Raw genomic sequence first — 144,179 nt, forward strand, 5'->3', positions numbered from 1 at the left:
TCCGATTTCTCCAGTTTCCTCATTTCCCCTCCCCCCACCTTGTCTCAGTCAAATCCCTCAAATTCAGCACTGCCTTCCTAACCTGCAATCTTCTTCCTGACCTCTCCACCCCACCCCCACTCCGGCCTATCACCCTCACCTTGACCTCCTTCTACCTATCACATTTCTAACGCCCCTCCCCCAAGTCCCTCCTCCCTACCTTTTATCTTAGCCTGCTGGACACACTTTCCTGAAGAAGGGCTTATGCCCGAAACGTCGATTCTCCTGTTCCTTGGATGCTGCCTGACCTGCTGCGCTTTTCCAGCAACACATTTTCAGCTCTGATCTACAGCATCTGCAGTCCTCACTTTCTCTTCGAAGATAAACTAACTTTATCCCTAGTTGGTTCCACAGTGTATTACTGTCGGAGGTGGTTTCAAAAACATTGTACAAATTCATTTTTAAACCACCTTTGCCAGTTTAGTTGATCCAGTCTACATGAACCACCATTTTCAAACTCCTGCTATTTAGTTGATCCAGTCTACAAGAACCTTCAAGTCTTCACAGTTCTTCCATTGTCTTTATTGCACATTCTAATAATTTCTTCTTTAATGCTCAGTTAAGTATTACTTAACACCATAATGTTAATAGTATAACTACTGTTGGGACACCTATAAACTACACTCACCACCAATTTCAAACTCTTGCTATTCCCAATCTCCATTCTTATTAATTCAATTTCATGGTCTTCTGAGCCAAGATTGTTTCTAATATCCCAGTATAATTGTTTATTATCTGGGCTATCTGTCCTTTTTTGCCATGTCTCTGGCTTTTCAAATTATTGTGAACACTGGAATATTTACTTCCTCACATCAGTTGTCATGCGACCATTTCTGTGTGGTGGAAATTAGATTTAATCCACTTATTTTCATTTTGGCCATTAATTTATCTAGCCTTTCCTTTATACATATATAAGATGTATGATATTTTTCTTTGCTATTGCCTGTATGAAATTAAAAATCATACAACACAGGAGAGAGAGAGAGAGAGAGAGAGAGAGAGAGAAAGAAACCCACATTACTAACTGACACAGCAGTGAACCTGTGCAGTTACTGCCTTTGCTGTTGAATTCATGTATCACTGGACATTGGAGTTTGTCTGGGAAAATTAACAAACAGTGAAAATCACAACTAATCTTGGAGGAAACTGTTTGGGAGATGTCACAGCACAGAAACAGATAAGTGGATATTTTAAGTGTGGCATTACAATAAGTGTGCAGTAGTGAGTAGAGTAGGTTCTTTCTTGATTATATGTTTTATTGAGATATGTCTCTTGATTAAACTTAAAATATAAGCCATAAGTATGGAGCAGTGTTTTGTAGAGGAATAAGGAATTTTCTGGGTCTGTAGATTGAAAGAAGCAAAAATGGCCTTCAGCAGAGTGATATGCTCTTCTTGTTGAACGTGGGAGTTTAGAGAGAGTTTATGTGTTACTGAGGATTATATCTGCAATAAATGCAGTTGGTTGTGAATCCTATTAAATTGAATGGATCGGTTGGAGAGATAGTTAGAGGCAATGAGGAATTTACAAGAGCAACAGCATGTGATGGATGGCAATTATAGGAAGGGGGGGGGGGGGAAGTGTCAGATACAGTCTCATAGATGGATTAACCCCAGGAAAGGTAAGAGAGGTAGGCAGGTTGTGTAGGAGTCTTCTGTGGCAATTCCTATTTCAAAAAAGTATGCTGTTTTGGAAAATGTAGGGGGTGATGGATTCTCATGGGAACGTAGCACGAACAGCCAAGTTTCTGGTATTGAGACTGGCTGTAATGTAACGAGGGGTACATCAGGTTCCAAGTGATCGATTGTATTAGGGGACTCTCTAGTCTGAGGTACAGACAGACGTTTCTGTGGCCAGCAATGAAAAATCAGAATGGTGTGTTGCTTCCCTGGTGCCAGGATCAAGAATGTCTCAGAATGCAGAATGTTCTCAAGGGGAAGCGGGGCCAGCAGGAGGTCATTGCACACATTGGAACCAACGACATAGGAAGGGGAATGGTTGAGATTCTGAAGGGAGATTACAGTGAGTTAGGCAAGAATTTAAAAAGGAGGTCATCGAGAGTAGTAATATCTGGATTACTCCCGATTCTATGAGCTAGTGAGGGCAGGAATAGGAAGATAGAGCAGATGAACGCATGGCTGAGGAGCTGGTGTATGGGAGAAGGATTCGCATTTTTGGATCATTGGAAGCTCTTTTGGGGTAGAAGTGACCTGTACAAGAAGGACGGATTGCACCTAAATCGGAAGGGGACCAATATACCAGCAGGGAGATTTGCTAGAGCTGCTCAGGAGGATTTAAGATAGTAAGGTTGGGGAGTGGGGGGGGTGGGACCGAGGGAGATAGTGAGGAAAGAGATCAATCTGAGACTGGTACAGTTGAGAACAGAAGCGAGTCAAACAGTCAGGGCAGGCAGGGACAAAACAGAGAACAGGGTAGGACTGATAAATTAAACTGCATTTATTTCAATGCAAGGGAAGGCAGATGAGCTCAGGGCATGGTTAGGAATATGGGACTGGGATATCATAGCAGTTGCAGAAACATGGCGCAGGGATGGACAGAACTGACAGCTTAATATTCCAGACACAATAATTTATAGTAGAAGATCAAAATGTCAAACAACTGATGCAATGTATTGAACAAACCTAGACTGCTGTTAAGTCTTTAATCACTTAGAATGGGGTTGCAAGTTTTGATTCATTAATATGTAAATCCTGGAACATCATTCAAGTCACATTCCCGAGATAACTCAAGATAGCATGGAATATTGGCGAGATCGAGCAGACACTACGACAACGGATGAATGGACACCATGCAACATGTGCCAGACAGGAGTGGTCCCAGTGGGGGAACACTTCAATGATCAAGGACATTCGGCCTTGAATTTTCAGGTGACTGTCTTCCAAGGCGGGCTTCAGGACACACAACAACGCAGAGTCGCTGAGCAGTAGCTGATAGCCAAGTTTAGTACCCATGAGGACGGCTTCAACTGGGTCACTAATTCATGTCACACTACAGGTGACCCCACTACACTATACATTCTCACACACACTTACGCATAATCACACACACACACACACACATACACTCACACCATATGTCTCTCATTTCTGTTTGTCAGCAGCAGCAGCTTGAAGGGCTGGAGCTTGGACCAGGGGCTTGTCAGGAGCAGTGAGTCACTGATTTGAGTCTTTACGTCTGACATTGGAGAGCAGAGGTTTCTGGGAAAGGAGGGACTTTTATATTTCCCTCCAGCTATAGAAGTGAGTGTTTTCTAAACCTGAGACCTTACCTTTGTAGGGCCTTCCACCCAACCACCTCCTCTAACCTTAACCACCAACTTCTCTTTTTTTAACATTCTGATAAGGGGACTAGCAGGGATGGCAGTGCAGGGAGAGGAATGTTCCTCCTGCATAATGTTTGAGGAGAGGGACGCCATTAGTGTCCCATCCAAGTACACCTGCAGGAAGTGCATCCAACTCTCGCTCCTCCAAGACTGTGTTAGGGAACTGGAGCGGGAGCTGGATGAACTTCGGATCATTTGGGAGGCAGAGGCTGGGATAGATAAGAGTTACAGGGAAGCAGTTACTCCTAGACACAAAGAAAGCTGGGTAACTGTTAGAAGGGGGGAAAAACACAGTCAGTGCAGGGATCCCCTGTGGTCGTTGCCCTGAAAAACAAGTATACCGTTTTGGATACTGTTGGGGAGGATGACTTACCAGGGGTATGCAATGGGGTGCAGGTATCTGGCACAGAGTCTGTCCCTGTTGCACAGAAGAGAAGGAGGGAAAGGAGGAGAGTGTTAGTAATTGGAGATTCAATAGTTAGAGGGTCAGATAGAAAGTTTGTTGGGAACAAACAAGACTCACGGTTGGTGTGTTGCCTCCCAGATGCCAGGGTCCACGATGTCTCAGAATGTGTCTTTGGAGTCCTGAAGGGAGAGGGTGACCAGCCCCAAGTCGTGGCCCATGTAGGTACCAACGACACAGATAGAAAGAGGGATAGGGATGTAAGGCAGGATTTCAGGGAGCTAGGGTGGAAGCTGAGAGCTAAAACAAACAGAGTTGTTATCTCTGGTTTGTTAACTGTACCACGTGATAGCGAGGCAAGGAGTAGGGAGAAATATCAGCTAGTAGCTCCAGGGATGGTGCAGGAGGGAGGGTTTCAGGTATTTGGATAATAGGGGGCTCATTCTGGGGAAGGTGGGACTTCTACAAATGAAGGTCTTCACTTGAACCAGAGGGGTACTAATATCCTGGGTGGGAAATTTGCTGGTGCTATTCAGGTGGGTTTAAACTAGCTCAACAGGGGGATAGGAACCTATGGTGTAGTTCCAATGCACAGGAGGATGAGAGTAGAGAAGACGTGGACAGGATTTCACAGTCACAGGATATGCTGGCAGACAGCAAGCTGGTTTGAAGTGTGTCAAATTCAATGCCAGGAGTATCCGGAATAAGGTAGGTGAGCTTACAGCATGGATAGGTACCTGGGACTTCGATGTTGTGGCCATTTCGGAGAAATGGATAGAGCAGGGTGAGGAATGGATGTTGCAGGTTCCAGGGTTTAGATCTTTCATTAAGAATAGGGAAGGCAGTAAAAGAGGGGGAGTTGTGGCCTTGTTAGTCAAAGATAGTATAACGGTGGCTGAAAGAACTTTTGACGAGGACTCGTCTACTGAGGTAGTGTGGGCTAAGGTTAGAAACAGGAGAGGAGAGATCACAGAGCTGGGGGTTTTTTAATAGGCCTTCGCAGAGTTCCAGGGATGTGGAGGAGAGGGTCAGCAAAACAAATCTGGGTAGGAGTGAAAGGAATAGGGTGGTCATAATGAAGGACTTTAACTTCCCCAACATTGACTGGAAATACTATAACTCTAGTACAGCAGATGGATCAGTTTTTGTCCAATGTGTACAGGAGGGTTTCCTGACACAATATGTCGAAGGGCCGACAAGAGGGGAGGGCACACTGGATCTGGTGCTTGGTAATGAATCAGGTGAGCAATTTGGAGAGAGTGACCATAATTCAGTTATGTTTAGTTTAGTGATGGAAAGGGATATGTACATGCCGCAGGGCAAGAGTATCGATGGGGCAAGGGCAATTATAATGCGATTAGGCAAGAATTAGGATGCATAGAATGGGATAGCAAAGTGCAGGGATGGGAACAATCAAAATGTGGAGCTGGTTTAAGGAACAGATATAGGTATGACCCTGTCAGGCAGGAAGGAAATGGTAAGGTAAGGGAACAGTGGTTTACTACATAAATTGTATCTCTTGTTAAGTGGAAGAAGGAGGCTTATGTGACCATGAGACAAGATAGTTCAGATGAGGCGATGGAGAGTTACAGATCAGCTCGGAAGGATTTAAAGAGAGAGTTAAGAAGAGCAAAGAGAGGACATGAGCAGTCTTCAGCAAATAGAATAAACAAGAACCCTAAAGTTTTCTATAGGTGTGTGAGGAATAAAAGGATGATTAGGAAAGGAATAGGGCCAGTCAAAGATAGAAGTGGACCCTGTGGAGATTGGAGAGGTGCTAAATGAACATTTCTCATCAGTTTTTACTCAGGAAAAGGAGAACATTGTAGAGGAGAAGAATGAGATATGAGATATTAGAATAGAAAGGATCGAGGTTAATAAAGAAGAGGTGTTATCATTTCTAGAAGAGTGAAAATAGACAAGTCCCCTCGGCTGGATGGGATTTATCCAAGGTTCTCTGGGAAGGTAGGGAGGAGGTGTTTGAGACATTGGCTTTGGTCTTTGAGTTGTCATTGTCTACAGGTTTAGTACCAGAGGACTGGAGGATTGCAAATGTGAGCCCTTGTTCAAGAAGGGCAGTAGAGATAACAAGGTAATTATAGACCAGTGAGCCTTACATCTGTTTAGGAAAAGTTTTGGAAAGGATTATAAGAGATAAGATTTATAATCACCCAGCAAGCAACAATCTGATTTTAGAGAGTCAACATGGTTTCATCGAAGAGAGGTCATATCTCACAAACCTCACTGAGTTTTTTGAGAAGGTAACCTAGCATGTGGATGAAGTTGACGTGATGCATATGGACTTCAATAAAGTCTTTGATAATGTTCCACATGGTAGGCTGTTGGAGAAAATGCAGAGGCATGGGATTGAGGTTGATATAGCAGTTTGGATTAGAAACTGGCTTTCGGTAAAAAAGCAGTGAGTGGTGGTTGTTGGAAAATTTTCAGCCTGGAGTCCGGTTACTAGTGATGTGTCACAAGGATCTGTTTTGGGACCACTGCTGTTTGTCATTTTTATAAATAAGTTGGATGCAGGTATAGGTGGATGGATTAGTAAGTTTGCAAATGACACTAAAGTCGGTGGAGTAATGGACAGTGTGGAAGAATGTTGCAGGTTGCAGGGGGACTTGGATAAACTGCAGAATTGGGCTGAGAGGTGGCAAATGGAGTTCAATGCAGATAAATGTGAGCTGATTCACTTTGGGAAGAATAACAGGAAGGCAGAATACTGGGTCAATGGAAAGATTCTTGGTAGTGTGGATGTGCAGAGGGATCTTGGAGTCCATGTACATAGATCTCTGAAAGTTGCCACCCAGGTAGATAGTGCTGTTAAGGCAGCATACGGTGTGTTAGGTTTTATTGGTAGAGAGGTTGAGTTCCAGAGCCATATGTCATGCTGCAACTGTATAAAATGCTAGTGCGGCCTCACTTGGAATATTGTGTACAGTTCTGGTCACCCCATTACAGGAAGGATGTGGAAGCATTGGAAAAGTTGCAGAGGAGATTTACCAGGATGTTGCCTGGTCTGGATGGAAGCTGTTATGAGGAAAGGCTGAGAGACTTGGGTTTGTTCTCATTTGAAAGAAAAAGGCTAAGAGGGGATTTGATAGAGACAGACAAGATGATCAGAGAATTAGATAGTGAAACAGTGAAAGTCTTTTTCCTAGGATGATGATGTCAGCTACAAACTGAGGGGTGATATATTTTAAGACAGATACCAGAGGCAGGTTGTTTACTCAGAGAGTGGTAAGGGCATGGAATGCCCTGCCTGCCAATGTAGTTAACTCAGTCACATTAGGGAGATTTAAACAATCCTTGGATAAGCACATGGATGTTTTTGGGATAGTGTAGGGAGATGGGCTTAGATTAGTTCACAGGTCGGCAGAACATTAAGGGCCAAAGGGCCTGTTCTGCGCTGTATTGTTTTGTGTTCTTTGTTCTATGTGCTAAACACATGTTTTCTCTCAGACACACACACCCACACTCACCCGCACACCCTCTCACAGGTATATACTCCATCACATTGCACATACACTTTATCAAGCACACACCCACGCATGCACACACTCTCTGACTCCCTCACATGCACACACACACATATAAGTCTATGGGGTGAATTGTGTTTGCACATTTGTATTTTCAGATACATTCTATTCTGTTCAAAAAGCACACAATCTGTAGGCAGTCAGTCCTTGTGACATTTTATCAATTCATACTTTGGAAGTGGAACCAGTCTGACTCAAAATTGGGATACAGACAGACTCTAACCTCACACCTTTAATGCATTGTTTGAGATGAGATGTCACCTTTCTTTTTATAAAACCTTCAGTGTTGTGACTTGAAAGAACTTCTGGGATTTACATATTAATGAATTGAAACCTGCAAATGCATTCTAAGTGATTAATCTAGCTTTGTTCAATACATTGCATCTGTTATATGACACTTTGATCTTTTACTATAAATTCTGTTCCCACGATCCTGCCCCACTGGCTAATTGACGAAGGAGCAACGCTCTGAGAGCTTGTATTTCCAAATAAACCGTTGGACTATAATCTCGTGTTGTGTGATTCTTAACTTAGTCCACCCCAGTCCAAAACTGGCACCTCCATATCATTCCCTGTATGGACCTTAGTCACTGATTCACTGCAAAATTATCTGTCCCCTTCTGGTTCCATTCTACTTGTTTTTACTCACATCGTCTGTTCTGTTGCCTTGACATTTAGTTTCAGATTTTTAAATATATTTTCACCCAAACATTGCTTCGCCTCTGTTAGTTTAATTCTCGAAGCACAGCACTAGTTATACAACTATCTTGTTTAATTGGAGCACATTCTAACTTAAGAATTTTTTTTCCCTGAGTACTAGTGCTAGTCCCACATGAGTCAAAACCCTCTTTCTATCTGTTTAATAGAATAGATCTGTCTACTAGATTAGATTGGGATTGAGGTTCACAAAAAAGAGGTGTGAGTGATTCTGGAAAGTGTGAAAATAGATAAATCCGCTGGGCCGGATTGGATTTATCCTATGATTCTCTGGGAAGCCAGGGAGGAGATTGCAGAGCCTTTGGCTTTGATCTTTATGCCATCATTGTCTACAGGAATGGTGCCAGAAGACTGAAAGATAGCAAATGTTGTTCTCTTGTTCAAGAAGGGGAGTAGAGACAACCCTGGTAATGAGAGACCATGAGCCTTACTTCAGTTGTGGGTAAAGTCTTGGGAAAGGTTATAAGAAATAGGATTTATAATCATCGAGAAAGGAATAAGTTGATTATGGGTAGTCAACATGGTTTTGTGAAGGGTAGGTCATGCCTCGCAAACCTAATTGAGTTTTTTGAGATGGTGACCAAACAAGCAGTTGATGTGGTGTATATGGATTTCAGCAAGACATTTGATAAGGTTCCCCACAGTAGGCAATTGCACAGGAGGCATGGGATTGAGGGTGATTTTGCAGTTTGGATCAGAAATTAGCTAGCTGAAAGAAGACAGAGGGTGATGCTTAATGGGAAATGTTCATCCTGGAGTTCAGTTACTAGTGGTGTACTACAATGATCTGTTTAAGGGCCACTGCCGTTCGTGATTTTTATAAATGACCTAGATGAGGGCATAGAAAGATGGGTTAGTAAATTTGCGGATGACACAAAGGTCAGTGGGTTGTGGATAATGCTGAAGAATGTTACAGAGGGACATAGATAAGGTACAGAACTGGGCTGAGAGGTTCTAAATGGAATTTAATGCAGGAAAATGTGAGGTGATTCACTTTGGAAGGAGCAACAGGAATGAAGAGTACTGGGCTAATGGTAAGATTCTTGGTAATGTAGATGAGCAGAGAGATCTCGGCGTCCATGTGCAGAGATCCCTGTAAGTTGCCACTCAGGTTGATAGGGGTTTTTTTTAGATGATTCCTTACAGTGTGGAAACAGGCCTTTCGGCCCAACAATCCACACTGGCCCTCCGAAGAGTAACCTACCCAGACCTATTCCCCTCTGACTAACATGGCCAATTCACCTGGCCTGCACATCTTTGGACTGTGGGAGGAAACCGGAGCACCCGGAGGAAACCCACACAGACACGGGGAGAATGTGCAAACTCCACACAGACAGTCGCTCAAGGCTGGAATCGAACCTGGGACCCCGACGCTGTGAGGCAGCAGTGGTAACCACTGAGCCACCGTGCCACCCTATTACTTACAGTAGTGGAAACAGGCTCTTCGGCCCAACAAGTCCACACCGTCCCTCCGAAGAGCAACCTACCCAAACCCATTCCCCTACATTTACCCCTTCACCTATCACTATGGGCAATTTTGCATGGCCAATTCACCTAACCTGCACATTTTTGGACTGTGGGAGGAAACTGGAGCTCCCGGAGGAAACCCACGCAGACACTGGGAGAATGTGCAAACTCCACACAGACAGTTGCCTGAGGCTGGAATTGAACCTGGGTCTCTGGCACTGCGTGGCGGCAGTGCTAACCACTGGGCCACCGCTTGTTAAGAAGGCATACGGTAAGTTAGCTTTTATTGGTAGAAGGATTGAGTTTTGGAGCCAAGAGGTCATGCTGCAGCTGTACAAAACTCTGGTGCGGCACTTGGAGTATTGCATACAGTTCTGGTCACCACATAATCAGAAGGATACAGAAGCTTTGGAAAGGGTTCAGAGGAGATTTATGAGGATGTTGCCTGGTATGGGGGGAAGGTCTTATGAGGAAAGACTGAGGGACTTGAGACTGTGTTAGAGAGAAGAAGGTTGAGAGGTGACTTAATTGAGACATATGAGATAATCAGAGGGTTAGTTAGGATGGACAGTGAGTGCCTTTTTCCTCAGATGATGATGGTTAGCACGAGTGGTCATAGCTTTTAATTGAGGGTTGATTGATATAGGACAGATGTCAGAGGAAGTTTCTTTACTCAGAGAGTAGTAGGGGCATGGAATGGCCTGCCTGCAATGGTAGTAGACCTGCCAACTTTAAGGGCATTTAAATGGTCATTGGATAAAATATGGATGAAAATGGAATAGTGTAGGATAGATTGGCTTCAGATTGGTTCCACAGGTCAGTGCAACATTGTGGGCTGAAGGGCCTGCGCTGCACTGTGATATTCTATGTTAATTCTCTAACCTAGTTGACCCACATGCTAACTGGCAATGCCTCAAGCAACAATCCAGCAAAGTTCTGTGATTCAGTTTGGACTCTAACTTGTCAAACTATCTCAGGAGAACAGAACTGTCATTGGTTGCATTTGTCCCCACTGGTCTGGGTGACAGATCTCACTTTCATTGAATTTTAGAAGCAAAATAGCAACAAATATGTTGCAGAGAACAGGCATTGGCTTGCAGCTGAATGGCTGCCAATGGTGCCTCTGAATTCATGATCCCCTCCCACAAAATAAGAACTCAGTTTGGGAAACCATGCTCTACACAGAGCAAGCCCGTCCTATAGGCAGGATGTTGGGAAGCTTCAGAAAAGATCTAATCTAAATTCATTTCTCCATGCTGTTTGAAGTTTGCAGCAGAAATACAATCAACCAATATTGGGATTTTCAAAATGCCTTAAATCCAGATCTCCAGCAAGCAGCAGAGGTGAGTGGCCACAGCAATCCAAACCATCGAAGTGAAATCAGCTCGCAGTTCCATGATTCAACACTAACCAGGAATTCAGGACAATGAGTGAATGTAAGTTGTCAAAACCAGCGTCTGTCAAAGCTGATATCAATCAATGCCTTCAGGGTGGAAGGAAGATAATTACTCAAAAATACAATACATAAATGCATTTTCTTTTTTAGAAAGAATTCCCTCCCTAAGGACATTGTGTGTCAACATACAGCGTGTGGATTGCAGCAATTCAAGAAGGTGCTCACCATCACCTTCTCAAGAGCAACTAGAGACAGGCAATAACCTCCACGTCCCACGAGTGAATAAAAGAAAATTGCATTTATATTGGATCCTTAATATAATCAACTACCCAGGGTTGCTAAATATTCAGGGGATAACCCAAGAATATAAACACAAATTAAGAGAAGAGATTTGGAAAAAATATTAAGCACTTAATAGTAAAGATGTAAGGCTGAGAGCTTTAGGGAGGGAGATCTAGACGAGTGCCATATGGATCGGTGCTGGGTCCCCTACTTTTTGTCACTTACATAAATGATTTGGATGTGAGCATAAGAGGTAGAGTTAGTAACTTTGCAGATGACACCAAAATTGGAGGTGTAATGAACAGCGAAGAAGGTTATCTCAGATTACAACAGGATCTTGATCAGATGGGCCAACGGGCTGGGAAGTGGCAGATGGAGTTTAATTCAGATAAATGCGAGGTGCTGCATTTTGGGAAAGCAAATCTTAGCAGGACTTATACACTTAATGGTAAGGTCCTAGAGAGTGTTGCTGAACAAAGAGACCTTGGAGTGCAGGTTCATAGTTTCTTGAAAGTGGAGTTGCAGGTAGATAGGATACTGAAGAAGGCATTTGGTATGCTCTCCTTTATTGGTCAGAGTATTGAGTACAGGAGTTGGGAGGTCATGTTGCGGCTGTACAGGACATTGGTTAGGCCACTGTTGGAATATTGTGTGCAATTCTGTTCTCCTTCCTATCGGAAAGACATTGTGAAACTTGAAAGGGTTCAGAAAAGATTTACAAGGATGTTGCCAGGGTTAGAGGATTTGAAATATAGGGAGAGGCTGAACAGGCTGGGGCTGTTTTCCCTGGAGTGTCGGAGGCTGAGGGGTGACCTTATAGAGGTTTCTAAAATTATGAGGGGCATGGATAGGATAAATAGACAAAGTCTTTTTCCTGGGTTTGGGGATTCCAGAACTAGAGGGCATAGGTTTAGTGTGAGAGGGGAAAGATATAAAAGGGACCTAAGGGGCAACTTTTTCACGCAGAGGGTGGCACGTGTATGGAATGAGCTGCCAGAGGATGTGGTGGAGGCTGGTACAATTGTAACACTTAAGAGACATTTGGATGGGTATATGAATAGGAAGGGTTTGGAGGGATATGGGTCGGGTGCTGGCAGGTGGGACTAGAATGGGTTGGGATATCTGGTCGGCATGGACATGTTGGACCGAAGGGTCTGCTTCCATGCTGTACATCTCTATGACTCTATAAGGATAACCAAATAAAGGTTAATTGATGCAAGACTGTCAATGAGACTTACACAGAAGACCAGAGCTGGAAGATCAAAGGACATGAACTGGAATATATGATTCAAACAAGTTATAAAGAAGGATTGTGTGAATGTATTGGGAATTTGGCACAGGCAAGAATATTGTCTTCAATGTTTTTGGAGATGAGGTGGTGAGAACATGGGATTTAATAAAAACCAGATAGTTCACATTACTGAATGTAGAGGTATGGTAGCACAGTGATATGGATTAGTAACCCAGAGCTCCTTGACCAATAAACAGAGACATGCAGGGAATCCAAAAACTTTGCTCCTGGCACAACAGCAAGACCATTTTTGGGTTTGATATCTGACTCTCAACTCTGGTGGTTTCCAAACTTCTTTCCACTGTGATCCAAATCTTGAGCCTTGAAAATTATGGAAAATTTTCAGTGATAACTGCATGAGTGATGTAGAGGGACTAAGAGCAGACAACTGTTCCTTGCAGCTGAATGGCTGCCAATAGTGCCTCTGAATTCATGATCCCCTCCCACCAAATAAGAACTCACTTTGGGAAACCATGCTCTTCACAGAGCAAGCCCCTCCTATAGGAAGGATATTGGGAAGCTTCAGAAAAGATTTACAAAGACATTGCCAGGGTGGGATGGCTTGAGCTGCAGTGAGAGGCAGAATAGGCTGGGGCTGTTTTCCCTGGAACTGTTGGAGGCTGAGGGGTGACCTTGTCGAGGTTTATAAAATCATGAGGGGCATTGATATGGTAAACAGACAAGGTCTTTCTCCTGGATTGGTGAGTCCAGAACTAGAGGGCTTAGGCTTAGGTGAGAGGGAAAAGATTTAAAAGGGACCAAGGGACAACTTTTTCACACAGAGGGTGTGTGTGTGTGGAATGCCAGAGGAAGTAGTGGAGGCTGGTACAAATTACAACATTTAAAAGACATCTGAATGGGTTTATGAAAGGAAGGTTTAGATGGATATGGGCCAAGTGCTGGCAAATGGGACTAGATTAATTTAGGAAAATTGGTGGGCATGGACAAGTTAGACTGAAGGGTCTGTTTCCATGCTGTACATTCCTATGACTCTGTGATTGACATCCAATCCCTTGTAAAAACCAGGAGATTTTCCTGCTCCTCTGATGCTGCCTGACCTGCTGTGCTTTTCCAGCACCACTCTAATCCAATCCCTGGGCTCAGTTAGGTAGGGAGGATAATTGTGCCTTTTCCATTAAAGGTAGGATTTCTAATTAAAGAAACCACGCATTTTTTCCCATGTCTGTTCGAAATGGCCAGAATCCCTTATTTGCATTTAGGGTAGCGGTGACTAACCACCTTTTCAAGGAAAGTTAGGGGTGGGTGATGATCTGTCCAACATCCTGTAAACATATTTTCTAAAATGACCTTGTGCTGGGTAAGAGTTTGGAAGGCCAGTGAAGACTGTATGCGGTCTTGAAGATTCATGCTGGGCAGCTGTTTGAGTGGTTGGTGGGTGGGGGTGGGCAATGATTTCAGAGCGGAACCAGAGTAATGCTGGCGGTGGACGGATGAACGCGGTGGAACACGTACCCAGTTCGGTACGTAAAAACAATGACTGCAGATGCTGGAAATCAGATTCTGGACTAGTGGTGCTGGAAGAGCACAGCAGTTCAGGCAGCATCCGAGGAGCAGTAAAATCGACGTTTCGGGCAAAAGCCCTTCATCAGGAATAAAGGCAGAGAGCCTGAAGGGTGGAGAGAAAAGCTAGAGGACGGTGGGGGTAGGGAGAAAGTAGCATAGAGTACAATGGGTGAGTGGGGGAGGGGATGAAGGTCAGGGAGGAGGGTGGAGTGGTAGGTGGAAAAGAAGATAGGCAGGTAGGACAAGTCATGGGGACAGTGCTGAGCTGGAAGTTTGGAACTAGAGTGAGGTGGGGGAAGGGGAAATGAGGAAACTGTTGAAGTCCACATTGATGCCCTGGGGTTGAAGTGTTCCGAGGCAGAAGATGAGGCGTCTGGTGGTGAGGGAGCGGCGGTGAAGGAGGCCCAGGACCTCCATGTCCTCGGCAGAGTGGGAGGGGCAGTTGAATGTTGGGCCACAGGGCAGTGTGGTTGATTGGTGCGGGTGTCCCGGAGATGTTCCCTAAAGTGCTCTGCTAGGAGGCGTCCAGTCTCCCCAATGTAGAGGAGACAGCATCGGGAGCAACAGATACAATAAATGATATTGGTGGATGTGCAGGTAAAACTTTGATGGATGTGGAAGGCTCCTTTAGGGCCTTGGATGCAGGTGAGGGAGGAGGTGTGGGCACAGGTTTTACAATTCCTCCGGTGGCAGGGGAAGGTGCCAGGACTAGCAGTTGCACTTGAGTCCAGGCACCAACCGGGACACGCTGGAGGAGGGGTGAACCTGCCGCTGGGGATCATTAGTTAACCCGGCTAATGGTGGGAGAGAGAGAGGGAGAGTGGTGTGTTTGTGTATGGAGTGGGGTGAGAAGCAGCTATGGATGGGTCTATGTGGGGTATAGGTCTGGATATGTGTGCGGGGTGGGGTAGTGAAAGCAAGTCTGGATGTGTCTGTGTAGGGAGAGGTCTGTGTGTTTTGGGTGGGGGGTGAGGGAAGCAGGTCCAAGTGTGTTTGTATGGGGTGGGGTAATTTTGGATGCGTGTCTGGGTCTGGGTCTGTGTGTGTAGGGCTGGGGTGGGCAGTAGTTCTGAATGTGTGTGTGGGGACTGGTCTGGGTCTGTGTATGTCTGTGATGGAGGGGAGTAATTCTGGATGTGTGTGTGGGGAAAGCTCTGGGTCTGCGTGTGTCTGTGATGGAGGGGAGTAGTTCTGGATGTGTGTGAGGGGACAGGTCTGGGTCTGTGTGTGATGGAAGGGAATAGTTCTGGATGTGTGTGAGGGGACAGGTTTGGGCATGTGTGTGTGTGAGGTTGGGGTGGGCAGTAGTTCTGAATGTGTGTGTGGGACCACGTCTGGAAGTAGAGGTGGCCAGATCTGGATGTGTGTGGGGTTTGAGGAAAGAACTCTTGCTTCACGACCTGTTGTCTCTGGCCTAAGAACAGAAATTGCTGAAGAAACTCGGCAGGTCTGGCAGTATCTGTGGAGAGAAAGCACAGTCCATGTTTCTAGTGCAGTGGCCCTTCTTCAGAAGTGCCAGATCCCCCTCCAGGGACTCAGAACTTTCTAGTTTTGTTTTTGATTTCCAGCTTGTTTTTGATTTCCAGCTTGTTTCTCTTTTCTCTCGGGCTTTCAATTGGATGGATTCAAGTCTTGGGGGCGTGACCAGAACCGCCCATCAGTGCTGTGATTGGCTGAAGCAGGCTGCCCTGCTTTCTTCCTCATTTGATTGGAGGTCGCTTTTCCCGGCGAGTGCCCGGTGCTTCAGGACAACAGGGGGATGGGGCTGGGGGTTGTAGTGAACAGCAGTGGCTGGTGTTAGTAGCGGGCAGCGGGCAGGGGTAAGAATAGAGGGCTGCATGGGGTTTGGGTTGCGAAGCTGGAGGAATGTGATGGGGAGCGGGCTGGCGTGGTCGGTACTGTATACGGAATATTGAGGGTGAGTAACCCGGAAGACCGAAAGCAGTCCTTGGGGGAGAGAGCGTAATGGGAGTAGAGTGAGTGGGTGCACACCCTGATGCCGGAGCCCCACAGCGGCAGGAGCTTACCCGCTGCTTCCATTCCGGGAGAAAGCTCGGGGAACGGACAGGTCGGGGAGCTCGTTGGATCCAACAAATTGCAACCACCAGCAAACAGAGGTATGATACAATCGGTCAGTCCTTGTCATTGTGCACTTAATGTATTTAGAATACGGAGTAAAGGAGTTGGGTGTTGCTTGTTCCTATACGCGGCATAGATGCCAAATATCGTCAAGTGAATCTTCAACTGCTCATCTTAACGAGAATATGAGTCAGGTAAGATATACAAGTTTATTCGGTCAAATTCCCGCACCTGACTCATTAGAATCATTGTTTCTTACGAATAGCACGTTAGATTGTGCAAATAGATATTGCTCCATGCTTTATGAATTACTTATAATCCATAAAGCCACTAGCTACAATCTTATCACTTGCACCCCACCCCCCCCCCCAACCCCGAACCATTCGGAACAATGTTTGGGACGCAAGGGTAGAAGGACAGGCTGTTCCAGACATGAATTAGTTATTTTGGGTCAGTTTCCTGTGAACTGATGAGTAAACGCTCATTAATAAAATTGCCGTTAGTGTCCTTGATATCTTTTAATAGCGTGACAAAGTTCAGCGGCTCGGTTTTCAAGTCATGCTAACTTGTCGTCCAAAAACATTCAATGGTAGCCCAGACCCATCCTTCGATTTTATCGAGTTGCTAACTGAAATGTACATTTGAAATGTTTATGACCATAAGTTAAAATACAAACAATTCCAAAATCATGTTGGAGTCGAAACATTAACTCTGTCTCTCTGCTTATCTCTGCTGCCTTCTGTTTGAACTTCTCCGGCACAGTTTGTTTATATTTTAGACCTGCAGATTTTGCTTTGTTTGCTTTTGATTAAAATATAGATATTCAGACTGCATTAACAAAAGGTCAAACATCTATGGAGAGTTAGTGGTAAACAACACCTTTATTACAGTCAATTGAATATCCCTTTTTCATGCCTTTTTATAAATAGCAAGCTTTGAAGAATTTAACTATCTGAAGACTGGGATATTTTACAATGTTTGTGTTATTACATTTTATCAATCAAAGTGCAAATTGGTTGTCATAGTTTCACATTGTTTGCAGATCATGTTGTCAACATGAATAGAAGCAGTCTGTTGGTTGCAATAGAAGTAGTCTGTTGATGGCAATCCCAACTTTGAGTCAGAAGGTTGTGGGTTTAAGTCCCATTCAAGAGACTTCAGCGCAAAAATCGAGGCTGACACTCAGTATGGTATTGAGGGAGTGTATCACTGTAGGAAATGACCCTGTGTATGCACTCCCAGGCTGATGCAAAAGATCTCTGGAGTCCAATGAAAAGCAAGGAGGTTATCTCTGCTACGTGAACCAATTTCATTTTAGCCACAATTAACATAATTAAAGCAAAAAGGATCCGATCATTATCATGTTTTTGTGAACATGCTGGGTACAAGATAGCTGGATCATTTCCTGTATTACAAAAATGATTTTAACAAAAGCCTAAAATTTAGCTCAGTGCTTTAGATAATGTTCTTTTATTGATTATATCACATGTTTGCACGAAACAACTTGAAAATTGATATTTGTGATCCTTCAATGTGCTTATTATATGGTGCATGGTACCTGAACAATTCAGATATTTGACCTGAACTGGAAGATTTTTTTGCAAGATGTAAAACCTTGATCCATCACAGACAAATAATCCAATGTTTTGCACAACCCACTTAGATGGGTGAAGACTATTTGTCTTCAATTTTTTTAATACCAATTTTTATTCTTCTCCTTCCTTGCCTTTTTGCTGAAGTTAAGATTCATGATCACCAGTCTCATTGTGGTTTCTCATTCAAGTGGATATTTATAAGTCTTGATGGTAATTTTTAAATTTTCCATTTATTATAAGCAATGAATAAAAAATGTAGTCCAGTTTAAGGAAACTATTTGACCATTGGGCGTATTATATCTCAAGATGACACAATCCATCTTTTGTCCTTCTCCAGAGCAATTAGGAATGATGCAATAAATGTTGCCCAAGCCAGTGGCACCCATGTTGTATGAATACATTTTTTAAAATATACTTTAACGGGGGATACTAGGATAGTTTCTCTGGCCTTTCTCTAATTTGAGTGTTCTTCATCATTAGTTAAAGGAACAGCAAAGGTGTCTGGGGGATCGATTTGTACTGCTGAGCTGTTCATTGCAGTTGGCCTATTGGATAATGTGGAGATCATCATTACTCCGATCTGTTAACTGGTTGCTATTCAGGTTGATTCATTCGGTGTCAAAGGCATGAGATTGGTTCAGAATTAGAGCAACATTTTTAGCAGGTTTTCACCCACTCTCAATGCCTTTCAGATACACTATTAACCCCTAGCCTCCTTTGTCCCCTCAGATGTGAAAGATTCAATGACATGATTTTGATAAAAGCAGAGGAGTTAGCTCCCTGATCGACATTTACCCTTCAGTCAATGTCACAAAAAAGATTATTCTGTCATAATTACATTGCTGTTTTTGGGAGCTTGCAGTGCACAAATCCACTGCTGCAATTCCACATTACAACAGTGACTATACTTCATGAGTATTTCAAAGGCTGTAAAAGTACTTTTGGGACATTTATTCTATGTATTTAATTGGTTTAGCAGTGAGGAGTCACCTTTCCTAAGAGTAAATGGCCCTTGAATTTTGCCTTTGATTCACAAAATATATAAAGTCTGTGAAAACCGTGGTGATAGTTTCCTTTAATTTCTATCACCCACTTATTAACTTGTATTAGTCCAAGTGCTTCAAGATGTGGATTTAGATTATTCAAACATTTGCTCTAGTTAATTTTCTTTTAAGAAGGTCACTAGCATGATGTATAGAGAAATGCCTACATTGACTTTGAAAAGGCATTTTGATAAGGTTCCTCCAAGATTAGAAGCAAAATATATTGCACAGAATTGAAGATAACCTTGGGGCAATGGCTGGTAATTGGTTGGTAGGTTGGAGACAGAATGATAAAAGGACTGTACTCTGGTGAGATGTAACAACTACCCTCTCTAGAGCTGAAAATGTGTTGCTGGAAAAGCGCAACAGGTCAGGCAGCATCCAAGGAGCAGGAGAATCGACGTTTCGGGCATGAGCCCTTCTTCAGGAATTGAGCCCTCTCTAGAGGTCAACCTTCACTTTCCTTCTTGGATAAAGGAATAGAAAGTTGTATGTGAAAGTTGGCAGATGAGTCTAAAGTTAGAAAGCAAATCAAATGACAAAAATAGGAGTTGACAGTCACAAAGGTATGAGAGTGGGCAGAACTGTGGCAATGGGATTTAGATTAGATTCTTTCCAGTATGGAAACAGGCCCTTCAGGCCAGCAAGTCCACATCGACCCTCCGAAGAGGAACCCACTCAGACCCATTTCCCTCTGACTAATATACCTACCACTATGGGCAATTTAGCATAGTCAATTCACCTGACCTACACATCTTTGGACTGTGGGAGGAAACTGGAGCACCCGGAGGAAACCCACGCAGACACTGGGAGAATGTGCAAACTCTGCACGGACTGCCGCCTGAGGCTGGAATTGAACCTGGGACCCTGGTGCTGTGAGGTAGTAGTGCTAACCACTGAGCCACCGTGTTGCCCAAGTGAGATCATCCATTTTGTAGTGAGAAAGATTAACAAATATAATTAATAATGAGAAACTAGGAACTGTGAAGGACTAAAAAGATAATACATTTTCCTGGACACAAATCATTTAAAATCTAGTGTACAGTGTAATGATCCCATCTGATGTTATTCCTAAGTCAGATCCCTGACAAGAACTTGCCTTGGAGAAAATGAGGACTGCAGATGCTGGAAATCAGAGCTTTAAAATGTGTTGCTGGAAAAGTGCAGCAGGTCAGGCAGCATCCAAGGAGAAGGAGAATCGACGTTTCGGGCATAAGCCCTTCTTCAGGAATCATTCCTGAAGAAGGGCTTATGCCCGAAACGTCGATTCTCCTTCTGCTTGGATGCTGCCTGTCCCGCTGCACTTTTCCAGCAACACATTTTTAAGAACTTGCCTTGACAGATCATGTTTTGATTTCTTTTGATTTTTTTTAAAAAATTGCTTGTTCAGCACACAATGCTACAGATCTTTGCTTTTAATAATGTATCTGAAGGTTATCAACAAAAGATGATAAAGTAGAATATACCAAACCATCTACTTCTGTTACAAATTCAAAGACTTTGAATGCTTCTGTAGAAGTAGCCATGATTTGGAGATGCCGGTATTGGACTGGGGTGTACAAAGTTAGAAATCACACAACACCAGGTTATAATCCAACAGGTTTATTTGGAAGCACTAGCTTTCGGAGCGCTGCTCCTTCATCAGGTGGTTGTGGAGTATAAGTTCGTAAGACACAGAATTTATAGCAAAAGTTGACAGTGTGATGTAACTGAAATTATATATTGAAAAGACCTAGATTGTTTGTTAGCTGTCTCATCTTTTAGAATGAACGTGGTGGTTTCAGTTCTTTCATATATAAATTGCCGAACTTTTTAAAAGTTACATTCTCAATTGACAGAATCAGTCTGACCATTGTGGCACAGACAGGCTCACACAGGGCACCTCACACCTTCAATGCTGACATGACACCAATTATTAAAGTTCACTTGAGAATGTAACTTTAAAAAAGTTCTGTGATTTACATATGAAAGAACTGAAATCAACATGTTCGTTCTAAAAGATGAGAGACTTAATAAACAATCCAGGTCTTTTTCAATATATAATTTCAGTTACATCACACTGTAAATATTTGCTATAAATTCTGTGTCTTATGAACTTATACTGCACAACCACCTGAAAGCTAGTGCTTCCAAGTAACACCAGGTTATAGTCCAACAGGTTTGTGTGATTTCTTTTTAACTCTGTAAATGTACTATTTCACTAATCCTAAAACTCTTGTATAAATTTTTTAAAAAAAGACCGTTTTTGTACAAAGTTCAACACCCCTTGATACAGTATCCAAAATAACACTCATGCAATACTCTCATCAAAGTATGGTCTCTAACAAATCATTGGGTTATGCCATAGGGACTTCAAATTTTAGACTGGAACTGTAGATAGCACCTTCCTGGAACTATTTCACACTAGCTTAAATGAACTGAATTGTAAGAAACCTCTTCAAGGTTTTATGCCAACAGTTCTGATCTGGGACTAATGCTTCACGCTAAGGTAATCTAGTTTACTATAATTCCATTCCTTCCAATTGCACTTGTACAGTGCTATACTATTCCAAGGTCTTCATAGAATGACTCAAAACTCGAGTCAAAACTCAACAGAAAACTGGAACAAAATGTCTAAGCTATGGGTATTTCTCTTAACTTAAAAAGAATTATGTTTCAGAAGTCTCAAACACCTTAAAGCCCCACTTCATATCTAAAATAAACAAAAGTTTATTAGTGGTGCACACTCTAAAGTAGAATTTCAAAAACTGTTTTTAATGAACTCACCATGGCTACAGAAATACTTTACAAGTTAATTCAGACAGAAAATACACTAGTTACGAACTCAAAACCAGAGACCCAAACTAACATTTTCAAAATTATCATTTTATTGTATAAATCTCACAGTTTACATCACAGCAAATACAAAGGCAGTCAAAAGGGTACTTGCAAGCTATCCTTATGTTATACTTTTGATTCATGAGAATTTAATCGAATATTGAACATTACAGCGCAGTACACGCCCTTTGGTCCTTGATGCTGCGCTGACCTGTGGAACCAATCTGAAGCCTATCTATCCTACAATATTCCATTTTCATCCATATGTTTATCCCATGCCGATTTAAAATGCCCTTAAAGTTGGTGAGTCTACTACTATTGCAGGTAGGGTGTTCCATACCCCTTCTACTCTGAGTAAAGAAACTACCTTTGACATCTGTCCTATATCTATCACCCCTCAATTTAAAGCTATGTCCCTTTGTGTTAGCCACTACCATCCGAGGAAAAAGGCTCTTACTGTCCACCATATTTAACTCTCTCATTTTATGTTCAATTAAATCACCTCAAACTTTTTCTCTCTAATGAAAATAGCCTCAAGTCCCTCAGTCTTTCCTCCCAAGACCTTCACTCCGTACCAAGCAACATCCTAGAAAATTACCCCTGAACCCTTTCCAATGCTTCCACATTCTTCCTGTAATGTGATGACCAGAACTGTATGCAATACTCCAAGTGCAGCCATGCCAGAGTTTTGTACAGCTGCAACATGACCTTGTGGCTCTGAAACTCAATCCCTCTACCCTTTACTAGAGTTACACAAGGTTAAATTACGAGGCCTAGTTGCATAAACTTTGACTGATTAGTAAGTGTTCAGATGGTGGGCTGATCTAATTTATGATCTTTTGAAATGAAGTGTTGCCTACAGTGAACTCGAATAATCCAGCCAAAGGGGGTGCAATCTTAAAATTACAATAAGGCTGTTCAGGAGTGAAGCAATTTTTCATGAAGTTGTAGAAATCTATTACGCTTCCCTAAAATGCTATGGACAATTGCTTAGTTAAAATATTATGCCTACAAGTAAAATATTTTCGATAGAAGTATTTAAGGATTGGATAAAAGGCAGGGAGTTGAAGTACAAATTAGCCACAATCTGACTCAATAGCTTGAGGGACTGAAGGCTCACTCTTGTTCAATTGTTCTTGTAAAATACCAATTAGCCAATGTCAGGTTTATGCTTTAACTTTTCTACTTTTGCTTTAGTGATTATCTTACAATGTCATTGTTTCGTTGCCTTTTCAAAGTGCTCGGATTGGGATTAAATCTAAACAAAGAATTAATTATAACTTTAACTGCAGGTTGTTTCTGAATCTGAAAATTGTGGGTTTGTTGATTTTAGGGGTTCATGATCACTGTTAACTAATGCAGGCAGTGGATGATTTATTGCCATGTTCTAATAGTTTATTGAGTTTCTTAAGTGGCAATTTAATTAGGATACATTACTTAATTATATAAAGTACACAACTATGACAATTGGAGATGGACAGGCAGGCTATCAGACAGAATATTTTCATCTCGTTAAAGGTTTGGGGGACAACATTGTGCTGTCTAGTTGTGGTTTTCGGGAACTCTTCCCAGGTCTCCCTCCTCCTTCTGAACAGGTTTCTGCCTGCCTGCTGAAGACTGTTCCATGAAATTATTCTCTGGAAATATTCCCTAAAGAACTCCCCTTTGCATTTATTGCTATGTCATATTTCTAGGGGCAGGATATTGTCTCTGTGTCAATCAATTGTCTGAACCATTTTGACCAATGGCCAAAGGGCAACAACTTAATATGTTGAATGATCACTGTCCTCTTCATCGGAGAATTAGTTTACTATTCTAAGAACAAATACTTCTTTCTTTTGACAATAGTACACCAATAATAGGGTCTATTTAGCACCAGATTAATTAAGTGGGCATCATGACCTTAGTTTCTCATAATTCCTTTGTTTTCATATATTACAATTTTGGAAAGTTGATTAGTGCTGGAGAAATCTCATGCTACACAAAGTACTAGGAAAATTTTTAAGGGACCCTAATATTCAACAGGTTCAAACCCCTTTCTAAGACTGAAGTACTGTACATAATGTAGGCTGATACTTTGTGCAGTGCTGCACTCGCACAAGCTGTCTTTTAGCTTGGCCGCTCAGTAGGATGGATGGTAGCCTGGTCCACTATGAGTTCATGCCTCGCCAAAACCCCACAAATGACCATGGATCTATTTACAGATTGTTAGAACTCAACTGATTCACAATTGTCCCTTACTTGGTTTGCGGCTACATATGATTGGGATTGGTTTGCCATCCAGAGTGATGCTAACAACACTGGTTCAATTCCTGCATCAATTGAGATTTCTATGAACTCCCCTTCTCTTTCTCTCTCTTTTTTTTTCCACCCCCACCCCCACACCCCCACTTGCCTGAGGCATGGTGACCCTCAGGTTAAACCACCACCAGTTGTCTCTCCTAACCTCTCTGAGAGCAGCCATATGCTCTGGTAAGACTATGGTGACATTATCTTTTGTCACATAGCATAGTTGACTCTTAAATGGCTTTATAAATTTAATTGACATGTACTGCTGGTCAGAGTGTTCTCAATGTTGCCAACAATAAATTTTTAAATAAAATAAAAAAGATTCTGCATATTCACTAAGAGCAGGGGCTTCTATTGGACATCCTGACCAAATAACTTGCCGCAACTGTCAAGGATTTTAAAGCCAGCTTGTCAAATATATAAAAGTTTCTTTTTCACTATGCACTCACCTGTATGCAAATTATGTACCATCAGTTACTTGTGGTCTGTTCATACTGCACATTTACCATTGGTGCAAATTGGGTCTGAGGTCTCAAACATCAAAGCGAGATGAAAATTCCTTTGTCCAGGTACTCTGGCTGTCTTACACAGCAACTGTAGAGCACTTGTCAACTTCTAAGCATTTCAGTCACATGGTAAGTGATGGGGTGACTCCTGGGATGAAGGCGTTGACAGATGAGTCAATTATTCATTCAAGAATGTGTGATGACCTTATTGATACATACAAGATTGTGAGTGAATGCAAGTGTGGCTTGACAAGGTAGTTTTCACCAGTGGAGGCATCTCAAACTTGGGATCATACACACAGAATAATAGGACACACTAATATAAAACTGGGATGGGAAGGAATTTCTTCTCCCAGAATACTCTATCCCAGAGAGTTTGTGGAGGCTAGATCACAAGAAGTATTTCTAGAGGAAGTAGATAATTTTTTTAAATATTGGGAAGTTGAAGGCTGTAATAAGTTGGCACAAAAGAGGAATTGAAGTCTGGATCAGATCAGCCATGATCTTATTGAGTGGAGGTGCAGGCTTGAGGGGCTGAATGGTCTTCTGTCCTTATTTCTTTTGTTCTCAGGTACAACATTCTGTCTGGCAACCTCTTTGGCCTTCATCACTAGGAGTACATTACAGGTGTTATTCCTTCAGATTTTAATTGTTGATTAAACTGTGAATTTAGCAGGGTATTTTAAAAAATATTTTTCCTTTCAGTGAAGTCTTTATTTCACATTTTTTTTACACTCTTTATTTTACACTCCGGGCTGATTTGACAATAGATGTCGTACTTGACTTTAGATTCCCTTCTCAGTTTCTCTCATTAAAATAAAATCAACCTGATTTGATGAGAGAAAGGGACAATTAGGTGTCCAGTTCCAAGCCTCGGATTGCACCTTTTGGCAGCTAGTCCACTTAACAATTCGCCAGAATACAAACAATTGAACCCAAAGGTACACAGGCGAATCTAACTCATGGCATTGTTACCCATAATCGCCAAATATAACTCCTAATATCTCACTTGAGAGATGCAACCACAGTATGTACAAAACATAAGGTTCCCAAATCAGTCTCTGTTGGGTTAGTGTAACATTTGACAGGTTTTCAAGACTGACAAGGGAAAGTCTTTTTGGTTTCTTGATAATTGGAGAATCCCTTCCCGGAAAAGAGACTGGTTGTTGTTTGCAATTTATATCACCACTTCATGAGATGGATGTATTTTCGACCCTATATGGAAAAGGATGAACCTGTCCATTTTGTTTTTGAAAGGTGACTGACGTGTATTTTAGACACCACATTGATGTTGTATCTAAATACAGCTGGATTGCAGTCGGCGAGTGGAGCCCCTAAAACACACTAAAATGAGGGGTTGGCCAAGACCTACTGCGACTTCCAAAGGTGAGACTAACCTCCGCAGTGCGTTCAAATCTGCCCTGCAAAGACCAAACCGTGTACATTCCTAGTGATCTCGTAATTGCAGTCACCCCGCTTGTTTATGAGGAACTCGCTGTAATCATTCCGTGTGAGGCGGCACGTAGGCACCGTTTGAGTGATTTGCAAAGTGGTTGTTCCTTGTTGCTGCTGTGCGGAGAGCGGTACGTGATTGCAAGCACTTGCCTGATGGGGGGTGTGCCCTTTTTGGCTGCAGTGTGATTCATGTGGAAATCCTTTTTACCGGAAACTAACATGAACACCACCACCTCCACTGACTATATATTCACTGGAAATGGAAACGCTCGTTTCCTTTTTGCATCCCTCAACCCATCAGACAACGTTGGGCTTGGCAAGGCATTTTTAAAAAAGCTGGATTGTAAGTATAGCTGTGAGAAAGTAAGTTTTTTTTTATTTTAAAAATCGCACTTACTTAAATGTTCGGTATGTCACCAATATGCAGAGTTTCAGTCGGTGGAAATTTAAACTTATTCTATATGAGCGAACCTGGAATAGCGCAGCAGCCAATATTCTCTTGTGTTAAGATGCTCCTTTTTAAAAGCACTTTAACAGAACTGTTCATGTGCACGGTATCCTTTCCTAAGTCGGTGTTATTTTCTACAGCTGCGTGTGGTGCTTTATAATGTAAATCCGCTGAAAGAGCAAGTTTATCATTCTCAAATGTGTCGCCATAGTCTTATGAGACCATAGCGTCTGCTCTCTCATTAGGGAGAGAAACAACTGGTGATGATCTAACCTCAGGGCCACCAGACCTCATGTGAGGGAAGAGTGTGAGAAGGAGAGTCTTTCATGGTAATCTCAAACCGGTGATGGGAATTGAACCCACGCTGTTGCCATCGCACCGCGGTGTAAACCAACAAGATAGCCAACTGAGCTAGAGCGATTTCTCAAAAGTAACTAAGTACGTATTTTGTTTAGTACATTGGCAATTGTAGTTGGATGTAAATGTACCTTTTTATGTTTCATGTTTTTTAAAAAAAATGGGAGCATCAAAACCTTACTGAAGTTTGAAAGAAAACCATGTTACCCATTAAATTCTTTGATGTTGGAAATGTTCACAAGTTCTTCCCACACTGGACTGTGGTACCCAGTCCTGGACCGAATTCTGCTCCAGTGCCAGAACTAGGAATCACATCATTTTGGGTATTGTGGACTGCTCACTCCTGTTAACCACATCTCTGGGGGAGGGGGGGGGGGATTAATTGTTGGGTTCTGTGGCATTATCCTGTTCCTTTGGTATAGTGACAGTCAATATCAAGACTGAATATAAGGGAGAAAAACCAAAATAACTGCGGATGCTGTAAATCAGAAGCAAAAACAGAAGTTGTTGGAAAAGCTCAGCAGGTCTGGCAGCACCTCAGAAAAGAAATCGGAGATATCGTTTCAGGTCCAGTGATGCTCGGAACTTCTCAAAGGAAGGGTCACCGGACCCGAAATATTAACTGATTTCTCTTTGCAGATGTTGTCAGACTTGCTGAAATTTTACAAAATATAAGGGATCTTTTTCTGGTGTAATAGTAATGTCCTTACCTTTGGGCTGGAAGCTCGATGGTTAAGATCCACCTCAGGACATGATGGTAATAGAAGGTGTGTTACAATGCATCGAATTGATTTGTTTGACTGTCAATTTGTAAAGCTTTCTAAAACACCTTTGGCAGGTAATAAGATGGGAGAGCTTCCTGGCCAGCCAGTGGTACCTGCAATGCAACAGCCTCCCCACGTTAAAAGATTCCATGTGCAGGTTCTTGGCACAAAATAATCTCTCCCTCAACCTGAGGGATGCCCCCACACTGACACACCATGGAACATAGAACAATATAGCACAGAACAGGCCCTTCGGCCCACGATGTTGTGCTGAACATTTGTCCTAGCTTAAGCACCTATCCATTTACCTATCCAATTGCCGCTTAAAGGTCACCAATGATTCTGACTCTGCCACTCCCACAGGCAGTGCATTCCATGCCCCCACCACTCTCTGGGTATTACCCCTGACATCCCCCCCCACCCCCATACCTTCCACTCTTCACCTTAAATTTATGTCCCCTTGTAACACTCTGTACCCGGGGAAAAAGTCTCTGACTGTCTACTCTATCTATTCCCCGGATCATCTTATAAACCTCTATCAAGTCACCCCTCATCCTTCACCGTTCCAATGAGAAAAGGCCTAGCACTCTCAACCTATCCTCGTACGACCTATTCTCCATTCCAGGCAACATCCTGGTAAATCTCCTCTGCACCCTCTCCAAAGCTTCCACATCTTTCCTAAAATGAGGTGACCAGAACTGCACACAGTACTCCAAATGTGGCCTTACCAAGGTCCTGTACAGCTGCAACATCACCTCACGACTCTTGAATTCAATCCCTCTGCTAATGAACGCTAATACACCATAGGCCTTCTTACAAGCTCTATCCACCTGAGTGGCAACTTTCAAAGAGCTATGAACATAGACCCCAAGATCCCTGTGCTTCTCCACCTTACTAAGAACCCTACCGTTAACCCTGTATTCCGCATTCTTATTTGTCCTTCCAAAATGGACAACCTCACACTTGACAGGGTTGAACTCCATCTGCCACTCCTCAGCCCAGCTCTGCATCATATCTAAGTCCCTTTGCAGCCGACAACAGCCTCCTCACTATCCACAACTCAACCAATCTTCGTATCATCTGCAAATTTACTGATCCACCCTTTGACTCCCTCTTCCAAATCATTAATAAACATTACAAACAGCAGAGGACCCAGAACTGATCCCTGCGGAACTCCACTTGTAACTGGGCTCCAGGCTGAATATTTACCATCTACCACCACTCTCTGACTTCGACCGGTTAGCTAGTTCTCTATCCAACTAGCCAAATTTCCCACTATCCCATACCTCCTGACTTTCCGCATAAGCCTACCATGGGGAACCTTATCAAATGCCTTACTAAAATCCATCTACACTACATCCACTGCTCTACCCTCATCCATATGCTTGGTCACCTCCTCAAAGAATTCAATAAGACTTGTAAGGCAAGACCTAGCCCTCACAAATCTGTGCTGGCTGTCTCTAATCAAGCAGTGTCTTTCCAGATACTCATAAATCCTATCCCTTAGTACCCTTTCCACTACTTTGCCTACCACCGAAGTAAGACTAACTGGCTTGTAATTCCCAGGGTTATCCCTAGGGGCACAATATTCGCCACTCTCCAGTCCCCTGGTACCACCCCCATTGACAGTGAAGATGAAAAGATCATTGTCATTGGCTCTTCAATTTCCTCTCTTGCTTCCCACGTAATCCTAGGATGTATCCCATCAGGCCCGGGGGACTTGTCTATCCTCTTTTTCAAAATGCCCAACACATCTTCCTTCCTAACAAGCATCTCCTCTAGCTTACCAGGCTGTTTCATACTCTCCTCTTCAACAATACGGTCCCTCTCATTTGTAAATACTGAAGAAAAGTACTCATTCAAGACCTCTCCTATCTCTTCCGACTCAATACACAGTCTCCCACCACTGTCCTTGATCGGACCTTCCCAAGTTCTCATCATTCTCATGTTTCTCACATACGCATAAAAGGCTTTGGTGCATCCTTGATCCTACCTGCCAAAGATTTTTTCATGCCCTCTCTTAGCTCTCCTAATCCCTTTCTTCAGCTCCCTTCTGGCTATCCTGTATCCCTTCAATGCTCTGTCTGAACCTTGTTTCTTCAACCTTATGTAAGCCTCCTTCTTCCTCCTTACAAGACATTCAACCTCCTCGGCGACCAAGGTTCCCTCACACGACCATCTCTTTCCTGCCTGACAGGTACATACATATCAAGGACACGTCGTATCTGTTCCTTGAAAAAGTTCCACATTTCCACGACATCCTTCCCTGACGGCCTATGCTCCCAACTTATGCTCCTCAGAACCTGTCTTGCAGCATCGTATTTACCCTTCCCCCAATTGTAAAACCTACCCTGTTGCATGCACCTATCTCTCTCCATAACCAAGGTGAAAGTCACAGAATTGTGGTCACCAACCCCCAAAATGCTCACCCATTAACAAGCCCATCACTTGTCCCGGTTTGTTACCAAGTACCAAATCCAATATGGCCTCCCCTCTGGTTGGACAATCTACATACTGAGTTAGAAAAGTTTCCTGGACACACTGCACAAACACCACCCCATCCAATCTACTTGATCTAAAGAGCTTCCAATCAATATTTGGGAAGTTGAAGTTGCCCATGACTAGTACCCTGTGGCTTCTGCACCTTTCCAAAATCTGTTTCTCCACATCTCTGCTGCTATTGGGGGGCCTATAGTAAACACCCAACAAGGTGACTGCTCCTTTCCTATTTCCAGGATCAAATATTAAGAAGTATTCAAAGACGTGTGTTTTCTGGGTGCAGGCAGTGAGTATTTTTGTAATAGCCGTCACCCAGGGCAGCAAATATGTGTTTTTTTTTTGAACAGAAACAAAACTAGAAATTGCTGGAAAAGCTCAACAGGTTTATGGAGCAAAATCTGAGTTAAAGTTTCAGGTTAACGTGTGAGGAATAACAGAATGCTCAGGGAGAAGGTAGGGCCAATCAGGGATAGTGGAGGGAACGTGTGCGTGGAGTCTGAGCAGATAGGGGAAGCCCTAAATGAGTTTTTTGCTTTGGCTTTCACCAAGGAAAGGGAACTTGTTTTAAATGAAAACTTTGAGGAGCTGGGATACATGCTTGACCAGATCAAGATTGATCAAGTTGATGTACTGGAAATGCTGGAAAACATTAAGATTGATAAGATTAGATTAGATTACTTAGTGTGGAAACAGGCTCTTCGGCCCAACAAGTCCACACTGACCCGCCGAAGCACAACCCACCCATTCCCCTACATTTACCCCTTTACCTAACACTACGGGCAATTTAGCATGGCCAATTCACCTGACCTGCACATCTTTGGACTGTGGGAGGAAACCGGAGCACCCGGAGGAAACCCACGCAGACACGGGGAGAATGTGCAAACTCCACACAGTCAGTCACCTGAGTCGGGAATTGAACCCGGGTCTCTGGTGCTGTGAGGCAGCAGTGCTAACCACTGTGCCACCGTGCTGCCCACACCATTGTGCCACAGTGCCGCCCACAAAGTCTCCAGGGCCAGACCAAATTCATCCTAGGCTGCTCCGGGAAGTGAGACAGGAGGTTGCTAAGCTGCTGGCGAGGATATTTGCTGTCTCACTCTCCACGGGAGTTATATTGGAGGATTGGAAAGAGGCAAATGTTGTTCCTCTTTTCAAGAAGAGTAATAGGGAAATTCCTGGAAATTAGAGACCGGTCTTCGGTCTGTGGTCAGCAAAGTTTTGGAAAGAATTGAGGGATAGGATTTATGACTATTTGGCAAAGCATAGCATGATTAAAGGCAGTCAACGTGGCTTTGTGAGGGGCAGGTCATGCCTCACAAATCTTATTGAGTTCTTTGAGGAGGTGTTAAGACAGGTTGAAGGTTGAGCAGTGGATGTGGTGTATATGACTTCAGCAAGGCATTTGATAAGGTTTCCCATGGTAGGCTCATTCATAAAGTCAGGAAGTATGGGACACAGGGAGATTTGGCTATTGGGGAATTCGGATTCGGAATTTGCTGGCTGACAGAAGGCAGAGTGTAGTTGTACTTTGAACATATTCTGCCTGGAGGTCAGTGTTGAGTGGGGTCTTGCAGGGCTCTGTTCTTGGGCCTCTACTGTTTGTAGTTTTTATACATGACTTGGATGAGGAGGTTGAGGCGTGGGTTAGTAATTTGCAGATGACACAAAGGTTGGAGGTGTTGTCAATAGTATAGAGGGCTGCTGCAGCACAACATAGACAGGATGCAGAGCTGGGCTGAGAAATGGCAAATGGAGTTCAAGCTGGATAAATGCGAAGTGATACATTTTGGAAGGTTGAACTTGAATGCTGAATATAGGATTAAAGACAGGATTCTTGGCAGTGTGGAGGAACAGAGGGATCTGGGTGTGCAAGTACATCCCTCAAAGTTGCCACCCAAGTGGATAGGGTTGTTAAGAAAGCATGTGGTGTTTTGGCTTTCATTAACAGGGGGATCAAGTTTAAGAGCCATGAGGTTTTGCTATAGCTCTACAAGTCCCTAGTAAGACCACACTTGGAATATTGTGTCCAATTCTGGTCGCCCTACTACAGGAAAGATACACAGGCTTTGGAGTGGATGCAAAGAAAATTTACCAGGATGCTGCCTGGACTCGAGGACTTTCCTTATGAAGAAAGGTTGAATAAGCTTGGACTTTTCTCTCTTGAGAGAGAGAGAGAGAGAGAGAGAGAGAGAGAGAAGGAGGTTGAGTGGAGATCTGATCAAGGTATACAAAATAATGAGTGGCATAGATAGAATCAATAGCCAGAGAATTTTTCCCCAGGGCTGGTTTGACTGGCACGAGGAGTCATAGTTTGAAGATATTAGGAGGAAGGTATAAAGGAGACGTCAGAGGTAGGTTCTTTACGCAGAGAGTTGTGAATGTGTGGAATGCGTTGCGAGCTGTGGTGGTGGAAGCAGAGTCATTGGGGACATTTAAGGAATTGCTGGACATGCACATGGATAGCGGTGAGTTGAGGGATGCGTAGGTTAAGTTACTATGTTTTACATTTGGATTAAACCTCGGCAAAACATCGTGGGCCAAAGGGCCTGTTCTGTGCTGTACTTTTTCTATGTTCAAGTGACCCTTCCTCAAAACTATTTCTGTTTCTTTTTGCTTCTGACTTACAGCATTTGTAGTTCTTTCAGTTTTTATTTTTTAACAGGTGGTTCTTAAGATTTTCTTTTGAGCTATTTGATTTTATGGGGCTTCTTTTTCTTCTTCACTAACTAACTCGTTTATTAGGCGATAGTCGCATAGTAACAAGACCTTGTCTATTTTTGTTGATGTAGGATATATTAATTCTCGATCCTTCATTAAATGTGGCTCGATAATTAATATATCCCACATCAACAAAATAATCTCTCCCTGAACCTGAGGGATGACCTCTCTCAGACAAACAAGGAAAGTGTTCACTTGTTAGACAGCACAATAAACTTTAGGTAGCAAGTTTTTTTCCCACAAAATAACTGAAACCACACAAAAGGCCTAAACTCACTTTACACAGATTAAGGTCACCTAATTTATTTCTGTCACTGGAAGGTTTAGCTGGAAGCTGGTAGTTAGTCTATATACTGGTCTCAATCTTAGATTCAAATCTCTGATTACAGTAGCATCCACTACACTCTGCTCCTGAAAAGATTTAAGCTAGAGATTCTACTTTATTTGCAAGCAATTCATTGTCTTTGTGATTTCATGTTTTCCTGGCTCTTACTGAGTCTTGCTTTGTTAACATAGTAAAACTGTTCACTCTTTTGCAGCCTTCCCCTTTCCCCTTGTGACTTTCTGTCCCACATTTTCCTTGCAGCTTCTTTCTTTTCCTAGCCCTTTGTGTAGCCTTTACATTTCCCAACAGACAGCTCCCTGCTCTGGCCAAGACTTCTCCTTGCCTGCAGCTCACTTATTTACTTACTTTCTTTCCTCACTGAGCCTACTTGCAGGCAGAAAGCCTGTCCTCACCAATTATGTGTAGACCCTCACGGAGGTGACTTTTCTCCGATTGGCAGTTCCAGTGATATAATTTTCCTGGATGTTATGCAGTCTTCTGGGGCAAATTCACCCCACCACCTAAACGTCAATTCATTTTGCAGAATCATTTATTCATGTTGCTGGTATTGTCAGACCACAGGGTAACACCTGCTGGTATAATGCCACTATTTGCATATTCTAAACTTAAAGCATTTTGTTTCTCAAAGAGAAAACTACATATAATTTAAACGTAACTTGCCTTAGGTGCATAATTAATCATTTCATTTTTGACGTGGATTTGTTTTTATTTTTCTCATTACAAACAGCCTAAAACTGTATAACCATTAGCTGAAATGCATTAAGAAAATGAGGGAACTACCATGTAGACTGTATTACAAGCTGACGAGAAGCATTGTCATTTGTCTTCCTTGTGCCTCATGGCCACAGGTTAGCAGTTGCTTCATTCCCAGTTTCACTGTTCACATTTATATATATTCACAACAGCTCAGTTCTGATCTGCTACTTTAACTTTGAACAGATCAAAGAACATTGGAAAATGTTGTCACATTACTTAAATTAGAAAGCACGTGCAGGTTCAAGATTTATGTAGGGCATCATTGGTTTTAAAGCTTGCATTGAAAACAATTTGGAGGTTTTACTTATGATGTCCTTCAAGGAGTGATTCTGGGGACAGAGGCTAGTCAAAGAGGCTAGTTGCTAGCTTGTTGCAACTTACATTTCAGGGAGAGAAGAAATACAAGATCTTGTGAACAGCACCGCAGTTAGTAGTTGCACTCCACCATTTATCCACAGAGGATATGTATACTGTTGGGGTGTGTGGGGGCACACACCACAAACAATTCTTGCTCTCACTTTCTATAGAACACCGAACACAGAACAAAGAACATTACAGTACAATATGTGCCCTTCTGCCCTCGATGGTTCCACAGGTCGGCAAAACAATCTGAAGCCCGTCTAGCCTACACTGTTTCATTTACAGCCATATGTTTATCCAATGACTGTTTAAATGCGCTTAAAGTTGATGGGTCTATTACATTTACAGGCAGGGCGTTCCATGCTCCTACTCCTCTCTAAGTAAAGAAACTACCTCTGACATCTGTCCTATATCTATCGCCCCTCAATTTAAACCTATGTCCCCTCATGCTAGCCATCACCATCTGAGGAAAAAGGCTATCACTGTCCACCCTATTTAACCCGCTGATTATCTTGTGTCTCAATTAAGTCACCTCTCAACCCCCTTCTCTCTAATGAAAACAGCCTCAAGTCTGTCAACCTTTCCTCAATAGACCTTCTTTCCTTACCAGGTAACATCCTAGTAAATTGCCTTGGAAAACGTTTCCAAAGCTTCCACTCCTTTCATATAGTGCGGTGACCAGAACTGTACGCAAAACTCCCAAGTGTGCCTGCAGCAGAGTTTTGTACAGCTGCAGCATGACCTCATGGCTTTGAAACTCAATTCCTGTACCCAAAAAAGCTCACACACCGTATGCCGCCTTAACAACCCTATCAACCTGGGTGACAACTTTGAGGGATTTATGTAAATCGACACAAAGATCTCCCTGTCCATCTATATTACCAAACATCTTACCATTAGCTCAGTATGCTTTGGAAGGAGCAACAGGAATAAAGTGAATTACCTCATACTTTTCCACATTTAAACTCCATTTGCTACCCCTCAGCCCAGCTTTGCAGCTTATCTATGTCCCTCTGTAATCTGCAATATCCTTCGGCACTATCCACAACTCCATCGTCCTTAGTGTTATCTGCAAATTTACTAACCCATCCTTCTATGCCTTCATCTAGGTCGTTTATAAAAATCACGAACAGCAGTGGCCCTTAAACAGATCATTGTAGTACACCACTAGTAACTGAACTCCAGTATGAACATTTCCCATCAACCATCAACCATCACCCTCTGTCTTCTTTCAGCTAACCAATTTTGGATCCAAACCACTAAACCACCTTCAATCCCATGCCTCTGCATTTTACGCAATAGCCTATCGTGGGGAACCTTATCAAATGTCTTGCTGAAATCCATAAACAACACAACTGCTTTACTCTCATCCATGTGTTTGGTCACCTTCTCAAAGAATTCAATAAAGGCTGTGAGGCACAACCCACCCTTCTCAAAACAGTGTTGATTATCTCGAATCAACTTATTACTTTCTAGATGATTATGAATCCTATCTCTTTATAACCTTTTTCAACACTTTACCCACAACTGAAGGAAGGCTCACTGGTCTATAATTGCCAGGGTTGCCTCTACCCCTCTCCTTGAACAAGGGGGAATAACATCTGCTTACCTCCAGACATCTGGCACTATTTCTGTCGACAATGACGACATAAAGATCAAAGCAAAAGGCTCTGCAATGTCCTCCCTGACTTCCCAGAGAATCATAGGATAAATCCCATCCTGTTGAGGGGAGTTATCTATTTTCAAACTTTTCAGAATTGCTAATACTTCTTTCTTTGTGAGCCTCAATCCCATCTAGTCTAGTAGTATATATCTCAATATTCTCTTTGACAACATTGTCTTTTTCCAGTGTGAATACCGATAAAAAATATTTATTTGGTGCTTCTCCTATCTCCTTGGACTCCATGCACAACTTTCCACTACTGTCTTTGATTGGGCCTAAACCTGCTCTAGTCATTCCTTTATTCCTAATCTATTTTAATATTCCTTAAATTATTGATAGAGATATTGCTGGACAACATTGGCAGTTGTGTTCTAAATTGTGCAATATTACTAGATGTCAACAAGTTTTTAATACTATCTTATTGTAGTTTTAAGGTTTTTAGTTTGAGATTGATTGATTGATTGAAAAGTTATTTTGGATGATAGACAAAAAACTCAATTTAGTACAAAACTAGACAGACCAATGTTTGTTACTAGAAGAAAGTGAGGACTGCAGATAATGGAGATCGGAGTCAAAAAGTTATGCCTGAAATGTCGACTCTCTTGCTCCTCGGATGCTGCCTGACCTGATGTGCTTTTCCAGTACTACTCTTTGATAATGTTTGGTATCTGGTCTGTACTGAATTTTCTGCATGAGTACTACAGTTGAATTTAGCACTCCTAAACTTATCGAGAGGGCAAGGAAGGGTAATTGTTTGAGATTTCTATCTATGTGTGTAAATAAATATAGAATACTAATGTCTGAGGAAAGGGTTGGATAAGTTATAACTTTTACCTTCATCTGATCAAACTGCCTATTGACATCTGTTGTTCATTTTTATGCATAGCGATCAACCTGTAAGGAGCTGACGTGGCTAATGGGATTCAAAGGACATGCTGAATTTTTGAAACATATAAATACTCTTGCATGTAACTTTTTCACAAGAGGATAGGCTAAGCACTGTTTTTCCCTCCAGAAACTTGCTAAGTTAGATGTCTGCTTGATCTCAAAAATAATCTACGTAGAATTCTGTGAAGAATTATCCTTGCATGGAAGTCTCATTATCATGCACGCCTCTTCAGATTGCCAGACAACCTCAATTTGTACAGCCATACGTTTTGATGGGAGAAAAACAGTGGCTTGCCAGTTACCATCCAGCAGTGGTAACTTATTTGTTCTTTTACTATCAGAATGAAACTTGGCTGCAGGAAATATAGTGGGCCACCTAGTGGCTGAATTAGCTTTTGCAGTATAACTATCAAATTGCTGAAAGTTCCCATTGTGCCAGCCAATAACATGAATTTTATTAAAAGGACAGGGAAGAACAAAACTTTAATGAGAAGGTCAAAGTGGCCTTAATTTCTCTATTGGCTGCACACCTGAGTTCTCTGTTCTTCACTGGATTTTTTTTTTCCTTTTCTTTAAGAATGTAAGATTCAAGAGTGGGCCATGCATCCCCTCTGAGTCTGCTGCTCCATTACGATTAACGACATGATGAGTCTATTACTTGTGATTTGATTGGCAGTAGTAGTAGGAGGGAACAAGGATGGGAAGGAGTAAGGAGAAAATAATATTCTGGATAGAGTTAGGTACAGAGGGACAGGAAGAATGTCTGACTTTGGAAAGGTGGTAAGTGCATAAATTACTTTTTTGAGCAATTAAGTATCAAAAGCTGGTATCATAATAAAGCTAATAAACAGATTAAATTTGCAAAACTAAGCCAGTGCCTAATGCACAGTTACCTTTAAATAAGGAGCTGCATAGATTAAAAAGAACATGGGTAATTAAAGAGTAGCACGTGGTCTGTATCCACTGAGGCAGTTAGTTGTGTTTGATTATAATAAGCTGTCATGGTTTCAAATGTAACATTCCTCTGTCATCAAATCACTGGTGAAGGTATCCCCCAACACCAAAGGGCTGAAGGAATTTTGCATTACTGATCATATATAGGGCTAAGTTCCATACTTCCTTGGACAGTAGAAAGTTCATTTTGACATTCCACCAAGCTCTTATGATGAGAAGCATGGAAATTACCATCCAGCTGGCCACCAAACAAATACTTTTGCAACACCATTTGATGCTGGATGATATGGTGTATTAAAATGTGTTTGACTCCATTTTTACTCCCAATATTTCAAATTCCTCCAATCTAGACTGTTGACTGTTACCATGACACCATCTCTGGTAACCCAAAATCAGTTTTGATTCAGAGAAAAGAGTACCTAGTGGCGATATAGGTTCAGAGAGGAGTGTTAATTTTTCACTCTACTCATTGGACTTTAGAAGATCGAGAGGTGATCTCAGTGAAACAAACATTAGCTGGTTCTTATGTGGCTGGATAGGATAAATGCTAAGAGAATGTTTCCCCTCATAGGAAAACATAGGACCAAAGGCCATAAGTAATGGGGTGCTGACTTAAGGGAGAATTTCTTGAGGGTTGAGTGCCTTTGGAACTCCTTGCCACAGAGGACTGTAGGGATCACAGTCCTTGTGTATATTTAAGGCTGAGATGAACACATTCTTTCTCACTATTGAAGGGTTACAGGGAAAAGGCAGAAAAGTGGACATGAGGTGAGGAATGTTAAATTAGCCATGATCGTATAAAATGGGAGGGGGCTGCTGAAAGGCCTACTCCTGTCTTTATTTATGGTCTCAAATGGGTCTTCAATTTACAAAATAAATATCATCATGCAAATACAGACATTCTTGAGAATCCCCATTTGAAAACCAATTTTTTTAGCCACCAAGTTACATGTTAATTCTTTACACACATGATATTTGTCTGCCATATAATTTTTAAAATAATAAACTCAAGAATCTGGTGTTTAATCACAAAGTAAATGGGTGATCTAAGGAATGTAATGAGAAATCACCAATGTATTTCACATGTAGGAATGAGCTCCATCTAGATTGGGGCTACCTCCAGTGGGATTTTAACAGCTGTTATTCTACCAAGGGTTATTGTTAACTTCAACTAGTTACTTTGAGTGTACAGATATATTCTGCAGGAAAGCAAGAGCAAGAAGATGGAGCAAGCTATTGAAGAAAAGTTGTGGTGTCTCAGAATGGGATCTAAAAGTTTCCTTTCATTCCATGGTCAAACTCAAAATTACAGGAACAATATATAGATTCCTTGAAGTAGAAGGGCAAGAGTCCTTTGTATTGTTTGATAGCTATAACAAGGGAGAAACACCAAGTTTATGCTGAGTATGACAAATGTCCAAAAACTATTGAGGTTTTGGGAAGTGGATTCATAATTTCTAGATTGTCAGATTATGGTGAATAGCTTACATTAGAGGAATTTTAAATGAGTAAAATTGGAGACAAACCTTATTTTTAATACCAGCAAAGTTTCAGCATCAAATAGTGTTGTAGAAGTGTATAAATTGTGAAGAGATTTGCAGAAGTATGTACTTAGTGACAAGCTAAGGAAGTAATTTCTATCCGATTTGGGACATGAGCTGACTAACTTTCAGCTCTCTTTTCTCGTCCGCACCAACTACAACAGGTTGTCCACCTTACAATTTGGTGTTTAAACATGAAATTGAGCTTGCTTAAGTCTGATGTCAATTGAAAGGAACAATGTAAGGAATCGGGCATGAAAACCAGAAATAGTATATCTTTGGAGTTGTGAAGAGACTAGATGCATTCACCTATCTAGTGAAGATTAGAGAGACTGTAGATCATGGTGATAATTTAAGAGGAAATCTGGCTTTAGGCGAGCAGGAGAAACCTACAACCCAAATCCTTCCAAAAACCCAAAATGAATTTCATTAAAGTGGAAATGAAAAAGAAACTGGAACTTTGCAGATATTAGAATAAAATGAGTTAGGGTCTTTGATTAAGACACTCATCAATGCTGGTGTACCTCAGTGGTAAGTTGTGGTAGCTGATAAAAATGTATATTGTTGGTCATATTAGAGACCAAGCCTACTGAATTAAAGTTCACACAACACCAGGTTATAGTGCAACAGGTTTATTTGGAAGCACTAGCTTTCGGACCACTGCTCCTTCGTCAGGTGGATGTGCAGTATAAGAGCATAAGACACAGAATTTATAGCAAAACTTTACAGTGTGCTGTAACTGAAGTTATATATTGAAAAATACCTGGATTGTTTAAGTCTCTTGTCTTTTAGTATGGACATGTTGGTTTCAGTTCTTGTATAATCAGCACCTGTAGTGCATATACTTTGATGCAAGGAGTATAGTGAGTAAGGCAGATAAACTCAGGGCTTGGATTGGTGCCTGGGAGTATGCTGTTATTGCGATCACAGACTTGGTTAAAGGAAGGGCATGATTGGCAGCTAAATCTTCAAGGATATAGATGCTTCAGACAGGACAGAGAGGGAAGTAAAAGTAAGGGAGGAGTTGCATTGCTGGTCAGGGATGATATCACGGCTGTGCTAAAGAAGGAAAACTATGGAGAGCTTGAGTAGTGAGGCATTAGGAGTAGAGCTGAGAAATAAGAAAGGTGCAGTTACATTGTTGGGGCTGTATTATAGGCTTCCCAACAGTGAGTGTGAGGTAGAAGAATAAATAGGTAAAGATGTAGAGGCAACAGGGTGGTGATGATGGGACATTTTCCCAACGTTGACTGGGATACACTTACTGTTAAGAGGTCTGGAAGGGGCAGAATTTGTAAGAAGCATCTAGGAGAGTTTTCTAGAGGAGTATGGCGATAGTCCAATGAGGGAAGGGGCCATATTGGACCTAGTGTTGGGGAATAAGCCAGGCCAGGTGATAGAAGTGCAGTGGGGGATTTCTTTGGGAATAGTGACCAAAATTCTGTAAGTTTTAGAATACTTGTAGACAAAGACAAGAGTGGTCCTAAGGGAAGAGTACTAAACTGGGCCAAGGCCAATTTTTAAAATTCTGCAGAAGCTGGGAAATCTGGATTGGGGGCAGCTATTTGAAGGGAAGTCCAGATTTGATATGTGGGAGGCTTTCAAAGATAGGTTAAAGATGCAGGATAGGCATGTGCCTTTGAAAACAAGGGATAAGAATAGCAAGATTTGTGAACTGTGGTTGACAGGAGAAATCGTGTGATTCGCCAAGAGGAAAAGGGAAGCATAGACTAAGGTCCAGGCAGCTCAGAACAGAACAGACCTTCGAGAAATATAGGGAGAGTAGGACCAATCTTAAGCAAGGAATCAAGCAGGCTAAAGGGGGCCATGAAATAATTTTAGCGAGCAGAATCCCAAGGCCTTTTATTCATATATAAAAAGAAGCAAGAGGATAACTAGAGAAAGGATTGGTCTAATAAAGGATATGGAAGGTTGTGTCGAACCTGAGAAAAATTGAGAGATTCTCAATGATTACTTTGCATCACTGTTCACTGAGGAACGGGACATGATGAATGTTGAGATTAGAAATAGAAGTTTGTTTACTCTGGATCACCTTGACATAAGGAGGAAAGATGTGTTGGGTAGGCTAAGGTGGTCAAATCCCCAGGTACGGATAGGATCTATCCCAGGTTGCTGAGGGAGGCGAGAGACTAAATAGCTGGGGCCCTGACAGATACCTTTTGTAGCATTCTTAAACATAGGTGAAGTGCTGGAGGACTGGAGAGTTGCTAATGTTGTCCCCCTATACAAGAAGGGTAGTAGGGATATCCCAGGTAACTACAGACCAGTGAGCCTGACGTCAGTGGTGGGAAAGTTGCTGGGGAAGGTACTGAGGTATAAAATTTATTTATATTTGGAAAAAAATGGGCTTATCAGTGATAGGCAATATGGTTTTATGCAGGGGGAGATTGTGCCTAACCAACTTGAGTTCTTTGAGGAAGTGACCCCACGACATTACACCCACACATGCACTTCCACACACCCTCTCACTCTGACTTCTGCCCCTTTACACACTTTCAGACACTCAACCCTCTGCCACTCCCCCTCCCTCAGTTTGTGGGGTGAATTTGTACTTGCAGAATTGCATTTTATTTTGTTCAAAAACTGCATGAATCTATGTAAGATTCTGTAAATCTGTTTTTTAGATTAGAATCAGTCTGAAAGTTGTGGCACAGTCTCTTAAGGGTACCTCTCACCTTCAATGCATTATCTAGACCGACATGTCACAATTGTTAAAGTTCACTTGAGAACATAGTTTTAAAAAAGTTCTGCGATTTACACATGAAAGAACTGAAACCAACACGTTCTTTCTAAAAGATGGGACACTTAAACAATCCAGGTCTTTTTCGGTACATAATTTGTTACATCACCCTAAACTTTTGCTATTAATTGTGAATTATGATCTTATACTCCACAACCACCCGATGAAGGGCCAACGCTTGGAAAGCTAGTGCTTCCAATTCAACCTGGTGTTGTGCTAATTTTAACTCTATATACCCCAGTACAACACCGGCATCTCCACATCAAGCTGACTGAAGGTATGGTAATTCTTAATAGGTCACTATTGCCTCCCTACTCTTATATTTTAAGCATGATTTTAATGAGGATTTATTAGGGTGGTATCAGGTTCAGGGGCTTCGATTGATTAAAGTTGCTGAGCTAGTTCTCCATAAAGTAGAAGATTATAGGGAGAGTTGATAAATGTTCAAAATAAGGAGTTTTAGAGTGATAAGGAAAAGCTTCTGCTAGCAAAAGGGTGAGTAATGGAAGATAGATTTATGAACTTACAAAAACAGGGAGAAGGGTGAGAAATTTCACACAGCAAGTTATGATCTGAAATACACTAAAGCTTCTACTGATATTTCCTAGAATCCCTACAGTGTGGAAACAGGCCATTTGGCCCAGCAAGTCCACACCGACCCTCTGAAGAGTATCTCATCCAGACCCATTCCCCTACCCTAATACTCGACATTTCCCCTGACGAATGCACCTAGCATATACATCCCTGCACACGGGCAATTTAGCCTGACCCAATTCCCCTAACTTTTACACATCTTTGGACTCTGGGAGGAAACCCACACAGTCGACTGAGGCTGGAATTGAACCTGGGTCCCGGTGCTAACCACTGAGCCTCCTGTCACCCATGAATGCTGCCTCTGAAGAGAAAACGACTGGTGAAGACAAATGTAAGTCTCTTGCAGTTAGAATCCAGTGAATTCATAATTGATGAAAAAAAAGGCAAACTAGTTGAACAAATATTTTGGATCTGTCTTCACTAAGGAGGACACAGATAGATAGTTTTCAGGAAATGCTAGGGGACAGAGTCAAGCATGAAGGAGGAACTGAAAGAAACTAGTCAGGAAATGGTACTGGGAAAATTGGGAATAAAACCTAATAAGTCCCGAGGGCCTGATGCTCTGCATCCTAGAGTATTTAAGGAAGTAGCACTGGAATTGGAAGATTCATTGGTAATCACTTTCCAGTAGACTCTGGAAGAGTTCCAATGGACCGGAGGGCAGCTAATGTAACTGTTTTAAAAAGAAAATAAAAGAGGGAGAGGAGAAATAGTGAATTATATGCCGGTTAGCCTGATATCAGTGGTGGGGAAAATGCTGGAGTCAATCATTCAAGGATGTAATAACTGAGCATTTAGAAAGTCATGCTTGACAAATCTTCTGGAATTTTTTGAGAATGTGACCAGTAGAATAGACTATGGTAAATCAGTAGATGTTGTGTAAGTGGACTTTCAAAAGGCTTTTGACAAGGTCCCAAACAAGACGTGAGTAGACAAAATTCAAGTTGATGATATCAGAGGTAATATATTGACGTGGATTTAAAAAAAACTGGTTGGCAGACAGGAAGCAGAGAGTTACAATAAATGAGTCCTTTTCAGAGGGGCAGGCAGTGGTGAGTGTGATGCTGCAGGATTCAGTGCTGGGACCCCAGCTATTCACAACATACATTAATGATTTGGACGAAGGAATTGAATGCCATATCTCCAAATTTGCAGATGACACGAAGCTGGTTGGCAGTGTATGCTGTGAGGCTGAGTGGGCAAGTACTTGGCAAATGCAATGTTTTCCAGTTCAGTCACAACAGGAAGGCAGATTATCTGAATGGTGGCAGTTTAGGAAAAGGTAAGGTGCAACAAGACCAGAGTGCCATGGTACTCGCTGAAGGTTGGCATTAAAGTGCAGCAGGCAAGTGAGGAAAGCTAATGGCTTCATAGCAAGAGGATTTGAGTATCAGACGAAGGATGTCTTGCTGCAGTTATACAGGCCACATCTTGAATGCTGTGTGCAGTTTTGGTCTCCTAGTCTGAGGAAGGACATTCTTGCTATTATTAAGGGAGTCCAGCAAAGGTTCAATAGACTGATTCCCAGGATGACAGGTCTGACGTGAGGAAAGACTAGATTGACAAGACCTGTATTTGCTGGAATTTAGAAGAACAAGGGGGAAATCTCAAACATAAAATCCTGATGGGAAAGACAGGCGAGATGTAACAATTTTCCTAACATTGGGAAATTCCAGAATAAGGGATAAGACATTTAGGATCACTGAATTGTGAACCTGTGGAATTCTCTACCACAGGAAGCTTTTGGGGCCACTTCAATAGATATATTCAAGAGAAGCTGAATGGGGAGAGGGTGGGAATGGGACACAGATTCAGTGTGATCATGCAAAGGTGGTGCCAGCTCCAAGAGCCAAATGGCCTACTCCTGAACCTGTTTTCTATGTCTCTAAAGAACAGTGACATTGCTGTGGGGATAAATTTGTAGGTGAGTACAATTTTTGGGTATGAGATTTCTCTCAAAACAGATTGCTTCTCAAAGCTGCTGAGAATGTTCGTCAGAAGCTGAACACCAGATATATTTGAGTCACTCAGCACACTTAGGGCACATGTTTCAGTTGAGGTGCCCATAATTATGCAATCATGGAGAGGTAAGGTAAATCACTTAGCTAAGTGCTAGTGGAATTATAGAATCGCAGCAGTGCAGGTAGAGGCCATTCAGCCCATAGACCCTCCAAACCTCCTCCCCCAATTCTGAATTGGCTACTAGAAAAAATAAAATAAGGATTACACAATCTAAGGAGTGAGCCTGGTCCACATATAATGTTTATTGATGTAATAAAACAATACAGTTAGTGTTAGATCCAACCACAAACAGTAAAAGATGACTGAGCATACGGTACATTTGCACGAGCAAAAGTGAGACTATGAAACCCTTTCAGTCAAGAACTGATTTGGGGCTGGGAATGGTAAGTTGGAAGAAGTCAAGAAAGGAAAATAACATACAGTATAATCTACCTGATACTTTAATTGGGATTTGTAAGTGACAGGGTGCTTCAGATTCAAGACAGAACGGGTAACCAAACAAACTAGTCTTTTTCTAACACAATGCTATTTCAGTTACATTTACACTGGATATTACTACCTACACATTGCAGAATAAGCAGCAACATTTATACTTAATGTATTGCTATGGTATTGTATGAACTTGTACAACTATAGTCAGATTTACCTGTGCTGACAATCAAGAGACTAATTATCAATAAAATGTTAAACAGCACAATAAAGATATTGTCCACATTCAATATTTCCAACCATCAGCTACATGACAGGAAGTCAGTCCTCATAGCTGACTAACACAAGCTGTTCTAGATTTTAAAAATGAAAGTTAAAGTGAATATTTGTGTATGCATTCCACACTTAACATGATTTTTACTAAATAACTAAAAAAATCATTGTAGCTTTATCCTCTTAAAAACTAGATTTATAACTGCAAAACATACTGCATAAAGGACTGCTGGTACTTCTTAAGAAAATATATTTTGTGCAATTGTGGCTACAATTAACAGCTGGCAAAGCAACAATGCTTGTCAGGCAAGTATCCTAAAGTAAGTGAAATATCTAAGCATCATAGACAATCTTGCCCATTCAAGTTTAAAGAATGGCCACAATTCGGACTAGAAAAAAGGTGCTACGTTCCCTTTTAAGATTTGCTCAACATCTTTGATTGAAAACCATTATAAATTAGACACTTACGTAAAATGTTATCAATGCTCTTTAAAATAGACCACAAACTCATTTACATATGATGTGTCACTCATATAATCGATCTTCCAAATGCCATCCTAGGCTTGTCCATGTGCCTAAAATATCATCATTATACTTGATGCTTTTATAGAATTACAGACCTAGACCAATACTGCAAATAAACAGCCGGTCATGGATGGGGTCAGTGGTGGAGTACTGCTAACAGAAAAACTTCAGTACTGTAGCCAGGCTTCTATAACAATCAGATTTAGAAAATATAAATAACTGCTTTGGGTGATGGGGGCTTCACCATTGTCTGTTATTTTGTTCAGCCCTGTGAACTTAGTTGATTTGATCCAATGCTCTGAGAACTTCTTCACCCTGAAGCAAGGTTCTGTTGCCTTGGATAGGTGCATTCACTTCACAGTCGTAATTGGTGAGTGTTGGCAAGCTACTGCTCTCTGCTGAGTGAGTGAGAAGCCTTGACACTATATCTGAAAGTAAAAGACGACCAGAAATAAATACTCAATCAAAAATACTGAAGGCAAATTAGATACTTAGATAGTTACTAATTGAAAAACAATATTCTTAACTGCCTTATTTGCTTTATTCAATTTAACATAGCAGAACGCAGTGATTAGATTCAGCAACTTGGTTAGAGTAACAAGATTTCTGAATTCCTAGAACTAGCACTTAAATATAGTGACAAAAATAATTTCTTAATGTCTTAAATTCAATTAATTTTCCTTGCAGGACATTTTCCACATTAGAGAAAGGTGGCTGTGCAACCTATTTTCAAATTGCAATGATCAACAGATGATTTGATTAAATGTCCAGTCAACCTTTCAAACAAGAGATTACAGTCACACAGCATGGAATCAGACCCTTCGGTCCAAGGTGTCTGCTGTAACCAGATACCATAGATTCCCTACAGTGTGGAAACAGGCCATTTGGCCCAACAAGTCCACACCAACCCTCAGTATCCCACCCATACTCATTCCCCTAACCTATGCACCTAACCCACATATCCATGAATACTATGGGCAATTTAGCATAGCCAATTCACTTAACCTGCACATCTTTGGACTGTGGGAGGAAACCCACACTGACACAGGGAGAACATACAAACTCCACACAGTCAGCAGAGGTTGGAATTGAACTCGGGTCCCTGGCGCTGTGAGACAGCAGTGCATATGGAGCCACTGTGCATATATCCTAAACTGATCTAGTCCCATCCCCCAGCATTTGGCTCAAATCCCTCTAAAACGTCCTCTTCACATAGTTACGTAGATGACTTTTAAATGCCCTCTTTTGTTCTGGAGTGTAAAACTGGTATCATAAGTTGAATTTTACATTTTATTTGGGAGGGACAAATGAGTTAAAATCATTTTTAATTCCGTTAATACAAGCTTCAAAGAGCAGGAGACATTTACTTTGACTTTAGTAAAACCTTTATTAAATTAGTTTGCTGTACAGACCCTTATCAAAAAGTTAGATCACATGGGAATTAGGGTGAGCTTGCCAATCGGATGCAAAATTGGTTTGATGGTAGGAGACAGAAGGTGGTGGTGGAGGTTTGGACTGGAGGCCTGTGACCAGTAGTTGGTATTGGATCCACTTTTGTCATGTTATAAAATGATTTGGAAGAGAATATCGGAAGCAGTTAGTAAGTTTGCATTTGACACCAAAATTGTTGGCATAATGGTCAGTGAAGGTTAAGTATGATTACAAAGAGATTACAAACTGAGCAAATGAGTGGCAGGTGGAGTTTAATTTGGGTAAATGCAAGGTATTGCATTTTGGTAAAATGAACAATTTGTACAATTAATGGAAGGACCCTGGGGAGTGTCATAGAACAGATGTAGTGGTTCAGGGACTTTTTTTTTTAAGCTGGGGCATAGGAGTTGAGGGGTGACCTTCGTAGGTGGTTTATAAAATCATGAGGGGTATAGATAAGGTGAATAGCAAAGATCTGTTCCCTAATGGGGGGGGGGGAAATATATGTAAGGTGCGAGCAGAAAGATTTAAGGATGAGAGGTTTTTTTTAGTGGTTAGTGTGTGGAATGAACTGTCAGAAGAAGAATGGATACAGGATGAGTTTTCCAAATGGCTTTTAAATTGTGTAAGTACATGAAAAGGAAAGGTTTGGAGGGAGTCAGTTAAAATGCAGGTAGGTAGGAGTGGTTTAGTTTGGGATCACAGTTGGTATGGCCTAGTTGGACTGAATGGTTTGTTTCATGCTGACTACAAACAAGACTGTTGGAAAGTCTCTCTTTTTTCACCCTACCCCAGTATTGCAGAACAAAATACAGAGGGGGTAAAAGAAAAAAAAAATCAAACTTGCCAGTTGGTACCAACACTAGTGTCTTCTGTTCACTGTTACTATCTTCCAATCCCTTTGCACGTTTCCATGTTTGTGATGTACTCACTGGAGGGTCAGTGTCACTTTGGAATAATAATCCCTGTTCAAAAGAAAAATTAAACAGTTCAACTGGAATCCAGTAATCAGCAAAATAAAAACTGTTGGTATAATAATAGATTAAATATTTACATTGTTAGGTGGCTCATATCTTTCAAGTATTGAAAACACCTCTTGACAATTATATAACCTTATGGATCTACAGACCATCATTAAATAGAATCCCTACAGAGTCCCATTTGTAGTGTAGAAACAGGCCATTCAGCCCAAGTCCACAACTCAGAGCATCCCACCCAGTCACCTCCCCCTCCCCTCCCCCAAAATAAACACACACAACCAGTAACCCTGTGTTCCCCATGACTAATCCACCTTACTTATCACATCCCTGGACACTGAAAAAGGCTTATGATGATCCTTAATTCTTCACTGAAGTTCAAATTCTATATTAACATTTGGTGAGGTTATTTTCCAGTTTGCACATTTAATTCACACCATTTGCAATTTACAACAAGACCAATTTGGAAGCTTTATAAAAATGGACACCATTTTGGAAATTAATCTCAAACTGAAAATTGAGACATAGTCAATCATTACAAGGCTTTTCCTATAGGACTGGTGATTTACAAATATTAATGATCAAATATTGGCATTTCAGTAATCCTGGTCATCTGTGCAGATTGATGTACACACAAAACCAGATGCAAAATGCAGTGCAACTTCATTCGTATCCTTATGGCAACCTCACTTGAATTTATAGCAAATATTAAAAAATGAATTAGTTATTTTGTACCTTAGTTAGGGCTCTTACAGAAATGCTTAGCAATTGCAATTGTGTGGTCATGCAGATATGAATTTAATTTTTGAAAAATCTGTTTGGGTATGTGGTATCACTAGCTAGGTCACCATTTATTGGTTTCCTAATTGTCCAGAAGGTAGTTTAGAGTCAACTGTATTGCAGTAGTTCTGGAGTCACAATGGAAGATTCCTTTCCCTAAAGGACATCAGTGAACCAGATGTGTTTTATGACAAACAGCAGTGATTACATGGCTACCATTAGGCTAGTGTTTTATTCCTAGATTGTTACTGATTCAAATTTTGTTTTTTTAAAAAACTAATGACAGGAACAATGATTGATTGAGAGTAAGTAATAAACATAAATGTTAAAGACAATTTGAAGTAGCTATTACAATTCTTTGAAATGCAAACTCCTTGTTACTGAATTATTACAAATTATTGCAAGCACACATCTTAAAACTTCACAACACGCGTTCTATATTTAACTCAAAATAAAGCCTCACCATTGCATATTTTGTTAGAAACCTTGATCAGAGCATCACATAGCTGATTAGTTGTTTTCCAACGTTGCAAAAGACTGGAAATAAATTTTTTTAGAATGCTGAGATTCAACCATATAAATGTGTAAAAACCTGAACTGTACTGGAAGTGTTCTTTTAAAAAAGTATTAGGACAGAGTCTCATCAGGATTTCACTTGAGGTCAACGCAAAAACAACAGAACGACTTGGTAGTTAAATCATAGCTCATTTGCCCCTGCACATTCACTAGTGCCAAAAACAGTAATTTAATGTTTTGTTTCCAATTATCACAGAATACACAACAGTAAAAGTTCACTGTTGTTCAAGAGAGAAAAGTGGTTGAGAGTCTGAGGGAGCTTGTAGGATGGAGAGTATTTTTGGTGGGGTAACACAATGGTAAGTGCTTAGGCTCTAATTGTTCATGGAGATCAGAGTCCAGATTAGAGTAGTGCTGGAAAATCACAGCAGGTCAGGCAGCATCCAAGGAGTAGTAAAATAGACATTTCGGGCAAAGGCCCTTCACCCAAAATGTCTATTTTCCTGCTCCTCAGATGCTGCCTGACCTTCTGTGCTTTTTCAGCACCACTAACATTGACCCTAGCTATTCATGGTGTGTATATAAATGTGACCTGAATGAGGGCACAAAATGCAATATTTGCAAATTAGCTGACAGCACATAATATAGGCAGGATTGGGAGGTGAGGATGACGCAAGGAAGGTTCAAGATGATTTTGACAAGTTGTGTGGGCAAACATTTAGCAGATATATGACAGTATTAGCTAAATGTAAAGCTACACACTTCAGTGTGAAAATCATAAATCTTATTTAAATAGTGATATGTTGAAGTACAAAGGGATGTCTGTTTACTTATACATCAGAGAAAGCCGACAGGCAGGTGCAGCAAGCACCTTGGAAAGAAGTGGCCTCATGGTATTCTCACCAGCCTAATCTTGGGACCCGGGTTTGAAACCTGCCGTGGGAGATGATAGAATTTGAATTTGTTAAAACTCTGGAGTTAAGAGCCTAACGATGACCACAAAACCTTTGTAGATTGTTGGAAAAACCCATCTGGTTCACTAAATGCCTTTTAGGGAAGGACGGTGCCATCCTTACCTCATCTGGTATGGGACTCCAGACCCACAGCAATATGGCTGGCTCTTAACTGCCCTTAGTTAGGGCTAGACAATAAATGTTGACCGAAGTTAGAAACACACTCATTTCATGAGTGAATAGAAAAATCAAGAAATAGACACATTCAATTTTAAAGCATTAATGAGTATGGGAGAAATATGGTATTGAGATAGAGCAGCTGTACTGACCTGAAGAACTGAATGGAAAAACACAAAACCTGAACTGCACGAGTTTTCCAGTTTCATGATGTCTATCTTCCAGCTAATAGACAAATATAATTGCCTAATTCCAGCAGATATTTAGGTACAGTTTTATAACTGATGCTAATACAAACAAAATAATTGTGATCTTTCTGCAGTTGCTGCTTATGTAGAAAGATTATTTATTAACTTCTATTGCTTGTGTTTCAGTTTTAGCCCATTTTAATGACATGAGGATTGTGCAATTTCCATAAGGTTTTATACACTAAGGAATTTTTGATCAGTATTTTAGTTGGGCTCTACTGTACAAGGAGTTCTTCACAATTTCCTTTACACAAAATGTCAATTGTTATGTTTGTCTGAGAGCATGTCCTACAGTTTTTAGAAAGTACTCAAACAACCTGCATTACGGGAACAGCAAAATTTGCCCACAAGCTGCCACTGCAAAAGTACATCTTCAATGATGCTTCAAACAAATCCCAAAAAGATATTATGGGGGCACTGCTTGATATTCTGGCAGCAGAGTTAGCCACTGTTAAGATCCCACAAGACTGGAGTGTACCAAGTATTGTGCCCTTATTCACGGAGGACTGCAAAAAAACACCTGGAAACTGTAGACCAGTAAGCCTAACATCTGTGTAGGTAAGTTACTTGAGAAGGTTCTGAAAAAGATATACATGCATTTGGAAAGACAGGGTTTGATTAGGAGTAGTCAGCATGGCTTTTGTTTGAGACATCATGCCTCACAAGTTTATTAGAGTTCTTTGATGAAGCGACCAGAAATGTCGATGAGGGCAGGGTGGTAGATGTAGTCTACATGAATTTCAGTAAGACATTTGGTAAGATTCCACCATGGTAGGCTGTTCTGGAAGGTTAGAGCACATGGAATCCAAAGGAAGCTAGGAAATTGGATACAAAATTGGCTTGTGGTAGGAAGCAGAGGGTAATAGTGGAAGGATGCTTGTTGGACTGGAAGCCTGTGACTAGTTTGGTGCCTCAGGAGTCGCTGCTGGGTCCATTGCAGTTTGCTATCTGTATGAATAATTTGGACAAGAATGTACAAGGCATGATCAGTAAGTTTGCAGATGATACTAAAATGGGCAGTGAGGAAGGTCATTCGAAATTGCAGCAGGGTCTTGATCAACTGGGGAAGTGGGCTGCGAAATGGCTTATGGAGTTTGAGGTTGTGCATTTTGTAAAATCAAATCAATGTAGGAGTTTCATGGTGAACGGTAGGGTCTTAAGAAGTCTAGTAAAACAGAGGGGCCTTGGAGTTCAAATTCACAATTCTCTGAAAATGGAGTCACAGGTAGTCAGGGCAGTGAAGGAGGCTTTTGGCCACTGGCCTTCAATCAAAGCACTGAGTATATAAGTTTTAAAGTTATGCTGCAGTTCTACAGGACATTAGTGAGGTTGCACTTAGAGTAGCGTGTTCACTTTTGGTCACCTTTCGGAAGGATATTATTAAACTGGAAAGAGTGCAGAAGAAATGTACAAGGATGTTGCCAGGACTCAAGGGACTTAGTTACAGGAATTAGAGCATAGGAGAGATCTTCTAGAAGTGTATAAGATCATGAGAGGCATGGATAGGGTGAATGTATTCAGTCTCCCAAGATTGGGGAAATGGAGGACTAAAGGGCATTAGTTTTGGCAGATGGAGTACAACGTGGAAAAGAGAGACTATTTTCTGAATGGGGAGAAAATTTAAAGTCAAGTACAATGAGACTTGGAGTTCTGTCCAGGATTCTCAAGGTCAACTTGCAGGTTGAGTCAGTAGTTAAGAAGGCAAATGCAATGATGCCATTTATTTTGCGAGGACTTGAATATAAAAACAGTGATGTACCTCTGAGGCTCTGGTCAGACCCCATTTGGAGTAGTGTGCGCAGTTTTGGGCCAGGTCATAGAGTATATTAAAGCCTGCGATAGATAGGTTCTTGAGTATTCAGGGGATCAAGGGTTACAGGAAGAAACTGGGAAAATGGGGTTGAGAAACCACGATTGGTGGAGCAGACTCAATTGGCTGACTGGCCTTAATTTGTGCTTCTATGTCTTATGGTTTAAGGTTGGAGGGGAAAGAATAGATGGGAACCTGAGGGGCAACCAGAGAACCACAGGGTGGTAGACATATGGAATGAGCTGATAGCGGAAGTGATTAAGGTAGGTACATTAACATTTAAAAGGAATTTGAATAAATACATGAATAGGAAAGGTTTAGAAGGATACAGGCCAAGTGCAGGAAAATGGGGTTATAGTGTGGATGGACATTTTAGGCAGCATGCACCAATTTGGATTGATGTGCCTGTCTCTATGCTGTAGGACTCTGACTGGTGACGTGAGGAAGAAACCTATAGAAATTAAAGCTCACCATCTCCTGTTTTTGCCTTCAACAGAATCACAGATCTCCAGCAGAGAAAAAGGCCCTTTGGCCCATCTAGTCTGTGTCTGCCAAAAACAACCACTGACTATTCTGATTTCATTTTCCAGCACTTGGCCTGTATCCTTGTATGCCGTGGCATCACAACTGTAACATTTCTTACATGCAATGAAGGTTTCTGCCTCACAGGCAGATTCCCAATGTTTGAGAATGGAATAGTATAGATTAAATGGGCTTCAGATTGATTTCACAGGTTAGTACAACATTGATTCCGAAGGCCCTGTACCACACTCTAATGTTCTGTGTAAACATCCTGCTCCTTATATTGAAATTTGTGAGTTCTGGTAACTGATCCCTCACCAAGATGAAAAGTTATTTCCTTCGATACCATTGATAATTCTATACATCTCAATCATGACCCCCTCCTGCCCCTAGTTCCTTCACAATTAGAACATGCTGTAGCCTAGGCAACATCCTGCTAAAACAAAAACTCTGCACCCTCTCCAGTGCAATCTCATCCTTATACTGTGGATGTACATAATATTCTAGCTGTGGCCTAACCAAATCAATGTGCACATTTTAAGATTGCCCTGTTTTAAGTCATTCTTGTCTAATACATTTTAAATAGAACTGGCATTCACTTGTAGCTTTGTGGATTGTTGTAGAGAAGTCAGCCAGAGCATTTCAGGCCCTTCAGCCCACCAGGTTTATGCCGACCAATAAACTACACTAATCCCATTTACCTACGTTTGGTCCATAGCCTACTTTGCCCAGCATTTTAAGTACTATCCAGCAAGAGCCTATGCAGCCTCTCCTCCTGAGATTTTTGATCCCAGGCAAAGCCTTTCCTGACGAAGGAGCAGTGCTATGAAAGCTTGTGATTTCAAACCTGTTGGACTATAACCTGGTGCCCTATGACTTCTGACTTTATCAGGATTAAACTCCATCTGCCATTGGTCTATCCAATTTACCAGCTAACCAATAATCAGACAGCAGCCCAAGACCATCCTCACCACTATCAACAACACCCCTCCCTTTCATTTCATCTGCAAACTTACAAATTAAAGTTTCTAAATTCACTTCAAGTCCAAACACTGACTCCTGTCATTGACCAGTGGTCAAAGGTCTTCAATTTCCAAAACAACCCTCCTCTATCACCCCGTGCCTCCTATTTGTCAGCCAACTTTAGATGCAGTTTGCCAACTTGCCTTGGATTCCATGGGCTCTTAACCTTTAAGACCAGACTTCAATGTGGGGTGTTGTTAGAGGCCCTCCGGAAGTCCATGTGAGCCACATCAACTGTACTAAGTTCATCAATATATTTAGTCACCTTTTCAAATGACTCAACTAAATTAATAAGACCGGATCGCCTGCTAACAAATGTGCATTGCTTTTCCAAGTATTTATTGATTGTGTCCTTCAGAATTCTTTTCAATAAATTTTCCTACCACAAACATCAGAATAACTAGCCTGTAATTGCCTGGCCTATCCCTGCTGTCCCTCTTGAACAAAGAAACCACATTGTCTATCCTCCAGTCATCTGGCTCTTCACTTATGGCCAGTGAAGTAGAAAATCTGCCAGGGTCTCAGCAATCCCTGCCCTTGCCTCCCATTATCAGTCTGGGATACATTTCATAAAACCCTGGGGCTTTATGCAGCTATATGCCCAGTAAAATATCTAATGCCTCCTCATCAGTCTTAACCATCCCAACTGACAAGTCAGCTAAAAGTCTTTCTCCTCTGTGAATATAGAGAAGTATTAACTTAAGGTACCAACCATGTCCACTGGCTCCGTGCACAGGTTGCTCTTTGGTGTCGAATAGGTCCCACTCTTTTCCCAGTAATCCTCCTATTCTTAATATAAGAAATTACAAAAAGCCCTTGGTCCCATCTGCAAAGAAATGGCCCCTTTTTGCCCTCCTAATTTCTTTAAGCAACCCTTTACACACTAAACATTTGACAGCCTCCCCTAGTTTACTTTAATGCTCCAGACATATGGTTCCTTCTTTGTTCACAAAACTCTATCTCTTGACATCCAGGATTCCCGGACTGTCTGCCATTGCCCTTCACTGAATTCTCACTACACTACTTTTTTTCAAAAAAAAACGTGTAGCTTAGTCTAAATTTGTAAAGTGTAAGTAGCTGCTCCCAGCCTATTGATATTGAAATTGGCCTTCCCTCAGTTTTGATACTTTTGCACTACCTTTGCAGATTGGTGTCTCACACTCCCGCCTATTCCCCTCTAATTTTCTTAGCGACTGCAAAGGTCTGTGTGCAACAGTGACCTCTGGAATCAGAAGTCAATGTTTTAATTGGCATGCTGACACAAATCATGTGCGCAGCCCAGATGGATGTTGCTCCCAACCTCTGATCGCTGTTGAAACTCATTAACTCTCTAGCTTGAGGCTTACTTCTTTGATCTTGCATCTCAAATCTACTCTTCTTCATTGTTCGCTTTCTGCGTATCTGCTTGAAAGGTGGTAGGAGGGTCAGGGAGAATACAGTGGCAAGGGGTGAAATGAGGTGAGCAGAAGAGTTAACATACTTCTTAAAATGTACTCATTTAATACAAAATACTTAGGCTTACAGGGTATAACATTTAGTTTTTGATGGCAAATCATAATAAAATTAAACTAAAGCTCCAAATTAGCTGCAGGGGGAAAATCTGAATCAAAGTTGTTCCATTTAAATTATACACTACACAGGTATGCAATTACCCAATTAAGCAAGGAATTATTGTCCTGCATTCAATTCAACAGTATTTTCTACATTCGGTTGGGGCTACACAGTGGCATCAACTCAGTCACTGAAAAACTTAGTTGAAGGTAGGCTACTCAGCTCAGACTGCTCCACCATTCAGTTATGACTGATTTGACTGTGGTCTGAACTCCTTTCCTGCCTATGCCCTTGTAACCGTTGACTTTTTCATTGAATTGAAACAGAATTGTGATTTTTGACCAATGATCCAGCCTTCACTCCTCTTTGGATAGAGAATTCCACAAAGTAACAATGAAGAGAAAAAAATCCTTTTCTCAGTATTAAACGGATATCTGTCACTTTAAATTGTTTCCAACTCTAGACTCTCTCACAAGGAAAGCATTTTCTTAACATCCACTTTGTCAAATTCCTCAGAACTTCTACATCTTTCAATAAACTTCCCTGCCCATATTTACACAAGCATGGTTATTGAGTAACACTGCATTTTCACAAATGGTTTTACCTCCCAAAAACTACTTGCTCCATATGCTGCAGTGAGATACATAATTTTTTAAATTGCCCATGACAAAGTTGCTAATACTTACAATTCCAACTGCTTGGAAAAGGGAGGCTGCGTTTTCCAGCTTGCGTTTCCTTGGTGAGTTGTGCAAAATCAGTAATTGCGGGCTCGGCTCTTCACTTGGAGCTTCTCCTATTGCAGATCTTCAAGAAATCAAAATAGTGTAATCATATTAACACAAATCCCTCCAACATTCATACTTTAACAAAAAAAGCTGCATATTGGAGCACACTACATTTACTTTGATTACACGGTGCTAGAATCCAGGCAAGGCAAAGCACACAGCTTATTACCAAATCAGTCAGCTTCACTTTTACCCAGGGAAATAGTTATATTTTAAAGGGCTCATTCCCACTGAGGACTGAAATGAGATTTAACTTCATTCATAAGACCCTCAAAATTTATTCCACAGTGGTAAAGACTACAGTGGAGCACCAGGGTGACTGATCTTTAGAGGAATCTTGATTATCCGAATGAGATGGACGGGCATTATTTCGTTCGGATAATCGATTCACAGAGTTTTCTATGAAGGAGATGAGGCAGCTGCACACCGCGCGCGAGTCCCTGTCCCCCACCCACTCCCATCCCATCTCCGGGGCAGCCAGATTAGACACCAACAAGACTACTGCTACTGCAGTTGGGACATTAGTCTCCAAATAGTACATGTACACACACACACACTTTTTACTGCAACTCTTTGACAGGTTCTGCCATTGCCCTGTACGGGACAATGTTGGAGCGATTATCAGGCAAGGTGGGGGGGGGGGTTAGAGTACACCCCTGTGTAGAACTCCATGGAGTGTTGGGTGTGGGGGTGGTCACTCATTTGGAGACAGTGCCTGGACTGTTCTCAGCAGCACTTCAGTAAGCAGATTTTGTTTTTAATCACTGTAAACAAAAGATGCAATCAGTATTGCAAACACGTCTCAAAATGTTTTTATCAGGACGTCGAGATCTCCTTCGGATGATCCGATATTCGGATAATTGATACTTGATTAATGGAGGTTCCTCTGTATTTGGGTATAATTAACAAAACAAAAGGGAGCACCCATGATGAACTAAAGCTGGGGAAAGCATCAAATACAAGGAAATGCCATAACTCTGCAAAGGTGAATGGCAGGTCAGATGATTGATCAGAGACAAAGAATTGCAGCCAACTGGGAAGTTAGCTAGGAATGAAAAAAATGGATAGCATGATTTTGTACAGGTACATGAAAAAGGAAAAAAGTTTACAATGTTGGTTCTCCAGAAAATGAGGTGCCAACAGTAGATACAATGATGGATGAAATGAACAAATATTTTGGCTCAGCCTTCACACCAGAAAAGACAAAATTCCAGTAATAGCCATAAAATCAGGAATGTAAGGGAGAGAAGAACTGAATAGATTTTACCCCTCTGGTTTTAAAAGATGTTTCCACAAGGGTATTAGGTGCATTGATCATTTTTCAAAATTCCCTTGATGCAGAAAAAGTTTTTTTTGTACTGGAAAACCACAAACATAACCCCTCTAATCAAGAGGGAGCAAAGCCCAGAAATGACAGGTCAATTAGCTTGACTTCTGTCATGGGGAAAATGTTAAATTAATTATTACACAGACTATAGATGTGCCAACTGGAAAAATTCAAGGTAATAGTGAAATCCTTATGGTTTGCTCAAAGAGAATTTGTTTAATAAATGTATTTGAGTTCTTGGAGTAACTTGCCGTGGATAAAAGGGAGCATGGGGATGTACAGAAAGATTTCCTGAAGGCATCTGATAAGGTGCCATGCCATGGTTTAGATAACTGAAAGATGACTTGATTCAAGTGTGAAAGATCCCGAATGGTCTTGGCAAGGTGGATATAGAAAGGATGTTACCTCCTGTGGGTCAACCCAGAGCTAAAGAGCATTGTTTTAAAATTAGGGTAACCCTTTCAGGATCGCAGCAAATCAGGGCAGGACCTATATACTTAATGGTAGGGTTCTTTGCCAAATAAAGAGACCTCAAGGTGCAGGTTCATAGTTTTTTGAAGGTGGAGGCACGTGGGGTAGTAAAGGCAGCATTTAGGATAGTTGTCTTTATTTTTCAGTGCATTGGCTATAGGAGTTGGGATGTCATGTTGTGGCTGTATAGGACAAAGATGTTATTAAACTTGAGGCTGCAGAAAACATTTACAAGGATGTGCCAGGGTTGGAGGGTTTAAGCTTATAGGAAGGGGCTAAATAGGCTGGGGCTGTTTTCCCCTTCAGAGGCTGAGGTGGACAGGTGACCTTCTATGGTTTTTAAAATCATAAGCATGAATACGGTGAACAGCCAAAGTCTTTTCCCTAGGGTAGAGAAATCCAAAACTAGAGGGCACAGGTTTAAGGTGAGAGGGAAAAAGATTTAAAGAGACATAAAGAGCAAACTTTTTTACACTAAACTAGTGAGTGTTTGGAATCAGCTGCCAGAAGAAGTGAAGGTGGTTGGTACAATTACAACATTTTGAAAAGGCACTTGGGTGGATAGATGAATAGCTGAAAATATGTTGCTGGAAAAGCGCAGCAGGTCAGGCAGCATCCAAGGAACAGGAGAATCGACGTTTCGGGCATCAGCCCTTCTTCAGGAAGATTCCTGAAGAATCTGCTGCGCTTTTCCAGCAACACATTTTCAGCTCTAATCTCCAGCATCTGCAGTCCTCACTTTCTCCTGGATATATGAATAGGAAGGGTTTTAGAGGGGCATGGGCTAAAATGTTAGTGAATGGAATTAGATTAATTTAGGATATCTGGTTGGCATGGACAAGTTGGACTGAAGGGTCGTTCTGTGCTATACAACTGGGATGAGCATTAAGGGGCTTTGGAACTCTGATTGCCTCAAAAGGTGGTGGTGACAGTGAATATTTTAAAAACTAAAGTGGAGAGATTGTTAACTGGGGGAGTGAAAGATTGTCAGGGGTTAAATGGAACATGGAATTTGAAGCACAGATGGATAAGCCACAATAGTCTTGAATGATAGAGCAGGCACAAGTGGCTAAATTGTCTACTTCTGCTTAAACTTTGTATATTGCTGATGCTACAGACCAGATGGTATTTCTGCACTCATTCGTGAGCAACAGTCACAGCAAAAATAGACCAGGTCGAATTAAATGTTATAGACTGTCTGCAACAAAAGGCTCAAAATAAATTGAGGCAGAGGAAACTACTTAAACTAAAGCATGGAAAATAGGGCATTTTAGAAGTAATGATGAAAAATTTAATGATAATATATGGGAAAAATACAATAAGCTTACACAGAATTGCATACAATATTAATTAACAGATAAAGGAAATTTTAAAAAATTTAGATGGCAGTCACATTTTGAATGAGACAGCTATGGAGATGCCTTGTCCCAGAATAGGAAACAGAATGCAGGACAGGAATTATTTATAGTTAATGTCCAAATAAGTCAAAGCACAAAAGGGATGAACTGCAGTTTTAGCTCTCCCACAACCACATTGGGCTCCATTATTTAAGAAAGAAAAGAGATTGAATACAGTGCAATTTACGTGGAGAAGCACTTTACATTTACTTGCAGTCAAAATCAATAAGAGTCATATTTGCGGCTTTGGAAAGATAGGGGAGTAAATCATAACAGGATACAATCTTTACAGTACTTATGGTTATACTATTGTTAAATGGGCATTCCCTAAATAGAAAATGCTTGCAAGAGTGACCAGCACCATTGTAATCAAAGAAATATCTATGGAAATCTTAAAATTTTGTAGCAACATTACCTTTTGCTGTAAGCAAGCAATGCCTTCACAGGAGACAAGGAACTTTGTGGACGTGAAACATCCGTCTGCTGAGTGAGCAGTCCTTTTTGGATTCCAGTTCGGAGAGGTGAAGTTGTTCTGTTGCTTTTCTTATTTTGTGACGAACTTGAGCCATTATCCCTTTCAATCATGTGCGGGTTTGACAAAGGTTTTGTTGCAGCTGAAGACTTATCATTTTTCCCTGTGTTTTTTAAAACTGACATGTATTTGTTGGGAGTGCCATTAACAGATGTCCCAGCCTCCGAGAAGATGTCAACCATTGCATTCACGTTTGGTGTACTGGTAGGGGTGGTTTGACAATCAGAAAGTGGTGAAAGTTGGTCCAGTGATCGAAGCTGAAAGTCATCATCCATCGGGATGTAAGGAGCCAACATCTCCAGATCCAAGTTATCAATGTCCTAGTTAAATGAATCATTACATTAACAAGTAGCCAGACATAATTAAAGACTGCATGAAAGAGGTATTCTTTTCAGATGTAATTTATACAAGTAAATTTTGAATGTTTTAATCAAATGAATTACACTAGCAAACCAAATTCAGTTATTTTTACAATCTGTATATTTATAGTAGAGGTTTACATAACAAATACTTAAATTATCTTAATTTTGTGCAATAAATTGCCAAACTCTAGTGAAAGGTTTGACTGAATGTAACAGGGATATTAGTTGCAATATCATTGAAAGATTTATTTAAACTGAAATGCTGTTATCTAGTGTCAGGGGTCAGCATAGAATAATCTTTAACTAAACTCACCAATTTTTGCAGTTTAAGCTGAAACAGAACTGAAACCAAATTTGATAATGGATCTGTCATTAAGTTTGTTGACATGATTAGGTGAAATGATGCAAGCTTGCCAAACCTTTTATGGAGGCTGCATGTCTTCATTTTAAATAATTTTTTTCTTTATTTTATTCCATGGTTTGACAATGGATAAAGGGAGGCAAATAAGCTAGATCCATAAAGTAAATGTTTATACAGCATAACTGTGTGCTGGGGGAAACCAAAATGTTTCTTTCTGATCCAATAAACTACTAAAAGTACATTCCTGTACACCTTTACCAAATACTGTAATGTTTCTGTGCCTCCCTATTTGTTCTGAATTTAACAGGTCCTTGAGCCAAAATTTGCAGAACCAAATTCCTCCTTCATGCTGGAAAAAAGCTCTAGTGTAGGGAAACGTATACTATTGGGTTTCCTTATCTATATCCCAATCTGAGTTTATTTTATTAATGCACCATGGTATAGTACAGCTGAAATCAAAAGTTCCCCTTTATATTTAATAGACAAATCTCCTATGAAGAACTGTCATATCATACCTGAACAGAGAATGGGTGTTTGGCCTCTGGGTCAATTGCAAAAAGCTTTTCCACTATATCCAGTTTGAATTCATTGGAAATGTCTGTGTCCACATTAAAACAGTAATCTGAAGGGCTGCTTGGCTGTGAAAATAAATAATACAATGCATTCCAATGGTTTATTTATAAATCTAATCAGGAACTATACAGCACAGAACCGTAACTCTAAGGCTCTTGTGATGAAGTGGTAGTTTGTTTCCCTCTGAGCCACAAACCCTGGGTTTCACATCCCATCTGGTCCAAAGATATTTAATAACAGATCTCAACAGGTTAGAAAATATCTACGGCCTAAACTTTAAAATTCAAATATGGACATCTTCTGTTGCAGGGAGAGCAACAAATTGTTGGGCTTTGTGCTACTTTCCTAATGCTGCCATCCAGCTCTTCATAATTGCCAAGTTAATACTAGCAGTAAGGGGGAGGTTTAAAAGAATGAAATCAACCCTGCCCTCAATATATTCATTTCATTGCGAGCATGAAGTACAGCTCAGACCAAAGGTTACAGACTTTTATAATTTAAGGATAGACAATTACATGGTGGTAATGTTATTTACAGGGCTAGACTGATGTTCTGGTGATACAGGTTCAAATGACAATGAATCACAATAATGGTGACCAAGAAATCATCATTGATTATTATAAAATCAGGTTCACTAATATTCTGTGGGGGGAAAACATCTACCACTTTTATCTGGTCCAGTCTGTGATTCCAGATCCACAGAAACAGCAAAGCAAGGCTCCCAAATTCAAGGGCAATTAGGGATGGAAAAAAATTTGAGTGATGTACACATCCCATGACAACGTTTAAAAATTGATGTTAAAAAACTGAGTTATTTTACTGCTTAGGTTTAATAATTTGTTTTACAAACATTTAATAAGAGACTTACTTGCGGTGAATTCTGACTGGTGCAAGGACAGGAAGAGCTGCTTGACTGCTCATTCATTTGTGGAATGGCAAACGAAAATTCCATTGACTCTTGATTTGTTTCAAGCTTGATGATGGATTCCAAATTCAAGGCCGGGTCTGTGCTACTACATAGTGGCTTTTTTGCATCAGAGGGAGGCAGAGGCGACAGTGCCATGTCTACAGTCTTCTGGTTTGTGGAGGAGGGCAACATAACATCATTGTACAGTGGGACCTCATTAAACTGCTGCATTTCTGAATTCAAAAAAAGTTAATTTTACAATCTTATTGAATCTATAAATTCTTATTCATCCTGTCAACAACCAAGTTCTCAGAATTTGGTTTGTTCAGATTTGACTGTAGTTTCGTGAATTTGAAGCTAATTAAAATGACACAATTATGAGAAAGTAATTTAGAATACACATCCCTTTAAGTTGAATACTGTGAATCTGAACGTAAACCTCTTTCACTATTCCTTCATTAAGTATTGATCCTTCAACCAAAATAATTAAAATCAATCATCTGGCCATTATTGCTCTGAGATCTTGCTTGACTACCAATTTTTCTTGAAGTTAAACTGCTATTGTAAACTAAGAACAGTGCATATGACTAGTGCCTTTATATCTCTGGAGGTCATGGAAGTTTCAATAAATGCAAATTTTCTTTCATTCAATATCTTTACAATATAGTTGAAGGGCACTAACTGGTTTTCAGTTAGAATAAGATTTTCATTCATCAAGTTGAATCCTGTAGAGATAGTTTGGGAACACTTGAACTTTCCCATGGCTCCACTGTAGAAATTATAAGTGTACACTTTTTCTATAACCTATATTCAACTTTACAGAAGCTAGCAGATTTGTGGACAATGAAGCAAAAAGGTTTGAATGCAAAGGAAAGTAGGACATACGCCGAATGAGATAAATAGAACTGAACATGAGAACCAAAAGTACAAATTATAAAATATTAAAAAGCAGTGAAGAAAAATGGGATGAAAATCTTCTTTCAATCCCTCTCAGCTCTGCATGCAAGCTGGGACAGCAGTTATTAACTGGATGTTTTTCCATGATAATCAAACCCAATCTCATTCTCAAGTTTAAAACTAAACATTTCTATCAAGGCTTACTAAATAGTATCTATATGGATGAAGTTTTTCTTCACACCATGAAGCTAATTCAGCAAAAACTAGATATTTGACCTTTCAAACACACAGGCCTCGTCATTTATTTGCTACCAGAAATATCATTTTTTGATTTGTCAGTATGGTTTGTACCTCAATTGCTGGACCCTCAAGTTCAATCTTGCTCCCTGTTCCATCATGAATAAACATCAGGTCATGTTGCATACACATACCAAAGATGTCCAGCTTTTCCCCTCTATTTACCATGCTAAAGACTACAACTGTTAACTCTTCAGGCTGATCTCTCAGACAGAAGGTTTGAATGACCTGAATAGCCCTTTGTTTAATAATGCTAATCTTGTCCCAGTTTTAATCATTTAACTGTTCTTGCAGGTCAATTTTAACGGTGAGCAGAATTGTGGCTTTCCATCACGGCACGTTTCATGCTGCGCAGATTCTCAAAGTACTTGTCATTTCACGCTGAACATCTTCAATGCTGTCACCAATGTTAAGATTTACGCTGACAAACCTTCAGTCCAATTCATTCACCACAATGTTATATTTAATTTGCCTTAATACTCTATCCCTACTCACCCTCATCTGTTTCTCAACACACCTAACTGAATTTCCTTTTGAAGGTTTTTTTCTACCAAATCCCAGGAACCTGCTTTATCCCTCCCGATATGTATTCAACTCTAATTTCAGTTAGTTTCTTAATTTATCACAACAACAGATTTCAGCCATTACAATCCAGCACTCTGGAACGTTATCCCAATGCTCCTGCAATGTATCTTTCACCACTTTCAGAGACCAATGCAAAACCTACTTCAAATTATCCTTCCCAAGGCTGATAATTATTAGTGGTCAATTTCTAATCCCTCTCACAACATAACACTGGGATATTTCACTCTATTCAAAGGTGCTATACAAATGCAAGTTGTTAATAATTGCTTGTTTTGTTTCTTCAGACACCGATAAGAGTGTGTTATAATACCTTGGAATTTGAACTAGATTCCAAGGTAAGGTTTTTTACAAACAGTGACTCCTGCAGACATTTAGACATGAAAAACGCATTAATATGACACATAGCAACAATTTCCAACCTGAGGGGCTGAAATCCAGTGAGACAACTGTATCACCAGCAGCTGGTGCAAGTTGAGTTAAAGCCTCTGGTTCCTCTTTCAGTTTGTCAAAAAGGTTATTGGTCTCTTCATTTGTGGATGAAACAGGATGCTTACTAGGTTCCTCAGGTTTCTCGACAGGTACACATTCAATCTGATCCAGTGAAAGAATCACTTCTTTTTCAACTAAACCACTGAGGGTGGAATAAAAAGAGGACAAGTTACCCCCAACAGAAGATTTCACTAGGTTGGTGCTTGTGCAATCACATGTACAATATATATTGATAATTATGCAAATGTTATACAAGTTATTTAATTCTAATGTGTTGATACTTTCTCAAAATAATCTTGACCACACAAGATCCCCATTAGACACTTACCTCAAAACATAGTTTACACAGACTATGCACTGAGGCTGGGAGTTTTTGCTGTTGTAGATCACAGTGGCCTGTGTCTCCACCCAAACATAGCCACCTTCTTTGCCCAGCATCCTATACTGACCAGTTGTAGCCTGACCTTTAGTAAATACTAAAACAAGCAAAGTATAAAAAAAAGTAGTATTAATTATTATTTATAAGCACACAGAGCATTTTCAGCTAAGACCAGCACTTCACAGTAGGGAGCACAGACAACTTACATGTTTATACAGTGCAGTACTCATGACAGGGAGAGCAAGTACTCAAATGCCATGCATGGAATGCTACTAGAAGCCTAAGTGTGCAGCATCAAACTCAACTAGGTTAAGTACATTTCACCACAATGACATTTCTCAGGAAGACACTGGCAAAGGTGTTTGATATGCTTTAAACAGTCTAAATAAGGATTCTGAGAGGAGAATAATATTGAGAAAATTATTTGAAAAAATAACTTACAGTCATGATGGGTTTTGGTCAGATGGTCTGAATCCAATGCATGATAAAATTCATAGACAGAGCGGCCCAACAATTCTTCTGGCTGGTATCCCATTAATTCAGTTATTCTGCATATTAAAAGTTATATATATACACACACACACACAGTAAAAAAAAAATCAATTGATGTTCACTATGAAACTGTTATGATGTAAAATAAATGCATTTCTTTCATCCATTGTCAGGTTAGACATACTGATCAGAACTTTCTAAGATTACATTGAGGGAGCATAATTTTTTTCCCCCAATCAGCTTGTGAATCTATAATTTCAGAATTTACATTCAAAACAAAGAAGACATTGAAGATTACTTGATTGAGAGAAGGGAAGACTGTTATAAAAACTTTAAGTATTTTCTCCTTCAGCTAGCTCAAGTACTTTAGGAGATCAGTGAAGAATTTCCGATGTTTTACTTAAATTACCTTAAATTTGTTTCTACAAAAGGCTTTATAAAGCTATACAATATGGTACTTTTCTATTCTTCTCCAAATGTTAAGTTTTTAAAAAACAAAACAGCTGAAAGTATCATTAAATTCCACAACTTTGACTGCTCATGGCACCTACAGATCAATAATAAGACAAGGAAGGAAAAACTGTTCAGATATGCAATATTTTCACCTAAATTCAATCTCTAGTGAAAAATGCAGTTTCAAATCTTATAATTTAGTAGCACGTGCTTAGTGTAATAATATGCAAACATAAATGTGCAGGGTTTTACTCCAACATCAGTTTTTTGGGTATAAGTGCTGGCCAAGTTGGCAGCATTATCTAGTCAGAAGGCTAAGGGTTCCAAGTTCCAGTAACTTAGACAAACATCTACATGTCACTCCAGTGCAGTACTACATGGTGCCTTCTTTCAGAAGTGACGTTAAACTAATGCTCCAGGTTCAACTAAAAGATCCAACAGCATAGGCTCAAATGAAACGACTGAAGTTATACCAACTGTCCTTTTTCAATAAGTACCTCAAAAAAATGCGAAAAGATTCACTTAGTTGCTACATTTCCTATAACAGTGACTACATTTATAATACATTATTACTAATAAAGCATGGGATGTGGTGCTACATAAACTCAAGTCTCCTTTAGAATATGCTTAAGATTTATGGAGAGGACTTAAAACAGTGTTAATTTATGAAACAAACTCATTATGTAAAGTGTATATATTTCAATCCAATTATAATTCAGTATACAAGTTTGAAGAGAAATGAACGCAAGTTAAGATTTTAAATTCTTCAATGGTTATTTAACCATACATCAGTTATTTTGTTGAATACAATTAAGTGATTCAGTTGAAAGCACTCTCCACCTCTATTAACACATGTGAGAAACAAGCGAATCACCCAATAACTTACAGCAACAAACTAAAATAGAAGTGAGGTTTTGATTTTTTGGATAGTTATTTTTGGAATAATTAGAGACATTGGATAATCGCTGCCTTACTCATTTTAAGCATAGAAATTGTGCGCTACAAGCTCAAAGAAAATATTATAAGCAAGAGATTGTATTTTCTTCAAAATGCCAGTTAGGCTTACAGCAAACTATTGGCAAGCCAAGAAACTAGATTTAACAAAACAATAGAATAAGTCTTGCCTTTTCAGGGAAATTAAATTTAAACAGTTTTAACTAATTGCTTTTTGATATTCATCCTTTTGAGTTCCAAATAGTATTTTCATTGAGAAATTATTTTTCTTGTTACTTTTTTTTTTCTCTAACTGAAAAAAAATCTTTATCATCAGGAGAGAATTTGGGCATATCTGAATTGTTCACATGAAGACCTTGATAAATTTTAATTGAACAATAGGTTTTTACCCCCATCAGACAGAAAAACTTAAAATGTAGAATTGAAAATGATTCCAAAGTCTCACAACTCACCTCTCATCACAATAAGAAAACTTCATATCCAGGCTATGACGACTCAGAAATGTCTTGCTATCTAGTGGTACCTCTATGTTGGAGGGGTGTGGGATAGGTTCACAGATCAAAATCAGACAGGTCATGGGTGGCTCTTTGTAACCACAATGGGTCTGCTCATTACTGGATTTGTATACTCTAATATGTCCTGTGCAATGTAGGACCTAAAGATAATGAAAGTTAGTTAATGAGGTACTTAAAACCCTGGGAACTACAAAAACTAAGTAATTTAGTAACATTTGTGAAGCAGACTATAATATGTCTTGATCAGAATTTTTGCTCGTCAGTAAGAACCTTCTTTTTAAAAAAAACAAAAGAAATTTGTTGCTTCCTACACAAGAACTACCAAGATTCTCTCTTTAACTCTAATGTCTTAGAACTTACGTCAGTCTGTATCAGTTCATGAAGTTCTTAGGCAGTTTTAGGGAAGCAGTAACTCTTCACATACGAGGAAATATCAACTTAACCCGAGCATTTGCTATAGAATCTCTTCCACCAGCTCATCAAGTAATAATTGTTCTTGACATTTCAAGGTGAAGGACAATTTAGAAGGAATACCTTCAACTCATTCCTAACTTAGACAAATCAATGAACTGGATTTTACTTTGTCAAATGACAGTTGTTTATTCAGAAAATGAATTCCTATCCTCACTTGTTACTTTTCAGCAAGGGATATTAAATAATAACCAAAAGAGGCAATCTTGGGTAATTTTCATTCCTTGATGTCGTAAACAATCAAAATAATGGTAGAGTCTTACAATTTGCTCATCTGAAACCAGAGACTAAAATCCAACTTAGGAATTAATCAGTATGCTAGCTACAAAGAATGAAATGCTGGAGGAGTTGAGATGAGTGAGGGAATTTATGGAAGGGAGGCATTGCTATGTCTTGTTTGCCTTACTGCTTCCACAGGAGGCATTGACGCATAAATAGACCAGGCGTTACAGTTCAGAAAGTGACGTGGAACCAATGGGAGCAGCTAATTGGTGAGTAAATGCTGGTGGGTTTTTACAAATTATTATCTTGTAAGTCTTTAAGCAAAGGTAGGGCCTGACTTGGCTTTGTTTTTAGAAAAGTCTATGAAGGTTCAGACATGGCAGGAGAACTTAAAGCCATGGTCTGCTCCTCTTGCTCCATTTCTAGTGCGCGGGACCAGCATGTGCGCTGAAAGCGTGTCCAGTTCCAGCTGCTGGAAACTTGGGTTTCAGAGCTGGAATGTGGCTGGGGACACAGTAGAGCATCTGCAAGTCTGACGCATTGTGAATAGCATGTTCAGGGAGGCAGTCACACCACAGAAAAAGTGGCCAGAAGGAAGGAAGGAAAGACATGGGTGACTGTGTGGAGGGCTGGATCAGTTTGCGGATGACACAAGGTTTGGTCAGGTGGTTAAACAAAGCAGCTATCTGTCAGCACCTTCTATCAAATTAGTCTGCATCCCAAGTGTATTAAACTTATCATGAAGGCAAAGTAGGACCTTGTTTAAGCCTTGGCTGAAATCCATATAAACTACATCAACTGCACCCTCGTTGAGTATCATGGGTTCCAAGATGAAATGAAGCAGTTGGTCAAATAGGCAGTTAAGTGACAGATGGAATTCAACCCTGAAAAGTGTGATTTGATACACTTTGGAAGGAATAATTTGACAAGAACAGCACGACATTAGGAAATTCTGTAGAACAAAGGGACCTTGGTGTGTTTGTCCACAGATCACTGAAGGTGGAAGGGAATGTGGAACAGTTGCCTTTATTAATCAGGACATAAAATTACAACAGTAGAGAAGTCATGATAGAATATTGGTAAACTACAGAGTACTGTATGCAGGTCACCACATTACAGAAAAGATATGATTGCACTGCAGGAGATGCAGACTGATGGAAAATTCCAGTTGACAAATGTTGTGATAGGCTTCAGCTGTATTTGTTGGAGCAGAGAAGTTTATGTGGCATTCTGATTCTGGTGTACAAGAGCAGAATAAGGTGCAACTGCTCCCTTAGTTGAAGGGTTAGTTACAAGGGGACACGGATTCAATGGTTTTTTTTGAGGGAGTGGGGTATAACAGGAATAAAAAAACTTCTTTTATCCTGAGGGCAGCGGCAGTCTGGACTGCGCTGCCTTGGAGGGTAGAGGTGAATTGTATCACATACTTTAAAACGTACCCCAATGAGCACCTCGCACATTATAAATTTCAATTGTTGGTAAATGGGATTAGGTTGAAGGTCAGGTGGTTCTCATGTGAATTGTTCTGAAGAAGTGTCACTGAACTGGAAACATTAATTGTGCTTTCCCTCCACAGATGCTTCCAGACCTCACTTTCCCACCACAATTTCTGTCTAAATGTAATTACTGGCAACAAAAACATCGCTGAAGTACCTCAGATTCTGAAGTTTGAACTCTTGGTTCTACTTAATAAAACTTCCAATCCAATTAGCAACCATGCTAGGCAACTAGAACTGGTCAAGAAGCAGTTGTTACTGCCTATCCTCCATTGTAGATCTAGTGTTCAATAGCCAAACAGCTCGGTTGATTATTTCTTTACATTGAATTCTAGCAGACTTGATGCGGAGCATGCCTTTCAGAGATCTCCACTTTTCTCAAGGTCAACTAGGGATGGGCAAAAAAAAATGCTGGCCAGCCAGCAATGCCCATATCTTACTAATGAATAATAAAAAAGTCCCTTCCAAAGATACAGCAACACCATGCCTGTTTGTCAGAATTTTCCCACAATGTGCAAACTTTACATTTAGCTTCATTATATTTCATGAGATCATTTTGCCCAAATACTTTCTGCAATTTGTTACATTTTACAATATCACATCTTACCCCCATCAACTAATTTTCTTCTTTATCCATAGAATTTAGTTTCAGAACTTTGAATTTAAATTATAGCTTCTCGTCCAATAGTCTGTCAATCATTTTTTGCATCACAAGGTCTACCATGTAATGGGCTTACCGCTTTCTCAAAGAAAGCAAGGTCTGAACTACACAACATTTCAAGTCAGAGAAAGTCAAAGATCAAATGAAAGACAGGGACAACAAATGCACAGGAACACACTGATAATTTGGCAATATGTTGCAATCTCCCTCTACTGCTAGTTCTAAATCCTGAAGCTCCTTTCCTTGTAGCACTGTGGTTCTACCAAACATCACATGGAAAGGTGATGTTGAGCAGTCTTCCTGACCTGCGTTTGTGCAAGGGCAATGAGGGACAGACAATAAATACAGGTCATGCCTGTGATGCTTAGATTCCATAAAAGAATAAATATTAAAAACTGTTAATTTAATGATCTTACAAACAAGCTTCTCACCTTCCATGTTGCAGACTTGATATTAACAGTACGTCCTCGGCTTGTTAAAGTACACTTCATCCTTAAGAAGAAATTGCGCTCAGTGTTTTGATCCTTCCCCTTCTTCAGAAGTCCTAAATTGCAGGAATGACAATAAGTTACTAATATGTACTTGGCAAATTCAAGTAATCAAAATAACACCACCAGGTTTAAAACAAAATAAATTATTGGATCAAAAAAGTAAACAGAATTTTCTTGTTCTACATTTCTTTTGCCAAACAATTAAAAACAAACATTCCTAACCTTGCTTTATTAAATTATCACTAAAAGCACAGGTTAACAAAATCATTTTTTTAAAAAATCAAGCAATAGGCTTTATTTCTAAACCTATATTCAACCTGGTTAAGCCCACACAGAGAGAAAGTGAGGACTGCACACACCGGAGAGTTAGAGTCTGGCGCTGGAAAAGCACAGCAGGTCAGGCACTATCCAAAAAACAGGAGAGTTGACATTTTGGGCATAGATAGAAAAGCACAGAGGCAGAAAATTATGGCAGCAGATTTAGTTAAGGAAAGGTGGAAGGAGTACAAATAAAGCAGAAACACCAGCATGAACTACTTAGGCCAAATGGCCTGTTTCAGTATTTCTATGCTACTAATCCCATGTAACCAATGAGCATTCATTTAAATTTCTATAACAGTAAAAAAAAAGGCCAAATACCAAAATAAACATCAGCTCAGATAGTCATTCACTGCAAAATTTATCCCATGGCATCAGACTACTTTTGGAAAAAAAATTCATTCACAGGATATGGACATCACTGGCTAGGCCAGCATGCATTCATTGATCATTTCTAATTGTACAGAGGATAGTTGAGAGTCAACCACATTGCTATGGGTCTGCAGTTATATGTAGGCCAGACCAGATGAGGATGGCAGATTTCCACTACAAACCCAATGACACCCACAGTTACCTTGTCTATACATTCTCACACCCTACTTCCTGTAAAGAATCTATTACGTTCTCCCAGTTTTCGGTCTCTATTGCATCTGTTCTGACAAGGACGCCTCAGGAATGTCCACCTTCTTTTTCAACCAAGGATTCCCCAGAGCAATTGACAGGCCCACAGTCACATGAAACAACCATCACCGTTCCCATTGTTCATCTCACCAGCAGCCACATCCATAGGATCATTTAGGTGCTACTTCCCACCACCCCCAGTGTGATGCCACCACCATATTTCCCTTCCCTCCCCTCCCTAGTTAGCCTTATGCAAGCACCATTCACTCCAGGACATCTTGTTCCAATCTTCCTTCACTCCCAAAATGTTCACACCCCTACGGCACCTTCCCTGCAATCACAGAAGATAGAACATCTGCCAGAGTACTTTCTCCCTCCTCACCATCCAAGGCCCCAAACACAACTTCCCAGGTGAGGCAGCACTTTACCTGCAGTTCACACAGTCTAGTCTAGCGTATTTGCTGCTTACAAAGTGGTCTCCTCTAACTGGGGAAAACGAAATGCAAACGGGGTGACAGAATGCAAGTGTTCTACAAGAATTCTGCAACTGTGATTCGGAGATTCCAGCTGCCTGTGATTTCAACATACCATCATGTTCGTTGACCAACAACTGTCTCAGGCTTGCTGCAGTGAAGCTCAGTGCTCATTTTTTGCTTGGGAACTCAGCAGCCTACTGGACTCAATATTAAGTTCAACAATTTTAGGGACTGAGCGCCTCCCCTGAACTCCACACATCAAGCCTTGTTATTATCACATGGGCTGCTTCAACATAACTCTTTGAATAGCTGTGAGTGGGGACTATGACATTCTCCCGGGCTAACCTTTACCCACACCTTTGGGTCTGTCCAATGTTTTTCTCTCTCTACCTTTCACTCCATTTTTAACTCCGCTCCCCTCCCCAACCTTGTCCTAGGTACCATCAGTTCTGAAGGTTCAATGAACCCAAGATGTTAACTCTGCTTTCTCTCCACAAATGCTGCCAGACCGGCTGAATTTTTTTAAAGCAATTTGTGTTTTGCTTTCTGATTTCCAGCATCTGCAATTCTTTCCGATTTTGGCCGATCTCCTTGCCTGAAGAAGATTAGCAAGCCAGGTGGATCTTTATGACAAACAACAATGATTTTGTGGTCATCAGTACATTCTTAATTTTGCACTTTTTAAATTGGGTTCAAAACTAACTATCTGCCATGGCAGGATTTCAACCCAGGTCCCAAGAACATCAGCTGGTTTCTGCACTAAATCTTGCAATAATATCACTCAGCCATTGTCTCCCTTTCATGATCAAGGCATTAGGCAGATGCAGATTGAGCAGCTAATTAGAAATGCTGATGCAAGAATCCAATAGACATTCAAACTCCAAAAGGCTAAAGTGAAGTTAAATTTTAATCTAATCAAATAATTCAACAGAGTCTGGGCTTCAGCTCAACTCCATTTTGAGACTATTGTCTGCGTGCAATGCAAACTAGATATGAAGAAACTTGATATGCTCTGTCAAAGAGATAAATAACGTGGTTGCAATGCCAACCTTTGCTTTGACCAGACTCGAACTTGGGCCTCAATCATAAATATGTAGTTACAGTTGCTTACAGCAATTTAAAGTTAGGAGTTCTTTTAGCCAATGTGATCAGCTGTCAAACAGCTTTACTACTGACTTACAGATGGATTGGTTGTATAACAGGAAAAAAAACCTGACAAATATCACTAATAGCACACACTGAGCTCCAGAGGTTTAATCAAAGCACGTTGTTATAGTCATTAACCTCGCAACTGTACATAAGGTTTACCCATTAAAATCAGCCATGTGCATCTTTCTCTTTCCTGCCCTCACTTCCCCAACCAGCATTTACGAGGCAAGAAGTTAAAGCTGTATACATTCTTTACCAAGAGCACAAAGGCCAGATTTGAAAGTTAGGTACAGAACTAGCTTGTAGCTTTGCTTCTTAAAGTACAACATTGAAGAGCCAATAAGGTGTATAAAAGATTAACTGCAAATAACTATTTAGTACCAAATACAAAAAAAAAGTGGTCATAAATGTATACCAAATGGCAAAATCAAAAGAAATTATTTTGACAATAATAGAACATTGATAGTGATGAAATATGGTTTCTCGTTGAGGCCAAAGTTCAACTCTAGTGTTAGGACATATGGCTGCACTATTCCCGAACCTAAAGCAACATAAACATTGGATTGATGCCAAGCATGGAGGTCTCCTCGACTGATCGTCAGCCATTCCTGAGGTCTACCCACCTTTCTCCACCACCTTCATGTGCCTTCTCTTGCCTGCAAGATTTTTAATACTTTGCTCCTCTCTGCTAATCTTCAAACAGATTTGAATATCGTGCATTAAATTAGTCCATCAAAAAGCAGCATTAATTATATGTGCAGTCAAGAACATGTTAAATTCCTTGCAACATGAAATGAATGTTGAAACAGAGGTCTTTAACAAGACTGAACAAACCTGGAATGCTAGAGTACACTCATTATTTTGCAGGACAAATTATAAATGTGTAGCACTGCAAAAGACTGGGGTATGAATTGCTGGGTGTCGAAGGCAGGGACTTGGTACAACTAAATGACTAAGTCAACAGCTGTGTACACCTAGGACAAATAAAAATGCCATATTTTCTTACCTTGTCTATGAGAAAGCATTTCACGCATCTCTTCATGATCACAAGGATGGGTGAAATCAAAAACACTGTGTCCAATCAGCTCAAACTGTTAACAAAAGGGAAAAAAAAACATTAGTCACAGGTATTCAAAAATGCAGTTAACATAGAGCTTCTGCATTTATACACACAGTTCAAAAAAAATTATCTAGACAAGTCTGATTTTCTAAACTTTATTTGGCTACGGCACTGCTAAAGAGTAAAAATTGATATTCAAAATGTTAAACACTTATTCCACTAAATGAATATAAAAGTATTAAAAGTATGACATTTTCAACTTTTGCCATTTAGTCATCCTGCCTTTGCACTGAAAAGTATTACAAATCATATTAAACCTATTCAGAGTAGACAAATATGAACATCTTTACCTGGGTGAGTCCCATGCACTTGTTTACATTCTCAGACATGTAGATCATGTCCCCATCTTGTGTCAACACCATGACAAATCCTTCCAGGGCCTTCAAATAAAAGCTGTTTAGTTGTTCCTCCAGGTCAGCTTCCACCGCCATATCTCCTACACAGGCAAGATAAGTGTAACTTGATTTTAAAAGGGAATTTAACAGATTTAAACTTCAAATAAATACTTCATTTTCACAGAGAAAGCTCTCATTTATATCGCACCTTATACATCATACTTAAAAATAAATGTTTTATTATAAATGCTGTTAAGAACTGACACTCAGCTAAAACTGGATCCAGACAATATTTGGGCTTGGGCTGAAAAGTGGTAAGTAACATTTGCGTTACACAAATACCAGGTAATGACCATTTCTAATAAGAGATAATCTAATCACCTCCCCTTGACATTACCATCACTGAATTCCCACAACCATCACTCTTGGGGGTTACCATTGACCAGGAGCTCAGCTGCACTTGCTTGCCATATAAATAAAGTGACAAACAGCGGGTCAGCTGCTAGAAATACCACAGTGCATAATTCACTACCTGACTTCCCAAAGCAGAATACTCTCCTATTACTTGGATGGGTGCAGCTCCAACAAAACTCAAGAAGCTTGACACCATTCAGGGACAAAGCAGCTTGCTAGACTATCACTACAACTATACTCATTACCTCCATCCACACTAGCACAGTGTGTACCATCTACAAGATGCATTGCAGCAATTCACCAAGGTGCCTTAGACAGGTCCTTCCAAACCAACAACCATTGTTATCTCGATGGGCAAGGGGAACAGATACATTGTAACACTATCTATTCATCATCCTGACTTGGAAATAAATCACTGTTCCTTCATTGTGATTGGGTCAAACTCCTGCAGCTCCCTTTCTATTGGCATTGCCCTGCACCATGGCAACCAGGAACAGACAATAATTGCTGTCCCAGACATCAGTATCTGCACTCCACAAATGAACAAAAAATAAACGGGAACTTTTTTGCCTGTTGTAAAATCACTGTTGAAATTAATGAACCATTGACTTGTTTTTAGATGATACCAGCTTGAGTACTATCAGTCAAAAAGGAAAATTTTGAATCCCATGGCTTATGGGATTTAATGTTCACTTGGACACTAATTCATCACTATCCATTTCTCATGCAACTATCCAGGATTAGAGTCAGAGTCATAGAGATGCACAGCACAGAAACAGAGCCTTTGCTCCAACTCGTCCATGCCGACCAGATATCCCAACCTAATCTAATCCCATTTGCCAGCACTTGGCCCATATCCCTCTAAACCCTTCCTATTCATATACCCACCCAGATGCCTTTTAAAATGTTGCAATAGTACCAGCCTCGATCATTTCCCCTGGCAGCTCATTCCATATACGCATCACCCTCTGAAAAAGTTGCCCCTTAGGTCCCTTTTATATCTTTCCCCTCTCACCCTAAACCTATGCCCTTCTGGACTCCCCCACCCCAGGGAAAAAGACCTTGTCTAATTTATCCTATCCATGCCCCTCACGATTTTATAAATCTCTAAGAGGTCACCCTTCAGCCTTCGACGCTCCAGGGAAAACAGCCCTAGTCTATTCAGCCTCTCCCTATAACTCAAATCCTCCAACCTTGGCAATATCCTTTGGAAATCTTTTCCAAACCCTTTCATGTTTCACAACATCCTTCCGATAGGAAGGAGACCAAAATTGCAGGCAATATTCCAAAAGGTGGCCTAACCAAAGTCCTGCATAACCGCAACATGACCTCCCAACTCCTGTACTCAATGCTCTGACCAATAAAGGAAAGCATACCAAATACTTTCTTCACTATCCTATCTACCTGCGACTCCACTTCCAAAGAGCTATGAACCTGCACTCCAAGCTCTCTTTGCTCAGCAACAGTCCTCATGACCATACCATTAAGTGTACAAGTCCTACAAGATTTGCTTTCCCAAAAACACAGCACCTCACATTTATCTAAATTAAACACCGTCTGCCACTCCTTAGCCTATTGGCTCATCTGATCAAGATCCTGTTGTAATCGGACGTAACTTTCTTCAACGTTCGCTACACCTCCAATTTTGGTGTCGTCTGCAAACTTACTAACTATACTTTCTATGCTCGCATCCAAATCATTTGTATAAATGATGAAAAGTAGTGGACCCAGCACCGATCCTTGTGACACTCCACTGGTCACAGGCCTCCAGTTTGAAAAACAACCCTCCACCACCACCCTCTGTCTTCTATCTTCGAGCCAGTTCTGTATCCAAATGGCTAGTTCTCCCTGTTTTCCATGAGATCGAACCTTGCTAACTAGTCTCCCATGGCGAACCATGTTGAACACCTTACTGGAGTCCATACAGTTTACATCCACTGCTCTGCCCTACTCAATCCTTTTTGTTACTTCTTCAAAAAACTCAAATCAAGTTTGTGAGACATGATTTTTCCATGCACAAAGCCATGTTCATATCCCCAATCAGTCCTTGCCTTTCCAAATACATGTAAATCCTGTCCCTCCAACAATTTGCCCACCACCATCAGGCTCACCGGTCTATAGTCCCTTGGCTTGTCCTTACCACCTTTCTTAAATAATGGTACCACATTAGCCAACCTCAGTCTTCTGGCACTGACATCAGTGACTATCAATGATACCAGTATATCTCAGCAAGGAGCCCAGGATTCATTTCTCTAGCTTCTCACAGAGAAAATAATGAAGTTGCAGCACTTCAACACAAAGTTTCCTGAGGAAATAGGGCAAGTTTAACTAGAGAAAAATTGTTACAATTGGTCAATTCACTCAAAATTACACTTAAAACGAAGAACTAGTCCTGCAGTTATGGAGTAAGGTATTCCAAGGCTCTTCACAACCCCAATCAGACAAAACTTGATATTTGAGCCACCAGAACAAATTACGAAGTACATATATTTTATAGGAACAATTAAGAAAAAATGGTAAACATTTAAGAAAGGAATTCCTCGGTCTAGGCATCTGATGGCAATGCTGGCAATAGTGAAGCAATTAAAATCATAGACGTGTAAAAGGACAGAATTAGAAGATGCAGTTGCAGGGCAGTATGAGGTTATAGAGTTAAAGAGAGAGAGAGAGCAAGAGCGAAAGAGAGACTGCTTAGTGAAAAACCAACACAAATCCATTTAATTGGTGTTTGGATAACGACTGATCAGCGCAAATATCCAGAGGATGAAGATGGAAAGCTGGCCACGGGTCCATTAGAATACTACATTTTGATGCAACCAAAGGCATGGACAAGGATTTCAGCAGAAGATGGCAGAAATTAATAATGTTATGGATGTAATATGGAGAGGCAGCAGCATCTTTGTTATGTCACCAGAGTAGCAATTCACAACCCCAGGCCAATACTCTGGAAACATGGCCTCAAATCCTATCAGGGAGAAAAGAAAACTGCAGATGCTGGAATCCAAAATGGACAAGCAGGAGGCTTGATGAGCACAGAAAGCCAGGCAGCATCAGTAGGTGGAGAAGTCCCGACGTTTCGGATATAACCCTTCTTCAGGAATGGAGGTGGAGATAGGGGGAGTTGCAGATAAAGAGATGGGGAAGAGGAAAGGTTATGCATGGGGAAGAGAGGTGGAGTGATGAGGTGCTGGTGAGTGAGTACACAGGTGGTAGGCATGACCTGGTGGTCGAGTGGAGGACTAAATCCGGTTGGTAGCTGGAAGGAGAGGGGGCAGTTGGAGGAATGGAACGAGAAAACAGGGCTGGGAAGGGAGTCAGGGGATGGGTGGCAAGGTTATTTGAATTTGGAGAACTCAAATGTTGACTCCTTCTGCCTGTAGGCTGTCCAGGCAGATGAGGTGTTGTTCCTTCAATGTGTAGTCTGATTCACTGTGGCAATGGAGGAGACCAAGGATGGACATGTCAGAGAGGAAATGGGAAGGGGAATTGAAATGGGTGGAGGTGGTGAGGCTTGCCCTTACGGGCCAGGCTGAGATGCTCAATGAAAAGTGTCATTAGTTTACCTTTGTTCTCACCAATGTACAGAAGACCACATCGGAAGCACTGGGTACAATAAACTAGGTTGGAGGCGAGGCAGGTGAACCTCTGTCTTATCTGGAAGGACTTTTTGGAGCCCTGGATGGAGGTGAGGGAGGTGGTGAGCCAGCAGATTTTGCATCTTTTACGATGCAAAACCTGCCAGCATATAACCTCCTTCACCTCCAGTCTAGTTTACAGTATACAGTGCTCCCACAAAGTGGTCTTCTCTACATCAATGAGACCAAACGTAAACTACAGGCATGTTTCGCTGAGCATCTCAGCTGGGAGCATAAAGGCAAGCCTAAACTTCTCGTCACCGCTCATTTCAATTTCCCTTCCCACTCCCTCTCCTCCATGTCCATCCATTGTCTACACCATTGCCACAGTGAACCACAAATTGGAGGAACACCATCTCATCTTCTGCCTGGGCAGCCTACAGTTTGGAGAACTCAATATGGAGTTCTCCAATTTCAAATAACCTTTCCATCCATCCTGACTCCCTTTCCAGCCTCTCCTCCCTTCCAACCGACCCCTCCTTCCAGATTCTACCAACCAGATTCATTTCTCCAGTCAACCTATCAGGTTGTGCCTACTACCTGTACTCCCTATCACCACTCTGTCCCTCTCCCCACCCATAACCCTAAGCACACCCCCCCCCCCCTTTATTTGCAACTTCCTCGACCCTCACCTGCATGCCTGAAGGGTTATACCCAATACATAGAATTTGGAGAAGTCCTATCATGGCAGGTGGCGAAGCTGGAATTCAGTTAAAAAATCTGGTATGAAGAGCTGCCCAACGGTAACTACATAATCATTGTTGATTGTTGTGAAAATCACACCTAGTTCACCAATGTCTTTTAGTGCAAAAAAGCCACAACCCTTATCTGTTCTGGCTAACGCTGACTCTCAGCCCACAGCAATATGGTTGACGATTAACTGCCCTCTAGCCAATAAATGTTGACCGAGATAGCAAAACTGACATTACATGAATGAATTTAAAAGTGCATAGTTTTGATGATGGATCAGATTGTGTTATTGGAAATTTATCAAGGTTGTGAACAGGCCACATCAGTACCAGACAACTGCCAGGGAGAAGTACAGAGTCCATTATGAGAGAATGTAGTTAGCATAAACTACCAAAATTAAAAAAAAACACTTTTCAAGCAGGCTTACATGACAAATAATGTAAACAATTTTGGAGGATCTCACATCAGTTATATTGACAAATGTTTATGGGAGAAACGATGCAAAAAATTTGAGAATGCAATTCAGAGCATAATGATCACAAAAGGAAGACAGACTTACATTCAAATTATGTCCTTATAAACCAGTGGACATCTCAAAGCACTTCACTGATAATTAGGTACTTTCTGAAGTGAAACAATGCAACAGCTAGCGTGTGGACAGCAAATTCACAATTTTTACAAGATCATGTCTTTTTAATGGTGTGAGTAAGAGAAAAACTGGCCAGGACAGTGGACAACTCCCAACTCTTCAAAATAGTGCTGCAAAACATTTTCTTGCAGACAGCTGGGGTTTCAGTTTAATGTTTCATTCCAGAGACAATAGAACATTCTATCAGTATTGCACTGGAATGCCCACCCTGACAATTTATGTTCAAGCAGAGAGGAGACTTATCCTAGAACCTTGGGACCTATTTGATCAATCACATCAGTTTATGGCTGCAAAGGACAAATAAAGGTAGTATGGTAGGCAAACAGGCACAGTTTAAAAAAAACATTAAGTATCTATTTCCTAGATTACTTTCAAGTCTCCTTGGGCTTGAGCGCCATCCACTTCGCAGAGCAAATCAGAAGATACTGGGTGTAAACTAAAGTAACCGGGATTATACCAAGTCCTAGGAAAATATAAAATGAAAGGAAGCAGGCAAAAATCACAGAAATCTAGGATGACATGCTAGGGCAGTACTGTACTGAAGATGTGCTTTCTGACAGACCAGCCTTGGAACAGAGGCTATTTTTATGTTTGATCTGTTCAAGGCTGTCTGTAAGCAATCATTTTGTGCAGAAACCCTGTCCAAAAGATTTGTATGGATACAGAGAAAGAGAATAGAATTGCTGTCTCGGAAGTGAGATTGGGATAGATTAAACTTAAGCTGGCACTAGATGTTTACTTGGACGTAAATAACGTTTGTGAATTTTGTGGGGGGAGGAGAAATAAAGCAGGCGATTGGCATTATGTAATGATGTTCATTTGAAGAACCGGTGCAGACATGATTAGAAATATCAACCCCTTCTGAAAGTCACACTTCTGTTAGTCACATCAATCTGCCAACATTCTTTAACAAATTAACATTTTATGACAAAAGATATAAATACCTTAAGAATCACATCATTGTCAACAAAAAGAATAATTTAACATTATCCCAGCAATATCCATTCTAGGTACTCAATCCAGTGAAATGTGACTACTATTTTCACTCCTTAATTTCAAATTTAACTCTCAGGACACCAGGTCCACTAATCCGTCATCAGGTGAAGGGAAAAGGAGCCAATTTATTAGGCAGACAGATCAAAATGGCGTATCGAACAGGCTAAATAATAAGTCTTTGCAAGTGATAAAGTATCAGACTGCATAGTAAAGTGTCATCAGCTGAACAGTAAATTAAGGGACGATGGATAATCCGATTGATTTGGATTCTCAGCGAGGAATCACTAAAATGACTACATACCGACACTAACAAATTTCATCCCGCCATCACATTTACCACGGATTACTCTTCAGAATCAGTCTCATTCTTGGACATACTCATCTCTATTATGGAAGACACCTCAGCACCTCACTCGACCACAGGCCCGCAGATAACTAGAGAAGTGCAGTGTTGTGAGGTTTTCACCCTAAACATGTTCAAGAAAACATCACCTACTGATAAGCCCTGCGTATACACAGGATCTGTTCAGATGAGGAGGAATGCAATGGACACAAAAATGCTGAAAAGACACCCTTGTAAGAACTCAATCGCCAGTTCCGATATGCCAGAGTGAAAAACCGCAATGACCTCCTCAGAACACAGACACAGGTCACAACTGATAGAGTGCCCTTCTTCTTTCAGTATTTCTCCGGAGTGGAGAAACTACACCATCTTCTTTTCAGCCTTCATATCATTGATGACAACAAACATCACGCCAAAGTCATCCCTACGCCTCCAAACAATCGCCAATTCTTAAACAGACCATTGTTTGCAGCAAATTAGTCAGCCTTCTGGTCAACATCAACCACAACACCATACAACCCTATCAGAGCAACTTCTGCAAGACATGCCAGATCGTCAACATGGATACTACCATCACACACTGGAACACCACCCACCACATACATGGCAGATACTCATGATTCTGCCAATGTTGTCTACCTCATACACTGCACGCAAGGATGCCCCAAGGTATGCCATATTGGGAAGACCATACAGATGCTGTGACAACAGATGAATGGACACCACGCAACAATTGCCAGACAGGAATGTTCCCTGCTAGTCAAGGAACACTTTGGCGGTTAAGGATATGGTGTAACGTTTTGTGGGTTTTTAACGGAAAGGTGCACAATGCAAAACTGAAAGCAAAACAAAGTGCTCATCAATTCAAGTGATTTCCATCATTTATAGTTAGGAGAAGGAGGGGCATTTCAATACCACAGCCTCTAGAAAACAATCTCAAAGCAACTGCTCGAATTTCCACGGTTCGGTAGAATGATGATGAAGGTGATGGTTGATAGCTTGACTAATCAGTACCTTCCCACAATCCAGTCAATAATATTGCCAACATCTCAAGCAATACTCCATTTTGCGTAAAATAAATGAAGTCATGCTGTGCCAGTACAGAGACACAGTTATTTCCTTGAGATACAAGGAAGCAAAAATAGATTAACAAATGCATGTTGAACTTTTCCCTTATTGTTTAGTGGAAAATAAGTAATGTAGCAACTTACATAAAAATCTACATAACTTCCTAAAACTATTAGAATTTGGGTACAAAGAAATAACTTTGTATTTTTACTTAAATCTTTCATATGTCTTCAGAACATTCCAAAGTACTTCACAGCCAGCAAATTATCTTAGATTCTTAGTCACTTAAGCAAAATCGTTAGCTACTTCAAAAGTACAACAAACTACTCACCAGCATTGAGCAATTTCCTCATGCGTAGGTAACTGATAGTCAGCCTCATAATAGAGGCTTTATCTAGATGAGAAGTGACACTGTGAGGAAGAGGAAGTTCACGAGCCAGCTCATAGAAGACTTCCGACTCTTTGCCCCTTCGGAATCTGGCAGCATCACGAGATTTCTCCTTTCTTCTCTCGGAACTACCACTGCTGGGATTAGAAATAAAACTGTAAGAAGTCATGCCAGTTAACAAAAGGGTGACAAATAGCTTCACATCCATCTTAAATTCAATTCCAAAACAGGGAACAGATGGCAAAACAATCTACAATCCTGCTCAGGAAATAACAGGAAAAATACCAAAACTTAACATTTTGCAGAGGGGAAAAACAAATGCAGTGATGTGTTTTAAGTAAACCTCAAAGTGGCTGCATTGTATATTGTTTGACTTGACTTCACAAAAACAAGTATTGGAAACATAGCAACATAAAACTCTTTAAACCCAACAGTTTTGATGAGCATCTTTAACAAGCATGAGTTTTAAATATTTTATTTTAAAGTTTAGTGATTGCCCTTGAAACTTAATGCCAACTGAGTTTTAAGAATCCTAACTCTGAAAAGTACTCTGAACTGAAATGGTTATCCATCTTTTGGAGTACTCAAATACAATGTGAAAGAAAACATAAACAGGCAAAAAAAGACAAATAATGTGGTTACATGTCTCATTTTTATTTTACTTGTAGAAAGCCAATACAGTAAGAAAACTGTTCATGGCTGGCACTGCATTGTATTGACATCAATAACAGAATTTCAGTCATTGAGCGGAAAGCTGACAGATTGAGGGGCTTGGATTAGCCTGCCGATCTGATTATTAACTGAACTACGGTATGTTTTCCCCATTGTACAACATCCTTCTCTCTCTAATCAGTAAGCAACTCTTTGTTAAACAAAACAATTTGAGAATTTTCTACCTCCTATGGCAGTGAATACAAAAATCAAGTGATAAAAGGTATGTAGTCACCGTCTGCAAAATTAATCAATTATTGAGGCTCTGCAGTCAGCCAGCTCATCCAGGTCAGTAACAGCTTCTTCCAAGTCTGCTTTTGGGCCAGAACCCACTGTTTTAAATGATAAAAACAATGACACCAACAAGCGTCCATGGCTTAGTGCTGTATAATGCCAAAGGCATCTTCTTAATGAAAATTTTATGTTCAATTTCCACTGGCCCAATTAAAAGCCATGCCAAGATCCATTTGGTCCGAGGAGGTGCTGGGTAAGACAAAGCTAAAGATTATTCTGTGGCACTGTGATCCTTAATACCCACACCTCACCACTAGATGACACTGTAACAAAACCAAAGCAATATTTATTTCCTGAGATCAAGGATACAGAGAAGCAGCTAGATACTTAATTTTTTCTTAAAATCAATTCCAAATGCAAGTTTTATATGAAAAACTTCAATCATGCTCTGTTTTATAATTATGTAAAACAACTATAGTAACATTCAAAGGCACAAAGTCAATATTGAATTCTGACCAAACTGCCTAATTTGAACAGCTTGGATACATTCCAATTACCAGACTAATATTTCAATTGGATGTATAGTTAGATTGTAACATTACTACAATATTTGCACTATTCAATCTTAAAAGGAATAAAGGAAAGGTTGGAGCAAAACAAGAGTGAGGAACGCATTATATACAAAACTTCAGATCTGAAGTGTGAACACTGTTTTCCTCTGTCTACGAATGCTGCGAAACCAGAGTATCTTCGGGATTCCTTTACTATCTTTCTTTCAGATAAAAACTTTCCTGGTCTTAAAATGGAGTTACTTTAAGAAATGAGCCATAGCTTAATTAGCATGTAGATCAGTAACTTTTTTAAAGGAGGTAACATCAAATAAGTTCTCCTGTAGAAAAATCCAGATTTGCTACATATTCTTAAGAACAGAATTAGGCAAATATGTTTTTGTCAGTCTGATCCATCATTCAATGAAATCATGGATGATCTGCAGCTCATCTCCACTTCTTGCCTTTGCCCTATATCTATCTTCGGCTAACAAAATTATCAACCTCATTTCAAGCGATCTAGCATGAATTTTCATAAAAATTACAAACTTCTACCACTTTGGATGGAAGATGACTTTCCTAATTTAACAGAGCTTTTAGATTGCACTCTCTCAAGTTCCAGGCTCCCTAACTGGTGTCCAAAAACCTACCCTGAAAACTCTGCTCACATCATAACAGCTTGACAACTTTCTAAATTAGTGGTGCTGGAAGAGCACAGCAGTTCAGGCAGCATCCAAGTAGCTTCGAAATCAACGTTTCGGGCAAAAGCCCTTCATCAGGAATAAAGGCAGTGAGCGTGAAGTGTGGAGATCTCTCCACACTTCAGGCTCACTGCCTTTATTCCTGATGAAGGGCTTTTGCCCGAAACGTCAAGTTCGAAGCTACTTGGATGCTGTCTGAACTGCTGTGCTCTTCCAGCACCACTAATCCAGAATCTGGTTTCCAGCATCTGCAGTCATTGTTTTTACCTCGTTGACAACTTTCTAAATCAATCCACATTATTCTTTAAAAATTGCTCAATGTCCCCAAATTTACAGAACCTTTTAAAAAAAATCTGAGAACTGAATCTGCATCTTTGCCAAAAACTAATCTTTTGGAGTTGGTGGCAAAGTGCTAATGTCACTGGAATGGTAATCCAAATAGAAAACTCCAATTTAATGATCTGGGGACTCGTGTTCAAATCTTACTATGGCTGATGGTGAAATTTCAGCTCAATAAAACCTAGAATTAAAAATACTTGTCTTAAATGGTGAACACAGAACCACTTGATTGTTGTAAAAACACAAATTTCTTTTAGGGAAGGATATCCATTATCCAGCTTATGTGACCCCAGATCTGCATCAATGTGATTATTTCAGAGGTAAGTTGAGTCAAGTAGCAAGCCACTCCATTCCAGGACAATTGGGCATAGGCAATAAAAACAGGCCTAGCAAGGGCTGCCCACATCCAATAAACAAAAAAAAAGTTTACTGACCAAGGAGGAACTCTCTCTACCAAATTTCATTGAAACGTACCAGTGCATTTTTGTGAAACAGTGTCTTTCATGGGAGTTAACAGCACTCAAACTTTGCTACCACCCAGGACAAAGCAGGTGATTTCTTTGGCACCAGTTCAACCACCTGAAACATTCACCCTCCTGCACTGGCACACCATGGCAATCCACAAGCTGCAATTACCATCTTTCATAAGGCTATTTTGCCAGCTCTTCCCAAAACTGCTATTTTTTTTGCCTCACATCAGCTCAATATATATTTGCGGGGTAGTGAAAAGTGTTTCTCCAATTCTCAAATGTCTCCAATTTGACACAGCATTATTCTTGCATGATCCTTTGCTCATTTCATTATCAGTCTATTCATTTTCAAATTTATACTTCCAGTATAAATGTCTATCGTCCTACTTTCATCTCTTCCTTGTATTTCACCAGTCATTTGTCAAGTCAATTGCTGTCTGTAGTGCCATATTTTTCTATGGTAAGGCAAGGATGCACAGGTTATGTTGATTAATTGGAACTCAAATACATTTTCCTGTTGGCACTATCCATGTTACGACAGTGTAAACCCTCCTGCTTAATTTAAAACCAGCAACACAGAAGAGATTCATCCTGTGCTGCAATCTGTAAAAATTTGAGTGGCCAAGAACTATGTAAAGTTAAAATTAACTTTAAGTATAACAGAATAATTAACTCACAACTATCTACAACGCCTTACTTTAACCTGTTACCTTCGCTTCTATAATACTAGTCCGATAAAACTCAATTAAGATTTACAGGAAAATTCATAGTTTAAAACCAGCCAGCGGTCAAATCTTCTCTTTATCTTCATCAGTAGATTGGCTCTCCAGGTTAGTGTTGAGATTTTTCTCTGTGCAAACTCCTTCTCTTAGACAGGTGCCTCTCAGAGTTCTGACTAGCAGTCTACAGTTGTTGGTCCTGTGACAGTTCTCCTCCCAATTGTTCAATTTTCCCCTGTCTTACACCACAAAGCAACAGATTGTGTCATTGACACCCTTAAAAACCAATATACTCAACTCAAACTTGATTGGAATTTGGTATTTTTCGGGGTATAATTTAAACTGATTGGCCTAATTCTAATCGGTTTTGTTGTTTCCAGACAACTTACTACTCCAGTAGCTGGAGCACATTATATTGTGTCTTGTTGAGAACACTTGGTGCTGTCACTGCTAGCTTTTACTCTCTTAAAGGTACAGACACCCACACCTTCATAACACCCATAAGAAACTCTGATTGTGTCCTAAGAATTGCAGCCCATTTCAACCTTTTGCAGATACCAATCACCTGGTTGTTTTTGTTTTAAGAAAAACCCTTCACCATACAGTTTGCCCGGTAGCACAAAGATTCACAATGTATGGGGTTGGTGGGAGGTGTGGATCCATTGGCTATAGACTCGTTTGCAGAACAGTGATGGATGAATATTTAGAGGCTGTAACAGTGGACAGAAAGCTCGGTACTTGGAAACCTTAGGGCTAATAAATTAAGCCTCCTCAAACCCCCAACAGAATAATTGATGTGCTTACCTCAGATGGACTGCAAAGTTGCAGAAAACAGTTCACTACCATCTTGTTGATGACAATTAGAGATCAGGTAGTACTTTCTATAGTATAATAATCAAGCCAAACAATCATATCTTTTAATCCAAGAAAGCTGACAGGATCATAGAAGGGCCAGGTGCTGGCAGGTGGGACTAGATTGGGTTGGGATATCTGGTCAGCATGGACGGGTTGGACTGAAGGGTCTGTTTCCATGCTGTACATCTCTATGACTAAAAAGCAGGAGGCCACTGCTTCTGTGCAGGCTCCCCGCAATAGTGATTTAGCTGGCCTCTCAGCCATGCCTTTTCCCTCCAAGTTGTCTTCTTTTCAGGTGCTTATCGGATTTCCTTTTGACAGCTGAGAATGCTTCTATTTCTACCATACACTTAGGCAGTACATCTGATGTTCCTAGTCAGTTGCTGCACAAAAACACCATGTTGCAGTTGGGTCTTTTGTCAAACATCTCACATTGAGATCTCTGGTCAAATGATAATTCTGAATGGTACTAACAAATGTACTTTGAAACATCGCAAAAGAGAACAGTTTCTTCAATCTGTCCTGCTTGAGACACTTGCAAAGCATTCATTAAGACGTGAGTCTTCTGCCTCCACAAGCAAATTTGCTTTTTGGTCTCTTTTACTGTTTATAAGCTTCAACAAGATTGAGACTTCCCTTTCTATTAGCTGCCAGTCTCTGCTCAAAGTCCTTTTGCCTATCTGATGACTTCTCCTCTGAATGTCTGATATTTACGTAAATGACTTGACACAAAATTTATAGGTGACCTCTATGATAAGTCATTGATATCTAAAAATTACTCTGTATTAAGGGATCAAATAGGTCAATTTTTTTAAAAATTCAGACTTGACGCTGGGGATGGTAAATCAAGTCAACATTTAAAATTTGGTAACTGCCATTAGAACACATCAACTCCCTTCACCTTGCAATTTCTCTTAACCAGATAATAAACTAATTCAATAACTGTTAATTCTGAAATTATAATGCAAGATTCCCTAAATAATAGTTGCACTGAACAGGGTTTAATTTGATTGATTTATTGTCACATGTACCAAGATATAGTGAAAACTATCGCTTTGCGTGCTAACCAGACATATCATACCTTACACAAATACATCAGGATAATAAAAGAGATTGCAGAATAAAGTGTTACAGCCACAGAGGTGGTGCAGAGAAAGATCAACTCTAATAATGAAAGGTTATTAAAGATAATTAAAGAATCATAAGTCTGACAATAGCAGGGTAGAAGCTATTTTTAAATCTGTTGATATTATTTTCAAACTTTGTACCTTCTGCCGGAAGGAAGGGGGTGGGAGAGAGTATAACAGGGGTAGGAGGTGTCTTTGATTGTGTTGGCTGCTTTCCCAAGGCAAGGGAAGTGCAGATCGAGTCAATGGAAGGCAGTTTAGTTCCTGTGATGGGACTGGGCTGTGTTCACAAATCGCTGCGATTTCTTGCAATCTTGGGCAAAGTAATTGCCACACCAAGCTGTGATGCATTCAAATAGGGCACTTTCTATGGTGCATCTATAAAAATTGGTTAGAGTCACGGTGGACATTCTGAGGAAGCAGTGGCGCTGGTGTGCTTTCTTGACTGTAGCATTGAGATAGATGCAGCAGGATAGATTGTTGGTGATATTTACTCCCAGCAACCTGGACTCTTGACCACCTCAACACCATTTATCCAGACAGGGGCATGTCCTCCATCCTACTTCCTGAAGTCGATGACCAGCTCTTTCATTTTGCTAACAGTGATGGAGATAGATTGCTGTGTTTACAGCAAGCTCTCTCTCTTTCCTGTACTCTGTCTTTCGCTGTTTGAGATCCGATCCACCGTATAGTGGTGTCATCAGCAAATTTGTAAATACAGTTACAGTTGAATTTGGGCCATAGTTGAGAGTATATTAAGGAGTATAGTAAGGGGCTAAGTACGTGTCTTGCGGGCCAACAGTGTTGAGGATTATTGTGCAGGAGATGTTGTCGCCTATCCTTACTCAGATCTGCAGGTCAGGAAGTTGAGAATCCAGTTGCAAAAGAGGGAGTAGAGTCCTGGGTCTCAGAGTATGGAGATCCATTTGGTTGTTGATGGCAGAACTAAAATTAATAAATAGGAGTCTGACGTAGGTGTTCTTGTTATTCAGATGTTCCAGAGTTGAGTTTAGGGACAGGGAGTTGACGTCTGCTGTGTACCTGTGGTAGTAGATGAATTGTGGTGGATCAAGGCAGTCTGGAATTGTTTGTGGCATTACTAACCTCACGAAGCACTTCATAATGATGGATGTCAGAGTTACTGTGTGGCAGTCATTAAGTCATGTTGCCCAATATCTGTTTGGCATTGGGATGACAGTGGTCTTCTTGAAGCAGGTTGAAACCTCAGTGTAGTAAGGAGGGCTTTGACACTAATGAGGAAACACAAGTGTGAGGTGAAAAGTACTTCAAATAGGACGTATAGTTCAAAAAGACAGTCTCAAATGCATACATTAATCTTCCACATAAGTCACCTGGAACAACCCAGCAAACAGAAGGGGAAAATATCTGGGTAAACCAGTCCCTGATAGCATGGCCATGCGGGAAAGTGTATACAGTATGAGCAGGTAGGGAAAGAGAGTTAAGTTCTGAGTTTTGTGAAACAAGACATCTCAGATCAGGTAAGAACTTGCAGTTAACAATAAGGTGGGGGGCAATCCAAGATGGTGGGGATCTGAGAGGCTCACGTTGCAGAGCTCCACACTGCAGCACAAGCAGGACAAACATTTAACCCGCCCATCGCAATATCCTGGGACTCTAGAAAGGTCATGGAGTCCCAGGTAACTGTGAAAGGTTAACGTAACTGCATTTCATGCCATCCAGAGATGCTGAATGAGGGAAGAGGAGCGTCTAAGGTTGCAATATCCTCAGACTCTATTACTTATCAGGCCCTGGTGAACGAGCTCAAGCAATCTCATGAGATGCTGGGTGAGCAAATAGAGGAGAAGCTGGCCACGATCTCGATCATGCTGCAGAAGCATGAACAGCAGCTGGGAGATCTGGAAAAGAGGATGGATGAGGTTGAGCACAGAATCAGTAGTCGAAGCTAATGCCAGTTCCTCCAAGGATAGGATCCAAGCCCTGGAGACGTGGGTCCATAGTTTTGCGCAACCAAGTGGATGATCTTGAGAACTGGTGCAGAAGAAAAAATATTCGGATCATCAGTCTGCCTGAGGGCAAGGAAGGTGAGCAGTGTGCGGAACTTATTGAGGACTGGCGGTCGAAATTCTTTAACTTGGAGGCTGGCATGAGAGGCTTGAAGATTAAGAGGGCACACCGGCTCATGGTACTGAGATCAGGTTTGGGTCAACGTCCTCGTCCTCTCCTGGTGCGGTTTCATCACTATAAAGATACGGACAGAATTGTGGAAGCTTCCAGAATCCAGGGAAAGGATCCAAAGGCCCTAATTTATGAGGACTCTAAGATCATGTTCTTCCAGGATTTCTCAGTGGTGATGATTCAGAAAAGAAAATCTTATGATGGTGACAAGAGAAGACTGAGGGAGCTTGGGATTCAATACTCTGAGGTATCCAACTGCGTATCAAGTCATGTTAGATGTATTCGTACATCTCTTTGACATGTCAGAGAAGGCAAGAGATTTTGTGGACAAATTAACCTAATCTGAACAATAGTATTTACAAACAGTAGTGTTGTGTGGGAATGCCTTTGTTGGTTTTTAAAAAAAAGCAGAGGAAGTCCGGTTGGAGTTCTCTTTTTCTTTTTTTACCTATTGGTAATAATTTGGCTTAAATTATGTTCGATAGCGGTTGAGATGTGTACTTTCAATTTCTAAGTTAAGTTATACCAAAGGGTGGGTGGAACATTTATCAGTTTTTCTCTTTAAAATAGACTTTTTTTCTTTATTCATATTGCTCTTCTAAGGTGTATTTCCTTTCTGCCTGCGTTTGCAGTGTGGTTCTAGCGAGGAGGGAAAATGGTTGGGATAGCTAGATGCCTACTTCTGGGCAGTTTGGGATGGGTAGTTGCCCTTTCTGGGCAGGGGTGAATTCCCCTATTCAGCACCATTGGTGCTTTATATGTTTTTTCTTGGTTTTTGTTGTTTTTAATTCTTTGATGGTTTTGTAGGTTTGTTAAATGTAATGGTTTTAGTTTATGTAGTTTTTAAATGTTCGATGGATCACGTGATACAAAGGCTCAGCGATTTGTGGTTAGAGTTCCACCTCTCTGGAATTTAAATGTTACTACAGAAAGTTATACCTAATGACTTGATTAAATGGTGTACCTGGAATATCAAGGGAAGTCACTCAGCAATTAAGAAGGTGGTACTTTTGAATTTTAGAAAGAAGGTGGATATTGCTTTGTTACAGGAGACACATTTCGATGATAGGGAGCATTTGAAACTACAGCAAAATGGTTTTGATTGGGTTTACTTTTCATCATTTAATACCAGAAGTAAGGGAGCAGCTATATTGGTTAGGAGGAATCTATCATTTAAGTTACTAAATTGTGTAAAAGACATATACAGGAAGAATATGGTGTTTTAAATGTTTATTGCCCTCCAGCTCATCCCCTCAAATTTTTGGTAGATGCGTTTTCTAAACTGATCAGTTTTGAGCCCCGGCATATCATTATAGGGGGAGGTTTCAACTGTTTCATGGATCACACAGTAGACAGGTTGCCTAAAGGCCCTTTAATACTCTCTGTACAAACTAAACAACTAGTGGATCTGTGTGCGGAGTTAGAGTTGGTGGACGTCTGGAGGAGTCTCCACCCTACAAGCAGGGATTTTATGTTTTTTTCCTAATCCGCACAGATGTCACACCAGGATTGATTTTTTTCTGACCCCTGTGGCAACCCTGGACCTGGTGGTACCTTGTACAATTGGTAATATTACCATCTCTGATCACACTCCAGTGTTGAAAATGTGTTGCTGGAAAAGCGCAGGTCAGGCAGCATCCAAGGAGCAGGAGAATCGACGTTTCGGGCATCAGCCCTTCTTCAGGCCCTTCCTGAAGAAGGGCTCATGCCCGAAACATCGATTCTCCTGCTCTTTGGATGCTGCCTGACCTGCTGCGCTTTTCCAGCAACACATTTTCAGCTCTGATCTCCAGTATCTGCAGTCCTCACTTTCCCCCTTTCACACTCCAGTGCACCTGTTGGTTAAGATTAAGGACGTTACAGTGGGTCCAAGGCACTGGCAAATGGATCCCTTTATCCTCAAGGATAATAGGCTGGCAGAGTATTTCTCTAGGGAATTTCCAGGGTTCCTAGCCATCAACTCAGGCTCGGTTAGTCGCTCATCCATCCTTTGGGAAACTGCCAAAGTCTATGCAGGGGGTTAGTTATTTCCTACTTTGCTCGTGGGAAGCGGCAAAAGGACAAGCAGCAAAGTCTCCTCGAGGCATGGTTGAAGGCTTACTTTGACAGGCCCTCGCTGGTCAAACTACAGAGGATTATGGTGCTGTGGTCTGCATTGAATTCCATGTTCACGCAGATGGCAAAGAAGGGGCTTACCTTTGCAAAGGTTACATGAGCATGGTGACAGGCCAGGCAAATAATTAGTATATCTCGCCTGGAAAAGGAATGGCCCACAAGCCATTACAGCGATTAGGGAAGGGTCTGGGAACTTAACATGTGACTCCAAAACAATTGATGTGGCATTCCAGAGATTTTACCCTAAGTAAACCAATCTGACGGTTGAGGGGAGGGGAAGGGTGGGCCAAAATGAAATCTTTTTTAAAAAAGATCTGGACCTCCTGGGCGTGACCCCCCAAAAGAGTCCTTTCTCAATGCCCCCTTATCAGAGCAAGAGGTGCAGGAAGCTGTGTAGCAGCTTCAGAGTGGAAAGATGCCTGATGAACTTCCCAGCGAATTATAAGGAATTTATAAGCATACTACCAGGCCCAATGCTCAATATGTTTAATGACCAATACAGCCATGATTGTCTGGCACCATCTCAGAGACGCCAATATTTCACTTATTCTTAACAATTGGATGCTGGAGGCAAGGGTAATGGGTTAACAAGGTGAAAAAGCATTCATTATGTATAGCCATTTAACAAGATGAGGAAGCATTTAGTATGTAAAGCCAGTTAACAAGGTGAAAAGTCTTCATTATGTGAAGCCAGTTATTCACTGTGTAACAGCAGATGACTTAATCTTGACTATTGACACTCGCTGTTTGTATCGGTCACCCAATCGATATATGCATGTTGCCTTATCTGGATGCTCCTCCTTGTAAGCAACTATATAATTCCTTAAGAAACTGCTGTTCCAGAGAAGACTGAGAACTCATGTCTCTGCGCATACGGGCAATCATTCTCTCTCCCTCCAGAGTCTGGAATAAAGACGAAGGAGGTAAAACCATATTGTGTCTCAGAGGTTGCTTCAACTGATACAGGGATAGGCAAAACAGGATGACACGTAAGCTGGTGTCAACACAGTCTGCAGCCCTTCCAAATGACAAGTCAAAATGGCATGAAATTGTGAATCAATGCTGATCATGAAATGCTGCTTAATGATACACAGCATATTGATCTTACTGAGACTTAGTTTGTAGCTACCAAAAGAAAATGTACTAAAAGGAAAGCTGCTTTAGGATTTATTAGCTTAGGTTTGTGCAGATCACAATTGCTGTAGCATGAGAAGCTGTGGATTCAAGAACTTGAGTGCATAACTCAAGCTGACATTTAACTGAATGCCAGATTGTTACACACAAGGAATCACAATGGCAAAATGCTGCAGTCTCAACTTCAAGGTAGCTTGATACATACTTCAACCTTCCATCATAATGGCGCTTGTGGAGCCTTCTATGCAAAGTTTCTGCTACATTCACTTGAGCTTTGAATCGGGAAGGGGTTCTGCATCAATATGATAGTTTTTGATCTTAAACAGATGTAACAAATCGCTGTGAATGTTTGACAGGTTTTACAGATCTTGTGTGCTTCAGAAGTGCCCTTAAATGTATCACAAAATACTATACCAATGACTAACACGGGCAATACTGTCACAGGATTAAGACATAGATTGTCCTCCCAATCTAATCCCTTGATAATATCAGACCAGCAAGCCTAAACTCTGAAATTTCCTCCCTGAATACTGATGCACCGCTCATTTTGTCCTTGAACTCACCTCTTTGACTAATGTATTGGTCACCTTCCCAATACCTTGCCCTTTCAGAGAAAATCATTTTACTTTCGGCCTCAATGACTCACATGACTCTTTTTCTACAACGCAAGACACTAAATAAATCTACATTGTTGGATTTTGAAACAAATTTGCTCAGACTACCTGAATAGATTCTTCAATGATCATAATTATATTAGAGACCAAAAAACCAATGACATTCAGCATGTGAACGCCAGACAGTGACAGGTGGGAGAAGGTCACCCTGACCTGCTGAAATCTGGGCTGTCACCAGACTGAATGAGTTTTAAAAGAAACGAAGAAGAAATTGCTGGAAAAAAACTCAGTGGGTCTGGCAGCATCTTTGGGGAGAAATCAGACTTAATGTTTTGAGTTGAGTGATCCTTTAGAGGATTAACTGATTTCTCCTCAGAGATGTGGCCAGACCACCTGAGCTTTTCCAGCAATTTCTGTTTCTGTTTCCAATCAACAGCATCTGCAGTTTTCGCATTTTAAGAGAAGCTTCATTTCAAAGACAAACTCAAACAAAAAGCAAATCACCATAATTTTTAGAAAATGTTGTACACAGAGCTTTGGACTGAGCTAATGCTCAGCATTATAACTCAGACATTGTAAACAATGATGTGTGCACAAATTGGGGGCTTCTGTGAAATTAAAGTAACTTGATACATACACACATGAATGGGTTAGAACAGATGAACCAAGGCAACCAAAGTACTTGAGAATTTTATACAATATCCCACATACCCTATAACACTCTGGTACTTCAGCTCAGATGATAAGGTAAACACTTCATCTTATGTAAATCACAACCATTAACTTTTTGCCAACATGTGTTATCTGATATTGCAGTTCTCTCTTAAGAAACACAATTTTAAAATTAAGTGTTTTAAAAATGTGTACATTGAAAAGCAAGCATAAGAAAATCTCTTCAGCATGGAGGGCACATAGACCATCTCTCTTACAACGGACTGTTTTAAAGCATAGTGAAGGATACTATTGCTGACTCAGATCTCAAAAAGACTTAGAATATATGTGGTCTTCAGCAATACAATGGATCCTTCTAAAAGATGTAAAACAATGGTTCCTACCTCAGACATCACAGAGGGAGTCAACACATTTATGGATTGCCTTAGCTAAAAGACAATAGATGCGTCTGGTTTAAAATCCTGGATTACTCAACCCTCATTGTGGTTAGGATGACTCAGTCTGGAAGTCACTTGTACAAATTGAAACTGTATAAAACTGACTGTACAGCCACCTTCATGTGTAGAATGCCAAGTCTTTGAGAACTACTCTCAGATGGAAGCTTTCTGCAAGGGAGGATTTAGAGAGAAGGATATTTGCAAACCAAATTCTGTTGTGTTGAAAGGAATGGGAATTAAATAAGATCAAGGATTTCTCTCCCTCCCAAAAAAAACCCATCTACTAAACTACTGATGTCATCATGTTAATAATGAATTCAAACAACTATGGTAATGATGATAATGATACCTATGGTTGATATACCACACTGATTTATTGGAACATTCTGCTTATTGTCTTATCTGTAAAATAATAAAATACTCGTGTAATGTCTTGTCAAAACTTCCATTTCAAGGAACCTTCAGTAAATAACTACTAACAAAATAACCTTCAATCTGTTTAAACAAGAGCTTTACTCCAGTTATAAAGGGAGTGTCAACAAGAATGCTTTTCTCAAATTCAATTATTTTATCTTTTAAAAAACACAAAAAAAAGGATGTTTGAATGTGTCCATTTTCAAATGGACATCACAATCTCAAGAACAATTTCCAAGTACCAATTGCAAAACAAACTTTCTACTTTCTTTCAATTACCAGAAATGAATAGCACAAATATCAATCTTACAACTCAAATCACTTACTATACCTGTCAAATTTGATCTCAATTATTTTGTGAACTAGCTCTTCTTCAAACATGAAATGAGCAAATTGAAACAATAGGAAAACTAAATCAGCAGATTAAAATACAGAATAATCCAAAGTTTACTAAAGTATCAATCAACAACGTTCGCTGGTTTGTGCCAATGGCTACTACCTGGAAACATTTAAGTTTAAAAAAATTACAGTTACCTTCATATTACAACAACAAGTTCAGGGCCAACAGTAAAAGGTAGCAGCACTGATATTCCCCAAGGACATTGTGGTTCAAGAAGGCACTCATCACGACTTAAGGACAACTAGGAACAGACAATAAATGCTGGCCAGCCAGTGACACCCGTACTGTATGGGTTAATAAAAAAAAGCATAAGTTTCCAGAAAAATGGAAAGCCATATCCATGAAACATGGTGCCAACAAGTAGCTCTGCTGCTGGCTTCTTCCAAGCTTCGACAGCCATTCTGCATTTATAGCTGTTCCTTATTGTCACTGGTATGTGGAACCCAAACCACAAAAACATATGAATGCTTCACTTGCAAGTTATTAAAGCTTCGTAATATTTGCACTTATGTTAAAAAATCTGGAAGTACTTACGGATTAAATATTAATTGATCACCAACCCCTATACAAACATAGATCTAAATACCATTCTGCTTCAATATTTTCTGCATACTCCATTCAGTGCAAAGCAAGCAACAACAGTTGACAAAAGCTTCCCACCACTGATGTTTCTTTTGCAAAGACACAGACTTACTTCAATTATAACTCTCAAACATCTCATTCAAATAATAATTTCTCAAAAACTTAAGGACCTCTATACCAAGTATAATGCTCTTAAATCAGGCTACAAACTAAAGATAGGCCATTAGAAAACCCAACAAAAAATGTCACAAATGTTTATCTTCAGCAGTTTCCGCAACTGAATCTGGTGCAAGCAACATTACAAACGATAGAACAAGTAGCATAAAAGGACAATAGAAAATACAAAGCAAGAGAGAATTTAGAGCCACAATAGCGGTGCTCTGTGGCCACTGGGTAAGATGTCCAAGGAATTTGCAAATCTAAAATAACTCTGCACTTATAAAGGAGATAACATTCGGCCTCCCAACATCAGCTTGATCAATAGAAGGCAAAGTACAGAACACAAAACAGTACACCAAATAAACTGGCCCTCAGCTCACCATGTTGCCATTCTAAATTAACTCCAACTGCCTGCCCATGGTCCCTATCCTTTTATTCCCAGCCTATTCGTGTGTCTGTTGATATATCTCTGAAGTGTTGCTTTGGTATGTCCTTCTACCTCTTGAAAAATATTACTAATGTTTATAATTTGATTGTTAAATAAGGTTTAAGCATTTTAAAAAGTCAGTCCAACTTTAAGAAGTCTAAAAACCTTAATTTAAATCTACTTTTCTTTATGCACCCAAGTTTGGAATGGGTTCACGTTAGGTCCTAGCTTCCATAAGCTTCTGTGACATTTTACTTTATCAAAAGCTAGTAAATGATAAATGCTTCTTAATGTGTCACTCATTATAGCTCAGTTATGTTGAAATAGCAGCAAGCACCACCATGGGGGGAAAAAAAATTCAAGGTATACACCAGAACTGTGATTTTCAAAACTACTTCACCAAAGTCATGTTGTGACTGAAATCAACATCTTTAGCACAGATTATGTGCAGTTACTAAAACTTGCTTCATGTTTTTATGCCCATTGTCAGGAGCACTCAGCAATATTCCCACTCCTGATAACAGTCCTACAAAGCAAGTAGAAGGCAGAGGCTACACAGGTGGTTACTCAGTGAAGTTAGGTTGCCATGTCCAAGAGCCCGTGAACACTATTTAATAAAACTGGACTGTGGCCAGAGGTGTAAGAGGAAACTAAAATTGGCTATTTAAAAAAAAGTGAATACTTCTCACTTGTCCATAGTGCAACTATATAAAGCTCTCAGCAATCTTCAAACACCTACGCACTCTTATTAATTTTCTCTTCTAAGTACCAATGGCAGATTTACTGTTGGGTAAACCTTAAGACTGAAATTTCTGCGCATTATAATTTCAGAAAGCTTTTTCCAGAAGTGGCACTCTGTGGAATGACATAAGAACACAACAACAGAAATTCAATATTAAACAAATTTTAACAACTACTAATACTGTTAACTGGCATTTAAAGTTTCAGATTGATACATGCTTCTAAACTATACAATGGAAAACAATAAAATACAGGTAGTTCTCCTATAAGCCTGTAATTGCATTCCAGCAACATCTTGCTTAATAGAAATAATGGGGCCTTTGAGAAAAGTGGGGTTGGGGTAGACCAGCAGAAAGCATCAATTACGATTGCTCAAAAATCACGAAAAGTCTAACACAAAATATAACACAGCCTGAATGAAGGTTGAAATCATATTTATTAATGAAGCAAAAGTAAATTTAACACAGTACATTTAAAAAAAAACGTAAGAAAGCTGCTCTCTGTACAATACCTCTCAGAAACGTGCTCTCAGCAGCTGCCATCAGCGCATGGGCAGAATGTGTGCAGGACAACACGGACATTGGTGCATTCGCAAAAAGAAGCGCGCAAACCAATCCTTGCTGGAATTGTGCTACTATGAATGGAGATGAATGCTCCCGAAACTACTGTTCCCTAATTCTTCTGGCATGTTACAGGCAAATCATGCTGTCAAAACAAATTACCTTAAAATTAATTGTATAGTCTATATTTAACCGTACAAAGGCACAGAATGCCGCTAAGGCAACACAACTATATCATGAAGCCATGACTTAAAACAGTAAAAATGAATCCCTGTCCTAAATAAAAAGGAATTTGTTGAAAGGTATATAGTTTGTACATATTCAATCAATGTGGGTGTTAGGGTCTTGTGTTGCATTGGTAGTGTCCTTACCTTGGGGGGAAAAGTTGGTAGTCAATGGGCTCAGATCCAAAAGCAGAAGCCAAATGCATGCACAGTGGAATTCACATAATAGGGTCTGATTACATAGAATTTACAGAAAACATGGAAGAGAAAAGACAATAGAAGGACTCCAGAGTTAAAGTCAGAGTAGGCACAGGACATCAATAGACACTGATGTCCAAACCTGGCAATTGCTGCAGCAGTTAAGTCAAATCTAGAAGTTATCTTAAGAGTAGAATATTGAAGGATGCTTGTTTCCTGTGAGAAACAAGATTCAACATGCACCAACACAACTGCTGTCACTATTTTGTTACCCTGCAATGGAGGTCACCAAAATTCAGGAAAAAAAAATCATTCAAGCATGACTGTCAAACGCTTTACAGGAACAAGACTACATCAGAAAAAGGAGGAGAAAGTGAGGACTGCAGATGCTGGAGATCAGAGCTGACCTGAAACGTCAATTCTCCTGTTCCTTGGATGCTGCCTGACCTGCTGCGCTTTTCCAGCAACACGTTTTCAGCTACATCAGAAAAACCCTAGCGGAACAACTAAGGCAGTCACATGCTCACAAGGGAATGGAAGCAGCAGAATGAGGATCATAAACTCATCACAGTTACTTCTTAAATGGTGAAGTCTAGTGCAGATATACAGTCTTGTCATTCAGAAAGTTCAGAATTGGATAGCCAAACTTGAGAAGATCCAGTGCTCCCCAAGTTGGGAGATAGGCAGTAGCAATAGCTCCACCTTCAAAATGAACAATTTCCAAATACTTCTCTTTACTCTGATGCGATTTTTAAGCCTAGCCTTCAAAGCATATGTTGTCAAACAGGGCAAAGCAATCAGACGGGGTTCTAAGTGGATCAGAATAGCATCTGGTAACACAAATAAGAGGTACTACACAGTTATAATGGTGCCTGTGGAGAACAAGCCATTAGAATGCTTAATGTTTTGAGAATAAAAGCTCATTTAAAGTGCGCCTCCTAAGTCGGGTGATGATAAAAACAGACTACTTTAGCTTGGAGGAGAAAGTGAGGACTGCAGATGCTGGAAATCAGAGCTGAAAATGTGTTGCTGGAAAAGCGCAGATCAGGAATTCCTGAAGAAGGGCTCATGCTCGAAACGTCGATTCTCCTGCTCCTTGGATGCTGCCTGACCTGCTACGCTTTTCCAGCAACACGTTTTCAGCTACTTTAGCTTGGAGTCACATGATGATATTTAAGGTCACAATTCATGGAATTAACAAACAGCAATTTGCAGATGACAATTCCAAATTATACCAAAAAAATCTCTATTTCCCACGAATAAAACAGAAATTGGTCAGCACTAACAAATTTGACTTGATTGTGCAAGAAACCTTGCTTCTAGAACGACTTGCGAAGAGATTATATTAATCCGGTTTGTTCTATACACGTGAGGTGGAAAACATTTTTTAAAAAAGATTGATAACATACAGATAGAGTTTACTTTGAAAGTACCCAGAAAACCCAATACTCTTTGGGATACAAGAAAGCAAAGTGTCCTTTTTCCATTCTTCAGTAGGTCATATACATGTTGACGGCCAACATGAATTGCTTATAGCAGCTCTTGAACTTAAACAGCCTTAAATTAAATTTATTTCCACATTCATTTGTAAGCAAGTCATTACCTCAATAACTTATGTTTTCTCGGATCTCAGTTAATTAAGCATTCTTTCACTACAGGTTTAAAAGGAGTCAGCTCTCCATTGCAGCCTCCTTCATACCCCTCAATTCCCCGACCACTAACCATCTTTTCTGATCTGATGCAATCTCAAGACATTAGCTAAAGGCAATGACTCATCCTAGACTTTAAAACATCTATTTCCCATTGTCTACTAACTATTTCACTTGCAGTAAGTCCTTAGAGGAAGTATTTTAACTTCCAATGGGACAAGGGTATCACTGACAAGGCCAGTACTCATGGCTCATCCCTAATTGTCCTTGAGAAGGTGAGACTGAGTTACCTTCTTAAAGCTGTCACAAGTACCTGATTATATATTTCATGTATTGAGTTAAGTTTTAATTTTAGAGATTGAATTAAAATGTCAATAAGTGGAAATATCTGATTAACAAGCTGGTGAATCAACCTGAAAGAAGTACAATTAAAACAGACCATGACAATGACAGCTTTGAAGGGAAGATGTGTATTGCTGGTATGGTTGTAAAAGGTGTTCACAGGTAGGACTACGACAGTCATTTTGACTTTGTTTGGAATATCTCAAAATATGCCACCTAGCTAAAGAGATAAGATTATGATGGGTGGGTAGTATTTTTTTGCTAGGCTTTATCTGAATGCTCTCTTACAGAAAGCAAGCTGCTTAACTTGGAGATATGAAGAGAGAAGGTCTACAGCAGCTGCAAAGCGAGTGAAGAGCTATCAGAAAAAAGTATGTTTGCTTTGAATGTCACTAAACAAAAAGGTGTGATGCGCAACTTGGAGTTGCGGGTTGCTATGCCGAACACTAATGGAAGGATTTCCAAGTAACTTATACCCAGGAGATAACTGGAGCATTGAGGAACAATGCAGTGAATAATGAGGAGCTGTGGCATACTTGGTTTTGAGTCAAAAAAAAGGAAGCAGAATATAAATCCAGATCCCCTTGTAGTAAATCTTAGTAAACTATAGAGTTAAGAATTAAAGCAAACACTGAAAAATTATGTAAATAGTAAAATCTTTTAAACACATGAAATCTGGTGTAGTTCTTTTAGTTGATCATTCAAATATTTAACTTTCACTTTAAACATGTACAGTCTCCAGAGACTATTGCATTTTGTTATAATCTATCTGGTACAGTTGATTTCAAAGACATCATAATATTAAGACATTGAGATAGGGCCCTTAAATTCAATTGTTAGTTGCTGGTAATCAAATAGGATTGCTTGCTTACTCTCACCTATGTTAGGATCAACAATGCATCCAAAAACTGGATTCACCCTCCAATATCTTTGCAAACTAGTTCAAAGTATCCTCACCCTGAGACCAGATAGGGTTTTCAATCTGCTTAGAAGATTTATGTGAGTCCATTGTTGTTAAATTCCCTACAATTATAGCTACCCAATCTCCTTCTAACCACCATCTTGTATAGCATCCTGCTCTAAGCTGCTAGCGACAGCATTCTGGCTGGTGCAGTCTCCCATTATTGCTTAGTCAACAATCACCAATTATCATGTACCTCTTTACCAAAAAAAAAGCAAACTGAGACACTGATTCCCCTCTCTTCTATGTTGAGGAATCTCTAACTTTCACTGAGTCAGTAAGTCTAAACTAGAGGGTGATAGGTCTACTGTAGCTACATTCGCAGAGGGCAATATACCATTTATCTCCCACGCTGTAGTTCAAACATAGCATGCTTTACCATATTTTGGTCTATATTATCCATACCTACTAATTAGATAGGGTTGACATGGTATTTTTAAAAGACAAACAGCCACTCGGCTCTGTACTCCAGTCAGGAGTTCAAATCTTCAACAAAGGAGGGGGAAAAAAACTGGAGGCTCAAATACTGGCATGTGTCAAACACCTTCCAGTAGATAGCATAAAGAAAGCAAATCCAAGAAATGGATGATCAGAAATATTTACTTGACCAAGGGCAGACAGAGGAACAGGCAACAAAGGAGATAGTGTGCTCACGGTTTCAGGGTGGCTTTTCTAATCCATAACTATTTAAATGTACACTGCCATAATAACATAAGATAGAAGTAGATGATATCAGAGGTCAAGCCAAATCTGTCATTCAATACCATCATGGTCAATTTTGGGCTTTAAATTCACTTTCCTACCCCATCTCATATAGGCGATTACCTTGGAGATTAAAAAAATGTCAGTAATGGAGTGTTCACAACCATCTTGGTTAGAAAACTCCAAAGATTTACAGCTCTTTCAATTAAAAATTGCTCATCTTAGTCATGAACTGTTTATCCTGAGACAATACTCTACTGCTCTCTAAAATTAAGCAATCTTTGTTGGCTGTCATAGACAAAAGGCATAACAAGTGATAGCACCGCAAGCAGGACAATATTCAGCATTACTATAGAAGGAAACAAAACAGGACAAAAATCCTGTGCTGACTGAACTGAACTCAGCCAAAGCAACAACTGGCAAAGGTTCTGACCTCTGGTCAATATTAGATGACTTTTCGTCAAAACATAAACATGGTTACTAGATGAGATATAACCACACAAATGAAATTTGAACATAGTCACCAAAACCTAGCTATAGTCAATTTGTTTGGACCTACCACTGCAAACAAAACATCCAGTAGTCTTCATTCCCAATGACTGCCCAGATTGTTGGTATACTTTGTGATAAGTCTTAGGAACATACATGGATGCCTTCCAGAAACATTAACCATGCAGATTCACTTGAAGGATGTACATCACAAGAGCAGTGGAGTGTGTTTCAATAAAAGTTATTTCAGATGGAGAAGTATTTTTTTGTAAATACCCTGGGGAATTACCCTTAAATCAATGTTATAGAAATATTACATTCATTTTAACTAAATAGGTAACTTTAGGCACGTGGAGAAATTGGAATGAAAATGCAAAAAATTCAAATATAACCTCAATCAACCTTCATAAACTACCATCTTCTCTGAAGCATACATGAAGTAGAAAACCTGACCATTTTAATTGAAGTCAATGAGAAAGTGGATAACAGAAAAGGCCAACTTTCAAATGGTACATTTGTGCAGTGTATTCTGGTGCCAGATTTTATTTGAAGGACAGTTAGCTGCAATATGTTCATAGAATTCCTTCAAACTTCTGAAGTAAGTTGCATGATCTGGGATAAATTTTACCAAAAACTTCACCCAATGGCCTATCTTTTCATTGACTGAACAAGAACTTTGCTCTCTCATAATAATTTCGAGACTAGTCCGTTGCTAGCTCAGTGAAGCATAATTACCTTGGTCTTTGCAACCTTTGGCAGATCAAGCACCTAGAGTCTCAAATACGGTACGGTGGCACAGCAGTTAGCACTGCTGCCTCACAGCGCCAGAGACCCGGGTTCGATTCCCACCTCAGGCGACTCTCTGTGTGGAGTTTGCACATTCTCCCCGTGTCTGCGTGGGTTTCCTCCGGGTGCTCCGGTTTCCTCCCACAGTCCAAAGATGTGCAGGTCAGGTGAATTGGCCATGCTAAATTGCCCGTAGTGTTAGGTAAAGGGTAGATGTAGGGGTATGGGTGGGTTGCGCTTCGGCGGGTCGGTGTGGACTTGTTGGGCCGAAGGGCCTGTTTCCACACTGTCAGTAATCTAATCTAATCTAATACAGTCAGATCAGTTTCCAATATATAGTAATATGGCGTTGAACATCCATTAACTGAATAGCTCCTAAAGATACTCCTCTATTTTGTTTTATCAGTTTTTCTTGAGCATTTCTCAGGTAACCAAAACTTTTTTTTTTCATTCTAACATGCCTGTTACATTGGGCATTTTATTATGTTAATGACACTATACAAATACACATTGTCATCATCCATACCTGCCACACTGAAGTGGTAAGCCAACTTCTTAAAACACCATAGTTTGTGTAGGGAAGACATTTGGACAATGCATTAGGTAGAAAGTTTGGGATTTTTTTTACTCCGTGACGTTGAACGATTGTTCTCGTCCATTCAAGCACAAAGTTCTAATTTGGGATGCTTGCATAACAGTCAAAGATTGGGGTGCTGGAAAAGCACAGCTGGTCAGGCAACATCACAGGAGCAGGTGAATCAACGTTTCGGACACAAGCCCTTCATCAGGATGAAGGGCTTATGCCTGAAACGTTGACTCTCCTGTTCCTTGGATGCTGCCTGACCGGCTGTGCTTTTCTAGCACCACACTCTTCGAATCTGATCTCCAGCATCTGCAGTCCTCATTTTCTCCATGCTTACATAATAGCCGAGATACACAATGCTGATATGGAATGCCTGCAGGTGAAGGCAGTGAATGTTCAATGATGGGGTGCCAATCAAGTACAGCTATAATAACATTCAAAGAAGGGATCATTTCCAACTCCTGCCTCATAAATAGTGAAAAGGCTTCAGGTAGTCAGAAGATGAGTTACTCCCCACAATATTCTCAGCCTTTGACCTGCCATAATATTTACTTGGTTAGTATCTTGTGGCCATAATATCTACTTGGTTAGTTGAGTTAAATTTTTGGTCAGAATGTCAGCAACTGCAAACTAATATAGGAAGATGGTCAGACTACCCCTTTTGGAGAAAGTAGTTGACTGGTAATGGTACGACAAATTTATAATGCAGTATACTTGGTGAAAGTGAGGATGACCAAAGAAAATCAACAGTTATGGTACTATAAATGTAATAACAGCACATGCAAATTTAAATTTTTTTTTTAATAATTAAAGATACTGAGCACCTATATGCTTTTCAAAAACAACAATTTGGAAGTGCAAGGATTTGAATCAAACACATCTAAGCTTTTGATCTGAAGTCATCAATTTAGACCTTGTGGACCAAAAAATACAATATAATTATTGTTCATATTTAGTTTGTAATTTCAAACCATGTTTGAAGCTTTATCCACTATTAATAACACTTTTTGAATGCAAAGACAAAAGAACATACTGGCAATACACCTTGCTGCAGTAATTTAGCCGCTCTACAGAATTCTCAGTGGAAAATATAAACCCTAATTCCTGTAAAGCGATCAATACCAAAACTGATATAACCCAATGACAATTTCCCTTCATCTACTTTGAAAGTAGAAAGCCAAATACTAGACGTCCAACACAATGACTCAAAAATAACCATCTCCAAAAGAAATTTGGATCATCAATGGGATCAACGTTACCGCAAGAAAATGAACAAGGAAATACATTACCTGTTCTGCCCCAATAAAATTTTCGTCAGAGCTTACAAGTGTCCAGAAAAATAAATCGCTGGTGTGGATCAAAGAACTTGTCACAATTAAACCAAGTAATTAAATACAACTCCACAACACAGTACGACTTTTCACTAAAACCACGAAATAGTTTTAGACGCTTAAATCAAACGTGGCGGACATTTCGAAGCATACGGTCCCCCCAGGAAGGGTATTCGAATTAACAATGTAAAATTTTAAAAAAACACATAGTAATTACATTTAAATCCAAACAAATAAGCAGAGACTCTCGTAAATGCCCCCTGAAGCTCCAGACCAGTTCCAGGTAAAGATACTCATCACCCACTCGTCCTGATGGAGCCCTGTCCCGACAACAGACAAACCCCGACACATCACCTTGATGCCGGGGGTCCCTTGAACAAAGCGGCCCAAGGTCACCCGGAGAGAGGGAGGCCAGCCTCCCGCCAGCAGGCAGCAGCCTTTCCCCGGGACTGAGTGTCCAGGCCGAGTTCCAGCTCCACAAAATGGCGACGTGGATCCCGGAGCCAGAGTCCCGGGAGCTGCAGCCATTCTCCACAAAAAAAAACCCCAACACTACCCCCCTCCCTCGTCTCTGGGCGATCGAAAACAGACACCGTCCTCCTCCACGACAACAGGGTTCGAGCAGGGCCCGCCCCCTTCCCTTACCGAAAGCGGCCGCACTCACTCACCACTTCTTCTCGGTACCGGGCGCCTGCATCTCGGCTTATTGTCCTCGCCGGGGGCTCGATCCCTATAAACCTCGCAGCCACCGGGCTCTCGCTGTCTCTTGTTGGGAGGCTCGGGTTCAGGCAGCCGCTTGGATCGTCACATCCGAGTCATACCTCTGCGATCCCACCAAAACACAAGAATGGCGCCCGCTAACTTGCACTTACACCTCCGCGAACACCAACTTTCTGTCGGCCGCTTGTCGTCTCCCCTCGAACCCACCCCCCCAAGCTCTCCTTGCGTCAGCCTCACGCGCGCCTGACGTAATTGCGTCATGTGCGCGCAAGTTTCCGCCCCCCCCCTCCCCACACGTCTCGGTCACTGTCCCGGCCCCGCCCCCCGGGCTGGAGGCTCCACGTGCCCAAGGCATCAGCTCTGCGGCAATGCCACGCTGGCTGGACGATTTGCCAGCGATGCAAAGAGTTAATGAATTGGGTCACTGGGCCCGAAGCGTTAACTCCGTTTGCCTCTCGACTGCTGAGATCCACCAGCAATTTATGCTTTCGTTTAATGCGGTTCAGCAAACCCAAACACGAAAGCGGGAAATACACCAATATAGCTGAAAATGTGTTGCTGGAAAAGCGCAGCAGGTCAGGCAGCATCCAAGGAACGGGAGAATCGACGTTTCGGAAATCAGCCCTTCTTCAGGAATACACCAACATACCCAACATCTAGGGATGGGGAGACATAATTAGTAAATGGGGTCAAATAAAATAATTTTCTGATCATTTACATTTGCTTGATCGCATTGGCTTGGTTGTGGCTACTCAACATAGAACATGGAAAAAAATTGCCCTTCAGCCCATCATATTCACACCAAGTCATGAAGAATCAATCAATTCCACAGCTATAGCTTGTAATAGTGCATGTTATGGTGTCTCAGATGTTCGTCTACTTTTAAATGACGTCAGGGTTTTCACCACCTCAAACCTTTTGAATCACACAACACCAGGTTTTTTAAACTTTGTCCACCCAAGTCCAACACCAGTACCTCCCAGTCAAGACAAACGTTTTTGGTAGTGAGTTCCAGATATCCATCAATTTTCGTGTCATCTGCAAACTTACTGATCATGCCTCCTACATTCATGTCTAAATCATTACTGTATAATAATTAGTTTTCTTACAACTGGAAACATCTTCACCACATCCACTCTGTCTTGGTCTCTCAGTATTTGTAAGTTTCAGTGACATTTCCCCACCTCATCCTTCTGAACCCAGAGTCCTCAACTACTATTCGTATGACAAGGCCTTCATTGCCGGGATCATTCTTGTCATCTGGACCTCTTCCAATGGCAGCACTTCCTTCCTTAGATATGTGGCCTAAAACCGCTCAAAATATTCCAAATATGGTCTGACCAGAGCCTTATACAGCCTCAGTCATCCATACTTGTGTTCAAGCCCTCTCAAAACAAATGCTAGCATTGTTTTTGCATTCCTAACTGCCTACTGTTAACCTTAAGAGAATTCTGAACTGGGTCTCCTAAATGCTTTGGTGCTACAAATTTTCAAAGTTTTTTCCCATTTAGAAAATAGTCTATGCCTCTACGAAAGTGCATAACCTCGCACTTTACTATATTATATGGATAAAGGATTGGCTGCCCAACAAAAGCAGAAAATTAGGATAAAGGGGTCTTTTTCAGGATGGCAGCCAGTGACTAATGGAGTTTCACGTAGTTCAGTGTTGGGACCACAACTCCTTATGTTATACATCAACAAATATTAAGCAAAAAGGAAATGAGGGCATTGTTGCTAAGCGCCAGGTAATGTTGAGAAAGTGGGAAGGCTGCAGAAAGAGTGGGAGAGTGGGAAAAGTAGTGGCAGATGGAATACAATGTGGAAAAATGTGCAGTTATCTGTTTTGGTAGCAAGAAGAGAAACATATATTATTTATAAACTGAAATGAATGCTAACATTGCATTTGATTTCCTAACTACCAACTGAAGCTGCACATTGCTGTAGGTCTGGAGTCCCATGAAGGCCAGACAGGTGAGGGTGGGAGAATGACGTGAGTGAGCCAGATGCAACATGGACCTTATTCAAAAGCTACTTTTGTAATAAAAAGGAAGTCCTTTTTGTCCTTTGTTTACTTTAAACATGTTGGTGCATGATATATGCTTAAATCAGTGATGATTGTCTGGTGGGATGACAATTCAAGTTATAATATGACAAAGAGCCAGTTATACTACAACACAATTTCTTACATGAAACAACAATAATTGTAAGGCAAAAGTGTGGACTGCAGATGCTGGAAACCAGAGTCTAGATTAGAGTGGTGCTGGAAAAGCACAGCAGATCAGGCAGCATCCTGACCTGATTTTCCTACTCCTCAGATGCTGCCTGACCTCCTGTGCTTTTCCAGCACCACTCTAATCTAAACAATAATTGTAAAATAATCTAGAGGAATTTGTATCCAAGGACTTATACACTTAATGGTAAGGTCCTGAACAAAGAGACCTTGGAATGCAGGTTCATAGCTCTTTGAAAGTGGAGTCGCAAGTAGATAGGATAGTGAAGAAGGCATTTAGTAGCTTTCCTTTATTGGTCAGAGTATTGAGTACAGGAGTTGAGAGGTCATGTTGAGGCTGTACGGGACATTGGTTAGGCCGCTGTTGGAATATTGCATGCAACTCTGGTCTCCTTCCTATCAAAAAGATGTTGTGAAACTTGAAAGGGTTCAGAAAAAATTTACAAAGATGTTGCCAGGGTTGGAGGATTTGAGCTATAGGGAGAGGCTGAACAGGCTGGGGCTGTTTTCCCTGGACCATCGGAGGTTGAGGGGTGACCTTATAGAGGTTTACAAAATCATGAGGAGCATGGATAGGATAAATAGACAAAGTCTTTTCCCTGGGGTGGGGGAGTCCAGAACTAGAGGACATAGGTTTAGGGTGAGAGGGGAAAGATATAAAAGAGACCTAAGGGGCAACTTTTTCACACAGAGGCTGGTACGTGTATGAAATGAACTGCCAGAGGAAGTGGTGGAGACTGGTACAACTGCAACATTTATTAGGCATTTGGATGGGTATATGAATAGGAAGGGTTTGGAGGGAAGTGGATCAGGTGCTGGCAGGTGGGACTAAATTGGGTTGGGATATCTGGTCAGGATGGACGGGTTGGACTGAAGGGTCTGTTTCCATGCTGTACATCTCTATGACTCTATGACTCTGTATTGAATAAAATGTAAAAAAAGTCTTGCTTTTTGTGAACCTCCATCAGATATCACTCAAATATCGGAAAATAAAGATTAGCACTGTATAGTGTATAGTGTAGGAGAGCTAGTTAGTTATCAAATCTACATACTGCATGTCATGAAATGCTATGTATGTTTGATTTAGATCTTTTTAGTTTCGGGTCTCATCCAAGAGCTGGCACCTTCAAAAATACAGTATTTCTAGAGTTTTTTTTAAAAGAAGAGAATAGCATAGAATAAAACAGAATATCTACATTGTGGAAACAGGCCATTTGCCCCAATAAGTCTACACCGACGCTCCAAAGAGTATCCCACCCTGATCCATTCCCCTACTCTATTACTCTACATTTACCCTTGACTAATGCACCTAGCTGACACATCCCTGATTGCTATGGGCAATTTAACAGGGTCAATTCACCTAACCTGCAGATCTTTGGACACAGGTGCCTTCAATCAATGAAATAAATGATGATATTGATAAAACATAAATATATACTTCACTTTGAGCATGAGATGCTTGTATTGTGCCAGAAGCTCAAATGTATGTATAACTAAAAAGATGAGAACCGTAATAATTTTAAATTACTGAATTGATTTTCAATAAATCCCTTGCATATAACACAATGATAAAGATAGAAATGCATTTTAAACAACAATTCCGTGGAATGAATATATTGCAAGAAGTGAACTGAAACTGTGCTTTCTAAATCAGTGGTAAACCAAGCAACTATTGTATTCTTTGGAAAGCCAAAAAAGGTTCTGGCTTCCTCAGTGCTTTAATATATGCTATGTTAATATATTCTGTGATATGATAATAAATTCTGTGAGCATGATCTTAATCTCCACAACCACCTGATGAAGGAGCGACACTCCGAAAGCTAGTGCTTTCAAATAAACCAATTGGACTATAAACTGGTGTTGTGTGATATTAACTATGTTAACAAAGTAATGCAATAATACCAACTAATGCAGATGTGAAAGATCACAAGTTTCATGCCTTGGTCTTTGACTTTGCTGCACCATACATGCTCATCTGTCTTGGTCTGTCTGCACCCTTTGATTCAACCGACCGTAGCATTTCCCTTCAATACTTGTCCCAGTCCAGGAGAGTGGAACTGCCCTCAAACAATTCCACATTGACTTATCCAATCATACTCAAGAAGTCCACTGCCTGTCTTCCCCTTCATGTAATCAGCTGAAATAATCCCACATTTTGTAATTTGCTTACTACACTTTTCTGACTCTCCATCTCTTTCCTTCTGCTTTACAATCCTCCATAAAATTCATCAAACATTTTGTCACGCTTTTAATCTCACCATATTTGCTTTAGTATCAGTTTTTTGGATGATGGTATGCCTGTGAAATATCTTTGAACATTTCAATTCATTAAATATGCCATATACATGCAAGTTAATGTCATTATGCCAAGTTTATTACTAATAAGATACTACAATTGGTTCCAGCACTCCTAAACTGAAGGGAAGTCTAGGATTAATGACAATCTTTTATTACACTGTTATGTCTTATTGAGTAGCACACTGGAAATCAAACCTTGCTATTCCCGAGTTGTTACAAAAGTTATAAATTTTAATATAAGTACCAAAATTCCCCAACATACCTGATTTTCTGACCCAGGTTGATAGAAAGCGTGAACCAAATTTCTGTACTAAACAATACTTACTATTTATTACAAGTAACTGGACTCTAGCCACAAGTAAATAGTTATAAACTGGTATATAACACAACAAATTAAAACTCTAATTCTCTTTTAAATTTCCCTCACGCACAGACAAACAAAGACGGAAAAATAGGAGTGGTTCAGTGGTTCTATTTGTATGTTACTGAAATGATCCTTATGATTCTTTACTTTGTAAGAATTCTACTTTCTGTTGCCCTACTCTGGATGCTTCCATTGATTCACAACAGACACTGCATGATTGGTTCACTTATAAAAGGTCTGTGACTTGACAGGCAAAACTCAGCTAACAGCGGCTGATATGTGAAAGATGAAGTGGTTTTCTTCAGGTTTAAAATAGGTTTTGACTGCAGAGAACAGCTTCAATGCTGATGGAGATCAAATCTTTTCTCTGTATGTTGTTCTCATCTCCAAGTTGTTTAGTTACCTGAAAACACAGGCAAACTTTTTTGTCATCAACAATTGGTCACCAGTTCATAGACCAACACCTTTTTGCCACCCAGCCGTATCTGTACCCAGAACCCCTCAGCTCCAATTTGTCTGTGACCACTTCAATTACTGCTTAGTTACAAACAGATATTTAAATAATGCTTGCAAGAAGTATCAGGTTGCTTGCTTTTCAAAATATGCATCAATCTTTAAAAATGCTTGTTTTAGAACAGTTATTTCTCATTTCAGTTTATGATTTTAAAAAGAGCAAAGCTAACAAGACATAGTCTTTACAACAACATACCGCCAAGTTCCTAACTTCAGAGTTTATTGTTGATTGCTTTCTTGAGATCCCTCCTTTAAAACTGTCTATCTGGGCAAGGAGGGGTGAGGCAGAACAGAAGACATTTTCCTTGGTTTGTTTCTTGGCCTGGCCACAGTGGCCATTAATAAATCCAGGCAGTATGTTGTAGAGAGGGTTCTCAACTGCATTATGTCTGCTAGGAGAAAGTGAGGTCTGCAGATGCTGGAGATCAGAGCTGAAAATGTGTTGCTGGAAAAGCACAGCAGGTCAGGCAGCATCCAAGGAGCAGGAGAATCGATGTTTCGGGCATGAGCCCTTCTTCAGGAATAAGGAAAGTGTGCCAAGCAGGCTAAGATAAAAGGTAGGGAGGAGGAAATGGGGGAGGAGCGTTCGAAATGCGATAGGTGGAAGGAGGTTAAGGTGAGGGTGATAGGCCGGAGTGGGGTGGGGGCGGAGAGGTCAGGAAGAAGATTGCAGGTTAGAAAGGTGGTGCTGAGTTCGAGGGTTGGGACTGAGACAAGGTGGGGGGAGGGGAAATGAGGAAACTGGAGAAATCTGAGTTCATCCCTTGTGGTTTGAGGGTTCCTAGGCAGAAGATGAGGTGCTCTTCCTCCAGCCATCATGTTGCTATGGTCTGGCGATGGAGGAGTCCAAGGACCTGCATGTCCTTGGTGGAGTGGGAGGGGGAGTTGAAGTGTTGATACATAGGGTGGTTGGGTTGGTTGGTCTGGGTGTCCCAGAGATGTTCTCTGAAACGTTCTGCAGGTAGGCGGCCTGTCTCCCCAATATAGAGGAGGCCACATCGGGTGCAGCGGATGCAGAAAATGATGTGTGTGGAGGTGCAGGTGAATTTGTGATGGATATGGAAGGATCCCTTGGGGCCTTGGAGGGAAGTAAGGGAGGGAGGTGTGGGCACAAGTTTTGCATTTCTTGCAGTTGCAGGGGAAGGTGCCGGGAGTGGAGGTTGGGTTGGTGTGGGGTGTGGACCTGACGAGGGAGTCACGGAGGGAGTGATCTTTTCAGAATGCTGATAGGGGACGGGAGGGAAATATATCCCTGGAGGTGGGGTCCGTTTGGAGGTGGTGGAAATGACGACAGATGATATGATGTATATGGAGGTTGGTGGGGTGGTAGTGAGGACCAGTGGGTTCTGTCCTGGTGGCGATTGGAGGAGCAGGGCTCAAGGACGGAGGAGCAGGAAGTGGAGGAAATGCGGTGGAGAGCATCATCGACCATGTCTGGGGGGAAATTGTGGTCTTTGAAGAAGGAGTCCATCTGGGTCTTTTGGTATTGGAACTGGTCCTCCTGGGACCAGATGCGGCGGAGACAAAGGAATTGGGAATATGGGATGACGTTTTTACAGGGGGCAGGGTGGGAGGAAGTGTAGTCTAGGTAGCTGTGGGAGTCGGTCGATTTATAGTAAATGTCCGTGTTGGTTTGGTCGCCCGAGATAGAAATGGAGAGTTCTAGGAAGGGGAGGGAGGAGTCTGAGATGGTCTAGGTAAATTTGGGGTTGGGGTGGAAGGTGTTAGTAAAGTGGATGAACTGTTCAACCTCCTCGTGGGAGCACAAGGCAGCGCCAATACAGTCATCGATGTAGCGGAGGAAAAGGTGGGGGATGGTGCCAGTGCAGCTGCGGAAGATGGACTGTTCCACATATCCTACAAAGAGACTGGCATAGCTGGGGCCCATGCGGGTGCCCATGGTTACTCCTTTGGTTTGGAGGAAGTGGGAGGATTGGAAAGAGAAGTTGTTCAGAAGTTGTTCTCTGAACAACTTCTCTTTCCAATCCTCCCACTTCCATCCCATATTCCCAATTCCTTCGTCTCCGCCACATCTGCTCCCAGGAGGACCAATTCCAATACCAAACAACCCAGATGGCCTCCTTCTTCAAAGACCGCAATTTCCCCCCGACATGGTCGATGATGCTCTCCACCCGTGGCTCAACACTTCAACTCCCCCTCCCACTCCACCAAGGACATGCAGGTCCTTGGACTCCTCCATTCCAGACCATAGGAACACGACGGCTGGAGGAAGAGCACCTCATCTTCCACCTAGGAACCCTCCAACCACAAGGGATGAACTCAGATTTCTCCAGTTTCCTCATTTCCCCTCCCCCCACTTTGTCTCAGTCCCAACCCTCAAACTCAGCACCACATTCCTAACCTGCAATCTTCTTCCTGACTACTCCACCCCCACCCCCATTCCGGCCTATCACCCTCACCTTATCACTCTCACCTTAACCTCCTTCCACCCATCGCATTTTGAATGCCCCTCCCCCAAGTTCCTCCTCCCTACCTTTTATCTTAGCCTGCTTGGCACACTTTCCTCATTCCTGAAGAAGGGCTTATGCCCGAAACGTCGATTCTCCTGCTCCTTTGATACTGCCTGGCCTGCTGCGCTTTTCCAGCAACACATTTTCAGCTCTGCATTATCATAGTTTTCATGAGTATGCTTGAAGCTTTCCATGACCAGTGAGCACCACAAGAGCTGAGGTGATTATCATCCCTCAAAATTACATTTATACGATTTCTTTCATACTTTTTATTCTTGTTACAATAAATTGACAGTGACCTTTTTAAAGGGTTGTTCATTTGTTAACTTGGTTATTGATTAACCAAAACATTAGAGAGCTTATCAACACTACTGTTTTGTTGTGATTTAGAAGCTTTAGACTTGTAATGTTTCACTTTGTGAATAAATCTAAAACTGAGTAAAAATTGTTTTCTGGTCTCCTCAATCACGAACTGGCTATCAGGAAAATAACATATTCGACTCGTCGATCTAGAGCTAATTAGATTAGATTTCCTACAGTGTGGAAATAGGCCCTTCAGCCCAACCAGTCCACACTGACCCTCTGAAGAGTAACCCACCCAGACACATTTCCCTCTGACTTATGCACCTAACACAATGTGCAATTTAACATGGCCAATTCATCTGACCTACATGCGTTATGACTGTGGGAGGAAACCCACGCAGACAAGAGGAGAATGTGCAAATTCCACACAGACAGTTCGCCCGAGGCTGGAATCAAACGTGGGACCCTGGCGCTATGAGGCAGTAGTGCTAACCACTGTGCCACTGCACCACCCTAATGAAGGCTTAGATGAGAGTTTCAGCAATAGGTGAGTTGAGGAAGGGCAGAGTTGGGGGCGTTACAAAAGTGGTCTTGGATATGGCATGGGCATGTGATCACAAGTTCATTTCTGGGTCTAATGTGATACCCAGGTTGCAAACAGTTCAATTTAACCTCTGACAGTGCCAGGGAAAATGATAAAGTTAGTAGATAAGTTGGTAGCTTGTATCTACCAGGACTTACAACTACGTCTGGCTCCAAATGAAGTTCCCCAAGCTATTATGGTTCCAGGTGGGATACTCTAAATTGTCAACCTCCTAGGTAAGAAGGCATGAACTAGCTTCCCTTCTTTATAGACCTGACCATTCGGTCGGTCACAACAAAGTTAATTTAAAAAAGAACTATTCCCTTATGGATGTCTTTCTCCCAGACCAAAAGGGTGCCAAATTAACTTTGATTTGAAGCCGCCAGTGTTGGACTAGGTGTACAAAGTTAAAAATCACACAACACCAGATTATGGTCCAACAGGTTTATTTGGAAACACTAGCTTTTGAGGCACTGTCTCTTCATCAGGTGTTTGTCCCGATAAAGAGGCAGCACCTCGAAAGCTAGTGCTTCCAAATAAGCCTGTTGGACTATAACCTGGTGTCGTGTGATTTTTAATGAACTAGCTTTCTTGAATGAAAGAATGAGTATATTAGTTACTAAACACCTCCAAATCATGACAGAAAGAAATAATAATGCAACATACGTAAAAAAGATTAAAAATAAGAGGGCAGTTTAAAAAGATAAAAGTTTTTAAAACTATACATATCAGCCTCTGGGTTCTGTGAAGAGTAGATAATGGGGCACTGTGGATGTTACGTTGGGTAAAACCAGTAGCAGTGATCTCAGTAGTTGACTTGGCTTTACAGGTCAGTCGAAAGGCCTTTATCCTGTTTTGTCTTAATGGGGTTTTACTTCTTTTCTGGCTTCCAGCAAAGACGGAGAAATTTTCTCTCTTTTTTTAAACCAACAACACAGGGATTATGAGGCATTTTCTCAGCTGCTACCAGCTTTGATATTGGATTCAAACTCTTGTCCTTGAGTATTCTTAAAAGGGGAAAACACAAAGATGCCTCTTGCATAGACTCGTATTGTTTTTTTCAATCCCATTCACAGCAGGAGGTAACTCACAGGAAGTTACTATTCAGTTTGCAGTACATTTACTATTTACACCCTGTCTCTTTGAAACTTCTTTAACATCCTATGGCGTGAAATTCGAGGCAGTCCCCCAAGGACAAGGATAATTCCAGAGTCACTGAATCACATTGTGCAGAACTTATATTTTCAGTCATTTTTTTGATCTTCATCTTTTCAAAAACTTGTCATAATTAAAGCTCAAAATGTCCATAGGAAATATACAGTTATGATGTCTTCATGGCACAAACACATAGTCATTATTTCATAAGTGCTGTGTCCTACACTCAGGCTGGATTTTGTGCTCCCCCTCCAGTGAGTTTGACGGTGTGGGGAGGCAGGGAAACAAAATCTAATGAGCAGGCTAGTCACGGCTCTCTCCCTGTTGTAATTTTACCAGGGGAAATGGTAGAGCCAGGCAGCCCACCTGCCAGTGGGCCAGTTGAAACTCTTAAGTGGGCAATTAACATCCACACAAGAGCCTCATATCAAAATCTTTAGGATTTAGCCAGTGGAGAGAGCAAGACACAGAGAGAGAGAGAGAGACCAACATTTCATACCCAGCTTGACAGGTTGACTTTGGAGGACTTATATTACATTGGAGCCCTTCATGATCCCGATGGCTTCTCACTCTCTGGCCTCCCATTTCTACCTAACAGGGTCTGACATATATCTCTCTTTATCCCTCTCTCCTTTCTCCACCCACAACAAACATTTCCCAGGTTTCAATACAATGCTTAATGCATCTCCAAGTCACAGATGCAGAACCTTATTCATAGACCTGACCCCTTCTTTGTCACAATAAGGTTAATTTAAAATAGAAATAGCTCCCAATGATGCTTTTGGGCATTGGAGAACTGCTGACATCTGATTGGCTAGTAGCTCTCTGAGCTGGTGCTGCTGCAAATGAGGCCAAGATGTCCTGTTTACATTCTATTAATAAGATTAAATGGCTGTGAGCAACCGTTACTTTACTGTGTGGAGACTCCCTCCAGCTTTTAGCATAAGATGGTGGGGACCGCGGGCCCTTTCAGACCAAGTGCTTATTATCTGAAATGCCTGCAACTCAAATCAATGACTCAATAAATTCAAATAAGCATAACATGATGCTAAAGAGTTTGATCCATCACGTACCTGTCAGCACTTTCATACATTGATCTGATTAGTTCCACTCCTCTGTTGTTTCCTCATAGCTCTGCACTTTCTCCAAAGTATTCTTAAACGTTTTATTGAACTTACTTCTATTGTCTCTTTAAACAAAGTTTTAGAACATAGAACGAAGAACAACGCAGCACTTTATAGGCCCTTTGGCCCTCACTGTTGTGCCTACCTTTTAGCCTATTCTAAGATCAAGCTAACCTACATACCCTACATTGTATTATCTTCATGTGCCTATTCAAGAGTCACTTAAATGTCCCTCAAGAATCTGACTCTACTACCACTGCTGGCAGTGCATTCCACACACCTATCTGTTACAACACAGGGTAAGCTCCCCTGCTTAAGTTAAAACCAGCAACACAGAAAAGATTTACCCCATGCAGCAATCTGTGAAAGTTCAAGGGGCCAAGATTTTTTTCATGCAGAGGGTGGTACGTATATGGAATGAGCTGCCAGTAGAACTGGTGGAGGCTAGTACAATTACAAAATTTAAAAGGCACCTGGATGGGTATATGAATAGGAAGGGTTTGGAGGGATCTGGGCCAAGTGCTGGCAGGTGGGACTAGATTGGATTGGGATATCTGGTCAGCATGGATGAGTTGGACTGAAGGGTCTGTTTCCGTGCTGTACATCTCCATGACTCTATAGGTAAAAATTAACAATTTTATTTCTTAAAATATAACAGAGAATAATTAACTAATATCTATTTACAACTGCATCTTCTAAACTATCATCTACCTTCCCCTTCCACAATACTAGTCTGATAAAATTCCCAATTAAGATTTACAAAACAAACTTCTTATCTCAAAACCAGATAGCTTTCAGTTCTTCTATTTGGATCTTGGATGTAGGTTTGCTTGCTGAACTGGAAGGTAAATTCTACTGTGACATCTAGGAATGGCAGTTTGTTGTTGTTTTCCTCCTTTTTAATGAATCCTATGCTAATAAAGGTATTATTAATGGTTTTGAAGGTTTCCTCTAATTTGTTTCGTTTAATGATGACAAAGGTGGCATCCACGTAGCGGACCCAAAGTTTGGGTTGGATGGTTGGACTGGCATAAAATTCACTAAAGCAGAGGAAAATAACAACAAACTGCCATTTCTAGATATCACAGTACAGTGAACAGCCAATGGGCAACTTCAAACCAGCGTCTACAGAAAACAACACATACAGACCAAATATTGAATTACAGAAGCAATCATCCCAAAACCCACAAATTAAGCTGCATTAGGACATTATTTCAATGAGCCACCACACACTGCAGCACAGAGGAACTGCACAGAGCAGAGGAAAATCACCTGTGTGGTGTATTCAAAAAGAATGCATAGCCAATGAACACAGACAGCGATTTCTCAGCAACAAACCCAAACAAGCAGAGAAAACACGTCCAGAAACCTGAGCCACTCTCCCCTACATCAAAGACATCTCAGAAATGGCTGCCAGATTACTTAGACCTCTTGGCATCATGGTAGCCCACAAACCCACCAACTCACTAAAATAGCAGCTAATGAACTTGAAGGACCCTATACAGACAACAATGTCATTTACAAAATACTGTGCAAGAACTGTAACAACACTACATTGGACAAACAGACAGAAAACGAGCCATCAGGATATATGAACACCAGCTATCCACAAAAACACATGACCCTCTCTCACTATTATCCTTACATACAGACAAGGAAGGACACCACTTCGACTGGGCCAACACATCCATCCTCAAACAAGCCAAACAGAGACACACATGAGAATTCCTAGAAACATGGCATTCCAACCAGAATTCTATCAATAAACACATTGAGTTGGACCCCATTTGCCATCTGCTGAGAAAAAGTATCGGAAATGACATCACCATAAGAAATGAGATCACCACCGGAAATGACATCGCTAACCCAAAGAAACCCAAACATATGAATAGAAATCAGGAATCACTAGCAGTGCTTCGTCCAGAGACTGACTGAAGATGTTATGTAGTATGGTGATGCAACAAGTGAAAATGAACCTCTCAGCTCAGCAAGCAAACCTACATCCAGAATCTCAACATGAGCTACAAATCTTCTCAAATTTAGATTTTCCTATGTCTTCTTCTTAGGGATTCTGGTTCACAGGTTACTGATCAATAACAGTACTTTTAAGAGAGCCAATTTTCAGGCAGTCTTTTCACATGCTGTAGCTGAGCAGTTCTCCTTCCAACTGTTCAATTTTCCCTGGTCTTATACTCTCAGCATCAGATTGCATCATTGGGTTCTAAGATTGACAATATACTCAATTCAAACTTGATTAGAATTTGATATTTTTCGAGGTAAAATTTAAACTGATTGGTTAATTGTTAACCCAGCCACAACTCTGTTCAAGAGTCTTTGGAATGTGGCGGTTGCATTCTTCATTCCAAAGGGCATCACTTTCAACTGATATAGCACATTTGGGGTTGCAAACGCAGAAATTTCTTTCACTGACTCTGGTAAAGTACCTGCCAGTAACCACGCATTAAGTCCAACTTGGTAATGTAATTGGCTTGTCCAACTCTCTCGATGCAGTCCTCCAATCTAGGAATTGGATCTGAGTCTGATTTTGTAATGGCATTGACTTTCCAATAATACATGCAGAATCGTTGAGTCCCATCTGTTTTGGGAACTAAGACGATCGGTGAACTCTACTTGCTCTGGCTTGGTTCAATGATGTTGTTGTCAGGCATGACCTCCACCTCCATCTGGACCTGTCTGGTTTTGAAAGGATTAAGCCGATAGGGATGTTCTTTGATCGGAGTGTATTCCTTATATCTACATCATGTACAAGAGCATTAGTTGCCCCCATCTGATCCTTACGTATGTCCTTATACTGCAGTAACTATGCTCCTGAGACAGATAGCTTACTAGCCTATCCAACTTGTCAACACCTTCTTTATTTTTTAATCTATTTTGAGGCACATCAAAATCCACATCATCTGGATTTGATTCCTCACCCTGCGGGCCAGTAACTAATACCTGTTTCTCCAGTTCTTTCTCTCTAATATAATACGGTTTCAACACGTTCACATGACATACCCGATACCTCTTTGTTCTATCTGGGATTTTTACCAGATAGTTCACCTGACTCAAGTTTTTCTCAACTTGATGGGGATCAATAAACCTGGCTTTGAAGGGATCTCCTATCACTGGTAACAGTACTAACAAGTTATCCCCTTGGGAAGATGTCAGAGTCTCAGAGCTTTTATCTGCCACCTGCTTCATTCTACACTGTTCCCTGTTTAGATGCAGTTTAGCTAACTCACTGACTCTGTTTAATCTCTCCCTCATTTCCGATACATAGTTCAAGTGAGATCTCCAACTTTGGTCCTGTCAATTTTTCTTTAGTTAATTTCAAAGGGCCTCTCACTTCATGCCTGAATATTAACTCAAAGGGAGTGAACTGAGTAGATTCATTTGGGGCATCTTAAATGGCATACTTTTAACTTAGTCATTGAGATAATCCTGACAGAATGCTGTCAACATGGTCTTCAAGGTCTGATGTCACCTTTCTAAAGCTCCCTGGGATTCAGGATGATACGCATTGGATTTAACATGCTGTATCCCTAAGATAACCATAAGCTCCTTAAACAGCCTAGCAGTAAAATTTGACCCTTTATCCGACTGAATCTCTTTGTGTCGCCCATACCATGTGAAGAGAGCTATTAATTCGTCTACCATCTTTTTTGCCTTGATAATCTGTAATAGAATTGCCTCCAGAAATCTGCTAGACACATTCATTATGATTAACAAGTACCCATTCCCACTTTTAGTTCTTGGGAGGGCACCTACACAGTCAATTATAACCTGCGTGAAAGGTTCTTCAAATGTGGGAATTGGCAACAAAGGTGTTGGTTTTATTACCGCCTGAGGCTTACCTATCATTTGGCATGTATGACACATTCGGCAAAGGTTAACCACATTCTTGTGAATTCCAGGCCAATAAAAATGTTTTTGTACCTTGGACTGAGTCTTTCATACCCCTAGGTGACCTCCCTCAGGTAGTTCATGTGCTACCCGTAACGTCTCCTGTGTGTATGCTACCGACAACACAATCTGGTGCACTTCAGCCCATTTCTCCTCTGCACTAACCTGCAATGGTCTCCATTTCCATTTTAGGATTCTATCTTTCAGATCATAATCCTCCAGAATATTCTCTGCCTCCTTTTTGGAGTATGCATCCACATATATATCTTTTATTGTCTTGTCTTGCTGTTGCAAGTCTCTTAGCCTTTCAGAAGTAAACACTTCTGTCTGACTCTGCCTGTTCAGGTTTTTCCTGCACCATTACATCAAACAGGCTATCCACTAACTGAATCTCAACTCCTTCATCTTTCTCTTTACTTTTCACTTTGTGCTGTCACTTATGATAGTGGGATCTGGTTACCACACAGTCTGGGAAAATACCAGGATATTTCCGTTTTAACTCCTCTGTTTCTTGGTCTTCCTTGGGCTTCTCCACAACAAGGGGTGTCACTCCCACCTTGGATCCTGCCAAATCATTCCAAGAACAAACTGAATTCCTAGAACTGACAGTCTGTCAATCACACCCACTGCAACTTCCCCAGTCTTGAGTTGGCTCTCCAACATGATCTTACATAGGGGAACGCTAAATTTCTGTTCATCTATCCCACAAGTTAGGTAAAAACAATGACTGCAGATGCTGGAAACCAGAGTCTAGATTAGAATGGTGCTGGAAAGGCACAGCAGTTCAGGCAGTATTCAAGGAGCAGTAAAATCGATGTTTCGGGCAAAACCCTTCATCAGGAATTCTGTGCTGCTGTGCTTTTCCAGCACCATTCTAATCTATCCCACAAGTTACCACACTCTCTGGTAACAGATCAGAAAAAGTACATATTCGCTCATCTTTTACTATCAGATCCTGTATCTCTCAAAATTATAACTTCTTGTCCTTCTCCCCCTGTTCTTTCTGAGTAAACTTTACCCACAGAGGCCAATTCTTTTTAGAGATCAGGTACTAACTCCATACTCAGCCCCTTCCTAGGCTGTGCACTCTGCTGTAGCTCCTCGGTGCTTTTTGGGATCTCCTCTACCACCTTCACTAATACCACAGGCTTAGCGTCTTTTACCACATCTTCTCCCACAATTCCTTTTTTTAACCACTAGTGCTGTGACTTCATGTGTCCCAATTTAGCACAGTGAAAACACCTGAGGTCTTTCATCTCCTTTCCACCCTCTTGGGCTTCTTTTTTATCCTGTGGCTAATTTTTACCAGTGTTCTCTACTCTTGGTTTCATAGTGTAGCATCTCCCCTTCTCCCAACTTCTATCTCTCACAGGACAAAATTCTGGCCGGAGGCTTGTCTTATGCACCAACATGTACACATCTGCAAATTCTGCTGCCCTTCTCACTTCCTGAACTTTCTGTTCCTCCACGTGAATTCTTATCATCTCTGGAAGTGAGTTTTTAAACTCCTCCAGCAGAATAATCTCTCTTAGAGCCTCAAAAGACCTCAAAGCTATCTATTTTCAAAGCATGGACCCATCGATCAAAATTAATATGTTTAATTCTTTCGAACTCAGCATAATTCTGACCTGGTTCCTTCTTTGTGTTTCTAAGCCGCTGTTTATATGCTTCTGATACCAGTTCATAAGCACATAAAATAGCCTGTTTAAACTTTTCATAATCTCTTGACACCTCATCTGACAGTGTGGCAAATACTTCACTAGCTCTGCCTACCCATTTAGTCTGAACTGGCATTACCCATAAACCCTTGGACCACTCCATCTGCCCAGCCAATTTTTCAAATTAAATAAAGAAGGTTTTAACATCTTTCTCATCAAAATTTGGCTCAGTTTTGACATATTTATATATATCACTACCTTCTCTTTTAATGTCCATCCTGTTAACTTGACTTTGCTGACTAAGTCGCAACTTCTCAAGTTCAAATTCTCTCTCTTTTTGCTCAACTAACAACTCTCTCTCTCTTTGTTTATCCACTCTCTCTCTCTTTCTCTCTCCCTTTCTTCTCTCTCTCTTTGGTCAGCCAAGAGCCTTCTCTCTCTCTCTTTTTCCTTTTTCCCTTTCTTTTCTCTCTCTCTTTCTCTCTCTCTTTGTTTATCTTCTCACTCCATTTTCCATAATTGTAATTTAAAGTTTTTCTATCTCTACTGCACTTATTTGTTTCTCTGACACACCTAAGTGTTTGAGAAATTCCCTTATAATTTCAGCTTGACTTTGTCCTTGGTTAAACCCAAATCAAACTTATTTGTGAATTCTAAAAGTATGGCCTTTTTCTTTCCTTCTAAACTTTCTTGGCAAATTTGAGAATCATCTTCAAATCCCAGAACCTCTTTAGCAACTTTAAGAGCCATTTCTCTCATTGTTAATTTACTCAACTACAAGTCACTGAAAGCAAACAAATTGCCTCTCCTATATTCTATTTAAAGATCTAGGACACTAACCTACAAGTGTTTAAATTTGCTGGGATGTTTTGTACTCCAAATCTATTCAAATCTGTCTTAACCAGTTCAAATCACGGACCCAAACCCCCAAACTCTCCTGTTTAATTTAAAACCAGCAACACAGAAAAGATTTATCCCGTGCAGCAATCTGTAAAAGTTTGAGAGGCCAAGAATTATTTAAAGTAAAAATGAACAACGTTATTTCTTAAAGTATAAGAATGAATAATTAACTAACAACTATTTACAAATCCGTCCTCTAATCTATTGTTTACCTTCTCCTTCCACCATACTAGTGGGGAGTCAATGGCCTAGTGGTATTGTTGCTGGACTATTAATCCAGATTAACATTCTGGGGATTTGAGTTCAAATCCCACCATAGCCTATGATGGAATTTGAATTCAATAAATATTAAGAATTGAATGACTACTATAAATCTGGGCGGCATGGTGGCTCAGTGGTTAGCACTGCTGCCTCACAGCACCAGGGTCCCAGGTTTGATTCCAGCCTTGGGCGACTGTCTGTGTGGAGTTTGCACATTCTCCCTGTGTCTGTGTGGGTTTCCTCCGGGTGCTCTGGTTTCCTCCCACAGTCCAAAGATGTGCAGGTCAGGTGAATTGGCCATGCTAAATTGCCCATAGTGTTAGGTACATTAGTCAGAGGGAAATGGGTCTGGGTGGATTATTCTTTGGAAGTGGACTTGTTGGGCTGGAGGCCCTGTCCCCAAGCTCTAGGGAATCTAATCTAATCTAGTCTAATAAAACTCCTAATTAAGATTTACAAAACTTCTGATCTCAAAACCAGGCACCTTTCAGTTCTTCTATCTGAATCTTCCTGTGTCATCTTCTTAAGGATTCTGCTTCACTGTTTACTGATCAATAAAAATACTTTTAAGAGAGCTATTTTTTAGGCAGTCTTTTTACATGCTGGTAGCTGGGCAGCTCTCCTCCCAACTGTTCAATGTTCCCCAGTCTTATACTCCCAGCAACAGATTGTGTCATTGGCTTTTAAGATTGTCAATATACTCAATTCAAACTTGATTGGAATATGGTATTTTTCAGGGTATAATTTAAACTGTTTAAACTAAATTAGCTGGTTGCCTAATTCGAATCTGCTTTGTCATTTCCAGGCAACCAGCTAATTTAGCTTTTGACCAAGTGTTACATTGTTACCTTATTGAGAACACTTGGTGCTGTCAGGTAGCTCTACCAGCTTTTAACTCTCTTAAAGGTACAGTACATGCACATCTTCATAACCCACCACTCTCTGCATAAAGAATCTACCTCTGACATTTCCCCAAAACCTTCCTCCAATCACCTTAGAATTATGTTGCCTCATGTTAGCCAACTCGGCCCTGGGAAAGGCTACCTACTCTATCTATTCCTCTCAACATGTTGTACACCTCTATCAAGTCACCTCTCATCCTTCTTTGCTCCAATGAAAAAAGCCATAGCTCCCTCAACATTACTTCATAAGACATACCCTCCAGTCCAGGAAGCATCCTGGTAAATCTCATCTGCAAAGCTTTCACATTCTTCCTGTAATGAGGTGGCCAGAACTGAACACAATTTCTACACTAAAACAATTCACTGTGATAAAAAAAACCTTTCTGCTCCAAATTATTTCCCATTATCTTGAGTGTGTGTCCTCCAATGACCTGTGGTATTTGATAAACCTAACCTGCTGAGGCATCTGGAGCCTCCTACTCTTTCAGTTCATTTTTGTATTCCAGGATGTAAATCCATCACACTGAATTCTCAACCACATAATGCAAGTATAAAGATATGGGTTTGCAAGTATGTTCAGCCATTAGATTTTGTACTTCAATTGTCTTCTGAGAGATGAGTGGGAGCAAGTATTTGCAGACATAGAAAATAAATAACTGAATTGGAAGGATAATCATCTCAAGTCATTCTTGGACACATCCTTGTGGTTAGTTTTCAGCAGAGCCTCTGGATAATTTGTTAGCTTTGGGGTATGCTTCACCTGAAGCTTGTATGTGGCATAAATAATATCCTGAAGAAGATCTCATGACATATTGTCTGCATTACATGTTTCAATGATTGCTTCATTTTATGCAAAGTAGTTGCAACTTGTGCTTATCAAAGAGCTAATTTGCATTGACCCAACAGATACTGCAACCTTTTGAACTCTAACAGCAAACAGGAGCTTTACGGAAATAAATAATGTAAAATAAATTAGAGCATTTGTCATAGAATGAGAACTCAAATTGGAAAGTTCCATTGTGAAAAATGACCCTTCATTGTTGGTATTTTTAAAAAATCAGTTTATTTAAACACATTGTGACATACAGCAGGAGCAGATGGGAATTGAACCAGGTGGGAGGGAGATTGTGACTGTGCCAGAAAGCATCTTACTTTTGATTGGACGGTATCAAAAAATATTATAATAGCAACAGGTAATGAAAACATTCCCTCACCTTCTTCCGAAAAGTCAGCTGGCTTTAATGTTGTGCAGAACTAAATGGTACAAATGGAAAGATCCCAGCTTTGATCCTCAAAGTGGTCATGATATTATTACAACTGGCCCCAGCGTTCTTGGATTAGGTTCAATTGGACTTGGTTGGGCTGGAGAGATTTGTAACAGAAATAGAAGAATTCCTTTTCTTTCATATCTTCCAGCTAGAATGTGCATGTGTGTGGTGATCAGGTGACTGCCAGATACTGCTTGACCAACACTTAACTATCAATGCTCACACATGGATGTTACCTGTAGCACTGGGGTGAGTAGGCAGGTGACAGGTACAGTGGCCTGACATGACACTCTATTTTATGCCACCAACACTTCCCGCTGCTGACATCTTGGCCCTTGAGTGTAAAATCATGACCTCTGTGTTAGGTGTAAGATTGTGGGATTTACTTCATGCTGAATCGCCTTCAATCATTTGCGACCTTTCCTTGTAATGATATAATATGTGGCTTAATTATTTTGACACACTATTCTGTGTCATTATAATATATTAAAGATCTGAAAGACCAGCCTAGATTAATTTACAAAAGCTTAAGTTTCTTGAAAAAAGCCGAAAACAGTTAGTGGATTAACTTTTTTTAAAATCACATTTCAGTGCTAAAATGACCATTTGATTGCACTGCAGCTTGCATCATCTCCCCAGTCGATATATTCAGTGCACCATGTGTCTGACGTACGAGATAAAATTTCAGGGAAATTTCAATAGAAAAAAGCTATTTAAAATGAAAGGGAAGATGACTGGTGTAAAAACCACTTCCTGCCTCATTTGTTTAATTATCTCATGTCAAAAGTTTACTCAGTTCAGATCCCATCAGTTATGGTATTGCGTAACTTCTTTTCTTTCTTGGCACAGACTAAAGCTAGGATATTTATTGAGTATTTGCATTGCTCTGTCTCAGGATGCTGATAAAATAGCAGCAGATGCAAAGACGCTAGATCCTTTCTATTAGTGTTTTTAAAGATTTGATGCCAATTAGATTAAATACCACTGTTTCACCCACGAATCATCTTGCAGTACCATTAAGCTAATCACGTCAAGCCTACTCGTTAAGTGAGCAGATCACTCAGCGCCATTCACCTGGCTTCTCCACATAACCCCATACATTCTTCTCAATTTTCAGTAGACGATATAATTCAATTTTGAATGCTTTGCTGGCACCACACTTTTAGGCAGTGCATTCACGTGTTACATTAAGCTTTTTTTCTCATATCACCTCATCCCTGGAACCATTCTTGTGAATCTTTTCTGGATCCTGTCCTTCACCTTCATATATTTCCATACACATTGCACCAGAACTGGATGTAGTACTCCAGATCATGCTGAACTAGTGTCACATGCAAGTTCAATATAACTTCCTTGCACTTGGACTTTATTCCACTACTAATACTGCTTAAGATACTGAACATCTGTCCTGCCAACTCGAATGATTCCTATGCATATACACCCAGGTCCCTCTGTTCAAAGTCTGTGTAGAGAGCTGAAACCTTTATTTTTATACTGTCTGTCCATGTTCCTCCTACCAAAATGAATCACTTCACATTTCTATGCATTGAACGTCATCTACCAAGCTTTTATTCTTTCCACCAATGTGTCTATGTCCTTCTGGGATGCCTCCTTAAAGTTCACAGGTTTCAGGTGCTGGAACCTCATGAAGCCAATCACTTTGTTAAACCTTAATGAATGAGGCACCATTCATTCAAAGTGAAGATCTTCCTTACTCAGTGAAATTATTAACATGTACATATTCATAAACATATCTTAGAAGTCCATACATTTTCAAAACCACCATTACATGGAAGCACATAAAATAATGTTACAAACAAAATGCACCATCCTGTACCATAGTCAACCCTTTGTTTTGAATGACAGTTTGAAAAAGAGAGAAAATGTTCTTTGCACCATGCTAGAAATTGCTTGTAGGTAAAGGCAAAACATTTTCTTTATACTGTTGCAACTATAGGTTTATATTTCAATATATGCCAATGCACAAATGAGTTAGAAATAGCTTTTGTTAAAACAGCACTCCCCAACAGTCTGATGGGGCACTCCAGTTTTACCACCATCAACTGTGTTCAAACATACGCCATCCAGTGGGCTAAATATGAAGTTACAATTCATACGGTATTTAGTTGAGACCATATCTATGATAGGGTGCAACGTAAAGGTAAAGTCACCATAATCCCAGCAGACTGCTCTCTCATTAGAGATAAATGACAGGGAGTGGTTTAACCTGAAGGTCACCATGCCTCAGGCAAGGGGTGAAGTTAAGAAGACAGGACCTTTGTGGTAACCACAGCTAGTACAGGAATTGAACCTATGCTGTTGGTGTTATTTAGCCAACCCCAGTTGGGTACAATGTTACATAGCAAGGAATGACTGTTCGGCATACTTTCCTCTCAGGAAGCCAGTTGACATGACTAAACCCAGCTTTGTGTTGCTTATAGAGCTTTGGCTTCCATTATGTTAACTTCTCTATTTGTACTTCAAATAAAGATGTGCATTAAGTAAAATTCCTCCCTACGTACCTCAATATTCAGTTAACTTTTTAAACATGAAAGATATTGAGAACATTTTGGGAATAATAATCCCCATATAAAAGAATTTATTTTAAAATACAACTGGAATCTGAAGTAAAAATTGAAAGTTCTGAAAATACTCATCAATTAGCAGCATCTGGGATAAGTTTACATTTCACATCAATGACCTGAACAATCACAGAGTTCTGATAAAAGGTCATCATTATCAAATGTTAACTCTTCTTCTTTCTCCTTTCATGCAACCTGACCTGCTGAGTGGACTCAGAGAGTCATAGAGCTATAGAATCATACCAGCACGGAAACAGACCCTTCGATCCAACTCGTTCATGCCAACTAGGTTTCCCAAGCTATACCAGTTGCATTTGCCTGTGTTTTACCCATATCCCTCTCAACTTTTCTTATTCATGTACTTATCCAAATGTATTTTAAGTGTTGTAACTGTATCTGCATCTTTCACTTCCTCTGACAGTTCATTCCACACACAAACCACCCTCTGTGTGAAAATGTGGCCTCTCACATCCCTTTCTGGACACTTTCCACTTTGATAATATGGCAGAGCAAACAAAACTGTACATAATAGTTCAAAAGTGGTCTCACCAACATCATAGAGTCATAAAGCTACAGAGTTGTATAGCATGGAAACAGACCCTTCGGTCCAACTTGTCCATGCCAACCAGACGGCCTATATGAATCTAATCCCATTTGCCAGCATTTGGCCCATAGCCCTCTAAACAGTTCCATTTCAAGTACCCATCCAGATGCCTCTTAAATGTTATAATTATACCAGACTCCACTTCTTCTGGCAGCCCATTCCATACATGCATCTATCTGTGTGAAAAAGTTGCCCCTTAGGTCCCTTTTATATGTTTCCCTCTCACCTTAAACCTATGTCCTCCTGCTTTGGACTCCCCTATCCAGGGAAAAGACCTTTCCTATTTACCCTACCCATGCCCCTCATGATTTTATAAACCTGAATAAAGTAACCCCTCAACCTCCCATACTCCAGGGAAAGTAACATCAGCCTATCTCCCTATACCTCCAACACCTGCAACATGCTTGTATATTTTTTCTGTACTCTTTCAAGTTTCACAACATCTTTCCTATACCAGGGAGATCAGAATTGAATGCAGCATTCTCAAGTGGCCGAATCAACGTCCTGTACAGACACAAGATGACCTCCCAACTCCTATACTCAGTGCACAGACCAATAAAGGCAAGTGTACCAAACACCTTCTTCAACATGCCGTCTACCTGCGATTCCACTTTCAAGGAAATATGAACCTGCACCCAAGGGCTTTTTGTTCAGCAACACTCCTTTCAACAACCCACCATTAAATGTGTAATTCCTACCCTAGTTTGCCTTACCAAAATGCAACACTGCACATTTATTTAAATTAAATGCCATCTGCCTCTTCTCGGTCCATTGGCTCATCTGATCAAGGTCCCATTGTACTCTGAGATAAGCTTCGTTACTCTCCACTACTCCACCAATTTTGGTGACATCCTCAAAATTACCAACCATTCCTTCTATGGTCACATCCAAATCATTTATGTAAATGAAAAAAAAACAGTGGACTCAGCAAAAGCATGGCAAATGCAATTTTTCCCACCCTGTCTACCTGTGACACAAATTTCAATGAACTGTATGCCTGAACTACCATGTCTCTCTATTTGACAGCACTTCCCAGGGGCTCTATCATTAAGTCCTGCCCTTGGTTGTCTTGCCAAAATGCAACATTTCCAGTATCTTCTATTGTGAAATGATTGGGTTGCAGCAGGTCAAATTCCTCTGGGACAATGATACAGTCAAAGAAAATTATATATCATTTCAGTCAGCAACAAAGAGTTACTTTTCAGATGAAGAACAAGTGAGAACAGAACTGGGTAAGAAAGTAACAGCAAAGAAAGAATCTTTCAAGTCATTATGTAAGTTCATTCAAATGTAGCATTTGACTTTGCTGCACACAGCAATCAGCTGTCCATTCTATGAATGTGAGTATTCAAAAATATCCTGTAAAATAACCATTATCTTCTTTTACTTATTTTACTTAACATACTTGCAAATGCTTTAGATTGTGCTGTTTTAAAGCATTGTAATCCACTGTGAGATTTGTGCAACTTGAAGATACTCACTACATAAGGTGAGTTTCTGAGCACTCATACAGAACAGAGTGCTTCAAATGCTATGAACATACATGGGCAAATAAAGGGAATGTTATCCAGTCATTTTCCATTGCAGAATTACGGCGTTATAAATTTCATCATAACTTATGAGATCCCAAAGTCTATCTTTACAAACAGAACAGGGGAAGGACAGTAGCCAGTTTGCACATAGTGAGATGCCATAAATGCCAATTAAATAAATGGCTCAATAGTTTGTTTTGCTAATGATGAATGGTGGCTAGACAATACCACCACTATTCTTCAGAATATGCCGTAAGGTATTCTATTTTCATCTGAGAAGACAGACAAGGCTTCAGTTTAATGTTGCTCCTCCCTTACTGTTATGGAAATATGACAGTTAGATTAATTATTCAAGTTGTGGCTTGAATTATAATCTTCTGCGTTAGAGGCAGGAGATCTACAGCTGAGCTAAAGCTAGTCTAGTAACATTAAGTTTTGTCATTGTCTGCAATGCCTCTAACACAACAGACTGGGAACTAGGCCTGGGATTTTATAGTCTGTAGTTTAAAATTTTCTTTTATTTTTATTAGATTTTATTGGCACGATACAAGAATACAGGAGTACAGTGAAAAGCATACATGTCGCCATTCTCTGGCACCATCTTAGAATACAAAGGACAGGATTTAAAAACAGAAGCAAAAATAAAAGAAGCAGCCAAAATAAAAGGAAGTGTCCCCTGTCTGTACCAGTGATTTGATACTTCCCTAATTATTCCTATCTTTGTGTGCAATAGGCAGAATTTTTGTATCCAAAACCTTGCAGTCCATCTCCTAAATGGCACACAGTACCATTTACCTGTTGATCTATTGCCAATCTATGGTTTAAATTTCTAAACTCTCATGGTAGTTTTTCATTCCTCCATGATTTAGCGTTTTCCAATCTGTATACCCTCATTCAGCTCTCCAATCGTTCGAGATATCTGTCCTCCTCCAATTCTGGATTCTGTGCAGCTCTGAAAAATGCAGAAAAATGGTTGTCTTTCTTTATTGATGATGGCCCAACCTAGGCCAGATCTCCTAGATGATAAACTTTTCATACTTAGTCTCTTATCAAAGTGTGACTATTCATGTGCAAAACCTGATTAATACAAGAAAAATACCTTGCCATTCAGCTATTTTGCCTCAATTCTACCTGCATCGTGATGTCGGAGATTTTACAAAGGCATCCATCTTCACATTCTCATGCTGCAGGCCATCTGTTTCCATGCTCTACTGGATTCTGCTGTATTTACCTTTTGACCATTTGTTCATTTTAAACCTCTGAGGCCAATAAACCATTTGGTCAATGCAAGCCCAAACCATAGCTTTTCATTGTGCCAACAAGCAGGATTAAAAATATAGTTCAGTATAAGCTTAAGTACAAAACCTATATTCAGGAAGTGCACAGCCAGCAACATGCTACATCCTTGCAGAGTGTGGCAATTTAAATAAGATGTTCCCCTGGCTAGTGAGACTGGAACGAGGGCACATAATCTCAGGTTAAAGGGAGGGTCATTTAAGAACGAGTCGAGGATGAATTTCTAAACTCACAGGGTGGTAAATGTGTGGAATTCTGTAGCTTAGAAATCCATGTGGTTTCAATCATGAGCACGTTCATCACAGAAATTAGGAGTTTTCTAAAGATCTGTGACATTAAAGGTTATGGGGATAATGCAGGAAAGTGGGATTAAGGGAGATGATCGACCATGTTCTGCTGGAGCAGGCTTGATGGACTGTATGGCCGACTCCTGTTTCTATGGGATGAAATTAACTGTGTCAATCTTGCGTAGTTTCATTGAGGGTTTCTCTCTGTGAGCTCTAAGGATTTTCTCACACTGTTCTCCACAGTTTGCCTCATTAGCTACACACTTTGCCTCAATGGGCCTGCTCACACTATCTTTGGTTCATCGGCAGTGACCATGCTCACTACTGCCAGAGCTCCCAGAATTCCCAGACATGGTGCCATTATTAAAACGCAGCTGCCCACCAGGTCAGGTGCTGTCAGCTGGGAGCTGCTGTGTTTCAGGAACTGCTCCAAAGCTGGCTGAAAAAAGGAAGTTAGCTCCTGCTTCACTGACAGAGACCTCTAAGTCCTGGTGGAGGGGATGGTGCAAAGGCAGGTTGCCCTCTTTCCTCTGGACCACTGGGAGAGACTTTGATACCAGATCCTGCCTGCTTAGCCTAAAGTTGCCACTTGAGTCAGTACGGTCTCCCCAGTCTACAGAAATGTTCAGTGTTGGTGCAGGTAGGAGGTAGGTTAATGACCACCTGCACTCCTTCGGGGTACATGCTGACAATCCTCTGTCCAATATTTCACACTTTAACTGCTGCAGCACCCAGCTTCCACCAAGGCTCATGCTCTACCACTCTCATTGCTGTACATAACACCTCCCCACACTTGGTCTCACCCCACCTCCAACCCTCCCCTCCAACGCTATTAGACCTGTGAGTCTTATGCACTGTATATTCATTTACTCAGGACAATTGCTCCTTATACCTCATTTCAGGAGAAAATTGGCCACAAATGGACATAGAAAGCCTATTGTTGGGTGTCTGACATCTACTTCCTCTTTCCATATGACAACAGGATTCTTGCTTTAGCAGGAGATAATTGAGACCACACATATGATGTTGCTGAAACCTAAAAAGCATGACGACCAAGAAAGGTTCATTGTCAAGTGCTGGGTTTCTCTCCCATTATTGCTACAATGAATGTATTCTTAACATGCTCGAATCTTTACCCCCTATTTCACAGGAGAAAGTGAAGACTGCAAATGCTGGAGATCAGAGTCAGAAAGTGTGGTGCTGGAAAAGCACAACCAGTCAGGTAGCAATCGAGGAATAGGAGAGTCGATGTTTTGAACATAAGCTCTTCGTCAGGAATTTGGGGTGGGTCCAAGGGGGCTGAAAGATAATTGGGAGGGCAGTGGGACTGGGGGAAGGTAGTTCAGAATGTGATAAGTCGATGAAGGTTGGGAGTGATGGTGATAGGTCGGAGAAGAGGGTGGAGCGGATAGGTGGGAATGAAGATGGACAGGTAGGACAGTTCAAGAGGGCAGTGCTGAGTTGGAGGGTTGGATCTGGGATAAGATCGGGGGAGGGGAGAGTTGAACAGTTCATCAACTTCACAAGCACCTTCCACCCTGATGTCAAGTTCACCAGGACCATCTTGGATACCTCCCTTCCCTTTCTGGATCTCTCCATCTCCATTTCTGGCGACTGACGCAACACAGACGTCTACTTCAAACCCACTAACTCCTACAGCTACCTGGACTGCACCTCCTCCCACCCTGCTTCCTGTAAAAACACTATCCCTTACACCCAATTCCTCTGCCTCTGCTGCATCTGCTCCCAGGAGAGCCAATTCCACCACAGAATATCCCAGATGGCCTCCTTCTTCAAGTGCCACAATTTCCCTCCCATGTAGTCAACGATGCCCTCTAGTGCATCTCCTCCACCTCCTGCATCTCTGCCCTTGAACCCCACCCCTCCAATCCCAACAAAGACAGAACCCCCCCCCCCCCCCCCCCCCACCCGCCCCCACAACGGTCCTCATCTTCCAGCCCAACAACCTCTGGTTACAGTGCATCATCCTCCACCATTTCCGACATTTGCAAACAGACCCCACCACCAGAAATATATTTCCCTCCCCACCACTATCTGTGTTCTGCAGAGACCGTTACTTCCGCGACTCCCTTGTTAGGTCCATGACCTCCACCAACCTACTCTCTACTCCCAGCATCTTCCCTTGCTACTGCAAGAGGTGTAAAACCTGCACTCATACCTTCCCACTTACCTCCATCCCAGGCTCCAAAGGATCCTTCCACATCCAGCAGAGATATTCCTGCACCTCCACACACATCATCTGCTGTGTCCAATGCTCTTGATGTGGTGTCCTCTACATTGGGGAGACAGGATGCCAACTTGCGGAAAGTTTCACGGAACATCTCTGGGACACACGAACTAAACAACCCCACCGCTCTATGGCTGAGCACTTCAATTCCCACTCCCACTCTGCCAAGGACATGCAAGTCCTGGGCCTCGTCCATCACCACATTATAGCCACCTTATGCAAGGAGGAAGAACGCCTCACCTTCCGCCTTACCACCCTCCAACAATACAAGATCAACGTCGATTTCACCAGTTTCTTCACCTTCCCTCCCCCCATCTCATCCCAGATCCAACCCTCCAACTCGGCACTGCCCTCTTGAACTGTCCTACCTGTCCATCTTCATTCCCACCTATCAACTCCAACCTCTGCTCTGACCTATCACCGTCACCCCCCACCTGCATCTACCTATTGCATTCTCAGCGACCTTACCCCCAGCCCCAAACCCTCCCATTTATCTCTCAGCCCCTGATGAGGAGCTTATGCTCGAACATCAACTTTTCTGCTCCTCAGATGCTGCCTGACCAACTGTGCTTTTCCAGCACCAAACTTTTTGCCCATATTCACAGCTCATCCTTTCCTGCAGGTACTAATAGCATCTGCACAGTCTCGGCCCTGAACAGATCTGCCAGTCAAGACATCATCTCCTCCTCCATCTCTGAGGAAAAGGTTACAGATCCTTCTGAGGATGCACTAGCAAGACTAGTGTATCATTTCATTCCGAAACTTCCGCAGGCTCAAATACTGATACCCTGATGGGTACTTTGGTGAGATTAGAGTGGGGAGCACATTCTGGTGAACACATCACTGCTACATCTCTTCAGCTGGTCAAGGAAAAAATGCTCCAGGCCATGGCACTCACAGAGCAAAAGTGAGGATATCTGCTCAGCCATTAAGTATTTTATCCAAGTGCACAGAGAGACACAGGAGCAGCAGGCAGGTTTCTCAGAGGCATTGGGTCAACTGATTTGCAGGTTGGAGGATTCCACCAATGGTATTTCTGAAGGATAGTCATATTGGACCTAAAACATTTACTCTGTTTCTCTTCCCACAGATGTAGGCAGACCTGTTGAGTTTCTTCACTGCTCCTTGTGTTTATTGCATATAAGGTGTGAACGTTTTCTGATCCAGCATGTGTAGTGAACATCTCCTAGAGTCATAGAGGCATACAGCACAGAAACAGACCCTTCAATCCAACTTGTTCATGCCGACCTGCATCCTTATTGTTACTTTGACAACTCAAGTGAGTCTTTCCAGCTTACAAGGCATTGCTTGTGTTTCGCAACTATTAGGTAGATTGACTTTTAATTTTAAAGGATGTAGTCAAGCAAGTTTGGGGCCAGGAGGTTTAGTCAACACGATAGGTTTAATGCCTAAGATCTACACCTTTTCAGAGCCTTGCCCTTCTTATCTTTGTAATCACCTCCACTATACAACACTGTTCAAAATCTGTGCTTCTCGAATTCTTTCTTCTTAGCATTCCTGATTTTTATCGCTCCACATTTGATGGCTGTGCCTTAAGGTGCATGATCTGGAATCCCCACCTTACACCTCTCTATTATTTCTTTTCCCTTTAAGATACTCCTTAAAACCTACAACTTTGAGCAAATATTTCAGCATCTGCCCTAATTTCTGCTAATGTGTCTTGATGCCTTATTTTATGATATGAAACTCCTGTAAAATGCTTTGAGATGTTTTATTAATTAAAATACAAATTATACTTGTTGAGGTATTAAATCTTTCTGTTAAAAAAAAGTCATGTGGTAAAACAACAATTGTAAGTGACCCTTATCTATGTAATCCTGCTATGCCTAATAACATCTTTAGCCATTATCCACCAGGCCACACTTCCAAATATAAGTTTAAATGCTTTGGGACAATGTCGTAAGGTGCTTTGTAAATGCAAGTTTTCTCTGTACTCTTTCTGTCTTGGCACACCACCTTCAATCAGTTGAATTTGTTACAATGATGAGTCAGTGCCCTGAAGTACTGTGGATATTTTTTAACCTTTAATTCCAAAACAGACTGCTACAATGACAGTAACTCCAGGTGTAAACAACACTTATGTGGGCCCAATAGGATGTAACACCAAAAGGTTTCAAAGTAACTTCAAACAGACTGGGCTGTGATCTCTTGTGACTGCAAAAATGATATGGGCCTGGTGACTCCTTGCTCAACAGCAATCACGCCCCAAACTGCAGACACATTTTATAGCTTTTGCTTTGAAGAATACTCAAGGACAGGAGTTATAAAACCAGTTTCAGCTCTATTGGAGCAGACTAGTGGGAGTGAATGCTCTTATGTGCACCGTCCTGGATTCACATGTTAGCATGCTGTGAAGGCCACTGTCAAAGGGCAGTTCCCTGGTTAACTTGTGTTAACTGTAAAGAAAAATTCTCTCTCCTTCTAAGTACTATAAAGCAGCAAAAAAAAATCAGGACAAAGGAATTTCCATCAGCCTGCAAAACCAAGAATCTCAAAAGTCATCAGTTAAACTGCCAACTTCAGCACCATGACTGCAACCTAACAATTGCTGCAGAATCACCTTATCTGCTCTTCATGAACAATTCACAGACTGATCCATATTTAGATTTTTTCAAAACTTTGATCATTATGGACTCACATTTCATTTCTAATCGGTGTTAATGTATGTTGAGTTGCTAATTTTGTCATTTTTGTTAATTCAAGAAAACCTGCTTAAATTGGTTCCTTTGAAAACAAACCGTGAGAAAGGAAAGGAAAAGGGCTTTTTAAAAAAAGAAATAGCCTTGTTGCAATCAACTGAGGGGTCTGGGTGAATAAAGAAGATGCCTGCTCATCTTTCCTCAACATAGAACTTAACATTTTGGGCTATCCCATCTGGCACAGTAACAAATTGGGGAACTGTGTCTAGGATCTTGTTGTGACAAATTCAGTACAATATCTGCAAATAAATCTTACTCCCTTGTATAATTTAGATAATCACCATGTAAACCTGTGCAGGGACCACTGGGAAGCCCAATGCTATTTTTATTGCATTTTTAGCCCCACAGTTTGCAAGATCCATACAACAAATGAAACTCTACTAACATCACTTTTACACTGGCCATAACCTTCTTCACCTTTTGGGTTATCACCTTTTGGGTATCCAAAATAGCACATGAAATAAGTGAGTGACTGCAGGAACAATCTGTAATTGTGGCATTGAACCAGACTACGCTGTCCCAACATCTACATAAATCACTCATGACCCCAGACAATTTAAAACTGTATCATAATTTAAAAATGCAAATGCTGCTTCAGAACAAATCCATTAATTCTGAAAAGTTAATGTATCAAGTGTTGCACCTTCAGTGGAACTGAAATCAGGAAAGTAAGGCATTAACAAATAGGTTACAGATATGGATGATGGGTGCAGGTTCACAAAAGGCTTTCAAAGGAAGTTAGACGTCTGGTTCAGGTGGGTGTCAATGACTTATCTTTCAGATACTGTTGCCTCCTGAAAAATATGTGATTGCATTGGAGGTAATTGGAGATGAATTTTCAGAGTTTTTTCTTTAATTGACCCATGGTCTATTTCACGTTTTTTTTCTGCCTCTCTCAGGAGACTACATAACTAGTGGAGATATGAAGAGACTGAGGGGATTATCACATTTGTCAATAGTGGAGAATAGGCTCAATAGACTGTCTCGTCACTTTCTGTCCAATGTTTTGTCTGTAATGATAATCTGTCGAATCTCTTCACAATCATATACTTCTGCTGCACTGAAACAGTTCATTGAGTTGATGTTTTCTTAGCAGAAGCCACTTAGTCTACATTACTCTCGTGCTTTTTCTCTATGTAAACCATCGACTTTCTTGTGAATGCTTAATGCTTGAGTAACTTCTTTGATACCAAAACATATAATTGCTATTTAACACCAATCCTCACTGGTTCTAGAATTTCATCATCCACTGTCTCTGAAAACTCAGCCAAAGTATCAATTTTGTCCGTTATTACCTCACTATTCACTGCAAGCTTTTTCACATATCCTTCCCGTACATTTATTGTGCTGTGTTATTCAGATACTCATATAAATCTTTGATACTGTCTTATTTTGCTCCTAGTTTTCTTTCACATTCTCTGTTCGCAACATAGGAGCAGGTATAGGTCGGTCCTAGTGCCTGTTGTAGGTCATAGCTGATCATCTGTATCATTGTTATTTTCCTGTCCTGTCTCCAGTGTCTCCTCCCCATACTCGCTGGGGCAGTGTGCTGGGAAATCAAGCCCCACTATTACCCAGAGTCATTGCAAGTGTAAAAGAATTTAATCAAACTACCCAAAGCCCACAATTTACCTGGCTGATGAACTTAGGTTAAAATGAATATTCATCAGATTTCTGTACTTAACAAGAAAATAATTGTTTATTTGTCAACAAATTGTCTTTAACCAATGGCAATTAGGAAAGATGAATTGCTAAATTATAACTCTACAAATTAAATTCTATTCCTTTGTAAATTAGCCCCTTCACAAACAGACACATGGATATTAAAGGTTAGGGAAAAAAAGAAAAAAATCAGGGAAATGCAGTTAAGTAGCACCAGTCTGGAGCACAGGAGTTGTTGAGTTGTTTCTTTCTTTTGTTTTCTAGTTTCATTTAATTACTTCCTGTTAATGCAGGATTATTTGAAGATATTTTATACATCCTTCAAAAGAGGATTTGCAGAGAAATGTGAATGGAAGACACTTAATTGTTACTGTTAACCTTCTATTACAACTAAACAAAAGAGAGACAAACAGAGAGGCACTTTTTGATGTTTCCTCATTGCCAGCTAGTCATTGATACATTGGTCCCACACAAGGCATTGACACTAAGTCAAAGAGCCAATCAAAATGTGTTGTTACATGGTTTTCCCTTTGTTCAGAAACGATCAGTCACATGGTATCCGCTTCTGTTCTTACTGTTTGAGGAACATGTAATATTGCATAAAACTCATAGTGTGCTCCAATAATTATGATTTTAAAGCTGCAGCCAGCTCTTTGCCAATCTGTTTGGTTTAAAACAGCATCTTCCTCTTTTTAGCCCACAATTCAACAATAAAGGGAATTAAAGATGTGGTCTTCGCACTATCATTTTTGATGTTATTAGCATCTAGAAATCTATTGATCCCTGTCTTGAATATACCCAATAACTGAACTTCTACAAACATCCAATAGGAAGTTGTATACATTCACTACCTTTTCAGTGATGAAATGTCCCTTCAATTTCATCCTAAATAGCCTACCCCTTTCTTCCTTGGTTCACCAGGGGAAGCATACTTTTTGCATCCATCCTGTTTAGCCCTTTAAGAATTTTGTAAATTTCTAGTTGATCACTCCTCATTCTCTAAACTCTAGAGAATACAGGCACAATCTCTTCAATCTCTCTTCAGAGGAAAGTCCTGCCAATGAATGAATTATTCTGTGCTCCCTCAATGGCAAATATATCTTTCCTTAGTTAGCCTCTAGGTGCAGCCTCACCAAGGTTCTATACAATTGAAGCAAGACATCTATAATCCTATTAGGAGAAAGTGAGGACTACAAATGCTGGAGATCAGAGTTGAGCGTGTGGTGCTGGAAAAGCACAGTAGGTCAGGCAGCATCCAAGGAGTAGGAGCATCGACATTTTGGGCCCTCCTGATGAAGGGTTTTTGCCCAAAATGTCGATTCTCCTGCTCCTTGGTTGCTGTCTGACCTGCTGTGCTTTTCCAGCACCACACTCTCGATACTGATCTATAATCCTCTATTCAAATCATCTAATGATAAAGGCCAACATGCCTTTCTAATTCTAGCTGTATCTGCATGTCAGCTTTCAGTGACTTATAAACAAGAACACCAAGATCCCTTTAGATATTAATCTCTCATTTGTTGAGAAATATTCTGCACATCCCTTCCTTTACGAAAGTGTTAGCCTCTCTTCTGCTTCAAACCCCACAACAGAGATCTGAGAACATAATCTAGGCTGACAGTCCATTGCCATGACTAATGTATGCTTTCTCAGGTCAACTTAAAAGATCCAGTGGTGCTTTTCAAAGGAACAAAGTTCTGCCAATGTCTGACCAAACATCAGGAGAGTAAAACCAACCTTCCTTCATCTCTCCAGTGTTAAAAGCCCTAACACACTCAACCCCCTCTTCTTAAGACAAGCCCTCCAATCCAGGCAGCATCCTGGTAAATCTCTTCTGCACTCTCTCTAAAGCATCTACACCCTTCCAATAATGAGGCGACCAGAACTGGACACAATATTCCAAGTGTGGTCTAACCAGGGTTTTATACAGCTGCAGCAAAACCTTGCAGCTCATAAACTCAATCACCTGTTAATGAAAGACAAAACACCATACACCTTCTTAACAACCTATCACCTTGGGTGGCAACTTTGACGGATCTATGTAATGGACCCCAAGATCCCCTTGTTCCTCCACACTGCCAAGAATCCTGTCTTTCCCTCTGTATTCAGCCTTTAAATTTAACCTTCCAAAATATATCACTTCACATTTATCCAGGTTGAACTCCATCAGCCACTTCTCAGCCCAATTCAGCATCCTGTCAATGTCCTGCTGTAACCTGCAACAGCCCTCGACACTATCTACAACACCACTGACCTTTGTGTCATCGGCAAACGTACTAACCCACACTTCCACTTCTTCATCCAAGTCATTTATGAAAACTGCAAAGATCAGAGGCCCAAGAACAAATCCCTGCGGGACACCACTGGTCACCAACCTTCAGTCGCCTAATATTCTGTTGCTTTGCAGTCAGTGTAAATGAATAAAATGGGCAAAAACAAAGCAAAGAACTATGAATGCTGGAAATCAGAAACAAAAACAGAAATTACTGGAAAAAACTCAGCAGTCTGACAGCATCTGTGGAGAGAAACAGAGTTAATGTCTCGAGTCCAGTGACTCTTCTTGAGAACCGAGTGTAGCTAGGGAAAGGTGATATATATGCTGAGGATGGGGTGGGAAGAGGGGAAAGTGGAGGAGGAATAAAAGATATGTGGAGACACAGCCCAGACAGAGAGAGTAATCATCTCTTCTAATTCTTGCTACAGTGCTCCTGTGAAGTTCAGTGCAAACTCGAAGAACAGCATCTCATTTTCCATTTGGGAACTCTGTAGCCTTCAGGACTCAATATCGAGTTCAATAATTTTAGGCCTGAGCACAATTTTTCCATCTCCTTACCCCTATTGAAGTGGCACTTATTAACAAAAGTGATAAAATTAAAAGAATTATGGCTGATTATTGAAAAACTGGCAGATTGCAAAACCAACTGTAATGAGAATAGGCGTGAGGACTTTCTGAAAAGTATCCAGGATTGGAGACAGACTAGGCTTTGTTATCATATGGGCTGCTACCCATTGTCAGCTACTAATAACCCCAGTTATCAGCTATCGATTCTCCTAGACTCACCATTATTCATTCCTTTCTTTGCCCAACTGGTTTTCTCTCTCTCCCTCTGTGCCCCATCCACATCTATCAGTTACTCCTCCAACCCCCCAACCCCCCACCTTTCTCCAGTATGTATACCAACGTTTTCCTGGCTACAATCACTTCGGAAGAAGGGTCACTGGACCCGAAATGTTAACTCTGTTTTCTCCTTGTAGAGGCTGCCAGACCTGCTGAGTTTTTCCAGCAATTTCTGTTTTTGAATATATGGGCAGTTGATTCAATATTGTCCACTTTAGCACCTGCACCAGAGATAAATCCTTACCCCATGCTCTTCAGCCAACATTGAAAGCCAATGACCAGGCCATCTATTTCCCTGCGGTTTGAGGCACTATATTGGTGAGACAGATACCATGTTTTCTCACATTACAGCAGTGACTGTAATTCAAAAAATAACTTACTTTGCTGCAAAGTATTTTGGGATGGTCAGTGGTCATAAAAAACATTGCGACTCTGATTTATTTATTTTCAATATTTCCTTTTGCTGCCATCCCACAGTTTCTATATTTATCTTGCCTTTTTTATACTCACTTTAAATTCCAAATTTATTTATTACCTTAAAATACAAAATGCTTTTCCTGTTCATCCCTGGAACCCTAGCATTCAATACACTTCCCTTTTCCTTTGCTGAAACACTTAATTTGTAGCAATTATATTTATTTCTTCAATATGTCCTGTAGTTCTCTGTTTGCCAATTTTCCTCCTGTTTATTCCGAGTAATATTTGATATACTTTGTTTTCTTTTTTCCAATGAATTGCCCTTTCTCAATATCTTTATTTTTGTTTGCAGGTTGTTCCTCAAAACTTATTCGACAGATAACTTTAGCAGACCCTGTCAAGTCATACTTCCTTTCTTTCTTAGCAACATGCTTTACTGAGAATACAATCCTGGATACTTTCCAGAAAGTCCTCATTCTTATTCTCATTACAGTTGGTTTTGCAATCTGCCAGTTTTTCAATAATTAGCTATAATTCTTTTAATTTTAACACTTTTATTATTAAGTACCACTTCAATATATCCACAAATTTCATCGCCAATTCTCTCCAAAGTTAGTTGCTCTACAATACACTCAAAGCAATGATATTTTACTTTGACTTTTATAAGTAAGCAATTTCAG

The 144,179-nt window shown here is 40.7% G+C and overlaps 1 protein-coding gene and 1 long non-coding RNA gene across 9 annotated transcripts; one reads left to right on the forward strand and one right to left on the reverse strand.

Annotated features, from left to right (window-relative positions):
* The first annotated feature begins 15,858 nt into the window (after positions 1-15,858).
* Positions 15,859-70,739, forward strand: LOC140476178 (uncharacterized). Of its 3 annotated transcripts, none has more exons than XR_011960421.1 (3): positions 15,859-16,124; positions 68,342-68,415; positions 69,723-70,739. It is a non-coding gene; the product is annotated as an uncharacterized lncRNA (long non-coding RNA). The 3 variants fall into 3 exon arrangements; XR_011960424.1 differs by lacking the exon at positions 15,859-16,124 and adding an exon at positions 26,012-26,134; XR_011960422.1 differs by lacking the exon at positions 15,859-16,124 and adding an exon at positions 64,742-64,855.
* LOC140476177 (hypoxia-inducible factor 1-alpha-like) lies at positions 44,685-107,312 on the reverse strand. 6 transcript variants are annotated; one of them, XM_072568358.1, is made up of 16 exons: positions 107,046-107,312; positions 89,805-89,950; positions 82,940-83,130; positions 74,769-74,914; positions 74,365-74,449; positions 70,735-70,847; positions 67,391-67,593; positions 65,481-65,587; positions 64,989-65,136; positions 64,591-64,802; positions 62,354-62,625; positions 61,428-61,550; positions 60,073-60,509; positions 56,364-56,481; positions 47,968-48,085; positions 44,685-46,117 (listed from the first exon to the last, which is right to left on the reverse strand). In XM_072568358.1, the coding sequence occupies exons 2-16, from the start codon at positions 89,819-89,821 to the stop codon at positions 45,966-45,968; spliced, it is 2,442 nt and encodes an 813-aa protein (XP_072424459.1). In that variant the 5' UTR covers positions 89,822-89,950; positions 107,046-107,312; the 3' UTR covers positions 44,685-45,965. The 6 variants fall into 6 exon arrangements, with proteins under 6 accessions (XP_072424459.1, XP_072424458.1, XP_072424457.1 ...); XM_072568357.1 differs by having other exon boundaries at positions 82,940-83,133; XM_072568356.1 differs by lacking the exon at positions 89,805-89,950.
* Positions 107,313-144,179: the final 36,867 nt, after the last annotated feature.

Source organism: Chiloscyllium punctatum, chromosome 4 (assembly GCF_047496795.1).
Source record: "Chiloscyllium punctatum isolate Juve2018m chromosome 4, sChiPun1.3, whole genome shotgun sequence".
Taxonomy (NCBI): domain Eukaryota; kingdom Metazoa; phylum Chordata; class Chondrichthyes; order Orectolobiformes; family Hemiscylliidae; genus Chiloscyllium; species Chiloscyllium punctatum.

Coding starts and splice junctions, on each gene's coding strand:
- LOC140476177 (XM_072568354.1), bottom strand. CDS start 83,165: ATGACTTCTTACAGTTTTATTTCTAATCCCAGCAGTGGTAGTTCCGAG. Junction 67,594..70,734: donor TCAAGTCTGCAACATGGAAG/GTGAGAAGCTTG, acceptor CATTATCTTTAG/GTCCTACATTGCACAGGACA. Junction 65,137..65,480: donor GACCAAAACCCATCATGACT/GTAAGTTATTTT, acceptor TGCTTGTTTTAG/TATTTACTAAAGGTCAGGCT.